Source organism: Hippichthys cyanospilos, chromosome 2 (genome assembly GCF_059441005.1).
Source record: "Hippichthys cyanospilos isolate Australia breed blue-spotted pipefish chromosome 2, RoL_Hcya_1.0, whole genome shotgun sequence".
Lineage (NCBI taxonomy): Eukaryota > Metazoa > Chordata > Actinopteri > Syngnathiformes > Syngnathidae > Hippichthys > Hippichthys cyanospilos.
In genome coordinates this window covers 27058351-27171296 of record NC_142370.1, presented here as the reverse complement: position 1 = coordinate 27171296, position 112946 = coordinate 27058351, and the positions used below count along the sequence as shown (strand labels likewise).

Below are 112946 nucleotides of genomic sequence, written 5' to 3'. Positions count from 1 at the left end.
AATGCTCTTTCACTAGATAGCAGGACCACTAAAACTTGCATATCCGTTTTGTGCTATCCATAAAACATAACAATTGCCTTATGCTTGCTTAAACAGGCCACGTTTTACACTGAGTATTTGAGATGTCATATTGATGTTGCATTAATAATTAATTTATGATCTCCTGAGTTTGAATCCGAGAGCCCGGAGCTTTTATTTGCTTAATACAGCGGAAGTGCTTGTGTTTGAGCAAGTGCGTATTTGCTGTATGTTTTAACTCTGCTGGGGGAGTAGCGAGACTGGAGAAGACTCAACCACTTATTTCACGCGCAACACACACTTTAAGCAACGTCGAAGAACGTCGGAAGTCTTTTTACCGATCTTCTGCGCTTTTTTGACAACAGTAAAAAGTTTGCTTTGGTTGCTCCAATTCACGAGAGTCTCTCCGCTTGAGCCAACAAATAAATCATCCTTCGTTATTTTTTTTATTTTTATTTTTTTCGTCCATCAGTAAATTATCAGCAATTTCTTTCCATTGGCGTCCGTGGCTTCTCCGACGCTGTGGGATCGTTTGTTTGCGAGCTTTCTCCTTGCAGTCTGGCACCCGTCCTCGGTATTAAGGGAGAGGAACCGCCACACGAGAGCATCAGAGCGGCCCGGAACAGCCAGTAAGCGAAACTCCGGTGCACGAGATCGCGTGCTCCACTATTGTATTGTGCACTTCACGATGTGCTATACGTATTGTCATTAACACATATGCAGTCGCGTATGCGTACGATGTCAAATATATGAATATCAGACTTTGAATGAATTCAAAGTTTATATATTTAAAAAACAAAAATCTTCATTGTACTCTCATATTCTTAAATACGGTAGGAATGTTTAGTTTAATACAAAGCTATTGTTGTGTAATATTAACAGTTACACTGGTTATTTTGACAGGATCGCCAAACAGGATTTCATTGCCTGTCATTACACGTCGCTGACATAGATGCATTGTTTGCTGTGAACAAACGGCACTATTTAGAGTTATTAACTCTAATTAAGTATTTTCCCTTAGCATAACTGATGAGCTCATGGCACACTACCACCAAAGAGTGGCTGGGAATCATTAAATAAATGTAGTGTCTTATATATTGTTTCATCTAATAATGTTTGACCACAAATTAGGAAAACTATTTATTGATGCTGGGCAGCACGGTGAAGAATAGCATGTCCACTTCTCAGTACAAAGGTACCAAGTTCAAGTCCAGCTCACTCTGGCCTTCCTGTGTGGCGCTTCCTTGTTCTTCCCGTGCCTGCACGGGCTGTCTTCGGGCACTTGGGCTTCCCCCCACACTCCAAAAACATGCATGGTAGTTATATTGGACACTCTCAATTACCTTTAGGTGTGACTTGCAGGCAACCAGTTCAGGGTGTCCCCCGCCTACTGCCCAAAAGCAGCTGGGGTGCGCACCAGCAAGCCTTTGACCCTACTCAGGATATGCAGCGTTAGAAAATGGATGGATGGATTTGTAGACGCTCATGTCAGTGTGCTCACCTGGAATCTTGCCTCTATGGCAAAGTGTTAGTTGTCACCATGGTGATGTGGTTCCTTGTGCGTGATGGGAATTTCTCGTGAATCAGTGGATCCCATGTGTGTCTGTGTGCGTGAATAGCGGCTGGAAATGTGTTGATAAAGAGTATACAAATACTCAGACACACACAGACAGGAGTTCTGACATGGAGAGTGATGAGCAAATAACAGCTTCTGGTAGACACAGTGTTCATGATATTTTCTTCTCTGTCTGCATATTTATGTATAGTTTATGGACTGAAAAGTAAAAATCAAGAACAATACAATGAACATTTTGTGTCTTGCAGAACTCAAGATTTATCACAGTAGTGGTTACCACTTTGCAGTCGGGCCTGGCCTTTTCAAACCCCTTGACCAGATTGTGCCGCTGTCTTGTTTCAGACAGCTTTTGTGCGTTTCCCACCCTGGGCCCCTGCTCTGGCCTATTCTAGGCGAGGCGAGCCCGCCACCTACACATCCTGCAGGGGTGGAGAGAGGCATGTGGTCCTCCCAGTAACTGTGCCGATTGGTGATCTCTCCACTTCTGGGCTGACAGCAATCCTCTCCTAGGATTTGACAAAACTGATTCTTGCACACATAGGGTCAATTCTTTGCATACCCGTGGCATAGTCTAAAATTAACAGATGACACGCCTCATGCAGGTTCGCCTGCATTATTCACCACTTTATTTCAGGGGTCGTCAACTTTTTTTCTTCTGTGACCTACTTAAACACAAATGCCTGAGAGCTTCATGTTTAGTAAAATTTAATACCGATGCTCATTTCCCTAGCAGAAGTGAATGAAAGCTTGTTTTGCGCGCACACATTAAAATGGAATTAAAGGACTGTAAGTAAAATTTTTAAAAAAATCATTCACACATATTAAATATAAACAAAAATACAAAAACAAAACAACAAACCTATATGTATGCATTCCAAAAATATATATTTATTTTAAATAAAAGAACATTTCCTATGTGTTAATATTCATCAACAGGAATAAATATATACAGTAAATGTTAAATAGCTTTATGGGGATTGGAATGCTTGAAAAACAGACACAGTCCTAAAACGCCAATATTCACCAATAAAACAAGTTGCATTTTGAGCTCTTTTAAACATGAAGGACCAGTTACTACTGTTTGGTTCTGAATGTGGTGATGGGATTCTGCTGCTGCTGCTGCTCAGTACATCAGTGGAATAATTCTAGTTGAATAATATACAGCTGTGCAGCATGGAAGTCCTCGATACATACAGTACAGTATATATAAACAATGGCCATAATGCAGTCCTTGAGTGCTGTTCGATACCAATATTGATCCGACTCGATACCATGCAGAATTGTACGTACTGTACTTTTTTTTTTTTTGTATAAAATGTTACAAGAGACTTGATCGAGTAATACGATTCAAACAAAGAACTACAGACTCTATCAGTAGGTCTGAGAAAATATAACCATATTTTGGATCGATGGGCCGGAGCTGGAATGAACCGTTTACGTATGAGCGGTAATATCAGGGATTTTGGGTGGAGACCACTTTAATCAGATTGTGCTGTTTTGGCTGTCGGACCGATATCCAATATCATTCATTATCGGGTCGATATAGCCATGCAATATATGCCAATACATTGGGTGTGTTTTTTTAAGTAAAGATGTCATCTCTCCTCTCTTCAGTCATGGCGGCGGTGTTGCCCAGAACGCTGGGTGAGCTGCAGCTCTACCGAATCCTCCAGCGAGCCAACCTGCTGTATTACTACGAAGCCTTCATCCAGCAGGGCGGAGACGATGTGCAACAGCTGTGCGAAGCCGGTGAGGAGGAGTTCCTGGAAATCATGGCGCTGGTCGGCATGGCCAGCAAGCCACTTCACGTACGCCGCCTGCAGAAGGCGCTGCGCGACTGGGTCACCAACCCGGCCATCTTCAACCAGCCTCTCACCTCGCTGCCGGTCTGCAGCATTCCTGTCTACAAACTGCCCGAAGGCTCACCCACACTGTTGGGCTCCCAGGACCGGGCTAACACATCCAGCATCAAGATGCCTAAAGCGGTCGCGACCTGCTCCGACATGGGAAAGCCGGACGTGACTCGGGACAAAGCATCTGCGGGCTCGCCCCTACAGGGCAACGCCGAAGCCCGCTTCTGGTCGGGACACAGCAACGATAGCGAGCACAGCCTGTCGCCGTCCGACCTGGGCTCCCCGTCCTCTCCCAGGGATGTTATGGAGGCTCTGGATGCGGCTGCCGTGCAGTCGGTCCTGGAGTGTGTGGACAGGATGGCGCCGGGGCTCACCAAGGCCGATCTCGCCGAGGTCAAAGAGCAGCTCAAGAGCAACAAGAAACTGGCGAAGATGATCGGACACATCTTTGAGCTTAGCGACGATGACCCGCGAAGGGAGGAGGAGATTCGCAAGTACAGCGCCATATATGGACGCTTTGACTCCAAAAGGAGGGATGGCAAACATTTGACGCTCCACGAGGTGGGACCACGTTGCCCGAGCCCAGAAACAATACGGCGAATTATGGGACAATTGTGGCCTCATACCTTGTCCTCGTTTTTCTGCAGCTGACGGTGAACGAGGCGGCAGCGCAGCTCTGCATGAGGGACACGGCCCTGCTTACCCGTAGAGACGAGCTGTTCGGACTCGCCCGGCAGATATCCAGAGAGGTCACGTATAAATACACCTACCGCACCAGCAAGTAAGACTCTCTGCTCTGCGCGGTCAATTTGGCTTCACGACGAAGCTTGCTAATTTCGACGTTTGTCTTCAGGTCTCGCTGCGGGGAACGGGATGAGCCCTCCCCCAAAAGGATTAAAACCGAGGTGAGTTTTCTGCTTGACTTTTGGGCGAGCGCGGCCAGGACAAAATTAGGTTTGAAGTGATGGTAATGGATGTGTTTGAAGTGGCAAACAAACCAGCGACCTCAATATTGCACATTTTATTGTATCTGTGCATCCTGCGTCACGTTGAAATCAAAGTGGCACCGCAACGTAGTAAAATGCAGTTTTTAAAGTGGCAAGCCTAGTAATTTGGAAAAATAAATAAATAAAACATTAACATGCAGTACATATGTATATCTGTATTCTATATACTTTGATAAGTGAACATTTAAAAAACTGAAAGTTTGTAGTAGGTTACCAACTCAAGTTGAAATTGGTAACTCTTTCACATTGAAAACAATGCTAAATTGGAAAAGAACTTTGAAAAATTAATTGCACATGTAATCGTCATTAACATTTTGAGTCAAAAAGCATTACGATTTGATCATTCTTCTAAATTGTTTAGCTCTATGTAATAGTTGAGCTATTTTGATGAGAAATGACACTGTCTTGTTCCTGGCCAAGAGGTCGGACCTGAGGTCATTCAGAAGCTCCATAATTGCCTCCATCACAGGTGTGCCTGGTCAGTAGATGAGGCTTCACATCTTTTTGCCTTAGCACACTTTTGCCAATTGTTGCATGTGCAAACCTTTAGTCAAGCGGGCCCAAAGTCTTGAGAGATGAACTGTCTCATTGAATCAATCTCTTTTGTGCCTCTTCAGGAGAACTTCTTTGACATCCAGGAGGCGCTGCAGGCCATCCACATGAGGCAGGAAATGCTAAGGGAGCAGCTGGCCTGCGCCAAGTCCAAAGGAGATGAAAGCATCGGACGGAATCTGCAGGTACAAAGGTCATCACCCGGCAAAATCTGATTTGGCTTCAGTTAGTCACGCTCCGTCTTTGGCCTCGGTGACGCCGATCAAAGTGGATGTTAAGTGGCAGCGCCGATGTTGGTTATTGATGAACTTGTTCCTCATCAAAGCGCCAATGTAAGAGGTCCACTCATTGCAATATGGAAACACGCCTCTTTATGCGCGCGACTTCCTGTGTCAGCGTGTAGCGTGCACGTCTAAGCTAATGTGATTTTCCAAAATGTTATTCAGAGAAGGAAGAGATTTCATGGCTCATTCATAGCGCCATCCCTGCGGAGGACGTGAGATTTTAACGTTCTAATTTAAAGTGACAGTGACATGAGCGCTGATGATCGTTTCACTTCTAGCGAGACGTTTGTTGGCACTTAACGGATGGGCAGCTGTGACAAGTAAAAAAGATACTTGAGTATTGTTTTTCCGACATTTTACTTTTACGCCCTACATTTGAAAACAGATTTCTACCCTTTCTACTCCTTACTTTGGCAAAATACACGTTACTTTTTTCAGCTATTACGCATGAAAACACAGATGTAGCGTTTGTCAAACTCAACCACGATTGAAGTATTGATTGATATTTTAAGTTGAGAAAAAGGAGACCGCAGGCAACATGGAGCAAAATGAGCAAGGGAGCAGCAAAAACAATGGAAAAAAAATTGGAGATGCAAGAAATTACCCAAGCATGGGCCTATTTAAAAGGCTCCTAGAATAATTAATGTGCTGAAAAAAAAACATTAAAACAAACAAAATCCTCTGTCTAATCTTAAAGATCCCATAAGCTGAATTCAGTGATTTGCTAGGTTTAAAAAAAAAAGGAACTTGACAATCAGCATGTGGTCTGGCTTGGTGCTCTGCATCTGCTTGGCTGCATTAGAGTGCCTCATTGTAAGCTTTAAGTGCATGTAAGGATAGGAGGCAGAATAGCTGTTGAGAAAATAAAAGTCTGATGTGACAACAAACAAGTGTGGCTCGGGGGTTTCTCGCTGGCTTTCTCGTTGGCTTTTCTTCTTTGGAGTGCCTCGTTGTCGCGGCATGGATAATTGCGGCGCTAACCTAGTGGGATATACTCCAGCCATTGAAGCTTCTAACAGGGTATATTGTCATGGCTAAAACATATGTAGACATTCATGCTGCATAAAGTTAATATCCGGTTTTATCCGTAAATATCCGTTTTATTGGCAGTTGAGTGGGACACATATTCAGTGGACACACCTTTAGTGTCTATGAATGGGGACAATGTTTTTTTTGAAACCTCAGTTAGTACACTTGGGAAGGTTACTACAAGTTCTCTGCTCTGCTTTAAAAAGTACATACTATATTTGAAGTGGGGTTTTTTTGTGTTGTTTTTTTTGTCAGATGCCAAAATTAGCGGATTACAGTCAGTAGAAAAATACAATCACAAAAATCCGGTGTTTGACCAGGGGTGTGCGGAATTTTTAATCCACTCTTCGTACAGAGAGGGGGTACGCTAGCCACTAGTGCTGTTGGGTCAACTTTCCACTGAGGGACCGTGATTCCAGAGCCACACGTTCTTTTTTGTGGCATCAGTTGCAGCTCGAGCGTCTGCTGGCGAGACAGATGGAAATCCTGCAGGACGCCGCAGTCCAGGAGCGACTGCAGGCTCTGGACTGGAGGATCCCCCCTGCTGCCTTGAAGTACCTCACCAACGCTCAGAACGCAAACGGGGCTACCAGTGACTCCAGCAAGGAGAATCAAGGTGAATGAAATCAATATGCATTTCCTCTCCGGGGTTCATATTAAACTCTGTGAGCATGAAAACCGCTTGGCCTGATTTTGTTTGTTTCGTCTTCTGGAAAATAAAATCAGGGGTGTTCAAGTTTTGTCTTCTGGGCTCATCTCTTTTTCCGACATCACCCGCTCTGACAGCTTCTTCTATCACTCTTCCCACGAATCCCACAATGCACCTGTAATTAAGCCGCCCACACCTTTACCCCGAGCCAGTTGCCCAGAGGGTGTGTCTCGCTCTCGCTCTCGATCTCGCTCTCGCTCTCGCTCTCTCTCTGTCTCCCTCTCACTGTCTGTCCCACTCAGCCTCCTCTCTCCCATTTCCTTTTTTGATTGAACTTTGTCATTGATTTCCAACGGCATTCTGTGCAGCAGCCGGTGCATTGTTACTGCTAAAACGACCCGGGCCTCATCACTTCTCACCCGTCTGTTCTCCAGATGAGCGACCCATAAACCTGCGGGTCGTGAGCCAAAGCATGCAAGAAGGTGACCTCCCGTTAGGCAAACAGCTGGCCAACGAGTTGAAGCGTCACCACAACCACAACAGCAGCAGCACAGATGAGACCAAAACACCAGCGTCAGGTCAGTGCGGAATGATTTAATTGGCTGCTCTTCTTTTTTATTTTTGCTCTAGCTAGCCTATATGATCTGATATGCTGTTTACGTTCTTAGAAAACGGGGTGTCACAGCGAGCAGCCGGCAACAAGGAAAAAAAGACCATCAAGTCAGAACCCGAGGACTCCGCATAGTGCCTCCCGCTCGGTCTTGTGGTAGTATGCAGTTTATCAGCCCTCACTAGAAACTAAGCAAGCACAGCCACAGTAGAGCCTTAACAACCAATGTTGCCTCATAAAGAGCATTTATTTTCCTTGATTTCATCTTTGTGTCAGTGCCAAAGCATCAAGAGAGCATGAAGACATGCCCCACCGTGCTTGGCGGGTCCTATCTCTACTAGTAATACATTTGCTTTCTTACCTCTGAACAGTTCTTTTGTTGTTGTTTTTTTGCCAATGTTCACGCTGGGCCCGAATCTGAACTCTGCCTCCATCATTCTCCCAATTCAACCTTAGCGAGCGTAAGCAAATGGGTCGGTACCGTCAGGAGCCTGAGTTTGGAGCCGGTCCCAGTATCAGGTTCCATTTCTTTAGTTATGGGGATGACACTGCCTCTCCTCCCGCTTGTCCTACGTATGAGAGATCATTTGAGAAGAAGCGTTTCTGAGCAACAGCAGGGGACCTGTTTTACGGTCAGGCTTGCCAAGTACATTTATTGCATCATGTCACACTGCTGGTGAAATCCAGAACCGCAAATCTGCTGACAGAAAACTCCAGGACTGAAGCTGTGGCGTTGCACTAGGGCTCCCCTTCAGGTGTGTGTCCTTGCAGAGTGTAAATAGTTCTGTGATAACAAATTGTTTTAGCCTAATCTCAACCAGGGTTCTGCTATGTCAAGTGTAACTTTGCTGTAAATGTTTGTGTCAATAGTGTTCACGTGCATAACAAAAAAATTCACAGAGAAAAAAAAAAGTGGGAAAGTGGGCCTTATGACACCTGCTTTTCACGAGGACTATGATGATGTTGACTAGCTACTATCTCTTAATGCATATTTCATGCGTGTTGCTGTTTATCTGTAGAAACATTCCAAGAGTTCTGTGTGTCTTGACAAATTGGTTCGACTCCTCCCCCCTGCAGGTAGTTCACCCAGTGGCAGACCAATGCAATATCTATGTGACTAACATCTATGGACTGTTGTGATTGTATGTTTGTCCTCCATCGATGCTAATGTTGTCTTTAAGTGCGGCACACTGTATTTGTATTTAAATATTTTTCATTGAATTCATTGTTTCGTCTCATGAAACTAGTGAGGACTTACAATGACGTTGTGCTGTGGAGCTCCCGGCCTGAAGCCTTGTCGGCATCTCCTCACAGTGGTAGATTAGGATCCACCTAGTTATGCACCTGTTTTTTGTTTTTTTTTTAAACACTAATATATTTTATTTGTTATACAGCACATAACATTAAACTTTATTTTTTTGAACCCATTTGTGGTGAATGCTCTCTAGTCAGTGGCTGCTTTCTCTATAGCCCATTTTATGGGTTTCATCGGATTCCTTTCTTTGCTGTTGCTGGAACTAGAGGTTGATATGCTAATACAGGTGTGCCAAACAGAGATGCACCAGTCTTAAATCCGGCCTGCAGAATGAACTTGGAAATGCAAAAAAAATTGTTGGGGACCCTGCAGTTTTGTTTTGTCAAGAGTTCTGTAATTTGGGCAAAGGTTGCACAATAATCGTAAAAATTGTCACTGTGAAAATAGCAAACGCAATATTGGTATATCGCAAAGACATGCATTAAGTTTCACATTGAACCTTATCAAAGTTTTATCTCACCTTGGCCCCTCAAATGCAACCTTGAATACACATCACCACCCACTAGATAAAAAGTATAGAGAGGAATTACTCATGTAAAAAAACACAAAGACCAGCAAGTTATTAGCTCCAAATATACTTAGCCTTCTTATTTTTTTCATTAGATAATAAAAATGTCATTCATAGGTAAATGTCAAATGTTAGATTGTTGTTAGATATTGCAATAAAATCTCCATCACAACATTTAACACTTATAGTGCATACTGCAGGTTTTTCCAATATCGCAAAGCCCTCATTTTAGGGTTTGAGATGAGTATTCATGGAATGAAAATAGTTTCAAGCATCAAATTAATTTGATCATTTGCTCTAAGAGCAAGGTTTTTGTTGCCAATAAGAATAATAGTAATAACAACAATAATAATAATAACAGTGTGCCTGTAAAGTGAGTTGTAAACCTGAAGGATGAAAGGATGAAAACTGAAGGAAATTGCGTATATACACACACTCGTCCCATTTGGAATAAAAGTAGGTAGTATGTGATCACGTGCACGCTTCACAGCAAGGACATGGAAAGGCTTCATCAGTCCAACCAGGTCACAGAACCGACTCCGGTGTAAGTGACAATTCTCAGTTGGTTGTGGTTGAATCCCCGCGTCGGCTATTTTGCATTCACGTCACATCAAGACATTGTGAAACTAGCAGATGACTCACTCTGACGCAGGTTCTGTTCACATAGTTCCCATCTTTTTCTTGCGCGCACACACATACACAGACACACGCACACGCACGCAGACTTTCTCTGGAGAATCGCTCAGCTCATGCACGCCCACGCCCGCTGCTGTTCAGAGGCAGCCCTGTTCTGCACGGCCACCCCTCCCTTCCATGTCCTCCTCCCTGTCCTCCTCCAGCTCAAGTCAGTGATGATGATGATGGTGGTGACGATGATGATGATGGGTTGCCGTGGCAATGGTTGGAAGTGGGCGGCTCCACGGTCCTGTTGGTGGGCGGCAGCCAGCCACTAAGCAACGTGGGCGTGATCTGCAGAGCGCACCCATCACCCTCGCTTTGAAAGCTGTAGAAATTGTGTGGGTGTAGAAAAGATGTGATCCCATGTGGAGGGAATTTTTACACAATTATGAACTTTGGGAGGTGAGAAAAGTGGCACTTTTCTTGACAATTTTCACATCACTCATTCGAGTGCTAAAATTAGCAAAACCACGTGCCCGTTTTATTGTCTACGTTGTTTCTCATTTACCATAAACGCATTTTTTGCAGAGATTGGTTACCTGCCGAAAAAAGCATTTCCATTTACAATACAAACCAGGAGACCATGACTGTTTAGCAAAGAGTACCACATTTTGTTATAAAGCAATATTTGATGAGTCATATATATTTAGAAATGACGTTGCTGTGGGAATTGCACGTTTGGCAGAAGCTCCCGCTTTAAAAATAGCCCAAAATGTCTCAACAGTGTCTGACCAGAAGATGGTGCTGTGCATACCGTGCTGAATATGGATGTAGCGTTTATATTCGTCTGTATGTTGTGCAGTACCAAAAATAGTTTACATCATAACACTGCAGTGCAGTACTGTACATCTTATTTATTCATCATGATGGGGAAGCTATTAAGTTGTTGTTGTTGTTTTGTTTGTTTTTTTACCACTGCTTCCAATGTTGCATCAGCGTCTCGAATTTGACGCATATGCAACAGATGCATTGAAAGCAATCGTTATATTTTATTAGGATCATATTCACTTTTTATTGGTCATCACTCATCCGATCATTTTTATCTTTGTTTAAATACCTGAAATACGCCCTGATTACTGTTGCCCCTTATTCCGTAGCCAATTGTATTGGGAGATGCTCAGATGATCGACGGCGAATCTGACCAATCGCATTGAGAAAGTAACATTTTTAACCAATCAAAATCAGTTTATTTCTATTGGGTTGAATAAAGAACTCGATGTCAAAATCGCCGGCTTCTCCATTACTCCATTAGTCTACTTAGCGTTTTTTCCCGCGAACCTCTTCCACGGGACGGTTTATTTGTTCGCTGTATTCGCCCGGGTTTACGTTTTGTCGACGAGATAGAAATGTTCCATTTACGGCCGACGGCAATGCTCAAGGAGGTATTTCAGAGGCAGCTAAAAAGACATTTGGCCGGCGGAGTCCACGCTCCACCAGCAGCCGGCTACTGGAACCGCTCGCCGGCCACGGCGACTGAGAAGCACGCCGCCAGACTCTTTTGTTCCAAAGCAGATGGACACAATGAGGCCACCAAAGATTCTTCAACAGACAAGTGAGTAAAGCGATGCGCGTCGAGTGCTGAACCAGCCATACCTAACACAGGGGGGGAAAAGCGCGATTAAATTTAATTAGTGATTACATGTGTGACTAAATTCATTGTGGTAACGTCTATGGAAAAGTGGTTTGGTCTGCACACAGTTCGTACTCTACGTTTTATTAGCGAGGCCTCTGGAAATGTTTGGAGAGCCAGTGGTGAGCTAATGTAGCTTGAGAATGTTGTGATGAAGAGTATCCAAGTACAAATACTTAGTTACTCTACTGAATACAATTAGAATTATCGCCTGTTCTTGACTTGAGTACGCTCGTGCAATGAGACCGTTTTAATTCGTCTTGTGAACATAATTTCAAAATTTATCAATCCATGTTTTCCTGGGAAAATGAATGAAAAATTCTTCAGTTCCGTCCGGCCTCTCCCAAATCCCAACAAAAACCTTTGGAATGCTTCTTCAACACGTTAAAAGGCACTTTATTATCGTTTACTGTACAAATATAATAAATAGTGTGCAAAGTGAACATCAAAACACTTTTTTTTAGAACAGTAAAGTTAACTGGACATTGTGCTGCTCCTTCTTTGCATGGAAAATCCAATCATTTAATACCAAATCGCTATATTGACCAAATAGTTCAATGGCAGCATTCTCTGTTAAAAGATGTTGCAATATCAGAGTTCACTTTTCCGCTATAGAATCCACAAAAGAGCCCATTGAGACAATGACGTTGTGTGCAGTCATTTTCTGCGTTAATCTTCACATTCCTGCTTCTCTTATCCTTTTCGAAACCTCACTACAAGTGCCTCAATCAATGTGTGAGTTTTTGTAATTACAGAACCATCGCCTGGTCCTTTTTTTCTTTTTCTTTTTCTTAAACTGGGCAAATGGTCCAACACAATTACGAAAGGCATGTACAATTCTCACTAAAAGCATGAACCTAACAATGAAATAACCATGAAGAAAACTAGGGATGATCGATACCACTCTTTTTTTCAGACCGATTCTATTGCGAGTACTCAACTCTTAAGTAGTCATCTGTACTGATACCACAAATACCTTTTATGCAAAATATTTCTCCTAAATGTGGGTTAAAAACAATTGTTGAATTTATATACAGCCATCATTTTTCAACACTTGCACTGGCAAAATCTGCTTGTAGGCACACTGCCCGGTGCGCAGCACTCCGGATTTTAGGCCGTGACATTAGCAGCAGATGAGTCATTCCCAGATTGATTTCGCGTATGCTGCCATGTGGATGTCTTCTTTTACTAAAGGCCCATCTATCGTGATCGCAGCACCAACACCAGTCCAGTAACCATCACTCGGATTGAGAGTAACTGAGCTGTAAAAGTGCTAATGAGTCTGCTAATGAGACTGCTCCAGATGTTACAAATGTTCCACCTCTAATCTTAGCACAAGCGTCCTTAAGGATACAAAGTTGTTTGATTTGGGACAGAAACAAATTGATGTTCCGTGGTATGTTTGTGCGCCGTTTCACAGAACGGTAACTAATGACTACATGTATTTACATTAAGTGCATCTTGTACTGTAAGTTTGGAATGAAATGATATGAGATTGGTGAATGATGGTCTGTCCATTTACAGGACCGTGCAAAATTCTTAGCCAAACACCATTAGATTTGTTGTTGCAATCATTTTGCTGTGGATAGACCTCATGCCAATATGATGGGCTTGATTGTGATCAAACTATATTTGGCATTTTACGCAAAACCGGTGATCGACTGTAATATCATTATTTGTCATTGATTGGTTCTGCAAAATATATGTTGTATAAATGCAACATTATGCGTTTATTTGCATCTCTGTGACTGTTCATTTTCTTGAGTTACAGAAATGATTGCTGTAGAAGACTGCAGTAAAGGAACTGCCTTTATTGCAGTCTTTACGTGATACTGTAAACTAATTTAATAACAATGTATTCAGTTATTGACTGTCAGCTGTTACTTCCATTATTTCGGTCTGATTGTTTTTGTTTTACCTGACTAAACTTTTGCTTCATGTCTAGCTAGTTTTTGAATGTCTTCTAGATGTCATTGATGTTTTTAGCTGTGGATTTTGGCAAAGGCTGTTAAACCATAGCAAAAAAAAAGCCTTATTTTTCAAATATTATTTAAATTTTTGTGTTGATACTCTATAAACAGTATGCAAGTTCATGCTGTACATAAACAAGTTGTTCAAATAGAATAAAAAAAAAAGAATAGAAAAAAAATTGTGCAGATGACGTTTGTTTGCCCATCTCTCTGTTAGTCCTTCCTGGTTTGTGGAGTTTCGCTACAGAATTCCATGGAGGTGTCTGATTAATTTTTTTGAGTGATTCTGTTGTTAAGATGATAACTGTGAAAATGATGTTTAAACTACAACAGCAAAGCCAGAGGTGGCCTAAAATATTTGCACACTCCTGTACGCTACGTAGATTTTTGTAAATTGTGCCTGTTGTATTAGTCATTGTCACAAATTCATTAATATTTCCTCTGCACATTCTCTTCCTTATGTTGATCTGCTTGCTTTGCTTTGTAAGTATATTTCTACTTTAATTTGACTTTTAATGTGTTTTCCATCAATAGAAGTAGCACCCCTCCTTTTCCCACCGCACCCATTAAATTATTCTAGAGAATTAAAGAAGCTGCTCGTCTCCTTTACCTTGTCTACCTCCTCCGCCTTATCCACCCGACACATCCATCCTTCCGATCGCTCCTCCTCTATTCTTTCTTCATTATTTTCTTCGCTCCGGAAGTAAACATGTCTCAAAGTGTTCAAATTGTAACCAGCCTGTGAGCGGACAGCGTTGTCCAAATACCAATCGGCCTTGGATTTGAATAATAGCCGAGTGACCCCGCGTCCTCCTCAGCACTGACCAAACTAACTCGCTTTGCTGCTGAGAGTACCAGCCAGATCCAGGCTTTATTGCAATCATTCATCTCTGCGGGAACGTTTCCCATTCACTATTTCATTCACTATTATGTGTTGTTTTGATTTGACCTTCAAACATAAAATCCCAACTGCAACTGCTGCACTGATACAGACTCTGTAATCGATTGGAAAACTGTGATGAGAATCACTGACGCACTCTGGCTGGTAGTCTAACAATAACATTTTGGTGCACATGCAATAAATCAGCTCTACTTGTGACATAATGCACAGTGGGTTGGTGAAGTTCTCTTTAAATGTCTACAGTCTCATCTCACCCGTCCATCCGTCTTTCTGCCTCATGCAGGAGAAGAAAGGCAGGTATTCTACCCAGCCTGGAAGATTTGCTCTTCTACACCATAGCTGAAGGCCAAGACAAGATCCCAGCACACAAATTCACCACAGTGAGTCCATTTTCAACGTTGGGACATTTTTGGTGGGAATTTACGGAAAAAACGGCAACAAACCAGGATTTTACAAAATTAAATGTTGGCTATTAATAGCTGGGAGGGCAGAATTCTAATCTCATGTAATCCTGACTAGAACAAGCAGATTTTGTGCATGTACCGTATAGTTGAACACGAAGAACCCATTGCATGGGAGACCTTTGTAATTTTTATTTAAAAATAAAGAGTCTAGGCCCTGGAAGGTTGAGGGAAGATTCTCTTTTCACCTAATAATTTAAGCGAGATTTTATTGGTATTTTTGGATGTGGCACAAAGATTTTTTGGGGGGTGGTTTTGTTCATTTTAAAATGGGATTTGTCAGCATAGTGATTAATGTTCAACACGACATTCATGTTTTTGTTTAAGAATTGTTAGTGAATTTTCACATCTTGAATTAAATATGTTGAAATAGCATGCTTGTTCTTCGTAATTATACATGGTAAATACACATGCCTTATTATGTAATACTTCCAAACTTTCCCAGGTTAAGTTCCCTTTAAAATTTGCTAGAAATTTTCCTGGCCTTTTCAACCCGTGTTTTGATCAAGGAAATGTTTGTGCATTGCTTTTTGGAGTTTTTACCTACTCACATGAATTATTTACTCTGCCATTCTGTCTTCCCTTCACAGGCTCTCAAAGCCACGGGACTTCGCACAGGAGACCCCAGGCTAAAAGAATGTATGGAGATGCTGAAGGTGACCATGAAAACAACGTCAGATGGAGCCCTTGATCGACACCTTTTCAAGAAGTATGTTCTTTAACGACTACAGTACAACTGACTTTTCTATCGTAGAAGCAAATATCAAGCTGCTGAGGCTTCATTCAGCTAGCAGGCACATCTGATTCTTTTTGGATCCCTCTTCAAATTTGATTTTTAGGGATATTTTTATTTATTTTTATTATTTTAGGGATATTTTTATCCACATTGTTTTTAGCAAGTGTTCAAATCCGATCCAGTCCTGTTCAGACCGGGCCACGTTATTGACCCATCCAAATGGTTGCTGTAGAAACGAGATCGACAACGGGCTCTCGTCCAGCACGTGTGGTGCTTGACGTCACGTAATGGTGACAGCGACGGTTCTTTTTTTTTTTTTTTTTTTCCCCCATCTTTCGCTTTGTTTAGCGGGCGGCTCGGTGGCGCAGTGAATAGCCCGTCTGCCTCACGGACGCGTTCGAATCCACCTCGCTCTATACATGTTCTCCTCGAGTGGCTCTTTCTCCCACACACCAAAACTCGTCTTTAGGTGTGATTGGGTGCGCGAATGGTTGTGTGTCTCCGTGTGCCCTGCCATTGGCCGGCAACCAGTTCAGGGTGTCCGCCACCTACTGTCCAAAACCAGCTGGGATAGGCACCAGAAACCCTGCGACCCTAGTGCAGATAAGCGCCTCTGGAAAATGGATGGATGGCTTTGTTGAGCCACACTCGAGCTGGCTAAAAAGATTGTGTTCTACCTCGAGCGATGTCACATGAAACGCTCTGTGAAAGTAGCATATCCGTTCCCGTTCCGTCCCAAAGACAGGGGACACGAGGGTAGTCCTCCTTTCATGACCGGAGTTGCCCTTGGGATGTACAGCCCTGCAACCTGTAGTACCAGGATGAAACCCAAGCAGGCACAGAGAGAGCACGCAAACTCCACTCAGTAAGTTCGTACTTGGAAACAAACTTTGAAAGAACTTTTCATATGCATGCATTAGATTTTTTTTTTACCATAAAAATGGTCATTAAAAGGCAACTCAAGTGTCAAGTGTCTGCCAAATGCGAGTGAGAACTTTTTTTTTTTTTTTGCTTCTCCACAATAAGCACAAAACACACAACAGTGTGTTCCTCATATCTTTAATGAAAACAAGCGCAGTACAGTTGAACAGCTTTCACTCTTCAAATGAATGCGTGCGGCTGTGTGTGCTGTGTTGTGTAGAGTGATACAACAGACTGTCAAATCCAATCTGTGTGTTTGGAGCAGTTTAGACTGAGACACATTCTGTCAAGTTTGCATATGAAACCATAAAACGCGCCCTCAATGAACTACCTTCTAATTTTCAATTCATAATTTCTCCCAGGCCCAAATTCCAGTTGAAGAAAAGCCACCCCAAAGTAATATGCTGCTGCCACTATACTTCTGTTGGGATGCTGTTCTTTATATAATATGTAGTGTTATTTTTGCTACAAATATTTGCTCTTTTTGGAAAAAAGTTCAACCTTGGTCTCACGTGACGTAAGAACATTTCACAAACTTGGAGAAATGTAGATTTTGTGACACTCCGGATTGGAAAGACAAATGCAATTCAAGAAAGAAAAGAATTCATTGTCCTCCTAATGTAAAAGCTATTGGATGAGGTGATCCGGGGGTTGCTGTCTTGTGGTTGAACAGTTCACCATGCTCAGGCGCAAATCAGGTTTGGTATGAAGTATGCCCATGATGCCAACCCGACAGACGATGTTGGCTTGCCGCGCTAGGACGGCTCATGGCCGTGATCCACTGCGTTGTCTTCCGGGGCTTATTTATAGAGCTTAGCCTCATGCAGGAAGCACGTGAGCAGCCGGTAGAGTGCTGCATGTTTTCACCACGGGGATTCCATGCTACTGGGATTACAGCGAGTGATTCCAGAGAGATAGCTAAGAGACAAATCCCAGCTTGGTGAAGCGCTTCCACACCCCGGTCTTGTTTTGTTTTTAATGGCAGAAACAACAACAAGCTGAGGGAAAAAATATTAAGTGGGTCTTCTCCGGTCTCCTCCCACATTCCAAAAACATGAAATGTCGGCACGTGAGATACTCCAAACTGCCCTTAGGTGTGATTGGGAGTATGAATGGTTGTTTGTTTCTGTGTGCCCTGCGACTGGCTGGCTGGCAACCGGTCCAGGATGTCCCCTGACTACTGCCCAAAGACTGTTGGGATAGGAACCAGCAGGCCAGCGACCCTCGTGATAAAGAAAATGGATGGATGGTTATGAGGTTGGAAATGAATAAGATGCAATGATTTGCTTTTTTGAAGAAAAAATGTTGTTAAACGTATCGTAACATATATTAAACGATCGCCGAAGATCATCTTAATTCATCGCGGCAGCCAATATCGTGATCGTGTTTAACATTTGATTAATTGTGCAGCCCTGCTTCACCCCTATATCATATATGAAAAATCAATTGCCTTGACTTTGTAATAGACAAAGTGGGGTTAGCAATTGCAAATACAGTATACATTGTACAGGACCATACCCCCAATACAAGAACATCTCAAAACATGTCAAATGAGCTTTTTAATTCTTGATGCTAGTGGGTCGCATTTGACAAAAGCTAATTTCAGTCATAAAAAAGCCTACTTGAATCGAGTGTGTTTTACTTTATGTGCAGATGTGTGCAGAGCAACATTGTGCTGCTCACTCAAGCCTTTCGAAAGAAATTTGTCATCCCGGACTTCCAACCGTTTTGCCGCCACATGGACGAGCTTTACGAAAATGCAAAGAACATGTCTGGAGGCCAGGTGAGTGACAATACAGACACAGGACTGAATGCGTTATCGAGACATTTTTCTGCAGGTGGCGGACTACATTCCCCAGCTTGCTCGCTTCAGCCCAGACTTGTGGGCCGTCTCCCTGTGCACCGTCGATGGTCAGAGGTACAATGTCACTCTGGAACGGACATGGCAGTACAGTGAACCCTGGGGGAAATATACATTACAAGCACTCGTGCATTAGGTGAAAATAAGAGCATCTGAATGACTTTTCGCTGTTTGTTTGACACCTCCCGCACACTTGAACACATTTATGAAATAGCACTTTTAAAGTATTCTTTTGTGACTAATCTCACTCCCACTGTACAGAAAAGGAATAGGTGACTATCATATAACAGTACTTTATTTAAAAGTCACAATCCCTCAAATTCCAGGCTGTTGAAGCCTATTGTAAAACTGACACATAAAAAGAGATTCAACATTGAATATGCAGACCACAACAGTTGCAACCAAACCATACAATTGTATCAAAACGACCTTCATTCGAACAGAATCTGAAAACAAAGCTATATTTGTTATTAAGTGTCAAAGAACCGTGACTGTAACACGCAGAGAAGCAATATACAGAAAGAGAACGCTGTTATCTGAATTTAGTTGTGGATCTTTACGGCTGTTCCTACTTCTCTTAGTTTAGCTGCATGTCTTTGAGTATGGCTCAGTGGTGCCTGGCAGCACAATGACAGTAGGTCTTTTGGAGGTGGACATCTCCAAAACACAACTCGTCCTGAAGAGCGGGGGTTCACTGTACAGTACAATAAAGTACCTGGAATGACTAACTGCTCATGACTGCGGGCCGCCATTCATTTGAGTCTTTGTTCCAGGCACACGGTCGGTGACACCAAAGTGCCCTTTTGTCTGCAGTCTTGCGTGAAGCCGCTGAAATACGCCATCGCTGTTCACGACCACGGCACCGAATATGTGCACCGATTCATTGGCAAAGAGCCCAGCGGCCTGCGCTTCAACAAGCTTTTCTTGAATGAGGATGGTACGAAAACACACTCGCTCGCCTCGGACTTTTGGAGCTGAGCGAAAGAGGAGCTGGTTCTCCAAGCGGGATGAATTATTGATTAGGGTTGCACTGCCGGGAGCTCTGTGAAGGAGTGGTTAGCACATCCCACCTCACGGTCCCTTCGTGGCGTTTGCATCTTCTCCCCGCGCATATAAGGATTCTCCACCTTTAGCCCTCGTTACAAAAACAAGCACGTTAGTTTCGGTGAAGACTCCAAATTGTTCATAGGTGTGAGAGTGAATGCGCATTGCTGTTTGTCTGCCTCTGGCCAAAAGCCGGAATTCAACTGCAATATCAGAATGGGCTTGGTGAGACAAGGGTAAGATTCAAGTTTCTGCTAAAGTTTCATGGGCAATTTTGGAAATAAAAAGCGCAAATGTATATATTTGCCATAAACGTGCAGTCATACAAAATAGTACAGTTAACCAATGTAGAATTACAACGTTTGTAAGTGTAACTTCAACCTACACTGAAGTAGAACTGGAGGGAACAATGTATAGGGTTTGTAGCATTTTTTTTCTCTTTAAAGATGAAAATGTTGTTAAATGTGAATCACTTCCAACACAAGATCTTAAGAACACAACAACAGAAATTCCCCCCACCTTATCCACAGATACCCCCAAAAAGTAAACATGCAAATAAGGCATCTTCTCTCAAGCTTTTCAAGTCTAGCCTCTACATTTTCTCTTTAAAGACGAAAATGTTGTTAAATATGAATCACCTCCAACACGAGATCTTAAGAACACAACAGAAATTCCCCCCACCTTAACCAAAAATACCCCCAAAAAGTAAACATGCAAATAATAACGCGTCTTCTTTCCAAGTCTTTTCAAGTCTAGCCTCTACATTTTTGCTGAAGCCTTTTAGTCCCTGTCCCATGTGCGCTGTACTTGCATGAAATCTTTGCATGAAACTGTGTGAACATTCCCAGAATTTTGTGAGGAGATCTCTTGAGTACTCAGTACTCTGTTTTTCTGAAAAATCAGTGGTCAACTTCTGTTTTGTTTTTTTTTCCCCCCTTTTACTTCTGTATTGCGCTCAAGCTGTTTTGCTCTTTAAATGTGCAAATCTATGGTCACTTATTCAAGAGATGCAATCTCTCTAACGTAGTCTTTAACTGTGTGTCACAGACAAACCTCACAACCCCATGGTGAATGCCGGGGCCATCGTCTGCACTTCTCTCATCAAGGTAACATGACAGACAAGTGCAAAGTCAAGTAGGCTATCTTTATTAACCCAATGTTCATTCAAATTGGGTTAGCTTGGTAAATCTTCCGAAATGTCAGATTTGTGCACTAGGGCAGATTAAGGTTATAATCATGCTGAAAGGGGATTTGCCGGAGAGCAACCGAACCGGATGTGTGCACGCACAAACTATCAGGTCACACCTTCGGTTACACACTCGAGAGTGCCCCCTGCAGTACAATATATGAGTGACTTGTAGCTTGTATAGATGAAGAAATAGCTTCGCATATATTCTCGTATGCGATTGAGGAAAATTGTGAATGGGGTTTATTGTGTTTCACAGCAAGGAGCCAGCAATGCTGAAAAGTTTGATTATGTGAGTATCACCGACCTCAGCTCTCATACAAGCGGCACTTAACAAGAAATAACTTCAACTTTTGCAAACAACAAATACAATAGTTGGTGGTACCTTGACTCCCCCTCACTTCTCTGAAGTGGAAGCAGATCTGAAAGTCACTCGTTCCTCAAATGTTTGCTTGTAGCACAAAGAAAAACTGAGAAAAAAACAGTAAATCGAGCCATGACTCTTACCCCAAAAAAGAAAAAAAAAAAAAACTCGTAAATTGGGTATGTCCAGGTACCACCGTACACGACTTCCGCATCCTGATGACTTTTGAGGGCTAACTCTGCAGGTCATGAACTTCATGAACAAACTGGCGGGAAACGAGTACGTTGGCTTCAGCAACGCCACGTAAGTTGAACAGCGCTTCAAAAATCTTGAGCTGAGAATCCCATGAAGGTAATCCAGCGTCCATGTTTCAGGTTCCAGTCGGAGCGTGAATCCGGAGACAGAAACTTTGCCATCGGCTATTACTTGAAGGAAAAGAAGGTCAGATAGAACTTCTCCATAGGAGGCCAGTCACGCATAAAACCCATCTGCCCGCTTTCCCCTCCTCTTGCCCTTCTCCCCGAGCAAACGTGCCTCAGCTCTTCAGATACTAGTCACAAACTGCCTTGCTCATTGGCTTATTAGGTTCCAGTTGTCCACAACTCTTGCGTTCTCATGACATATTTGACTATCATGTCACTGACCACTTTTACAAGATTTTGCTCCTCACTTTCAAAGCCACCACTAATAATGACTGTACTACAGAAGTATTGACCACACTTTATTTGCATCAGTGGGTCCTATAAAATCTTGCGGCAGGCCAAATGTGCCCCACAGGCCCTGCGTTTGACTCTTGTGACCACGAATGACATGAAATGCACCCAAAATAGTGTGTGCGATATGTCCGCCGGTGGGCCATCGTTTCTTCTCCCACCATCTCCAGAAATAAGCTGAGTCACTTTATCTGTTTTGAACTTTCCAGTGTTTTCCAGAAGGAACAGACATGACATCCATCCTGGACTTCTATTTCCAGGTACAATGTAATCAGCTAACTAAGCTGTGGCATAACGACCTCTGGATATACGGACGATATGATTTTTTTTTCTTGCCAGCTGTGCTCCATTGAGGTGACCTGTGAGAGTGCCAGCGTAATGGCAGCAACCCTCGCCAACGGTGGCTTCTGTCCCATCACAGGAGAGCGTGTACTGAGCCCGGAGGCAGTGCGCAACACTCTCAGCCTGATGCACTCGTGTGGAATGTATGATTTCTCTGGACAGTTTGCTTTCCACGTAAGTATGGGCGTCCCGCTGGGGCAGGGGCGTCAAACTCCCTTTCGTCTCTGGCTGCCGTTATGTACGTACCTCAAGTCCCAACGGGCACGGAGAAATAGAATGGCTTTAGTGTCGTGGCAAAAAATAAGACTCCCATCTTTGAGAAAAAAAAAACACTTCAAACCACTTGTTGGTAGCGCCTTTAATCGCGCATCATTTGCGCCATCTTAACAGCCTATTCACCAACAGTATCGCGACATGTGAGCTTCCACTAAGTGTACTTTTACATCAGCTTTGACCTCCAATATGCCCTTTGCTCTTTCCGTCAGTGCCATTGAACTCATTGAGCCTCATTTGCATCCTGGCACTTTTTCCACCGGATTTATACATGGGAGTTTTTTTCAATATCGGTGCACCGAGAAGCAATGGACTTGGCCGCGCGGTTAGAGACGCATTTCACCATTTGCGCTTGCTTTGCGAATTTGACGCCGATTGATCGCTCCAATTTTACCAGTTTGCACCGTGCCAAAACCTCGCAATCCTTTGTGAATTTGGCCCTATGGTTTATACAGCTCAAAATCACCCTGTCTCCAAATGATTTCAGGTGGGCCTCCCGGCTAAATCTGGGGTAGCAGGTGGGATTCTGCTCGTGGTTCCGAATGTCATGGGCGTCATGTGTTGGTCCCCTCCTCTCGACAAGCTGGGCAACAGCGTGCGAGGCATCCAGTTCTGCACGGTAAACCAGCAGCGGGCAGAGATATTTTTGCTACATCTCGAAAACCGTCAATTTTGAGGAGAGAAAGAAATAGAGAAGAATAGTCAACACTGGACTTGTCATTAAGTTGTAAAGATAAAAACGCCACACGCGGACTAAAAGTGTCTAAAAAAAAAGAAAAAAAAAAAGACCTGAACTCAATTTGGAGAGATGAAGAGGTTTCAGGCCCATGCCAGTGATATATATTGGCAAGCTGCGACCAACTTTATGTTCAAACCGGCAGGAAAAGGCAGACTACTTCTTTTTGAAGCAGCACCTAGCTTGCGCCATGCGGCCGGTGACCCCGCTCCGTTGTCATGCCTCAATGTCCATCTGTCATCTTGTCACAGGACTTGGTTTCCCTCTTTAACTTTCACAACTATGATAATCTGAGACACTTTGCAAAGAAGCTGGATCCTCGCAGGGAGGGCGGCGACCAAAGGGTGAGTGTTGACACCAGCTCGCGTGCCGCCCGGTGGAAAACCTTCCAATTCTCTTGACTCTGGGCTGCTTGCTCAATCTGCCTCTCGGGGTGCTTTCAGGTTAAGTCTGTCATCAATCTGTTGTTTGCTGCCTATACTGGAGACGTGTCAGCCCTGAGGAGGTACAGGATCGTATCAGAAACGTTCAACACAAGGTTGGCCGGGTTCTTCATGTTGCATCCCTCTCGGGCTGTGTTTTTCCTGCGCAGGTTTGCCTTGTCATCCATGGACATGGAGCAGAGGGACTATGATTCCAGGACAGCTCTGCACGTGGCTGCAGCTGAAGGTGAGGCTCTGAAAACATTTGGTCTGAAAGTAAGCTTGCTTCGTTTATTCATTTGATAGCTTACGCGTTTCTTATCTGTTCGGCTTTCAGGTCACGCTGAGGTGGTTCGCTTTTTGCTAGAAGCCTGCAAGGTCAACCCGGTCCCCAGGGACAGGTAACTTGACATTCAGCCAGTTGTTGCGTTGTCACTTTCACCGTATGGACGAGTACTGAGCAGTACGCTTGCGTTGCAGGTGGGGCAACACACCCATGGATGAGGCGGTTCACTTCGGCCACCATGATGTGGTGACCATCCTGCGCGATTACCACAATCTGTACAGTCCTCCGGAGAGCCCGGCGACAAAGGAGAACGCAGAGAAGAACCTGGACAGCATGCTGTGATTTATACGGGGGAAACCACATGGCCCTTGCACAGAACTTACATACTGTACGCTATACTTAATTCACTGTTCTGATGGCCGCAAACGTCGGCGTCTACGAAGAAGCACTTAATCATCTTGTTAGCCGGTGTAGTACTTTCTGTGTACAGTATGTTGGAGTAGTTTTGCTGGGATTTCTATTCCATTCCGTCATCCTTTTATTTGTAGTCTCTTACGGGATGTTACCAGCCAAAAGCTGAATGCTGGCTTCATTTGGTGGCGGCTGGCGCACTATTTTAGAACAGGTGTCGTACACCGGGCCTCTGTATTTTCGACGTTGCCGTGTGGTGGAATGTATTGTCTCCTCACACTTGGTGTGCTTGTGTGTGTCAGTAGGTATTTAATATTTATTTGTGTATTTAAGATGAAACATTGTCTGTGTAGAAGTAGGTTCACCATGTGGTACTGTGGTGGACTAAGACTTGACCAAAATGTCATTCCCAATATGACTGTAAAATGTTTTTGTTCTGTACGGTCACCAAAATGTGTTTTTTCTTCCGCTTTGCTGATTATGGAGAAAAAAAAGTCAACATTCAGCCTAAGTTCATGAATTACTCGTGACAGAACAAACAAGTATAACTTTTGTCCCATTCACGGAACACGAAGCTTTTTGCTAAAGTTCTATGTCTTTATTTTTTGTTGTGACAGTTTTACATATTTGTAGTTAGGTAATAACCTTGCTCCTCCGAGACTCAGGAATGTGTTGGCGATATTAGAAAACGTCAAACCACGGTGATGTGTTTTGGATGTTTGAAAACATCACAGAAAAAAAAAGAATTAAAATATAAACAATATATCTGACACATTAAGCTGGGCATGCGGACTTGAGCTGATACCTGCCTGTGTTAGTCGTTCCTGCTGTGACTGGATGTATTGATTTTAGAAAACGTTCTGGCTGAATAAATATGTATCGAACACCATGGCTGTCCTCAACGTTGACTGTTCCTTTCATTTGTTAAGAAGAAGGAAAAAAAAACCCACAGATATGGGTTTAGTAGGTTAGGGCAATTAGTCACAAGTGATCTAATCAAAGCACTAAGGTGGAGGCAAAAAGTTAAAATCTATATTTAACACTGGCTAAAGGTATGTGGCGGATGAGAGTTGGCCTGACCAACATCTGTGACAAACCAATAAACTTCTATTTTTGGACAATCTTTGGCATCAACAGCACTATCTTTAGGCAGTGGAACCGTCCCACCGACAGGCTGAGGAAACTCAATGTTCAGCAATGAACCATGTAAGAAGTATGACCTAATAGAATCAATACGACCATGAGGTGCCTTTGAGCATGAATCAGAGAACTTCAAAGCTCTTCGTATTAAGCAAAGGTGATAAATGCAAACTGATCAAGCCGTTTGGAGAAAGACAAAATATTTGTCGTCACGCGACGGAAAACAACAGGGTTTCTCAAAGTGACGTTACGTCATGAAGACAGGGTGGACGGACTATTTGCAAATGTTTAATATGAATGATCAATAAGACAACATACACGTAACGAATGTTTTGGACGTAGTGACATTTACCTAATTATCACACTCCACAGCATACACGGGATATGCAGACATGACGTAACAAATGGCAAAATTAAGTAAACGCATTTTTGGTACCTACAAATATTTTGCCTCTTAAAACACGGTATCATGATTCTGCTACATTTCAGAGTTAACCGAGTGATTCCCACGAGGGCGCCGGTCACTTCGGAATGACGTCCAAAAAAACAACAAGTTATCGCCACATTTAAGAAGCGCGTTTAAAAAACAAAAAACAATAAATGAGTCCGGTAGCCTTAAGTTGATACTGTGCTGTGAAGATCAAAACATTGGATAGCCAATGTAGCGCCCGAGGCCAGAGTTTATTTGTGGACTCTTACCAGATGACTTGCTAACAAGAAAAGTAGAATTTTTAATTTTTAATAACTGCACGGTTGACTATATAAAATGCAACATGTTCATCATTTTTGTCCCGTTTTGCTCCAACTGTTAAACAAGATTTGAGCTGGACTTTAGTCACTGATCAAGCAATGTTTTTTGCGCCTCTTTTCATTTGAAGAATTTCGTATATTGACAGTTCAATTCCTTGTAAAAGTCACTGGCGATGATTTGCGTTAGCTACACCGGCACTTGGTTTGAAAGCTTTGATCTACAAACATAACGTGAGGAAATGTTACTGTAGTAACAGAAACATGCACACATTTTTAACTTCTGACATACCTTGGTTCTACTCATGTTTCACTTTTTTTCACAACAAATAAACGTTAAACATTTTGGGACCAAAAACGTTATCCTTTCGAATCGTGGCGCTCGATTACACAATCGTTTTCATCACATGCCATTCGTACTAAAAGAATAATAAACGTAGAAAGATATAGCAACTTAGACTGGACGTACGTCGCCGCTCACCCTGACTAGAAATGCTGATTTCATATGAACGAATTTTCCTCCTGTGCACTTATTTGTTTACGATATGTTACAGTATTTAAAATCTTAACTCCTCTTTCCTTTGGACTTGAAATTCACAGTTTACCCAGCAAAAATGATTCGTTTGGAAATAATTACATTGAAGGTGAATTTTCACCAAGAGTCTGCGACGCCCTTAGCGTCTGCCTACATCATGAGGCAGCCGGCCCTGATTGTGGGCTGTCCAGTCTGTCCATGTGAATGTCAATCAGTCAATTAATCACGCCGAAGACAGTGAGACAGACAACCTCGTGCGGTGGGAAATGAAACCATGCGGCCTGCATCAAAGCCAAGTGCGTCAGGCCACACCATTCACTCATTATTACGATTAATGAGAATGAAACTTGTGTTCAACGTGTTAACAGTTGTTGCCACTCTCCGCTGATCTTTTCTGGATCCTGACAGCGTCTCAGCCGCATGAGTACATTCGCTCCTTTTCAATCACATGTTCTCACATCTTTGCACATATTCCCGATGACTTTGAGAAATGAATCAGGACAAGGCAGCTCAGTTTTGATCCTCAAAGTCTGCCGTCATCTGGGAAGACGTGGACAAGGAATACGTTTTTATCTTTTTGTTTTTTTATAGGTAAAGCGTAACGTCTTCATTCTGAGGTTACTTTCGGCTCACCGCATCAAGGTCTGTGGGACTGACCGACTGCTCCAAATACCTGTAGACCTCCGGCGACATGGGCATCATTTTCTCCTGCAGCCTGGCCGGATGTCTGCAACGCGAGGACGCAAGTCATCATCGTCGGTCAGGCGCTCGGCGATGGAAGAAACCCGTCATTTGAAAACGCGGCTTACACTTCTGAGACGGATATGAGCTCGGTCTTCATGTAGCCGCTCTTCCCTGTGCTCTCCACGTCCATGGGTTCCGGAGCTGGATGCCAATTTGACACGGGTTACGCGCAAGAACAACGACGACGAAAATAGACCAGGGGTCGGCAACGTTCGCATTCAAAGAGCCATTTTGATCCAGTTTCAACAGCGGCTTTCCCGAAGGTTTAGTATGAAGGAAAAAAAAAGTCACATCTTACAGTCTGAGTTTTTGGCATAGTACTTCTTAAAGGCCTCGTCTTTCGGGACGTCAGGATAGAGGAAACGGAGGGGGTTATCCGGGATGTCATCGGTCGCCATCACCTTGTAAGTGCGAATGATGTCGGGCAGCGAGACGGCGGTCAGATCTTTCTTTGTGTACGGCTCCACTGAGTGGTAGATGGGCTGGTCTGCGGGGGGGAGTCATGTCAGAATCAAAATAAGTCATCAGTTAGGTGACAAAGTACTCTAGCAATAAATGACTTTAGTTAATTAATAATGACTTTGAGTAATAAGTACGTAGATACGTAGGTTGACTACTGTGGGTACTTAAGTAATCCATGATTATGAGCACTAAAGCACTAAAAACAGTAATAGGTTTCTTTAGTACTTTAGAAATCATAACTAAAAAAACAAATGAATACTTTAGTACTTTTGTATCTAAAGTAATCAATTACTTTCATACTCATTCAGCACCAAACATTTTAGTCTCTCCTTTTAGCCAAACACTCGAAAAAAAACCCAAAAAAAACTCCAAAAAAAAAAAACCAAAAAAACAATAAGTACATACAATTGAACGTCCGGATTCATCAAAATGAGTTAAAGACGCAAAAATACGTCTTTGGCATCGGACGAGTTAACACACGTGAGCAGGCCTTGCTTAAAATGAATCAATACACACACAGTCAAACCCTCAGTCACTGGATTTGTTTTGCCGCTGCTGTTTTGCATGAAAACACAAAAGTATGCGTGTCTACGCCGTGAACAAAATGAAGAGGAGATGCTGTGCCCACTGTGCATGTCATGCTCGATCCATGTGAAGGTGATAGCCCCGTCTTTGTTGCTCTCGCTGAACCTGAGCAAGAAGGTCCCTGGGCATTTGTCACTCAGCAGGGTCTTTTCACGCTCCTTACTGATGAAGCCCATGATGAAGCTGCACGCACACAGGAGGGACCGAGTCAAGTCAGGTGCATTTTATTCATGAACACAAAACAAGTCAAAGGTTTGGAAACACCCTCGCGTCATAAAGCTGACCGAGATGTGCAAAGCTCTCCTCTTGGAAAAAGGCTTTGAGACTTGGAGGACTGGAAAATCTCAAGCATACTTTTGGTTTGACCAACATTTTGAACTTTAGTAAATGATTCCTCACAAGTCTTGCTGTACAGATTGAACGAATGACTTACTGTACGATGTAGAAAAAAAAAAAAAAAGAAAACATTGACTTTTAAGTAGCACCCAATTGTGACATTTCATAACATGGGTTGTACGAGGGCACTTTATTTTCATTTGTATAGCAAATACTATGCATATTAAAATATGTACTGTGAACATACGGTCCATATTTCCACCTCCAAACAAACACTTCGATTATGAGCCAGGGTTTGTTGGAAGCCGATTCAGATTGCGCGCAAGAAGCATTCCAAAGTGGAAGAACTCACCCATCGTTCCAGAGGAAAAGCAAGTGTCTCTTGATCAGATCTAGGATGCCTTCAATCCACAACCAGAAGGGAAAGCCTTTGTCGTTGTTATTTTGTTGCTACACAAAAGCAACGGTTGCCTTAGCGGAGACACAATCAGATCGTGGAATTTCTATGTGATCGATTCTGTTAGTCACCTTGCAGAACTTGTTCCAGGAAATTTGCCCTTCCGGGTCCCTCTGCGCTTTGGGACCTGCAGAGAGTCACAGCCTTCTTATCAACCCAAGAGGCCATTGAAGGATTGTGTCCTATACTTGACATGTTCACGCCATGGCGCTCGATGCGGCGGTTCTGACCCAGCAGCTTGTCAGCCAGCATGTTGAGCTGCTCCTGGCTCAGGCCTCGTTTGGTGACCGAGGAGAACTGCCAGCTGAGAACCTCCGAGAGCTGAGACCACTTAGCTGGCGGGGGAGAGAGGAAGAACTGCAGGTTCTGGGAGGGAGACCAAAGAGCACGTGCTTAAAGGCCTCGCAAAAAGGCAAGGGGAGAAAAATCCTTTGGAGGGAAATTCCAACAAGACCCTAAAGTCCACCGCAACTTTTATTCAAGTTTTATTTAAGATTCGACTGTGATCAATCACCTTGGGTTCACTGGTCAGCATGTTGTACCACAGAATAGAAGCCCATCCGCTGGGCAGCTGGCACACATTGGAGATCACCACCACGGGCAGAGACAACGCCTGAGCCAGAAGACAATTATCAGTCATTTATTGTGGCATTTATCCTCCGCGACTTGCGCGCTCTCACCTCCAGCTTAACTTTGTTCCCAGACTGGCTGAGCTGCAGCTCCGACTCAAAGCTCAGAGAGTGTAGCTCCTTTGTGACGATCAACGGACCCTAGAGAACGCCAACACACCTGTGTCTGTATATTATGCGGCATGACCCAAGAGGTAGAAACCAGAAAAAAAGGAAGCAACAATCTTACTTCGCTGGTTCGGTTTCCTGCGAGTTTCTGCTCTTTTAATTGCTGTGCGCGAGGGAAAAAAAAGAAACTCTTAATGAACTCTCAAAGAAGTACCGGCTCCATACAAAGTCTCAGAAAGACTTAAGAGTGAAATCTAAAACCAAACTACAACTTTCCCAGGTGAACTTATTTTGACTTTCTGAATTTTCGATTGCACGCCCAACTGGTCAAACTGAGTTTTTTTTTCCTACAAAATTTGCCGTTTGCTGTCAAGAGCTGAATGAAAAGCCGGTCCACTCCTTTACCTTACTTTCTATGACACTTCTAGTCTCTCGTCGTAGCTTGACTTGCAGGCTGCTGATGACATTCGGGAAGCCTCAAAGCGCAAAGCTAAGTTTAGTAAAGTTAGTCAATAGAGCTTGGACTCATCACGTCAAAATTACAGCCAGGGTGATAGGCCATTTTTTTCCCCACAAACTATAACTTTCCAACAGAGGGAACCACCTCCCTGCTCCTTGTGAACGTTTTCATATCGCGAACATTTGATCAAAATGATGAAAAGACGATTGCAATTGCAGCAGGGAATGTTTGCCGATTCATGGATTTAACACCTGTTGTCAATTTCACAAGTTGAGCAGGCTGTGGAACAAGCGCTGCAGACCCGAAATCAGCTGTGATCTTTGATTGGAATCGAACATAGATTGAACTGGCCATGAAGACGCGAAGAAATGACTTGCCAGATGTCGGAACTCTGCCGCCAGGCTGCCATTGGACTCCTCCATGTTCATGACTTTGGTGTTCGTTCCCAAGATGTTGAACCTACGGAACCTAAAACGCACATGCGGATCTCTCGCTGCCATCCGGCATGAAGAATGTACTCGACTTGCTCATTGTGTAAAGTGTTGGAAGACATACCCCTTCTTGTCCGTCACATCCCTAAAACGGTCAAAATGGCGCATTAAAGATGCGTTCACATGATATATTGGCGTACGTGTGGCAGCGCGAGATCGTACTTGTCGAACAGCGCCTTGACTTTGAGCTGGTAGTTGAACTCGGGGAGCTTCACCAGGAACCTGAGCGCAGATGGCCAGAACTTTTGAGCACGGCATCCATACGGTACGTCTTATTTGCCGACTGTGTTGGACAGAGCTTCTACGCACCGCAGTTTTACGGTGAACTGAATGCCGGTTTTCAGCACCAGTGGCCTCTGGGGGTGGGTGGGCATGCAGGGCTGCCTCTCCACGACCAAAGCGCTACACGCAGAAGACATCGTGATCACCAAAGCGAAGGGATGATTCATTAGCCCGGAGAGGATCGCGACGTTACTTGGAGAGGAGGTTCTTGAGCAGATCTAGGGCTCGGGCGTCCAGAAAATCTTTCTTCAGTTTGATGGGGTCGCTTTCGTACGTGAGGTTCTGCTCCAGCTCGTGCAGCTTCTTTAGATGCTGGCGAAACTGTTGAAGAGTCTCTGCTACTGTGGTGAACCTGCAAGGGGATGAGGTGGTGGGAGTAAAAAAAAAAAAAAAATCTTTCAAGACACAACCTCTTTCCCTCTATGTGGAAAATGCATGTTACAGCAGTAAACAGCAGATGGCTTTAATAAGCACAAATAACACATTAATCTTGTAACTTTCCATTTGGCCCAACATACTAAATAAAAACGTGTTCATTGCATTACTGTATTTTCTCTTTAATTATGGTTTAGATACCATAGAGTGCTAAATTTGAAAACTAGAGCCAAGGATTTTTAATCTCCAACCAAATATTGTTAAACAATCAAATGTTTTACCCATACTTCGTGTCATTGCTGTTGTCAGTGTAAAATTATGATGAATTTGTCATTCTATACATCTTTTTAATTGATTGGCCGTTTTCTCAGTTATCAGAATTGTATCCTGCCAACTACCGGAATCGGCATTGTTAGAATAATTATTGTTAGAATAATTATAGATATAGTGATTATACATTTGCTACAAAATATTAATGCTCGCAATGAAGAAATGCTTTGCTGCGTGAATGAATAAACACATACTGAATGATAATAATGAATGAATAAACTGGTGATGTACTGCTAGGTATGTTGATGGTACGCTGGGAGAATGAGTGCACTGTTTGTGGGAAAAGAACTGTCTCGTCATTGTTTTCTTTCAAGCAGAAGGAAGGCCGCTCAAGCCTGCCAGTCGGAGCGTTCCCACACCTGCGACTCTTATCGATGTTATTGCTATGCATTATCAGAATGTTTCGCTACGTATTTTTTCATACATGCATTAGTTTCTCACCCACATGCTCACACATAGAAGGACAAGTACACAAGGTCCCGGCCATAGACTTGCGTTTTTCCCTGCCCCTTGAGGGCCGGGACCTTCATGTAGTTAGGGATCTCTGTAACAAATAAAAGTAAGGGGAGTCGGAGAGATTGGCAGAGCGCAGTAGAATTGTCCTTGGCCGGTTCCTCTTCGCTCCCCTCATGCATGAGTTGGGAAGATTGCCTTGTCTCCTTTTTTGTGTACAATTTCTTACAAATGTCTGACAAATGAACCTGACAGGCATCAACCCCAAAAGAAATTCATATTGTTGAGCTTTATTCAAAAACGTAAGAAGTGAGGCGTATTTTTGTGGTTGGAACGGATTCATGGTATTTTAGTTCATTCCAGGGGAGAATATCTATTTGATATACAGCTATGAGTACAATGAATTAAGTGCATAGCCACAGGACAAAACGGTAGTGAGGTTATCAGGATTTCGTCAAGAGCATTTGTACTGGTGCTCACCAGTTCTGCAGCTGATCCAGGCAGGCATTGGGCGGGCCGCCGATGCAGGCAATCTGCTGCCGCCGCTTCCATTCGGGTAGCTCCTCGGAGATCAGGTCCGCCAGTAAGGCTTGAGTCACGTTCAGGAGGTCGGTCAGCTGGACCATCACATCCTGATTACGCAAAGAGCTGCATCACGTATAGTTGGCCTTTTTGCCACGAGTAGCAATTACTCAACTTGGATCTTCTGGAGGCAGGAGGAACTAACCTGCCGTTTTGTTTTAAGATCCAGGCACATCTTGTTGATGGCCATCTTCTCCCTCTCCAGTTCCTTGGGCATCATATCAATGTGGTCATTCTCTACACAAACACACATGACCTCGTGTCACCTCCAATGATGCCGCGTTTACAGTTAATAGCTTAGCCCCGCAGACGGATTCCACCTCTGTTCCTCAGCGTGTTGAGCTTGAAGTCGTATTCTTCCTGCTGATCTTCCAGATTTTTGATGGTTTGATCCGCCATCTGAGACACAAATAAATGACTGAAATGAGAAAAAGTCAAACTTGACGGAGAGCACATCAAATATTGTAAATGTATCACCTGAGCTCTGTCCCTCATCTCCTTCACTTTGCCCCCCAGTTTCTGTTTCTCCACCACCATGGCTGAAGCCATTCCTTCGCCCTCCTGCAGTTTTACATGACAGTTTTTTTTTTACATTTATTCAAAGCCATCCTTTCAATAGTTGTTGCTGAAAGTTCAGGACAGTTTTACCATGGCGGTCTTTGCGCATGCGAGGATCATGCGCTCATCCTTTAGGTTTTTGGAAATGATCATAGCCATGTGCACCGGGTCATCCTGGAATTTATCCTGAATAATAAACATATCAATTAATAGAACAGACCACAACAGAATAGATTAGTTTCATTGTTAGTGTAACATGCACATGCACAGCGCAACAAAATTGTGAATAATAAAGCATGAAAATTATGAAATGAACAAAAAGTTCACCGTGTAAAGAACCCAAGCTAAAATACAGATCTACATTCATGAGCAGCTGGGGATAGAAGTCTGGGCTTTCCTGCTAAGGGTGCTGCTGCCCCAGCGACCCAATCCCGGATAATTGATCTTCAATCCAAAAACGTTGAAAAATGGATGGATCGATGGATTGATGGATGGATGGATGGATGGATGGATGATGGATGAGCAATCATCAGTTGCAGAATCTGCACTGTCAGAGAACTTATTTAGGAGTTAAGTTAGTTCTAGTGTACCTCTGGTGCTCAGAAAGAAAATTTTATTCGGTTTAAAAAAAAAATCTGCATCCAAAAATGTTTTTGTTTCACTGGTTATAGTAATGCAAACATTCATCCATCCATTTTCAACAGCCGCTTATCTTCACCAGGGTCGCTGGCTTGCTGGTGCCTATCCCAGCGATGGACAGTAGGCGGGGGAAACCGAACTGAACTGGATGCCAGCCAATCACAGGGCACACAGCCATTCACGCAAAACAGCCCCACATAAGTTTTTGCCGAGACAATTCCTCGTGCGATATAATAATACTATACATAAGATAATCAAAAACTCTTGAATCTTGTGTGAACGAGTGCATGAAATCATTGGATTTATTGTGAAGATAGCCTTCTATCCAGTCTATCTTCTCCAACTCGCCCCAACTCAGCAGTAAAGTGCGCAATCGAATATTTGCGGAGGTATTGATTAGTAGAGAAGAATGTTGAATGAAAAAAAAGTGTGGTGGAGCGCGCAGTCCGACCTGCAGGTTCCTCTTGATCTTGCGGCAGTTGTGTTGCTGGAGGAAGTTGTTCTCCAATGCAAAGCGGCTGTGCTGGTCATCCAACTGGGCCAGGAGGTCATGGAAGCGAACGATCGCTAACGATTCCTGACCGGCAACCGTGTCCCTGAGGATGCAAAGACATACAGCGGATGTTTTGATGATGATACAAAATATGTATAGTGGAATATTATACAGTAAAAAAAAAAATGTTAGGTATCTTTTCCCATTTGTTTCACTTAGCTCCACTTAGATAGTGATGCTGTAATTATAATTTTTGGTTATGCATGTTGCTCCACCCACCACGTGGATCCAAACATCAATTCAAATAGATTACTGAAGCTTACTGTGGCTTACTGTATCTCAGTGAATGTCGCTTGTGAGCATTTCCACACAAACACCCTCATCAAACTGAGGTGAGAACATTCTGAGTAGTCTCGGGTGGCAAACGTGCGCTCAAAATACTGTAAATGTTTGCTAAATGAATATTTTATGATCAGGATTCTTGTAAAGGTTGCAAAGATGTTCCCGATCAGTTTTTATTTGTGGCAAACAAACTGCCACACATTTCATGTTTTGCCCAGACTCTCAAATTAGCTGCTCAGTTTTTTACATAGTGTTTGGGTACAACAATTTCCTGTAAAATGACAATGTATCTTGTTCAACCGTTTTCATTTTTGTTTCATCTTATTTTATACTATAAAAGCAATATAATTTATAGCTCGCTTTAAACAGTAGCAGTTGTCTGTATGATATTTTGGGGGGAAAAGTTATGCTCCTTACAAATGAGTAAATGTAAAAAAAAAAAAAAATCACTTTCTGCTTTTGTCATTCTTGCATAGCACATGGTTGTATGATGATTCTTTGCACATCTATAGATTGAAGCAGACCCTGTACTGTTCTTGTCGCAATGTTCAACATTTCCTTAAAAAACTGTCTGGAGCCACAAAAACAAACAAACAAAAAAAAAGTCTTATATATGAAGGGAACACATGCTGTAAGTCTCCATATTAGCAGGCAATCTTTCCGCACTAGCATTGAACGCAAATGGTTCGGTCCAAGAACTCCAGAATCCTCTGTTCTCATCAGCTACGTTTCTCTTTTCCACAAATCAAACACCCATCTGTTTTTTGTTTTCGCAACAGCCACCTGCCGGTCAACACGCTGAGCTGAAAGAAATGTGCGTCGAGGACCATGATGTAAATCTCAGAGTCAAATCTTGTGTCATGTTTGTAAACCATATTACAACAAAAAATGTATTCCCCCCATCACTGCGGGTTCCTGACCCATGTTCCTATCCATCTGCACCGTGGCACATACAGTATTACCAAGATTAACCAGGTTAAATTCGCATGGGTTAGGCGGAGTCACCTACCCGAGGCAGAATAAGAGTAGGAACAAGTTTGTTAGAGATCAGACCTTCTTCTGCATCGAGCAGAATAAGCTTCCGCAGCTGTGTGCTCAATCTTTGGAGATCATACAGTCTTCTGGTCCTTATTATTTGCATTAAAGGGACACTGCGTAGGTTTTTCATTACAGACAGCGGGAGGTACTGCGTTTACCATTCTCCGTAGCTATAACAAACATGGCAGCGTCCGGAGAAGTGCCACCCCCATGTAATATCATTTAATGATAACTAGACCTATGGTTATATTCAAAACATACTGTTGGCCCTTAAGAACGAATTTATTTGCAAGTTTTTGAAATCTATAATCATTTAATTTATTCCTTTTTAATGAAAAACGGTCTAAATCATACACAGAGTCCCTTTAAAGATAAAAGCATGGGGCAACGATCACCAACGTCAGCATTACAGGTGCGATTTTTGTGGTAAAATGGTATAGCTACAGTATGTACACTGTTTGAGTGACCTCACCAGTCGATGCTCTCAATCCATTTGCTCAGGTAGTCTCTGATGTCCATGGGGAATGAGTCATCATACAGAAGATCCACCTGCTCAAGGTACTTGGAGTCCAGCATCTGAAGCTGGCACCACTGAGCCATTTCCTACGCAATTGGTAAATTCAACATTGAGCATTAATTCAACGACCAGCGCATCCTAGTCTGACATAAGACAACAAATTTGCCACTACAGCTACTTATGTTTTTAAAAAAAAAATCATTGAATTATTTTTCTTTCCTTATCTCAATACTGATTCATAAAACCATAAATGGATCTTTAACCTATATGAACAATGTGAAAGTCATACAAAATAAAGATGAACTCGCCCATATTGTTGTGTATTGAGTTGTTTGCTTGTTATGGCAATAGCATACTGTATATTGAAAGTAAGGAACTGTTTTCCACAGAATCAGCCCATGTTAAGCACCAGCAAGCAAGGCCTCTGTTTACAAGGAGCCTTAATAGTAAAGGGGCTATATCAAGGAAGTTCAACTTTTTGGAGATTTTAACCCTGTTACAATACTGATTTCTCACCGTAAACACACCCAAAGCGTTATTTCACTTCATTGATGCATTTCTAAGCATTCCTTGCTTATTCTGTGACCTTGGCAGTAAACCCAAGCAGATAAACATGACATGCGTGAGGCCAGATGACGATAGCAAGTCCTCGTATCACACGTGCAAGAGTAGATACACATCAACCTTATTGGTGTCTTTTAATTTTGTTTTGGTGTTGCAGTTGACGAGGAGAGATTTTGTAGGTAAACAGCAATGTTTCATTAATTAGTTATAACATTCAAACTGGTGTAAATGTGTGTTTGGGAGCACACAGTTGGACAATCAATGTCATTAGTAGATAGTTCACCTGTGAGTGTCACTATTGTTATGAATACTCGTTTCCCATGGGACTGATTTGATAGAAAGAACGGCTCTTAGTGATTTCAGACTCTTGGCACTGTTTTGCATTTAAATGTCCTTAAAACCCCTATTTTGGTTCCTTCGTTCACGCCGCGGGGGTAGTCTCTTGCGGTATGCAAACCCTCATAAGGATACGCGGGCAAGATGGTGGATGGATGGATGAATGGATGGATGATGGATGGATGGATGGATGGATGGATGGATGGATGGATGGATGGATGGATGGAGGACGGACGGATGGATGGACAGACGGATGGATGTTTTGTGGCCAGCTGGCATTGAACGACATCATAAGAGGCGCAGCTTCAGTAAAGAAGATGTTTCACTTCCTGGTTAGAAATATCGGTACCATAAAACTCACATTTATGAAGAAATTAAATCACCAATGTGCCAGATGAAATTTATATGCATATATACGGCTAAAAAAAAAGGTTAATACTTGGAGCTATATTGAGCTGTTTAAGTGTTCCTTCATTCATTTTTTAAGCAGTAGAATTCACTGTGGGGCGGCAAGGTGGAAGAGTGATTTGCCTCACAGTTCTGTGGTTCTGTGGCCTTTCGGTGTGAAGTATGCATGTTCCTCTCATGCTTTCGTGGGATTTCTCCGGGTACTCCGGTTTCCTCCCACAATCCCAAAAACAAGCATTGCAGGGTAGGTATATAGGACAGTTGTAATTGCCCTTAAGTGTGTTTGTGAGTGTGTATTGTTCATCTCTGTGTGCCCTGCAATTGGTGAGCAATCAGTTCAGGGTGTATCCTGCCTACTGCCAAACGGTATCTGGGATAGACATCAGCAAGCCCGCAAGCATTGTGAGAACAAGCTGTTGCATGGATTTCATTGTGGAAAGTTCAAAATATCATGATATGGACCCTTTAAAACCAATCTGAGTTTTACACTTGTTTAACTTCATTTTGATATTTTGTATCATATTTTGTTGTGATATATAACTAGAAAAAGATACTAATCGCTGATTAGCATTAGGCTAACGCTAATCATGAGTAGCTAACCACTATGCTAGCACATATATTGCATGAAGTACTTTATGAACATACGTCATTTATTTTATTTAAATAACATCTAAAAATGAGTTATTTGAAAGTGTTTAATTGGGTTAGTAAAACACAGAATGTGAAATGAGAACGTACGTGTGTGATTTCATCGCAAAAAGAGGTGGTCTCGTCGACAGACGCTGCAGATGTTTTTTTTGTTTGTTTTGTTTTTTGTAAACATAATACATCAATGCAACGTGACGACATTCTCCAGAATTAGTCAAACGAAGACTCGAAGAATGCATTGGACAATCAAAATCGATTCCGCACACTCCAAACTGTTTGTGAGTGTGAAGTTTGGTTGTCTCTTTGTGCCCTTCAATTGGCTGACAACTAGTTGAGAGTGTACAGTACCCTGCCGACTGCACGAAAACAGGGTCACCCCCGACCTCCCCAGCTCGGTGGCATGCGCCATTCAGACATTTCACGTAACATAGGTTACTACTATTAAAAAAAAAAAACGATTTCATCACTATTTAACAGACAATACAATTATTACATTACTTGATACCTTTACAGCAAAACGCGTTTTATAACGCTGCTTATGTGTTCGATTTAGTAACCTCCACAATTAAGCGAGTTTGCACAACATTCCAAGGGCTGAGGTAAAAATATATATGAACAAATATTGAAATTTACCTTATATAAACAGGGGATTGACCTCTTGTTTCCTACTGTGGCGTACTTGTTCCTTGTTTTCTGACAACGATTTTGACACACAACTTGGTATGCGACACACTAGTGGTAACCAATCACCGCCAAGATTGTCTGGCAGTGGTCCGCCCATTTTCCTAACAGCCAATCAAATGGTTGAAAAGCAGCTGTTCCGTCGTGTAGGAGGTGCCCCTGTAATACTAGTGGTTCTAAGTCAACTTTTCAAGTCAAGATTTCTTGTTACGGCACAAGACTTGGCTTTTACATGTGAGAATTACTTTACAGTTTTTCTCTTGTAGATATACTCGCATCATATATATTTTTTGCTTTAGATAAATTAAACAACTAAAGATACGTTGGGGGGGTAGGCTCAATTACGAGAACAGCCACAATCAAAACCACGTGTTTTCGGAGAAAGCGAAAGGAACTGTGAAATCTAGGGAAATCGAAACCCACTTTTATAGTTCCTGTCACTTAGGCTGTTAAAATGTTTACTGTCCGCTTTGGAAAACACAACTTAATGGGACTTAACTCCATCTCACATAAGACAGTTAAGATGTTTTGTACTGAAACTTTGCAAATTGAACGTTTCACGTGATACTTGATTAATGAACGCGGTGACGTTGTTATAACTACAGGCTCCTACTCAGATATTAGGAAAATATGTTGTTCAGTGTGTGGAACAGACAATCGTCACGCATTTCATAAAGGGAAAGTTCCTTTGAATGTGGGCAATTAGTGGCTCAAAAGACTCAATTTTATTTATCTTAAGTGAAGCTAAAGTACTGTATAATGTATAGGCTATTATGAAAACATTTGACCATAAATTGGTCGTCTTCAAAAACAAAAAATCCCTTTTGTGCCCTCAAGGTGCAGTTTTAGACATTACTTTTTGAAGAGACAAGTGAAAAAGAGCAAAGTGAAGAGAGTGTATATCTTCTCGCAGCCGTTTTCTCTTTTTTTCCATTCAAGACCCTAACTTGTATAAAATTCAACATATGTCCTATTCTTAAATCCAACATTAGTACGATTATTAAAAAAAAATACTGGGTCGCAGAGTAATGGCAAATTTGAAGTAAAAAAAATCCACTCTGGCAGAATTTAAAATTGAATTACAGATTTTTTTGAAGGCTGGATCTAAACCAACACAAGTTCTTGAGTCTTAAACATTTTATTTTCCAAATATAATGTTAACCCCCCTCAAAAATGAAGCCCTATTCATTGTAAAAAAAAAAGAAAAAAGTCAAGAATGATCTATATTTGTTATGAATGGGTTAATGAAGTAACAATCATTTTCTACAGCTGCTTATCCTCGCTAGGGTCGCTGGCTTGCTGGTGCCTATCCCAGCTGTCTTCGGTCAGAAGGTGGGGGACCCCCTGGGCTGGTTGCCAGCCAATCGCAGAGGTGTAGTTCCAACTTTAGTAAAAGTATAAGACATAATTGCTGTGAATAGCCATTTCGAGACATGAACCTACTAAGTTCATTTGTGGACACTGTGTTCCAGCAGAGTGTTTAGGTCACAAATCCCCATGAAGTACAATAACAGCCAGGACATCTGCACACAGCATCAAATCAAGATGACGCCTCCCATGGAGATAATTTTTTTAATGTCTTCTTGGTTTAATTCTTGCAGCCACAGGCCCAAAGTGCTACATACATTTCCCACATTTTCACCAATTGCATAAAAACCTCAACTCGTTTCACTTTTTCGTTGGAAAATCCAACACCAAGTTAAGGTAAAATAGCATGAGATCGGTGCAATTCCAATATGTGTTTTCAAGTTCTTCTGTGTCTTGAAAGTGCTGTTTCAAATATTTTTGGTAGATCTATAAAGTAGTTCAAAATTGTGCACAGCCTCACTAAATGTCCTGATTAATTAATGGCGTATGAATCTCAGCATGTGGTTTTCAAGCATGCAAGGGGAAGAAAATGTACTCAGTTCATTGTTTATCAAATAAAGGCACATGCTTGACATCCTGCAGGCTTTTTTTTTGGCTAAAGCTCAAGTCAGAGTTAAAGGCACAAAGCAGCTGGGAGCCAAACATATCTTTGTATCAGTGTAAGTCCAGTGGTACCTTACCTTACAAGTGTATTGTGACAAAGTTTGTAACTCAGGTTACTTATTGTATCAATTTTCTCCATGAAATGTAAGTAAAGAAGCAATTCATAATAACCAATACAAAGAAATAAACTGGTGTTATTAAAGGTAAAGTTAATATAGAGTTTGCCGAACTAAAATGAACAACAAAATGACCTGACAGTAGAATGTAGAAATAATCTTTTGGAAAATCTCCCTGCTCTGCTCCCATATTATGCCTCAGACATCTCAGAAAGGAGAATGATAGTTTCTCGGCTGGTTATTTAATTCTTGTCATCAACAAAATTTAAAAAGGACTCACTACTTCATATCGAGGTGTATAAGGCAAGTATTTTAGCAGTGACTCAAATGATCGTTCCCTCTGAGTTCTCACCTCTTGCTTATGTTTTAGTTGTAGAGTCCAAGAAATACAACACCAAACATGTCATTTTTCAATTTTGACAATTAAGTCATGCGAGCAAAGGACTGTTGTAGGTTTGCCTGTTTGTTAGTGGGCTGGGAGCGCTACTTTGGGCAGATTCAAGTGTATTTACCGGTCGCTGGGACAAGCCACCGGTGTGCGTGAACACAACGTGTACTTATTCAAGCTGCCGATCAATTACTCTCAACAGTAAACGGTTAACCAACAAATTCACGGATAGCTCTGAGCTGGAGGCCAGCAGCTAGCAGCTCGGAACACCGGTCGCCTCAGGCTAGCAGCACAACATTTCAGGGTCAACAGACACCCAACTCAGAATGACCCATATCATACTTAGATACTAGAACTGCAGCGACATTTACAGCAAAATATGTGTTTGTCTTTTTTTTTTTAACTTCCCTCAAGCGGCGGCGCTGTTTACATCACTTGTTAAGTCGATATTTTTCTTGCAATGCAAGGCACAATCATCCATCAATCCCTCGTACAGTAAGTTAAGGTACCACTGTGGAATAAAACAGTACGGTACTGCTGATGTTCTAGATCTTTTTTTTTTTTTTTTAACTCTAAAAGTGCTACAATTTCACAGATGTAACTAATGGTGGCATGTAATGCTTCTTCCATACTGTCCTTCTGTGTGTATCAGGAGCAACCGCAGTGGTCCACCACCATGGACGGGATCTTTCCGTAGATGATCTGTTCCTTGCGGTTGAAGTAGAGCATGTTAATGGGCGACATCTTTGTGGGTGTGCAGCAGGGTCCCGCCGTGCCGCGCGGATTGGCCTTGTTTACCAGGTGTGCGTGTGGGTACTGCTGCAGGTGCAAGAACTCGCACTCTCCTGAGCAGTAGTTGGCCCGATAGCGCTTGGGTGCGATGATCCAGTCCCAACCGAACTCCTCAAAGTCCACGGTGAGCGGGTAACGGCAGCACCGCGTCTCAGCTGACTCTTCATCGCAGTTTAGACCAGAGTCCCGACGAGATCTCTTTGGACTGTCCAGGATTTTGACTTCAATGAATGGTTGCTAGAAATTAATCAGTTGTAGCGTTAACATTTATTCGATGGAATTTCCTTTCAGGGCACACGGTTCTTATATTGGGGGTCGGTTTCTGTATATTTCTTATTATAAATTTGTCGAATTTCTTATTATAAATTTGTCGATTGCAGCAGTTCACCGCAGGCGGTTCCACTATATATCGCCTAAAATCATCAGAAAGTGAGTTGTGCTTTTAATGAGACCGTATCTTTCTCACAACATCAACAAGGCGACGTTTATGCGCGGTCCGAAACTGCAGTTGGACACCGTCCAAGATTTTCCAGCAGCAATATTGTCCGATAATGGTACACGCCAACGCGGGATAAATATGCACATTTTAAACATGTTCTAACATAGATTTGAACCCGAGCCTCCTGACTGTGGCAGACATGCTAATCAAGCTGCGTCATTGGGCCTATATGGATTTTCAACAAAGTTTCCAATCCCTGACACAGGGGCCTGAGAGCTGGTCTAAGAAAAGCATGCAAGGTGCTCTCACCAGGCCCTCCTCTCCAGGCTCTGCAGATGTGACTGCCAGGTCTTCCCCATGAGGATCGAAGGCATTGATGTCAATAGCATAGGTGCTATCTGGCTGACGCAGCCATGCCTGCAGCAGAGACTTGATGTCTATGCTCTGCCAAGAACCGGCACCAGCATCAGCGTCCACCTTTAAAGAGCGCACTCTGACCCGCGTGTTATTTCCCTCCCTGTCGGGTCTGAGTCGTGAGATCTGCAGGAAGACAGTTGTGACCTTGTGGACTGGCCGCAGATGAACCCACAGCTGAGCACTCAGGATGTTCTCCGTGTGGATCTTTGGACTGAGGCTGAACAAACAGTAGGACAGCCTTCCATTTGCAATGGAGTCTGCTGGAAGACATAATTCACAGCAAATGTTTAACTGGATATCAAACAACATCCAAGTTCATTATCGTGGGCATTTAGGGCCCTCAAAGGAAACCTCTATCAGACAATACAGAAAGATTTACCAGTTGATCTTAGACAAACAATACTTTGCTCTTCAGGTAGTAATCCAAAGGGTCCGTCAAAAACAATCAGCGCTCCCAAAATGTTTATTATTGTCACCCACTTGAACCTTATGCCCATCTTGCACTTGAAGGGGCCATATCTTGGGAGTTCAATTTTTTGAAGATTATAAACCTGTCGATTTCTCACCCTAAACACTCCCAAAGTGGTACAGTATTTCACTTTTTTGATGGATTTCTAATAATTCCTTGCTTATTCTGCGCTCTCAACGTTGACCCCGCCAGAGCAGATAAAAATGACTTGCGAGAGGCTCGATGACGACAGTAAGCCCTCCTACTGCTCGTGCAAGAAAGAATAGTGTATGGACACTGTTTTCCTTTTGAATATAAGTAAATTTCCTGTTGTGGTCCTTTTATTCCCTCTGCTGGGAAAGGCTCCAGCACCCATGATCCTGATGAGGACGAATGATCAAAACCTTGGATGGATACATCTTTTGTGGCCACCGGCATTGAACCACGTCATGAAGGAGACAAGGCAGAAACATGGTGAGAGGTGTGCCTTCCATTCACAAGGCATTTCACTTCCTGGTTAGAAATATCGGTACAAAAAACCTCATATTTCATAAAAAAATCAAAATACCAATGTGCTGTATGTAATTCATATGCATTTATTTCACAGCGGAAAGTTTAAAATATGATGATAGGGGCCCTTGAAATCCAAACTAAGAATTTCCCTAAACCTTGAGACGTTGCCACTATTTTTTATCTACTATATTCATCCATGTGAGACCAATATAATTATCAATAAACATTTTAACCTCTGCTCTAAACCTCCATCCATTTATCATCAATATAATGAAAATAAGTTGAAATGTGTATGTTTACATTGCAATTTAAATTTGTGATTACATGTGCCTCTAAAGTTTTTTTAACGGAGACATCAAAATTTCAGGTCCACTGTGGCCCTAAAAAAAGCCTGAAACTCTGTAAATATTGGAAAACTAACGAAAAATGTAATTGGTTCAATTAAAACACGTATAACAGTTTGATTAATGCCTTAAAAAAAAAAATATATATATATATATATATATATATATATATATATATATATGTCCCCTGCCTATTGCCCGAAGACAGCGGGGATGGACACCAGTAAGCCTGCGAGCCTAGTGAGGATAAGCGCCGATAGAAAATGGATGGATGGATAAAAATATTGCAAAGATTATATGTAACTGAAATGCACTTGCACTGTAGTGTACGAAAAGTTAGAAAAAAAAACAACAGATTAAAAAAACTGTATCCACCGAATCCACTGTAACAATACAGTGTGTGAACAATATATGTAAATAATCATTCAATTGAAAAGTATGGCATATAAATTAAATGAAAATGACCTAAATAAACATCTTAGTGGATTTGATTAGATTTGTAAAATATTTTATATATTTTTTTCTTTTGGTGTTAATGCAAATCTTTTGCCAATCACGAGGAGGAGCAGTGGTACGTGTACCTCACTTTGAGCACATAATGATCATCTTGCTATGTTAAGCTTAAGGTGCTACTTTCTGTTTCATGTTCAAGTGCATCCGTTCATTTTGAACAATTAAAAGAAATTAAAAGAAATGAAAGCGTTTGATTAGTTACACTTGGTTGCCATGGTGATGATGGTTTCAGTGGTGGCGTGGTCCTCATCTTCCACCCGTGGGTCGTACTGGTCCAGGAGCTGGGTAAGAGGCGGTGCTTTGGGGAGCAGTTGCTGGATCATGTCCCTGCTAATGTTGGGTGCCTGTTCCAGCCGGAGGATGCTGAGTATCTGGGACTTGATGCTGTAGAGCCTCATCTGCTTGCTGTGCTCCCGGAACTCGCAGGCCGAGCACGCTTCCATGCCTTCTGTCATCAACCCGGAGGTCTGGTTCAGCTCCTTGGAGAAGCCCGCGGACAGAAAGGCAGCCACACCAAACAAGAGGAGCATCTTGGACACAAGTGCGTGGCGGGGAGACGCCTCTCATCTCATCTCATGAACTGTTGTCTCTGCCCTCACTCCTCAATGATTGGCTGTTTAAGATTTAAAGAGGTAGCACTGTTTTTTCTGTTTGTTTGTTTAAATGCTGCCTGAGGATAGCCGTGACCTCTTTTTTTTTTAAATACAGGAGTGTCATAACTAACACATTGATGGAAATTGTTCATCAAAGACACACTCAAAAACACACAAATTCTGAAATTTCCAAGTAGTTCAGCGGGTCGATTAAACAAATTTACCTAATCTAAAAATGCAACATTGTAAATCTATTCATTCAAATAATTTCTATTACCAAAGAAATTGACATGGTTAAAAAAAAAAAAAAAAAGAACTGCAATTGTTAGCCCACGGCTCCAGCATTGTCATTTTTTTAAGAAAGTGATGACGGGCTTATTTGCAGATAAAAATCAGAGATTGAACTTCATTTGTGGTGATGTCAATTTAGAGGTTTTGAATACCAGCAAGCATAAACAGACTAAAGAGTTCTATCAAACATTTAGTATGAGTCTCTTTCCCAATGGTGGGTCGTCGGAGCCAGCAAGGCTCTGCCAGCAAGACGATATTGAAATGAACACAAGTTCAATGTTTTTGAGAGCAGTTAATGATATAGAAGTCATAGATTTGATCAAATCATGATGTCGACCTTCGAACAGCTATGACACTAATGGAGTTGACAGAAGAATTACCTAACTCTATTGACAATAAGGAATACAGTAGCTATGTTGTAGCAGTATTGATAGACTTGAAAAATGTTTTGATCCCATTGATCATAACATACTGTATTATTGGGAAAAATGGAACGATATCTGATGAGGGTTGTCGCATTGAGTGGATTAAAAAGTTACATCAGAAGTAAAAAACAGTATGTTAAGATGGGTCATCAATACAGTATATCATCATACCTAGACATTTCCTGTGGAGTCCCACAGAGGTCAGTGTTGAGCCACAATTTATTTATTTTGTACATACATTATACAGGTCCTGTATTTGTAAAATGTGAACTATTTTTCAAATAATGCATTGTTTTTGCGGGAGACACCAACATCTTCTTTTCTGGAACAAACCTAAAAAAAAAAACTCCCTGAGATGATTACAAATGAACTGTCCAAGTTAAAAATACGGTTTGACAATATATTATCATTGAATGTGGAAAAAAAAATGGTATTTGGAAATCGTAAAATAGACACACCGGTGCAAGTAACAATAAAGAATGTCTATATTGAACAAATTCAAGATTTATTTTTTATTGTCATATGTATAGTATTATTATCCCACACAATTAAATTCTTATTCTGTTCACTTCCCTGAGCAGCTGACTACATTCCATAATCGAGCAAATAAATAGCAATAAAAATAGCACGAAATAGCAATAAAACAACAAACGAAAACAATGGTGCTAATAACATAGTGCAAAAAATCATGCAGTGCAAAATATTAGTGCAAAATATTATTGAACAATGCAGTAAGAGGCAGATTAGTGCGTGAGGGATTTGTTGAAAATATGAATATATGAGATCTTTTTTACGATTAATTTTAGTCAATAAATTCTGCTGGAAACCTCATATAAAATACGTTAGAACTAAAGTAGCACGAAGTATTGCATTACTGTGCAGTGCAAAACATGTCCTGAAGGAGAGAATGTTTTGCACTCTATATCGTTGTCTTGAATTACCATATTTGACATACTGTGTGGAAATATTGAGGTGTACAGGCACTGGCACTCTAAAACCATGACTTATACTGCAGAAAGAAAGCTATGAGATTTGTACACAACGTCAGATTTCGAGACCAATCAAATCACCATTTTTGAAAATCAAACGTCTTAAAGCTAATGGACTTCAAATTTAAACAGGCACAGTTATGGAGCAAAGACTCACTTTTGTTTGCTCATTACGCTGTCACTATTATATGAATATGTTCAAGAAGTTTAAATCTAAAGCTTTAAAAAAAAAAAAAAAACGCTGGAGATACTGCTGTAAAAACATTGCACATCAGGCCTTCACCCTTGGTGTGTGATGATCACCACGGTGAAGAATCAGACCGTCACACGCGGTTTCCGACTGAGCGCGTCAGAAGTTGCAGATGCCCTTGGGTTGCAGAACTCAATTTTTGTTCAAATCTCTCTGTTTGTTCATTAATGATGGGATGGAACGTCCTTGTATATGTCAAACAGGCTAAAGACCAGAACATTTTAGTGTTATTTTCTGTCCTCTAGGTCCCGGTAATCTTGAAGGGTTAATGATGGCAACTGGACTCGACTTGCATGTTCAAGATGTTTCACCTTTAATCCAAAAGGCTTCTTCAATTTTAAATTTCAAAAGTGGCGTCTTCCTTTATATGAATGATGAGTGACATCTTGTGACACTGCTCATGTGATTGTTGATGCTGTTGATCTGGTTCTTGCCAGGCATGGGTGAAAATGAGCATGTTCTCCTGCGTGCTGGCCAAACAGCTCCTGGTCATCCCTCATGTGAATTCGGAGGATTTCTGTGGGAGAAGATGGCAGGAAATTGCTGTAAACAGACAATAAGTGATGGAACAAGTGGTGTGAAAGATACCATTGTTTGTCAAACAACAAACGCCTTCTCAAAACAGAGGAGGCGGGCCGTACGTTTTGATTAGTTCCACTGTGTTCAGGATTTTAATTGACTCAAAGTAGGCCCCAGTTCACATGTGACTTTTATCAGGTATGGTAATCGAAAAAGGAAGGAAGGATGCTTTAACCGAGTCAATGAAACTACTTAACAGCATGATTCATGTTTGCAAAAGTTTTAAGTTTATGTCCATTTCATTGTCCATAATCCAATAAGGATTAATAATGATTTTGGAAGACTTTCTCATCTTACAATATTACGATTTTTTACTAATTTTACTTCATTTTTTCTTAGTTTTAAATGAGTTTAGTTTTAGTTTGAACTTTCTCTTGTAATTTGGGGGCATCTTACTTGGAAAAAAAGAGAGCATGCTAAGTTTTATGTGATAAAAACCCAATAAATCATTGGCCGTCCTTTATACGAAATGATTCAATACAGCGGTTTCGGCACAGCTCAAATAGATTTCAAATCTACCCAAACGCTTACCATTTCCATTAAATACATTTACAAACACTTAACAAACTATATTTTCTCTGTAATAGTAGTTTGTCAATAAAGCGAGTCATTTGTCATTTATTAAACCTTATCCTTTCAGTTAATGAGAAAGTTTTTTTTCTTTTCCTTGTTCCTTGGTAAATTTTCAACAATATTGGCTTTTTTTTTTTTAGATTGAAAATATTTTTTAAAAATTCAAAATTATAATGAACAAAATAATGTGTGCTGTTGCATCAGTATAAAACACTCTTTTCTGATAAAGCAGGCAACCATTTTTTCCTGTGTTTGACTCTCTTGCACTCGGACATCTTTCAGAGTAAGGCTGATTAGTGTGGTGACGATTGAATCCAATTATGAGTTGCAAAGCCACTACTAGTTGGCCTACAACTTTTGAGGGGTGGGTTAGGAGGTTGGAGAGGGTTGAGGGGATGCCGTTTGCAGGATCTACTCACCAGGAGAGACAAATGGACTTGCTGTCCTGACCACATTGATGACAAGTCAGGTAATGGAAAGATTTAGAGCCAGCCAAATTTGTGTTTGGTGTTGCCTTCATGTGTTTGTGTGTCTCTAAGCATCCTCCCCTGTTGCATTAGGATGGTACGTCCCACGTTACCAAGGTGAGCGGACTGCTTAGTGGTAGAGGCCATATCAGCACAGCTCATTATTTTCACACAGAGTGGCCACTTTGAACATTCCAGTGACAGGTACTTCCTCTTTCCCTCCATATGCTGCCCTTCTTTCTTCTGATCTAATAAAATCATGTACTTTGAAGAGAAGAGGGATTAGATCAGATAGTAGAGTGTGAGTTCGAGATAATAACCGCTAGATAACGCATGAAAGTTCAGAATGGCTGATTGGTGTTTTGTTCTACGCTTTGTGTTTGTAAGTGTATAGACGCACGTTTGTCAAGTTTGACAGATGTGTTTAGGACTTGTGTTTGTCGCTCTCATGCTTAATTTCCTGGTACAAGCAATGGCACCCAGTTAAGCCCAGCCATGATGACTGTGACAGTTTGCTTTGTGTTGTTCTGTTTGTCAATGAGTGGGGCCCCTCAGCCTCATAGGCTGCTTGTTTGGGTCCTGTTATCGGCAGGCTGTTGAATCAAATGTCCTTTCCCAGGTAATGTTGTGTGACAGGAAGGTGCAGTGCCTCGTGTCAAGGGTGTAGATGATGAATGACATTCCCGATGATGGAGCTCAAGCGGAAATTGTTTGCTGTCTCCATGGGGCAAACATTCCTGTTTGGCTGCACCTATCAGCCCACAAGGCCTTAGAATGAGATGAAAAACATAACTCTGGACTGTGAAATGCATATGTTCTGGACTACATCTCAGTAAATCTCCATAGGATCCAGCCTTCAAGTACACACATGTTTATATACATTTATTTCATGACAGTCTTATTGCCTTTGATTGAGTGTGAACTCCATTCCAAAATCCTAGATTACAGCGAGGACACTGAGCTGGACAATAACTCCTCCCCTTCCCACAAATCCCCCTTTATAATCCCTGCAGAGATCTGCCAGCAGCATAAGGTGTGTTGCACTTGTCTGTACCATGTCATAGACTCGTATCACATTGGTGTGAAAGTAAAACTTCTTTCCGGACGTCGCTGAAAGGAAAGTGACATGATTGCGTGTCTGACCCAAGTCTACAGCACACGAAAACTATCCGTGCATTAGGTGAGTTTTATTTTTTCTTTTATCACCATTTGATATGCCAGGCCTTCTAATGCGATTCCAAGTTTTTATCACGCTGAGCTCTTTTACACTCTAGCTCTGTGTTTGAGTTAGTTCTGTGAGAAACGAAAGGATGTGCTTTTTTTTTTGGAGTTGTGTCTCAAATGAGCAATTCATGTCCAGCATCTCATCCATGACATTAGACAGAACCACTTATTTGCATTTGTGGACCAGCTTGTTGAGAAGGCAACACAACTCTTACTTTGTGTGCCACACTGATGTTCGATTGTCAAAGTACCCTTTTATGATGCAATCCTCTGCCACAATTCGTCAATACCAACTCTTTGCCTCCTGGAAGCTGCAGAAGAAACTTATCTGTTCACATCATACACATTCATATTATCACCGGTTTTCCCCAACACTTAATTCATGTTACCTTCTGGATGGTGCTCATTAACATGTTAGCCGGATCACTTTAACACTGGCACAGCTAAGCGCTTTTTCACACGAAGCCAGTGCATGACAGGAAAGGAAAATACCTCCCTGCATTCCACAGTGGAAAGAATGTGCTTCCATCACAGCCTGGCAGTGTCAAACGTTAGGGCAGGATTGTATAATTATTACACCAAATTTCGGACCGCAATAACCAAAACAATTATAATCGCAATGTAAAATTGGTGAAAAAGAGAAATGTAATTAGTTTTTTACTCGTTCAGCGTAAACTGATGACTTCAAGGTTGACTAAAAGCTTCACGGAGTTCGTGACTAACTTGCTCTTGCGTTTCCGCTTCAAAGGTTGATCGGGACATAACCAGAGGCACAACCAGGGGAATTTGTTACTGTGGGCTCATGTCTATTGTGAGCGCTCTCAAATCAACTTGGTTCCAAATAAGAAGGGTAGGCCTTTGATAATTCTCTTCTTTTCCCCTTTCTCTTCCCTTTGCTCGCCATTATCAAGGCTGAAATGGTTGATTATGTATCACCAAACACCATGCCATCAGAAAGTGAAGTTCTTGCTTTCTAACCAAGATTCTGCAAAACTCTATGAGGTACAATTACGTAGCGAGCTCCATCTGATCAATAGTGCTCAGGGCTGGAGAATGGAGGATGTATTCTCCATTGTTCTGCCTCACTAGAATTGATACTTACCTGATTGTGACCTGTGTGTCATGATTTCTTGGCAAGTGATATAGATTTAGTTCTTTTACACGCAAAAATGAATAAGCGTTGTTTCTTGCCAACTGACATGCCAATCAGGAAGAATCGCTTCAAGGGGTATGTCTGTTCAAATTAGTGTGAGTGGTATCCATGACTAAATCACTCCGAGCCCAGTTAAAATGAACCTCTGACATCCATAACCATTAACGTCAAGAGTTAAGTGTTAGGTGAAATACTTTACATTTGTCAATTTAATCCATATTTTTCTGATTCTGCTCTGCAAGCCTATCTAGAGACAAAAGTTCACGTTCCATAGTTCCACCTTGAAGTAGTACACTCTTCTATTTACAGCAGTGAAAGCATTTATAAAAAGTTGATTCTTTGTTTTTATTTTTGTTTTTGTTTATTTTCTCTGCTGAACAGGAAAAATGAACTAAGCTAGTCTTCATTTCTGGCACTCCTCCAAGCTGAGAGTGGAAAAGCCTGAACCCCTTGGGGAAGAAACCACTTCAGTGTCAGTGTGGCAACAAAAGGAAACAAGGTGGGCCTGGCAAGTTTCATTGCTTAGTTTCTTTCAAAATGACAACAACTCAAAGTAATTGTTATAAACTGTAATGGCGGATGAATGAATGGTGCTCTAACCTTAAATATTCATCTGACCTTCCAAACTAGGCTGGGGGAGTCATTCTACCAAACAGGCCAGAATAACTGGGATCTACTAACAATGAGCAACATGGAGAAGTTGGTGCACCCTGTTCATGCTTTCTCACCAGATCGTGCTTCTCAGATTAAATGCATGACCCTCAGTGAGCCTCCCGGTGACTCAGAAGGCAGAGAAGACACATTCAGCTGTTTTTCCACTGGATCCAATCCTCTGCTTCTGGACTCAAGTTCACTTGGCGAGAAGGGAACCAGTGCGGAAAACATTTTTTTCAAGGGTCTTCAGGATGAAGGTCCCTTGAGAATGGAGCGGACTCCTCGCCAGCAAGGGCCATTGTTGGATGAGCAGCACTCCTCTTGGATATCAAGTAGATTTTGGCCCAGCGTTGGTTCAGTATGGCAGGTACCTGAAAAAAAGAAGTCCAAGTCTCCCCCTCCAACGTCCCTAATGCGCAAAGATGGACGTATTGCTTCTTGCATTTACCCTGAGGGATCTACAAAAAATCCAACCCAAAAAATCCAAAAATCCAACATTCAGAAAACTCACCGCAGGTCAGTTGAAAGGCTGGCTCAAGGTAACAATTTTCAGGCAGAAAAAAACACCAAGTCTAGAAATAGTGTCACATCACTGTCAGACAAGGACTTGTTCCATCCCTGCAGAGCAAGTGAACACATCCAACTACTTCCAAACAAACATTTCTCCTTGTCTAGCACTGATGTCAGACACCCTCATTATGCCAGCATACCCGCCCAGCACAAACAAAACAGTGACGAGAACCAATTGTATCCCCAGGCATGCTTAACCCATCCTACAAAAATTCAGAGTGTTGGGAGTTACTATCGCAGTTTACAGGACCTGCCCATGAAGGTCTCAAGCCATAAATTTGTCTGGTGCTCCTCAGAAGCTATGGCTGCCACAAACCAAGAACATGAAAGATACACGAATTTGGTAAACAAAAAGCAGAACCATCAGATGACTCACACAGAAAACAAGTGGCACAATGGTCTTCTGAAAAGTGTTCCTCCTCTTGATTCCCAAATTTCCGAAGGCTCTCACTGGCGTCAGCCACGGGATGTCACAAAGAGAAGTGAAGGACACATTAACAATATGAAAAGAATTTTCCCAGCTCATCAAAGTAGCAATCACAAGGTTAGGCTTTCAAGGCCCAATGATCCCTGGGTGCCACAAGAAGACCACAGAATATCTCATTTGGAAACACCGTTGCTTCATTCACTAGCGCAGGAAAGTAGAATGGAGGTTACACCAACAAGTATGGTGTCATCCCAGAATCCGTATGATGCCACGGTTTCCAAAGGCGCGAATGCCCATTGGCGCCGTGACCGTTATGCCAGTACACTATGGAATGAAGTGCAACAGAAGCGAGCCCAACTGCAAAAAAGCTGTAGTGCTGCAACATTGACGTGCGACGTCCAGGATGAGGGCCCTGAAGAGTGGAAATATGCAGAGCCTTCTTTCCTATGTAGCGTATCCTCCTCAAACACCTACAAAGACAATCTGAAAGAGGCGCAAGCCAGGGTGCTTCAGGCTACCTCTTTTCAGAGACGTGATCTTGAACCTCTTGGAGCAGAGGCACCAGGCCCTAAAGCTTCTAATGGACGCATTAGAGGAAGTAAACGTTCCCCTTCAGCCAAACGTATGCATTCCTTTTCAGAACCTGACAAGATAGATCAAGTGGGAGTGGATAGAGCGCAGCGAGATGGAGCTTTTGACCAAATGAGATTCTCTGAGGCTAAGCAAGCATTTTCCAAAACGGTTAAACTAGTATCTACATCCAATATAGAGTTGAACCCAAGTCAAGATACTTCACTTGAAACCAAAGGGAGAAGGATGTCAGGGGAGGCTCAGGAGACTCATTCATCTGTAAAAAATAGCTGCCTCAGCTCCCCAGGAGGAATTGTCCTACAAGAGCAACAGAAACTCGAATCCTTTGCTGAGTACCAGGCCACGTGGAATGAACAGAAGAGAACAGCTCAGGCCAAGATGCAAGGCAGGTATTACTCAGCAGAGAACATTTTGGATACCAGAGTTGACGAGAAGGCAGCAGGCTTCCATGAAAGGTCCAGATCTTCTCCTTCCTCGGACTTTTGCACTAAGGTGAGAAAGGATGTAGTTTTGTGTGGTTGATTCTTTTTTGAATGCACACTTCCATTTAAAATTTTGAATATGTTTTATTTATTTTTAGAATATTTCATCCCTGTGGAGAGATCATCAAGAAAATATGACCTACAATGACGCTTCAAGGTGAAATTAGCGAGTACCTTAATTGCAGACTAGATGAGATGCACCAGTTTATAAACCGCAGCAGCAAAATTTGAACAAATAACTAACTAACTAACTAACTAACTAACTAACTAACTAAATAAAATGTCACAATAAGCCGCACCAGACTATAAGATCCAGGTCATAACATCAGATCTATATTGATTATTATTTATTTACAGCCTAAGCCTAAGCACATTATATAATTATGACAATACTATTATTGTTGCTAATAATAATAATACTAATATATATATTAGTATTATATGTTAATATATATATATATATATATTAATATATATATATATATATATATATATATATATATATATATATATATATATATATATATATATATATATATATATATATATATATATATATAAATTGTAGTTTATACTTTTAATACTTTATTTTTAAACTCTTTTTGAGCACAGCCATTGATACACATCTTTTCAGTTCATAAACTAGAACTGAAAAGATATGCATCAATGGCTGTTGTTGTTTCATTAATTGACACTTTGAACAGGTACACACATTTGCTTGACTTGCCCCCTGGTGGCGAGTAAAATAAAAAACTATCGGACTATCAGCCGAAGGGCTCAAATCATGAGAAAAAAGTTGCAGTTTATAGTCCAAAATTTACGGTATTTATTTTGTGAGTATAAAGGAAGAACCGAAAAGTATATTTGGACTTGTGGGAGAAAGCTGTAAAACCAAGAGAAAAAATAAGCGAGGCATAAAAGGCATATAATTTTAACAATAGATTAATATGGTTATTAGTCCATGAAGTATGCATTTCAATAATTCTTGGAACAAATACATTTGGAAAAACTATATTTGCAATCATTTTGCATGGTGGGACAAAAAGGACAGAGAAGAGAGTGTCCAGAGCAATATGCCAAATGTCTGTTTTACACGGTATTTCACCAATAGAAATGAGGCCCCAGTCCTAGGCATCACTGTCCACCAGGCCAGCCGAGATACGGTCAAGCAAGATGCTGTTGAGGTCTCCTCCGGTCCTTGTAGCCTGAGTCCTGTCCTTGACTCCCAGAAACCAGCCCAGACTCCACAAGGCAATACAGTCTCAGCCCGCAGTTGCCATTTAGGTCCGGAAGCAACTTGCTCGTCTCATGATTTACTCTCAGCGGTCCTTGCAGATCCAGGGGTGCGTCAGCCATTTTCCCATTTGGACATCACTGCAAAGAGTCCCACTCCACCTGGCTCACCTCGGCTTTGCAGGAAACCTCAATCTTCAGGCGATGCAGAGAGCAAGAAGGAGCAGTCAGCATTTTCTTGCTGCTTGTCTGCTCTCGCAAAGAGCAACCCTCACTTTTCCTCGCCACATATTCCACTTTTGAGGCTGATGGACAAACAGTCAGATATGTCTGTACAGCAGGCTTCATCTCCTTGGTAAGCGGTTTGTTTAATTGCTTCCATTGTGCATCATCTCCTGGCTTTCTTATTATGTAATGTTTGCTGTTCTTGTCATACCAACTTAAGTATTTAAATTCAAATGAAATATTGTTCAGCACCAATTTACTTTTGCTTTTTGAAAATCTTGGGGTTGTGTTTGTTTTCAGGCCTGAAAATGACTTCATGCTCTCTGAAGATGTGATGAACGTGAAAAGTTCAGGGACAAAAGTTCTTGGTGCAGTCTCAACCTACTCACCTCATAGCAGAAACACCTCTGGCATCTCGAATCCATGCTCAAAAATCAACTCAGTGAATGCCAACAAGACCCCGTGGCCCTCCTCGGCATTCAATGTTTGCATACTGCGGTCTACAAATGTTCTGGGATGTGAATTGGAGCAGCTCAGAGTAAAAGACAGTATTCTTGACTCTAACCGAAAGGGGGAAAAAGATGGCAAGACGGAGTATCCGGTAAGAGAGATCATGTGCGAAGACAATTCCTTGGTGGAGGTCTTAGATAAGACTGGAAGGAGGACCTCGATGGATGTGAAGGAAAAGGAGATCCTGGACGATTCCCAGCAACGCAGAAGAACCTCAAGTGGCTCCAGGCTGCTCTCCGCAAGCAGGTTTGTCATAAATCCACCACAAATAGAGACATTTGACAAGCTCTGACAGAATTATTTGACTACATTTATAACTTCCGATGTACCTGAAGCTAAAAACCAAAGTATATGGCATCTCTGTCACTGAAATGCATGTTGAATGGAGTTAAATCTGTGATAACAAACAACCTCACAAATACCCACAATCTCTCTGTCAAATTTAATCGTCTACCGGATGATTTGCAATCTGAAGATGAGCAATGTGATTTTTCCTTGGTAATAGCACCAACACCAATATCACTAACCTCTCCGGCTCACAGTTTGGAGGGTATAGGTTCATATCCAGTCTGGTCTTCCTTTGTGGAGTTTGTAGGATTTCCCTGTGCTTGTGTGGGTGTTCTGTATATACGTACTCTTGTTTCCAAGCATATTTCAAGAAACATGCATGGTAGATTGGCTCTTGACAATCTGTAGGTGTGAATAGTTCTTGTATTCCCTGAGATTGGCTGGCAACCCGCTCAGGGTTTACTATGTCTCATGCTTGGCAGTCAGCTAGGATTGGCTCCAGCACACCTGCCACGCCAGGAAGGAGAAACAATTACAAACAATGAATGCATGAATGGCTTAATGTTGTTTATCCATCCATCCATCCATTATTTACCGCCTCATCCAAGGTCCAAGAGCAGCAGCTTGAGCAGGGAATCCCAGACTTCCCTCTCCCCAGCCAAGTCTGTGTCACGTTCTGCCTGATTTTCGTTCTGCTATGGGTTTAGTTGTAGAATTTTTGGGTTGTTTGTTTAGCCATTTAGTTTCAATAGTTTCTTCCCCGCGTCTGCCTCGCCTCCCTGTCTACTAGTTTGATTTTGTCCACCTGTCGCCTGTGTGTTCCTGCCCTTGCGTGTCACCCAATCAGCTTCTCCCAGCTGTTTCGCATTGTTTTGTAATTAGCCTTGTGGATTTAAGTTGCAGCCTTGTCACTGTTAGTCGTCGGATTATTGTTATGGGCACCCTCACGTCCTCGCTCCCTCGTCCACAGTGCTCTCCGATCCATCGATTGCCCTCCCCCGTAAGTTTAGTTTTGCGTCTTCTCGTTCCTTTTGTACTTTGCCAAATGCTGATATGACTTCAGGTTTCTAGCTAACTTATCAAACTTGCAAGTTGTCATCAACTTTAAATTTTAGGGAAAAAAAAGTTGTTTTTTTTTCATTCCCAATCTCCCTTTTGAGAGTGAGTCGCCGACTGTACTTTTCTCAGAATCTTCCAATTCTGTCTATTTCACTTTGTATGGGGTGGGATTTTAACAGAATACAGTAATCGCATCAGATTTTATTGGTTCATTAATGTACTTTTGCGGATATGAAAAACTCACTTTTTCTGACTTTTACGATAACAGAAATGCAGAGTGATTACCTTTGTCTCAGAAGTGTGTGTTTGTGTGTGTATGTGTGTGTGCGTGTGTGTGTGTGTGTTTGCACATATGCCTTTGCGTCCACGCTATTAGGAGCGTTGTGGATGATGTTCCTGCAGTGGGTTTGCTGGTTTCCAACTCCTCGTACTACAACACATCAGCACCCAAAGCCGAGCTCCTCATCAAGATGAAGGACATGCAGGAACAACCTCTGGAACAAGACTCTGAAAATGAGCTGGATGTAGACTTAGCCAGTAAAAAGGTATGACATCCCTAAAATTCATGTCATTGAAGCAATTTTTTCACCCTTTATTGATCCATGGCATTTAACATTAGAAAATGATCTCAGCACACCACAGAGCACAAATGTCACAAAAAACTAACAGATATGTCAATTATGTATTTGTCATCTGGTGAAAGAGAACAAATAGTTGACCAAATAGACAATGTTTCCAGTAAATATTTTTTTTTCCAATTAGGCCTAATTGTTTGGCAATCACTCCTTTGAAGAAGTTCGCTTCGAGTGAATTCTCTCTGGAATCTCTCCAGCAGGAGCTGATCTCAAGCCTGGCCAAGAAGCTGGAAGTGCTACGAGAGGCACGGCAAAGCCTGCAAGAGGACATAGAAGACAACGAGGCTTTGGGCAGTGAGGTGGAGACCATCGTGCAGCGCTTTTGCCTGCCCAACCAGCTGGACAGGTTCCGGATGTTTGTGGGCGACCTGGACAAAGTCGTGAGCTTGCTGCTGTCACTTTCTGGTCGGCTGGCACGAGTAGAAAACGCTCTTGACAGTCTGGAAGATGGAGCGCCCCCGGAAGAGAAGGTACTTCCTCGTACACAGTACCTGAAGGGGATAATGTAGTTATCATGAGAGAATTCAACTGTATTTAATTTGGGTATCAAATTCGTCTTCTGATTTCAAAAGTACTTTCGAATATTTGTAAAAAGTACGAATTTAGAAGTGTTTTATTTGTTTTTCTTGAGTATATTTTAATGAAACACTGCGGTTAAAGCACAGCGTGCTGGCTAACGAGTCAAGAACTAGCACACTTTTGCCTGGCCATCATATCAACCATATGCCGGATTAAAATCATCATAACTTAAAGAACATAAACGTTTTGACTTCACCACACCAGTGTACTGCAGGTCCATCAATATAAATCTCTCATGCCATTATTTTTTTTCTAGTTTTACGCAAAGGTCAGGTTGAAATTAGTCTGTTTAAGTTTGACATCCTTGAAACGTTAAGGCAAACAAAATAAATGGATCTTAATTTGGTGTCACTGCAGTTCCGTCATTACTGAAGTACCCGCCCGAATTTCTATGGCTCTCACAACAACCTATATGTGTTGAGAAGAGGGCCATGTAGTTTTGCTAATGATATAGGCCTCTGTCGGCGTGGCTCTGGTCCACTTAAAGCTCTTGGATTCAGGCTACTGTGGTTACTATTATGATTTTGTCTAATTTACCATATTGAGATGATTGAGATGCGCTTCTCTCTAGCGCACCTTGACTGAAAAACGCAAACTGCTCATGCGGCAAAATGAGGATGCCAAGGAGCTGAAGGAGAACTTGGACCGGCGGGAGCGTCTGGTGTCCTCTATCATGGAGGCCCACTTGGACCCTGAGCGCCTGGATGACTATCGACATTTTGTCAAGATGAAATCTGCTCTCATCATCGAACAGCGCAACCTGGAGGACAAAATTAAGCTGGGCGAGGAGCAGCTCAAGTGCCTATTGGACAGTATGCCACTGGAGCAGAGGTCGTAGGTTAAACCCCGGAGGCAGCTCTCCACCAGTTTATGGACTTTTTTCACTCCTCAAACTGGCTACAGTGTCGCTTGCCCTGTATTTTATGTAGGTTTTCTTTTTTGCATGATCTCCTGTTATGTGACAGAGCTCACCATTACAGAATCCATGCACTTAGAATCCTGTCATTTTAATGAGATTAATGACGTAAATAACTTTTGACCATCACTCAAGATGAATTTGTGGATGGAAAACTCTCAGAAAACTGGAAATGTTCCCCAAAATCAGATTTCAGTCGGATGATGACTGAGGTCTCACAGATGCACTCTTGTTTTTCATCCCCCAGGTATTTGATTTCATCTTTATATGGCATCGAGCTGGGAAAGCTCAGCAGAAATTGAATGTGTGTACCTTGAGAGAAAACCACCATAAAACAAACAGAAACAAACAAACAAAAAAGTTGATTTTTAACGACTGCAATTCAATTATGATATCCTTCCATCCATCATCCAAGCTGCTTATCCTCATGAGGATTGTGGGCATGTCGGAGTTCAGCTGTCTTCAGGCGACAGGTTGTATACACCTTCAGCTGGTTGCCAGCCAGTTGCAGGGCACATCAAGATGAACACCATTTGCATGCGCAAACACACCAAAAGACAAATTAGCATGTCCAAGACACTTACCCTGCATTGTTTTGGAACATGGAAAGGAACTACAGTAGAGAGCCCGGAGAAAACCCACGTGGGCATGGGGAGAGCATGCAAACTCTAGAACAGAAAGGTCGGAGAAAGAAGTGAACCCAAGACCTCTGGACTTTGAGGCAGACGAGCTAAGCGGTCTGCCACCCTGCTGCCTCAATCATGATTTAATTACCTCAATTTTAGAATCACTGGCTCTATGCATGTTTTGTACCTTGATGTCATTGTTTACATATTGTTTGAAGTTTCAATGGGAACACTCACAAAAATAGTCATTTTGAAATCTTTGTTGCTTATGCAAAAAGTGACATGTGATGTCGGTTGTTGAAGACATCAGACATCCGGGTGCAGGTTTTGGAAACAAACAGGTGTTGTGTGACGCTGATTAAAAAGTCCCTTGTCTGGTCACACCTCATGTGCATCCTTTTCTCCAGGGCAAATGCAATAAAACGATCTGGTGATCATTTCATTTTGTTTCCTTTTCTCAAGTTCACTCCACAGAAATATGTCTGTCAAATAATGTAGCACTGTGCAATACCGATAACAAGCTGATCAAAAGGACAACAACAGGAGGCAATGTAAACCATTTACAGTATAGCCAGCAGCATTATGGTGGGGGGAAAAAAAATCAGATATCCTGGAATGAGGATGAGCAAGTGAGATGATTTGATTTTCTGGAGATGTTCTACAGGGACCAAGAAAGCAAGCGTGTGACTCCAAAATAACCGACTGGTTGAATGTCCGTTTGGCCGTATATCCCACTCGTGCTATCCCCGCACTCGGCAGATTTCCATATTTTGAACCATTTGTACATCACTGTGTTAAAATGTTATCAAGCACAAGTCCTCATGCTCCTGTCTCTGCTGGTGGGCCTGGCAGAGAACAGAGGTGGTATTTACACCCTGATTAGGATTTACTTTGGCCTGGACAGGAATTTAGCCATCTTATTCTTGATCACCAGAACACTGTTCTTGTCAGCTTCTGGGATGTCACTCTTACACCTCGTATGGAGTCTGAGTTCAGTGCTGGCCAGTCAAAGCATTGTGTTTTCTTTTAGATTTAAGATGCCCCATGCCTTTGAGTCTCCGCATATAGGGTGCGGCTCTGCAGTGGGTATGGTGGGCATGGTCCTAATGGTATTATCTGGGCTTATTTTTGTAAACATGGGTTATGCCACTCAGTGAAACCATGATGCTCCCTCTAACACTGAAGCTCCAAAAATGCTTGGAACTCGATAGGCGGGTTCTTCTGAAGCAGCGCGCAGGAACTTTCTTCAGGTGACGTCACAGATGATGTTTGAACTACAGCACTGTTTTATTCCGGCCGGTTTGACAGGCGGAGCCTTGAGCCCTTGGCGTTTAACTCAGTTGTGTTTAAGACAGCTAAAACACTGCATCATCTTCTGCATGTATTTGGCGTTTTTAGAGTGATGGAGCCATCAAGAAAACGTTCGACTTTGGGAGCATTTTGATATGTTGGAGACGAAAACGACAGAGAAGTATCTGGATGAGGTCACTCCTGTCAGCGTGATCTCACACTAATACAGTGAGTAATACAGTTTCAGCTGCAAAAATGACGTACATTTACAAGTGATCATAACAGCGCTAGCATGTAGCACTTAACAGCTCCATATGATTTGTCCGACAGATTTTCACGAAGTTGGCAGCACCCATTTATAGTACAAACAGGAACCATGATAATTTATTAAGTGACACTGACTGGGCACTTCTACTGTGAAAAATGACTGTTGCTCAATGAAAATACCTGAGTTACACTGTACAAGCATTAGGTACACAATGTCACGTATGAAACACTGACTGCACTAGGACAAACATGAGACAAACAAATCTTTATCCCTTGATTTTCATTCTTTTTTATTGTTGCGTCATCAGTGGAATTTGTACAAGTAGCCATTTCATAAAGCACAGTTGCATTACAGCCATCCATCTATTCATTAGCTACCAGGGTCCAAATTCCGGGGTCGGGTCGTGGAAGCAGCAGTTTGAGCAAGGAAGCCCGGACTTTCTTCTCTCCAGCTGCTTTGCCCAGTTCCGCCCAAAGGATCCCCAGGTGTTCCCAGGCCAGCTGAGAGACATAGTCCCTCCAGCGTGTCCTACGTCAACCCCGGGGACTCCTCCTGGTGACACATGCTCAGAACACCTCCTCAGGGAAAAATCCGGGATGCATTCTAATCAGATCCTCAAGCCACCTCCACTGGATCCTTTCAACCTGGAGAAGCAGTGGCTTAACACTGAGTTCATTGGATTTGCGGATGACCAATCTTCTCGCCCTATCTCTGAGGGACAGGCTAGAAACCCTGCGGAGGAAACTCATTTCGGACGCTTGTATCCAGGATCTCGTTCTTTTGGGCAGGACCCCCAGGTCGTGGGTGAGGGGAGGAACGTGGATCGACCTGTAAACAGAGAGCTTTGCCTTTCTGCTCCGCTCTTTCTTCACCACGACAGACTGGTACAGCGGTTGCCGCACCGACCCACCTATCGATTTTCCATTCCATCCTACTCTCACTAATCAAACAAGGGCCCAAGATACTTGAACTCCCCCTCTTGGGGCAGGACTTCATCCCCGACCCGGAGAGGGCACTCCAACTTTTTCTGACTGAGTAACATGGTCTCGGATTGGGTGGCGCTGATCTTCATCCCAGCCGCTTCACACTCGGCTGCGAAGCGCTCCAGTGAGAGCTGGCGGTCACGGCATGAAAAACACAACAGAACCACATCATCTGCAAGGAGCAGAGATGCAGTGCTGAGACTCCCCAACCAGACCCCCTCAAACGCTTCGGCTGCGCTTAGAAATCCTGTGTATAAAAGTAATAAACAGAATTGGCCACAAAGGGCATCCTTGGTGGAGTCCAACTCTTACTGGAAACTGATTCGACTTACTGCCGGCAATGTGGACAAAACTTTTATATCAGTTGTACAGGGACCGAACAGCCATTATCAAGGGGCTGGAAAGCCCGTACTCCCAAAGCACCCTCTCAAAGGTGCTGAGACCATGGGAAGGGGGACCCATGTTACCGCTTTGGGCTGACCCCGGGCCGAACTCCTTGGATTCAGACCCGGCCATTCGGTGCTCTCTAGCAAGCCCCACGCGCAGGGCTCCAGAGGGGGTCCCAGTGACCCTCGTCCGGTAAAGGGAAACCTGACTCTATTTATGTTATTCATCATAAGAGGTCTATGAGCTGTGCTTAGTCCAGTCCCTCACCAAGGACCTGTTTTTCATGCATGACTTTACCGGGGGCATAAAGCCCCAGACAATTTATCTCCTCGGATTACCCAGACACGCAAAACCCACTACCAACATAAACTGGCGGCCGTCAGAAAGGTGCATTACAGCCATTTATCTAATAAGACAAAATGCATTAGAGCCATTTTTTTAGTTGCCACATTATAAATTGCTATGTTAATAAGTGTTATTATACACAAGAAGTGTGTCATATTTGCAGGGATTTCATTTAAAAGACGAATCCAAATGCACAATGATATCTATTGACACTAGATGTCACCCAAGGGTTCTGAATGAATCCTTGGGTAGTGAATCACATAATGACAGCGGTTCCGAATGGTTCAGATACTCAGAAAGCCTCATTTTGCCAACACTAGTGACAGATCCGTTAAAAAAAGATAACCCAGCATTTGAATTTGTTAAGGATATTTGACTAAAATTCAGACGATGACCGTGTTTCAAAAACTGTAGTTGTTTTCCAGTTTTTAAAGTCTCGGTACAATGTTGCAGCGGTAGAGGTAGCATAGACCCCCGAATGATCCACATTCCTAATCATTACTACCCAAATGAGTTGGCTTCATGTTTTTTTTCCTCCCTTCCTCAAACCCAAGGTGATCACCAAGTAGTCTTGAAAGCTTTAAAGACGACATCAAGATGACCATGGCAACAACGCTGTGTAGGAGTCTGGAAGAATCCATCGAGGAGTGCATTGACACATTTTTAAAGAATGCTGGTAAGGAGAAAGACTTGACGTGGCTAAATTGCAAGGTAATTGCGCAGCTCCCACAGAACTACATCAAACAGAAAAGAAAACATTGCCCTTTCATAAATATTTTATTTTGAAAATAATCAGAATGTCAAACCATCTGTATCAAGGATCCTCTGAAGAATTATTGGCATTTGGACTCCAAACCTTGCAAGCATTGTTGCACATAGCTCTGAGACGGGATCATCATCGCAAGACATTGCAGTTGGAGAAGCAGTTCAATATGATGGTTCACCTGGTCATCCCTGAGTGTGCAAACGTGATTCCCCCCCCAAGAAACGTCATATAACTGAATGTGGAAATCCAACAGTTACAAGTGGAGCACCCACCACAGCATTGCATGCCAACCAAGTGTGTCCAAACAGGTGCAGCAAGCAATTTATTTACAAGAAGAAATCTTGCAGTAGGAGCAGTAGACGACACAGAAAATAAACAGTTTGAACAAACACAAACTGAAAATGTACAAGCACAAGTATTTAAAAAAGATATTATTGCAATTATTTTAAAACCAATACCAAATAATCATTTGATGGTAAGGAGTTGCAAATATAAACAGCGGTCATTTCAACATCACTCTTCCAATAACAAACAGTAGGACTGTAAAATTCTGTACAAGGGAAATACGATGTTAAAAAAAATGTATGTTACTAAGGCTAGGTTCACACTGCAGGAATTCATGCTCGAGGCAGATTGTTTTTTTTTTCATTCACATTTCCAAACAAATACGACCTCTGTATGCAGGTTTAACAGCCCGGAACTGTCCCGCATTAGCATAGAGGACACCGTGACGTCACAGACAGCAGGTGTGCTTGGCGTGTTTACCGAAGTACAGTACCTGGCAAAGTTGAAATACCTCAATTATAGAATAGTTTCAATCTGTACAATTTAAGGATTAAATTAAGGAAGGGCTGAGTTTTTTTTTTTTTTTTTGTCATGGCATTTTGTGCAGTGCCAGCAATGTCTCTTGCTTACTCCGAGCGGGCGGATCATTCGCTCCGAGAGACAAAAATACAGCTTGCTCTCCCTTCATTAAGTTGCCTCTGCCTCATCTGCTATCGCTGTTTTGGTTTGTCCAATCTAGCCCTGCCTTTTTGAGTGCAGGATTGACATTTTTGCAAGTTGGATGAATGCGACCTGGCCGTTCAGACTGAAGTCGAATATCAAAAGATCAGATATGTATCCGATTTAGTACCACATACCCAAGTCACCCGGGTCACATTAAAAAAATAAAACTCTTATCTATGTCGTTCACACTGCCATCAAAAGATCATATGCAGGTCAGATAGTGACAAAAAAAAAAAATAAATCGCTTCAGGCAGTAGTATGAACTTAGCCTTAGTTACATGCTGCAATGATTAAAAACACCTTTGAGTATGAGACATTACAGGACATGGCTCCCTTGAGAGGGATGAAACCACAAAGACTCCCATACTGCACATCCCAAATACATTATAGTTGTGTCATGGCACGCTATACATGGTAAGCTTTAGCACCCTCCTGCTTCCCTCCCGAGGCCTCATCCTAAGGACGTATATAGTAACCTGGACTGCTAATGATGCTGTGTTACACGCTACAGCAAGAAGTGAAGTCAGTGGTGGTCATCTGACAATGTCAATTATTCAGGTGATCAATCTCTGCAGCGTTTCCGCGTTTATTACCATATCATCTTTACAGCATGGTCAGAACCATCGGGGTTGGGGGGGGGGGGGGGGGGGGTCGCTGCGAAATGTACTTTTCTTGAGTAAATCACCTTTTGCTATACCAAGATAATATATTCAGAATGGTCGATGCAGCCAGTGAAGTTCACGCACTACCAGTCTCTCTCTCTGATTTAATACAGGGATCCTGATGTGCTGATAAAAGTGAGGGAAAAAGGGACTAAGAGAAGTCATCTGCAACTGAGGCAATGCAAGATCGTATAAGACCTCGAGTCGTGAAAACTGAATGGCAGAACAGGTTATTATATACAACCATTGGTCATCTACACCTTTCTGTCTCAATGCATGGAAGCCCAGTTAGTTTTGATCCAGATGGTTTGAAAGTGAACAAAATGCATTCAATTAAAAAAACAAACAAACAAACAGAAAACTAAATATATAACAAAAAGTATGAATGAACGATGTTTAATCATTCAAAAGTCCACCTGTCTGTTCTTGATATACCTCAATGACGTCCTCATCTTCCATTCCTAACTGTAAGAGAAAGTCATACATTTCAGCAAGCCATCTTGAAAGAAAACTTAATATAAAAGTGTTTATCAACTTTAATGAATGTACTTCTTTTGGAGTTTGATTATCTGCAATTCTCTGTCCTTCAAAGAGAAACCTGAGTGTATTTGCTGGGACGCCCTGCAACACACAGACCAAACTTTGAGGTCCGGTTACAATCAATAGTTATTAAAAAAAACAAATAAGATAAATAACAGTAAAAACAATAAATAACAGTGCAAATGTCTTTTTTTTCTTTACACAGTACGTTGATGTGATTTGATATGTGATTTGTTTTGCTCTGTATTACTCCTTCAGGTCCAGACATACTGTGCGAGTCCTAACCTGTCTCTGACTGTAAGAGTCCTTCAGCTTTTTCAGATGCGTTGTCATTTTCACTTTAAAATGAATTTCACTGCTGTCCTGTAAAACCAAAGGTGGACACGTTAAACAATAAAGCTACCAGATGTTATTTGGTGAGCACATTACTGTTCCAATTACCTTGGAAGACAACTGAAACAACCACATTTGGACAAGACTTAAAAGAGATCCTACCTGACCGATCACCTTCAATTTGATGTACTCCCCATCCTTCTTATCACCACAGTCTTGGCTCGATGGTTTTGTCTCCTAAGAAAAATAAACGTATTACGTCAGTTGAGCGTAGTTATGGTAAAATGTAACACAATAGATCGCCTCGGAATAAGCGAGAGAGTATAAATAAGACGACTGATGGTTGCATTTCAAAAGCTCGACAAAAACACGTTACAAAAACAGCTATAGGAAAGCGCAAGCTCGAAGCTAAATCGGACAGTTGTTAAAAGAGTTCCTGGGGCCTCTGGCTAGTTACGTGAGCTAACAGTTAGCAATTCGGATCATCAGGCACAAAGTAAGCCACCAAACTCTTTAGCGTCCGCTTTTGAGTTGCGCGCACGTGAAGAGCAATACGTGCTCGGTAATTTTTTCATCTCACCGTATCTGACATTTTTCCCTCGGTGAGCGATGGGGGGGAAAACGCAATAATAAAATTCGCACTGGCTAGCAAACACTGCTTTGCGCTCACATAAGCACACTTAGCTTATCTAAAACAAGACGTTGTTGTCACCGGAAACGGAAACACGTAGCCCGCTGTACTTTCAAAATAAAATGTTTTTGAAAGCAAACCACAGTACGTACACGCGCTAACGATACACGTTCAAAATAAAATACTGTACTCTACCGTATCACGCTTATCACGTATTTTTAGTCATGGCACCCTACGCGTGTGAAACTGCGTATTTTAAAACGCGGAATTTGAATGAATTAAGAAATGACATAACCGCAGTGCCAATTTAATTTTTTAAATTTGAAACGATTTTCATTCCGCACTTTGGGAACCGACACAACAGTTTCATATTTCAAGCGTGCAAATTGCACGTACTGTCTTATTTGGATTATTTCTAAAATTTTGTGTGTTGATACCTTCTCGCGAAAGGGTCGGAGGACTTGATATGCCAAGAGCACTGTAGTACTTCTACAAACGGATTTATTTTTTCCGGCTATACAAGAAATACCACGACACTGAAATCGACGTTTATTTTGTCAGTAAAATACAGCGACTTCCGACACCCACTGAAGCAATTGATGCTGTTAAGGCCACGGAAAGCAATAGCTATCGTCGTCAGCCAACATAGCGGAAAGTAGCGTCAAATCTCTGTTCCCTTATTTCGTGCTTTTTTTGTGAAATAATTCTACAGACTCAGGGGCTTCGTCGTTGGCTCAATGCTACTTACGACATTCGTTTTCCGGGGCAGACAGGGCTAAAGTGACAGCCCGAGGGCCTCGTCGTTGTGTCCCAACTCCAAGCAGCTCTCGAGCGAACTTGTCCGCTCGGTGCCAAACTTCGGCTCGCGGCGGTTCTCCGCGGGGCTCGGGGCGCCAGGCTCGAGCCCTGTGGATGAGGGGTGAATTCCATTCCTCCAGGTGAGAGATCTAAATATGTCCGCAGTATTGTAGTGTGGCAACCGCGTTTCCTGAAACGCTCGTGCAATGGGAGAGAGCGTTGAATTACTTCAGCGTTCGTCCACTTTAGCGCTAGCGTAGCTTGACAACTTGACTGGCCTAACTAGGCTAACTACACGCCGAGTGTCCCCTACGTTTCACCGCTAAGCTTTCTGGCCAGTCTCCAAGAACGTCGTCGTATGTCGTGAAATGACACCCCCGTTGAGCTGGAGACACTTTGTTTTGCAATTAGTTATTGATGAAAGTTGACGTGAAGCCTTGGTCAGTGCGGCTCATCAAGCCGTGCTAGTCGATAGCATAGAGGCTAATTTCCCGAAAGCAGGCCGTTTAATCACGGCAACAGTGGTTGTTTTGAGGACTAACAAGTAACGCGCTTCTTGTGTCTCGGGACCTTTAGTGTGCAAACGTGCGTAGTTTACATTTCAAATCCCGCAATCCAAATGTCACCAACAGCGCAGGTCAATTTAAATCTTCTGCCATCTAATGGATGAGCGCTTCATTGCCAATCGCTGGTGTAAATTGCGGATCAATGACGCTTTACTTGCAAATAATTTACCGACCAATTAAGTGAAATTGGGTACATTTCAATCGCACACTTGATGACAGTTCTTGCTGGTTGTTTACCATCACTGTTATGTCTATCGCCTCGCATAAAGTTGCATGGTCGCATTGATGGTCTTCTCTAATGTTGCATAACCTTTTATTGAGGCAAAACGAATAACACGTCATAGCACAACCCTAAACAAAACAAAAAACTATCCTGTAAAGTGGATACATAGGTTAATTGTGTTTACCTTGTGTCATCTAAGAACATTTAAGTGTATTACCTGCAAATTCCGATTGCTGGCATAAAAAATATTAACACATTTATTTAATCGCGATCACTTTGTACAAATACGTAAATCTTTACAGTAAAGTACATTAAAAGGCTCACAAACAAGAAAATTAAACATCTTGACAAAGGAGAATTACGAAGGTGGGGCAGTCACAGATGTGATTAGGGAGAGAGTTATTGAGTGACTTAGGGAGGGTGTTTTATTTGCAAATAAATAACAGGATCAATTAAGTAGAATCAGATACATTATTATTGGTGCTGGATATTGCAGCTTAAATGTGTATTGCGATACATTCTGTTGCAGCAAAGGCGTATTGTGATATGTATCACATTATATTGCACAATGTTTATTTAAAAAACAAAAACAAAAAAAACAAGACTTATGGCATATGTCAAAATCAAAATCAAAATCAATACACAATATACTGGAAACTGAACGTCACATTGCAATACACATATTGTGTCACTTCAAATTGCAAAATATCGACATACGTACTGAATTTGATATTATTTGAGATATTATATCTCAAAATATAAAATACGATGTGAACTTCTAATTCTTGTCATCCAATATGTACCTAGGTATGGACTGATAACCGGGTTCACAGTTTATTGTGGTGTTAAAAAGTCGAGGTTTCAATAACCGATATTACTGTCTATAACAGGTAGTGAGAGCTTTTTTTTCTTGCTTAACCCCCTTACAAAGGGGCCATTTAAACAGAGCAGAATATTATTGGCTGCTTGAAGAGTTGATCAACAAGCCGCCTCTTTGAAAATAATAGTAATCAGAGTTTTTTTTTTTTAAGCTTCTTGGTACGCACTGAGGATAAGGGGGAGGTCTTGTTTTTTAACACTTACAAGCTTATGAAGCTGCATGCTGAAGGTCCTGACAGTTCATGTATCTAAACCATTCATTATTTAGAAAAAAGTATTGATACAAATATTCATGACCGCCCACTTCTGTGAGGCGCTTTACCAATCTAAATTAAGTTGCGACGCTTGGCATGCCCTCTGTGCCTTTTTAGAGTTTACAAGACTCTCTAAGTGCGACTTCAAACAGGCAACTGGAAGTGCTCTTTTTTTTTTTTTAATTCATTCATTTATTTATTTAATCAGAAACAAATATTTATGCTCATTCTAGTCAAAAAAACATGCTTTCCGTCTGATTTTAAGGGTTATCAGTGATAACATTCAAAGTTATTGTAAAACTATATTACATTATTGTTTTATAAGACATGTTCAAAGTCTAGTGCGCCTCACGGTGGACATCCATGGAAATGGTACATTTCGGTGATGCGGTGTCACTCGTGCAACTCTGCAAGAGTTGACTCATGAATTAGATGGCAATCGCTGTGTTTGAAAAAAAAAATATCCCTTGGCCTGCATAGAGGATAAGGAGAGAAGGTCTGTCTGTCTTAAAAATAGCTTACCGGTGATGGGGCACTGTGACTTGCTAGGAACAATTGAAATACAAAAAGAATGTTAATATATGTATTAATTAATACAAAACACTGCACACATTTCTTAATATATCATAGATTCAGTATTTTGTTTAAAAACAAACTAGATAGGGTTCAATGAAACAAAAACAGAGCTGTCCTTTTTACATGTTGATATTTTTGCTCAAGCCCCTGGCTGGATGTACCTTATCAGCATTTTAATCCATGAAACGATGGCTCGTCAGTCAAAGAACACAGCGGTTGTTATAGAAAGATGGCTTGGTTGAGAGCAAGGAAGGAAAACGTTTGGGGATAATTTTGGTCTTTCCCAACATTATCATGTAGTCATTGCAGTACAGTATGTTAGTCAATCGTGTGTGTATAGCTTCCAAAAATACAAATGCAATGCAATATGTTAACACGATGCAGCATGTAGAAAAAATGCCCGAGTGTCAGTTGTGCTCATTTCTTGCTCTAACCTGTTTTACAGGAGGAAGGAATCCCTTTGTTGGGAAAATCCTCTATCCTGGGCTCTTGGGTCAAAAATTGTGCCATTATAATGGGTATGTATAAGAGTAGTTTACGTGACAACTTCTCATGCAGCTCTTACCCTAGTTCAAAGTTGGCATTCACAAGTCATCTCACAAGTCAGTAAATACATTTTTTGTGAACTGTCATTTTTTGCAGCATTTTAGCATAATCTCCTGCTGTATCACAGTTCAGGCTTTGTGGACCCGGCTTCTAATGGGAACACGTTCATTTGTATTTGCAAATTCCAAGGCTATACAGCAGCCTGCTACAACGCTTACCACATTGTATTTATTTCATTTATTTTTTGTTTGATTTTATTCTTTACATTTTTTTCTTTTTTGCTGTGCAGTACAGGGGAACTTAATTCCAATTCTTAAGGCTTCCGAACAGTTACAACCAACATTTGAACAGAATGCCACAGATCTTACCACCTTTATTTGCATTGTTGTCATAATTATTATTTTAACATTAGCTGAGGTCCTGAGTCATGACAGTAAGCGACGTATTGTATGGTTCTACTAAATAACATAAAGAACACTTATTTTGGACTTGATGCTGAGAAGAATTTGAATCAGGGCTGTAATTGATTCATCAGATCTTTGGTTCTACAGTCTAGACCCTTTTTTTTCTAATGTTATGTTTAGTTTTGTTATTGCATATTTACTATCAAAGAATATATATTATGATAATTTAACAAAATGTCATTCAAATAATGAGGATTTTGTGTAAAGTACAGGGAAGTGGCCACTTGAGAAAATGGAATGGTCTGTTCTACAGGGAGCGCTCTATATTTTCACATTATCGATAAGGAGAAGAGTATTTACTAATTCTCTTTTTGTGAAAGTTGATGTTAGTCCAAGAAGAAAGATGGCATGATTCTGGAAATCAAAAAATATGTAACTTGGTTTGACCATTAGCTTTATCGTATTTATTAAAGGGGAAAAACACAGTTAAATTTAACATTTAACATTTGATTTATTGGCCATAAAAACAAATCCAAATTTGTAGGTGCATTCTAAAGTGGGCAAAGTCTACAACCTAAGGGGCCCCCTTTTAACTGCGGCTAACTTTCTCTTACACTTGTATGCCAATTGAATGAGCAGATGAGCAGGAGGCGCTGCAGTCAATCATGCACGACCTGGCAGAACTCCACCGCTCCAGCCGTCCTGCCGGGTTCCCATCGGATCTGGGTAAACCTAAAGCCTCCTCACCCAAGAACCTGGTAAGCCCTGCTTATTTACCGGCCACTTCTTTGACCAGTGATTCCCCAACAGTGGAACCTTGAGAGATCAATAATTGAGTCTCGGGTAATTGTTTAAAAACAAACAAGATAGCTTTTCAAATTCATTTTATTAAGCAATTTATTACGACAAACAAAAATCATCTGTGTTTTATTTATATTAAATGTTCATCCACTTGATGGCTGAGGGTACAATGAACTTGTTACCAATAATGACTTTGTGTTCAACTGAACAGCACACTGAGCAAGTACTTGAGTTGATTGAAACACGCTCAGTTGTCAACGTGCTATACCATTAAGGTATATACCGTTCGTGGTAATGTGGTTTTGTGGTTTACACTGAGAACTTCCCCATGTAAATGGCGCAAAAAAGGCTGGGAAACACTGTCTTAGAACTCCGCTTGAAGTGCATCGAAGAAAGTATTTGATTTTGCTGATTTTTCTTTTTTTCCTTCCACTCAATGTTTTTGTTTGGGACAGAATGACGTCAGAGTGAAGTTTGAGTTTAAAGGAGAGAAAAGGTGACGCTCACGCTGGCTTTGTAATCCATGCTCTTCCTTTACTGCGCTTTCCTTGACCTCTACTGTTCATATGTGTAGGATTTTGCAATTCTCTCGCCCCATCAAGTTGGACGACCTGAGGGAAAAAGCGAAGGTGGCTTTTGGTCAAACCATGGACCTTCACTACAGCAACAATGAGGTAGAGCCAGGACTATTGTTCCCTGTGATATTTTGCACACCGAGTGATGTGGCCAATTCTATGGTGGCTCACCCTTGCACACCTGCTGACTTGTTGAAAAAAAGTAGCACCCCCCTGTATTCTTATCGGAAAACAACCCTTTGAGGCACGTATTATTTCGAATGACAAAAAACTTGATCTCGTTGTGAAGGCAAAAACAGATTGCTCTGGCCACTGTTGCTACATAATAATTGACAGAAATCCAAAAGGGGTGTGGATACTATTTAGTTAACGCTTGACAAGGACAGCCCCATTCAGAGCACACTTGAGCATTTCCGTGGTAAAAGGTCTCCACACATCTTTTTTGGCCACATGTGCATATGACATTATAAATATAGTTAGGAGTTACTGTAGTTTCTTTATACAACTTTGGAAAAAAATTGAGACTGCTGGAAATTTGAAGCCTTTCTCTGACATTTTTTTTCTAGGTACACGTTAACAATCATTTCTTTAACCTATAAACACTGACGACTCACAACACAAGTTCCAAAAAGGAATGTACATGTATAGCATTCATTCGCAGATGAAAAGTACCCGTAATCGAAATACTAAAAAAAAAGGCCAGCATTTTAGTTGTTTTTTTTATGTCTTTTATGTATTTCCCCAGACCTTTTCGAAAAGGTCCTTTCACACCGCATTTAACACAGCCATCGACCAACCCATTCATTGTTTCTGTGCTGTGTCGTGGAGGCTGGCAGCGCAAGAACTGGAAAATGTCCAAATCAGCCGGTGACTGCTGGCTGGATTTTGTTTCGAACCCAGGAGAGGCATTTTTGTTGCGAAAGATAAAGTGACACACCATGACTGGCCGTTACTTTCTTAATGTGGTGATGCTGTCCACCTGTGATTGAAATTTCGAAATCACTGCAAAAATTGCTTCCGACACACAGCTTGCAGAAACGTGAATACTATGCATCAGTTGAGTCGCGTTGCCCGGTATGCAGCGAGGCCAAGATTGAGAACGGAGTTTTGCCAGTCTGTCTTTTGCTGCGCTGCGTTTGGCTTATTTTGCTCATTTTTCTCTTTGCCGCCTGCAGCTGGTGATTCCGCTCAGTGTTCAGGATGACCTAGACAAAGCCGTGGAGCTGCTGGATCGAAGCGTTCACATGAAGAGTCTGAAGATCCTTTTGGTGCTGCACAGCCCCTTGCAGGTCACTCGAGTCTTTTGCTGACCCTAGCCCCCGGGCGCTTTTATTATTCACTGCATTTGTTTGTGCTTTCAACAGAACTCTTCCTCTAATATGGCCCTTTTGCCTTCCTGCGAGGAGTTGGACAACACAGGATTCAGAGTCACGGAGCAGAAGAGCATGCTGGCCTCAATAGGTAAAAAAGAAAGATAATGGCTGTGTTTGGAATCATTTGATTACTCCTTAGTCAATATGTATTGAGATTTTTTTTTATTTTTTATCTGTTATCAAATCAAACTGTTGGGTGGTAACAGATACCTACCCATAGACTATAGACTTATAAAGTTTCACCTTTGATGAATCCATTGTTTGTACATGACAATATGATTTTGAGTAACCGCCGCACCCTTTGGCTCAGGGTCTCATTCGACGGACCGGAGCTCTCCTCCGCCCGGATACATTCCTGACGCACTCCAGCAAGTGGCGAGGAATGGCTCCTTCACGAGCATTAACAGCGAAGGAGAGTTCATTCCAGAAAGCATGGACCAGGTGCCCCTCCTATCTGATAAACTTGCACCTCTCAGCGAACAGAAAGTATGAGTGTGACTCCTTTTTTTTTTTTTACCCTCAGATGCTGGATCCACTGAGTATGAGCAGTCCGGAGAACTCTGCGTCTGGAAGCTGTCCTTCTTTGGACAGCCCGTTAGACAGGTAGCGGAGCTCTGGTTTCATTCAGGCCACAATACGTGGCATTGGTATCGGAGTTGATCGAGGCCCTTGTCTGTTCAATAGTGAATACCCAAAGTCAAGAATGCCAAGAGCACAGAGTTACCCTGACAACCATCAGGACTTTACAGGTGTGTGTAAGTGCGCCCATGTACGCCAGCCACGACTTTTCCTCTGTCAGAAATAGAATCATGCTTAAGCCATGGAAGGCAGCATTAAACATTTTGGGCGAATCGCGCCCACGTTTTCGGACTTTGTTGCTAACGCGACTTGGCCACGATACCGTTTTACCCACAGTGCTTCTATTTACATCACAGATGGCCAGGATGCACATTTGTGTCGCAGACAAATGTGATAGTGAATCCCGTGACCGAACGGCCACAGATGATGCAAACCCGTTCAAAGCACAATTTTGTGACGCGCTCGACTTCATGAACAGTGCTCCTGATCACGGCCCTTCCTTTCCAGAGTACGACATCCCGGTCTTTGACAAGTCAGGAAAAGGCGGCACGTATCCCCGGCGATACGGCGTTCCTTTCGGCTTGCAAGATTACAGCGATGGTTGGCATTGGCTTTTGGTTTCCTTTGGAACACAAAATGACCGAAGCGTGACACGCGTTCCCCTTTTCGTTGCTGCGTTAGGGAGGAAGACCTTTCCTCGCGCTCGGCGAACGCAGGCGCACGGTCTCCGTTCGCCGGTCAGCTTTAGTCCTACCGAGCAGTCTCCCAGCACCAGTAGCGGCAGCAGCGTGTTCACCCCCGACCTTGAAGATGGCGCCGTACCTGCCAGGCGGCCGCGAAGGGGAAGTGACATTGAGGCCAACCAGTCGAGCACCCCGAGCCTGTCAGTCATGGACATCAGCCCGCCCAGCCGCTGTGAGTTCTCTCATTCTCGCATCACTCGTCGTTCAGCTGTCCTTTTGCCACCTTGATGACTTGAAGAGGTGTCCAGATTATACTTGAAAATAGTGTTGTCGCTTTGGCATTTAGAGCAACTGCTCGGTGCAAGGGATGACCCAGTCAACGCTTTGACCTCCCATCACAGTAGTTCTTAACACAGCCCTGTACAATAAGATTAACCAAGTGTATTGTTTTCGCAAATACAAAAATAGACACAACTTGGGAAACGTGGATATTCATCTCACTTTACAATGTTGTTGCATTCACCCAGCAATGCTTCAAAAAAGGCTGCTGGAGTTAAACTCTAAATGACTGTATTGCTATTCTCGTAATACAGGCACAGTAAATTATTGTGACTCATTGACATCCTTTGTAGCAAAGGTAGACATGCATTTTTTTTAAACTAAGAAATCACTTTAACATAAGTATTAACTTTATGAAAATGTATTTAGTAAAATGCTCCCTACCTAAACTTCCCATACCCAGGGATCTCCTACCTGTACTATAGAGGTTGATCAGTCTCTTTTTGGACACAAACTTTAGTTTTCTTTTTCAACGCATAGCATAGTGCCCTTGTGCGCAGAGGGCACTTCTCGGTAACTCAGCTGTCGCCGCAGCGCGGCGCGCTACCGCTACTCCTCTCCCTCCCCTCGCCCATTCCCACATTGCATTGCAAGTGCACTTAAACGGCCAACCTCAGTCTGCGTTGTCACTGTTCAATCTGCCCACACCCCAACCCTCTCCCACATATAGTTTCCGCACGTTGGTCAGACACAAGTTTAAGAGTCGTGTAAAGTTCTTGCCAAAATGCCCTTGTATCCTGGCAGATGTAGAAGAGTGGTTTAGTTTTAAGCAAAAGTAACTTCATTTGAACAAGCTTGTGTATTAGGGCCGTTAGACCGCTTCAGACTCCACGTTAGGACTGAGTATGGGAACGTTGCAGTGCGCCATGCGCTGCTGTGAAGTGGCGGTCCTTTGATGGGGGGAAAAAAAGAAAAGTGAAGCGCTGAGCTCGTCGTACAAAGTGAAGCGCGAAGTGGCAAGGAAACGCTGTGTACAAATTGCAACTACGCAGATTATTTAGTTTTTGATTCCCTTTTAAAAAGCGCACCGTAAAACCACATCATCACCCTCTATTCAATTCATATTTCAAATATGTAAGGAATGCCAGCATAGGCTACAAAGTTTAATAAAAGCTTAATGTTAATATTAACGGTCTTGTTTTTTCAGATGCACAAACACCTTCAAGAATTCATGCTGTAAACTATGGGTTGGCGGTGTGATTTACGTATGAACTGATTAGTCGACAAATCCAGACTTGTCAGTAACTAGTTGATAAGCAAAACAATTGTTGTTCAAGAGCGCGTCCTGATCTAAAAGTACTCTGAGAAGTATAGTGGGTTTGAAAATATGACTGAGTATTGATTGTAGTGCATTACTACCCACCTTGTGCTCAGCACCGCGCGCGCCCACAAACTGGCGACTGGGGAAGCTCCTCGGGCAAGGCGCCTTCGGACGGGTTTTTCTTTGCTACGACGCGGATACCGGACGGGAGCTGGCCGTCAAACAGGTCCAGTTTGATCCGGAGAGCCCAGAGACGAGCAAGGTGCGAATCGATGTCCTACCGTTTTTCTTCATTTATCCTCCGAAGGAATTCTTCTATTGTTCTCTTGTCTGAGCAGGAGGTGAGTGCGTTGGAGTGTGAAATCCAGTTATTGAAAAACCTCTGCCATGAGCGCATTGTCCAGTATTACGGTTGCCTGCGAGACTCCACGGAGCGAACTCTCTCGATCTTTATGGAGTACATGCCTGGAGTGAGTGTTTCGTTTCGGACAAATATTTGCTTGTCAGCGCGTCGCTGACGATGTCCCTTGTCTGCAGGGTTCCATAAAAGATCAAGTAAAGTCCTACGGCGCACTGACGGAAAACGTGACGCGTCGCTATACCAGGCAGATCCTGGAGGGGGTTTCCTATCTGCACGGCAACATGATCGTTCACAGGGATATCAAAGGTAAAGCTAGAAAGAGGATCTAAAATGTGGTTTTGCTTGGAGTATTTCCGTTGGAGAAGAAACACGAAAGCGAGTTTAAAAGTTGTTATCTCCAGGAGCCAACATCCTCCGAGATTCGGTCGGAAACGTGAAGCTGGGCGACTTTGGGGCCAGCCGGAGGCTGCAGACCATTTGTCTATCGGGAACAGGAATCAAGTCGGTGACCGGCACGCCGTACTGGATGAGCCCGGAAGTAATCAGCGGTGAGGGCTACGGCAGGAAGGCCGACATCTGGTAGGACCGCGTTGACGCGCGTCTGCGTTATGACTTGATACCTGACTTGAAAATTGATGTCATACTCCCTCCCATCTCTGGTTCAGATAGACTGTCTAAAATATTAACTGTACATCTTCTTTGGGATTGACGCGCGCTTATGAGCGACTCTGTATCTGTGTCCTTCTTCTCGCAGGAGTGTTGGCTGCACCGTGGTTGAGATGTTGACCCAGCGACCCCCCTGGGCAGAGTTTGAAGCCATGGCGGCCATTTTTAAGATTGCCACTCAACCCACCAATCCGGTGTTACCTGTCCACGTGTCAGACCACTGCAGAGAGTTCCTCAAGCGGATCTTTGTGGAGACCAAGCAACGTCCATGCGCAGATGAGTTGCTGAGGCACATCTTCGTACATTAACTTTGCGCCCTCCTGCTAAATTGACTGAGCTGGGCTTTCCTTGCTGTAACCATATTGGACCTGGAAGAAGGTTGGGAGCTTCCGGCTCTCTGTATAAAACCGCAGAAGACGCGCGTCTTCTGTTTTTGCACCTTAATTTCAAGTGGGGACAAAGTCACCGCTTGTGATGATATGAACTGTTGGTAAACATCTCCGTTTCACTTTTTATTCAAACATATCCTGTTGTGCTGCGGGATGGTGTTTAAGTTGCCAACCCGACCCCAGAATGTATTCTCCCGCCTTCGATGACCAGGGCTTGCTGCTGCTGCCGCTGCTGCTACAAACAAACACACACACACACACATGCGGACAACAGTTTCCACTGCCTTCGTCTCGCCCTCTTGTCAGTCGCCATTTGGCTTTGTGCCTTTTTGTTTGTCATTATTGCCCGAACGGGTTTCTGTGTGAACAGTCATTTCTAATTGCTCCAGGATTAAACCTGATCCTGCTCAGCTGACCTTGAATGAAACACTCGTTTAATCTGCAATTTTGAAACATTCCCTCATTCGGCGAGGCAGCGGTGAGTCACGCCAAACGGTAACAACTGCTTCTTGCCCTGGCTTAAGATGCCTTTCGTGTTCCCGCTGGCACACAGAAGCCACTGAGGAACTGCGTATGCTTTGAGTGTGCTTCCAATTGACCTCAGATGCACACTGATCTTATCAAACGGCCTGCTCCGAATTCCGTTCCGATTTGAAGCTTGATGCTGCCGGTATTGTCACCGTGGCAACCACAGCCTGCGCCATGCAGGCCTGGCTTTCGCGCCTGCGTCTACCAGAACCTGCCTTGCGGGTAAAGATTGCAGTTAAGCATGCAGATTTGAGTTTTTTCCCCAAGCGGCCCCTAGATATGACTAAAAGCTCCAAGACATTTCTCTCCATTCCGTTGAAAGCACTTACAAAGCATGCAATGCTACATGCTCTGCTTCATGGCACTATTATGGGCACATCTCCACATTCAGTTGTACAAATCCAGAATTGTACCCTGGATGTATCTTTAACTCCATGTTTAATTCGTGTATGTGTATATCTGTATAAATGCAAATGTATGTATATATACAACTATATGTATATATTTGTGTAGATATATGTATACATAGATCCAATTCCTTATCGTTGTTTTGCATGTTGTTTTGTTTATTACACGACGTGTGTTTGTTTGCAATGGTTAAGTGTCAGATAGCCTGTTCAGCCACAGCTGATGAACGTTTCATTTGCAGTATTTGGTCGAGGAGGTGGCAAGTCTGTGTGTTTGAACTACTGTCTCGATTCAATCGGTCGGCCAGGCCCCCGAATCGCCTGGAGCCAAGTGCTCCCAGCATGGGAGGAGGACACTGGCGATACGCTTTTTGTACAAATGTGAAATGTTTCTTTTTGTTTTTTAAAGTCTGTGTATGTCTTGTAAAAGAAGCCATGTTTTTAATTCGAATTGGTTTGTGACCAATACGCCTGTTTATATCAGATCTGTATATCAGTGGTATGTATAATTTTTTAATATATATATTTTTTATTTCACCTGGGAGACTTTATGCATGGTTGGTCCAGATCGATGCTGCAGTGCCGTAAAATGTTTTTGGCCAAAATCTGCAGTAATGCGACAGCTCAATGTTCGTTAATATGACGGTGAAGAATAAAAATTATTTATTTCACCTGCTGATGCACTTTGTGGCGGTTGTTGTCCGTAAGCTTGTGCAGAACAGGTTGCTCTGATATCCAGTGGTTGAACCAATAAACACAGCTCCAGCAATGGCAGCAATCCAATGTTTACACAGCCTCTTACTATATAGAACTGCAGCCATAAGTTGTACAGTAATTGCAGTGAATCTTTTGGTTTGCAGGGGGTGCGAAGTTACATGCAGTAGTATCACCCCAGTAAAGTGGCGATAGTGATACTCATGTCCCTTTAGTCTTTAAAGTTAAACTGGCAATTCATCCATGGCACTGTATATCTACTTAGGCGTAGATATAAAGAGCATAAAAAGGTCTCGATGATCAAGATACAGGCAACGGCAACTTACAAAGTTCTTAGTTTGGTAGAATGCCCAGTTTGATTAAATATTAAATAAATGAGCCTGACGTACAGCCACGCCAGTCCTTCTCAAATTGTGTGTGTGGGGGTGGGAGGGCTCATTGTCAACATTTCTTAATTATGTTAATCATTAAAGTGATTCAGAAATGAAATCAGCACAGTCAGTGCGTGATGCAATTTTTTGAGTTACCACCTGTTTTATATATCATTTAAAAGAGAATTACGATATATCAATACGTATTCATTCTGTCAATATTCATTTTTGCCGACATACGCCTGGTTTTGTGAAAATTGAATGGATTGGTAGGTAGGTACAGTAGGTAGGCAGGCATATATCTATAGATTCAAGCAGAAATAATTTTTGAAGTTCCGAAGTTCCGACCCCCTTTTATTTATATATATATATATATATATATATATATATATATATATATATATATATATATATACATATTTGTGTACCCTGCGATTGGCTGGCAACGAGTCCAAGGTGACCCCCGTCTACTGCCTGGAAATGGCTGGGATAGGCATCAGCAAGCCAACGACCTAGTAAGCCTATGTGGCTATAGAAAATGGATGAATGGATTGATAAGTATATACAGTGTGTGTGTGTGTGTGCGTGTATTGCTACTTTTAATTTATTGCTTTCATTCATGTGTTAAATAAAGTCAGTTTTGTTTACACAAGAGCATGTCTCTCCTACCGGCAAAGAAAACAGCAAGTAGTAAGTAAGTAAATAGTAAGTAAGTAAGTAAGTAAAAAAACAAAAAACAAAAGGTATATAGTAAATGTGTTTACATAAGCCTTCTAAGTAATCATGTACTTTAATATTTTAATGTAGTTTTGATGTGCCATGCTTCACTGTTTTGGAGCAATCCCAAAATGGACATCCCTGTCGAAAAATATCAATAACTCAAAACTAAGCTCTGCAACACATGACATATATCATCAGTCTCCAACGTGGTAGAGCTAAAACCACAAATGTTTACCCCCGTTTAAGAGGGATGCGATGTAAATCGAACATGAGCCACGAATTATGAAACTTGATGAAAAGATAATGCAAGCAGCGCTAATCTAAATTGCCTTGGGATCCACAAATCAAAACCGATTGCAATCACAAAATTGTTTTATTTTTACGGTGATGATGATGATGATGATGATTTATCTCATCAATTTCGAGTGGTGCAAACTGGTATTAATTTGTCTTCTAGTTTTTCTTGTCTACTAAATAATTTGTTTTGAATCGCCAGAACCACACCAAGATCGTTTGCAACATCGTCAGGTGCCAATCATACGGCGCCATGAAAACATGTTTAACTTGAAGCGCCATCCAGCCTGGGTCATCTGAGAACACAAAACTTGGTATTAGTACCGAAAATCCATTTTTGTTTCCCTCAAATAGGGTTGCAACATAGCGCATATTACTCATTTGGGCAGAAGTGACCAAGGAGAGCATTTCTTGGACGCGTACCTAGAGCCACATCATTGAAATGAAGCCTTCGCCAAAGTCTTCACGGGTTCCATCTAAGGCTCTGCGTTTTCTGTTTGGGGGCGCACCGCATGTCTGGTTGGACGGGACAAAAGAAAACGCTACGTGTTATTTCTCTCAGACCAAGGGGCAGAATGCACATCTTGTGCTGGCAACTCACCGGGGCGCAGTCTGTCTTTGCGCACAGGTTGACCTTACAGTGCAGGTACAAGCTTGCGCTGTTTATAAACTGGAACATACGGAAGGAGAAGTAATTGTCCGTCCCCAGTCCATTGCCCACTATATTTACGGTCCCGTCCTCGAGGTTCGGACAGCTGTTTAGGAACGAGAAAAGACGTCTGAAAAGGTGACGGCGAGCCCGTCCTAATGAAGAGCTGGCGGGTCGTCACCCGTCAACGATGAGGTCATATCTGGTAGTGTCGTTGGGCGTAGGTTGTTGCGTCATCCAGCAAGAGTCTGTCACTATTTTGATGGCGTTTTCGTCCAGCCCCTCCGTGCTCAGCTGGATCCAGATCTCCTGATCAAGCGCCACCGATGTATCTGCAGCAAGCTGCTGCGTGCGTCCGCTGTCTGCGTACGCTTGCAAGACCAGAGTGTAGTTGAAAGTCTGCGATATGACTTGCCGCACCATGGAGCTGTGAAAAAAGCGAGCCGTCAGGTGTTTGAACGAACGTCACCCGGATAGAGCTGCTGCACAATGCTCCACTTACGTGCTTTTGATATGGAAGGTCAGGGTTTTGATTTCGGACTCCTGGTACGTGCACGTGATGTTTAAGTCCAGCATGTTTTGGCGTGTGATAATGGAACCGTTTGGAGGTGGTGAACCCAGTGTGATTCTGTTCTTTAAAACTACAAGGCCTCCATCACTCTGTCAGCGGAAGAAAAAAATGTGCCGTCTGTGTACGGTAAATGCTGTGTAATCCCATTTGCTTTCTCATCTGTTAACTTTTTAAAAGTACCTCCACTCTCAGGAGTCTCGACAGAGAATCCCCCCATTCTGACGGAGGTTTCTGACCAATTAAAAAATTTGGTTGCCTCTGTTGCCAAGTGCCTGCTCAGGGGAATTTCAGCTGGTTGTTTTTAATGGACGCGGAGAGTGTTTCTTGAACCTGCTCAGTGTATGACTTCTGTGGCGAATTGAGCGAACCTCTTTCAGGGTGATGTCATAATAGGGCTCCAGACAAAATTTCTTTCTGACACTTTGTAAAAATAGATGCCTTACAGCTTTACATATTTTTCGACCTCTGTGAAATTATCCAAGTTCCTTTTTTTTTTCTTTTCTTTTAAACATAATGCTCCATTGTCGGCTGTGAGAGCAATGTGTTGCAGTGTAATTATGTATTTGGAATAAACACTTTTCACCGACATGGAGCGGCACAGTGACAGTATTTTCATCCCGATCCCGGAACTAATATTGTTACTTCTAAAACCACTGGTTAAAAATTCTCGAAATTAGTTATCAACAAGTACATCAACTACCCAAAGAAACCCTAAGAAACCATACACCTTTTTTGATGGCGTAATGGTGTCACATTCACGTCATCTCCAACATGACCCACCTCAGTTTCTGTCCCACATGTGTCACTTGAGTCAAAGTTGAAGGTGACCAAGTGGGTCTCATTGTCCCTTTGACCTTTACAAGTGTCATTTTTGAGATGCAAACTCATGTAGTTGTAGCCGTTCTCCTCCAGCAGGCAGCCAATCAGGGAGATGGATGCTTTGCCCTCTGAGCAGGTGGAAACCTCACCTGAACAAACAAGAAGGTGAGAAAATGCAGGTAACAGCGAGAAGCAGTGTTCGGTGTTACCCCAAGCGTTGTTCAACTTGTATTTAGAGGCGAATATGGCTCGGCAGTGGCAGGTGGGTTGACCGGACGGGGACTCCACGCAGAATTCGTTGTCGTTGCAGGTGTGGTCCTTACAGTACATGTGATTGGCAGAAGCTGTGGACAGACACCCACATTTCCATTCAAATCTATGTAACTACTATTAAAACTTTCTGAAGGGCTTAATATTGTTATCATTTCTTTCACAACATTGTTTGTTAGATCTTGATCAGAAATTTTAGCAACCTAGCCGAAACGAATTGTTCAGATTTTCTTTCTTTCCTAGTGACCTTGTGCATACTGTCGCCCGTTAATAGGCAGCGCTTGTGGAGAACAAGTAATAATGTCCAAGAGGCCACTGAAAAAAGCAACCATGGCCATGAGCACAGGGCACAGATACAATCACCACACAGAAAGGTCTGAGCCCAAATTTGAAACCACAAACCCGATTTGGTGCGGTGGATGTGATAATCACTCGTCTAACTTTCAGCCTTATTTTGCAGATGATTTGTGGTCATTTGAGCAGTGCTTTCGGAAGATCCACTTGAATAATTACATCAGACGAAAATAGCTTTGATATAGATTCATGTCTGAATAGTTCTTTGCCTATGTGCCTTGCAATGGAGTGACGTTAAGGCTGCGACCCCAAATAAGCTTCTTGGAAGGAGTGTGCGACCATTTAGGTGCATGTGTCACCCTTACAGCAACCGACGGAATTTCCCCAGTCTCCCAGGTCAATGTCATACTGCTGCTTGCAGACTTGGGCATACGCCTTGAAGAAATGGCACTTGAGACTGTCGTCTGTGTGGTCGCTATTCACAGTGGAGTTGCACGACTGAATGTGAGGTTCGACTGGAACTTTCTCGTGGCAAGCCGAGAAAGGCTCCGACCTGAGCTGGGAGCATCTGTACGTGCGGACAGGGACAATGAATGCCACGGTAATGAAAGCAAAACGCGATGCTCTCTGAGTGCGTCCTTACTGTTCTATTCCGTTTTCACTGTCATCTGGTAAACCCCTACCACTCGGCATGTCGTTACATCTGGGGGCCAAAAGGAGGAAGTATATTAGCACCAGGGAAAACGTATTAGAAACTGGAGTTACGAAATCTGATTCAGAATCCTCAGTGGTAAACAATATGTTGAACACACAAGGAATTTGTCTGTGGTAGGTGGTGTCACATTAGACTACAACATAAAGACACTATAAAAAAACAGCGCGCGCACACACACACACACACACACACACACACGCACAGCCCAATGAGGAGTATTTAAACTTTGTCCAGTGGAATATAATAAATAAATCGCGGCCTTTAGTGTAAACTAAAAGTACATTTGACAGAGGCCATACCATTTTCTGAAAAAACGGCTCAAAATAGCAATAATACTGAACGTGCAAGGGGAAAAGTGTCATTGGAAGGCCTGCGTGTTTCGGTGAGTAACACCCCGGGAAAGGAGCCTACCCCGAAGCACTTTGTTCAGCCGAAGAGAGGGTCGGAATGTATGCGGAACTACTTGGGTTTCCGCATAAGCCCTGCAGTTGCGCTCCGTTAGGTACTGAGGGGAAGAAGTACAACGCAATCAGCCAATTGCGTGGCGGACGCCATCCTTTCACAGGTTGAACTCAACCCACCTTTGATGTACGCCGTAGAGCCGTCAAAAAAAATGGAAATATTAACTTCGGAGATGCTTCTATCCATAATCTCCAAAGTGACACCGACGTCGTTCCTGGAGAGAAGCACTCCGTTGACTTCGGCGGCCTCACTGCTAAGCGTTTGGACTTCACCATTTGCCTGCATCGCAGAAAAAGCAATGTGCAAATGTGCTCCCTTGCTTCCGGCGACACAGCCCCTTCATGACAAACTACATTTTTAGTCTATATTTTCATTTTTGTATTTGCCTCAGGACCAGACGAGCAATCGGTCATAGGATAGCGGCTGCGGTCTTACCCGAACTGTTCCGCTCGTTTCAAGAGAGATAGTAATGTTGGATGGTTGCAGCTCCAGATCCAGACGGTTCAAGAAAGTCTCTGACTGACTGTGGCGATCGGCAAAAGCCGCCAGAAGTTTAAAAGCGCTGCCGCTGACTGGCTCGAGCAGACTGTACATACAACGGTCCGGAATGGAAGACACGTGGTTCCAGAACTGGATTACCCGACCGCCGATTACCGTGCACACAAGGTCCTTTGGCTGGCACCTAAAGGAGATTGAAGTGAATAGGTCAAGCGAGCTCGAATCCTTTACTGTCTACACCAAGTCATCGAGTGAATCATTATGCGTATAGAACATAGAGAGAAAACAGGAAAGGAGCCTTGAGAGACAAGACAATAATGGGCACAACAAAGGCTGTTTGGACTAGCCAGACAAATGTTTTACTTGTTGTTGCCGCCGCATGTCTCCTTGGATCCACAAATTTGCTCAGTTAGGACATCGCCCTGACTGTTGCATGACTGATTGGTGCAATTTTCTGAAGGAATTCCAGCCGAACCTGGGAAGATGACCCCTCCTGCAGATTCAAAATGAAGGCTCAGCGTTATACATCATTTGTGTAAGTGTGACTGCGCCCACATTTTAAATGGCACCGTAACGTTTCGTACGTACCCCCGATCCGGCAGCCGCTGAGGTCCAAGTATTTTGTGTTCTCCCCATCCGCCTTGGTGATGTTCTCAATAAAGCCAGCTATGAGATCAAGTGACTGTACCAGCTACGTCAGGGGCGGATGCACATTGTTACTCTCGAAACACGTCATGCATGGGGCATCCAAAAAAATGTCTACCGTACTTACAACATATGGTTTCTGATAAGATGCCAGATGCACACTCAAGACCGTTTGGGAACCAAATTTCAGAAAAGCAACGGTCATCTGAGTACAGAAAAGGAGGAGAAACATAAAGTACTTAGTCGTAGTAATGTTGCACATCTGAGCCAAAAAGACTCACATTCAGTTCGCCGTCAGTGGAAAAGTTGATTTTCAAATAGCAGGTCAGGCTGTTATTGAGCTGAGGCAATTGGCTCTTTACTAATCCTTCAAGTTCACTGTCGGCGGTGCCAAACTCCGACACCGCAGTGAACTCATTTGCTCCGGTGATGTCAATACATTCAGAATTATTTGAATTAGCTGCTGTAAAGCAGAATCGGGTGTCATCGTTGTTTTGGTTTATCTGTAAAGATAGAAAAAATATCATCAGTCTTTTGAAGGATTTTAAGAAAAAAAAACGTGTTTTCTGCATGTAGTGTGGATAACAAGATCTGAATTCACTTTTACTCACTTGTAAATTTGTGTGCATTTCCCCAAAAATGCTAATAGGACAGCTTGTCAGACTGATAGACTGTGCGTGTGTCTGGGCTAACTGGCTGCAGACAACTGTTGCATGAAGAGAACATTTTGATTTACCAAGTTTGACTTTTTGGTCAATGGAAATGTGCGGAAAGACGATGACATTCTATCATGTAAAATAACGTTAGCTCACCTGCCAGCAGCAAAAGCAGCGTGTTGGCCTTCATCACTGAAACATTAAAATTGATGTCAAAATGTAATCAAACTTGGAGCTCAGTTTTTCTGACTTCACAATGAAAAAAATAAGAATTTATTCATTTATCCCGTGTGTAATGCGCAAGTCCACTCATGCATTACAAAACATTAAATGTGGAAAAAACACATTTTTAACACTGCCGTGACTCTAATTTATGATCTTTTTATCACACTAAAACAAAATTTGAACTTCTTCAGTTGAGGTTTCCATAATTTATCAAAATATGCTTTCCTTTCCAACTCCAACATGATCGTATTTTTGATTTTAGAGCAATTTTGACCTTTTCCCCTCCTGCGTTACACATTTGATTGCTTTAGCTGACATTGCATGCACGACTTACCACGTAGAAGAAGATGGAGAGCAGTGAGGAGAGGATGCGCTTGGGGAGCACAAGTGTCTGCAGATGCCTGCTCAGTTTCTCTAGCCACCTGCTTATATGCTCCCATTCTATACGGACGCACCCCCTAAACTGCAGAAAACTGGACACATTCTTAGAATATTTTGACTTCCCAAACTGGCTTTGCAAAAAAATGTGGCATGAGAGTAAAAGTCTCTTCCAAGGTGAAAAATATGTATTCTGTGTCAGAGAACTTCAAATGATTAAAACTGTAAACAAAGTACAATACTCTTTTTTTTTTTTTTTTTTTACAACGTACTGAGATAAATAGGAAGAACAGATTTATCGTTCTTCATTTCTGATTTTCGCATCAGGATATTATGCATAACCTTACAATAAAGTGTATTTGGTTTGAATCCACCCATTTTTCACGTAAGAAAAAAATCTTTGAAACACTGATTTACAATAGACCAAAGGGATTAAGTGCTAATATTGTTTGTCACATCTAGATGTAAACATCTGGAAATCTTGCATCTCTTAAACGTCATTTGTTCAGTCTACAAAGTAACTCAAGGTAATGGCCTCAGGGTACAAGCAATTTGGAAAGCGAATATTGAACGGAAAGTTATCAAATAATTGGAATAAAAAGTAAAACACCCAGACGTGGTGGGGCACTTTTAAACAGTCAAGACCAGGAAACAGAAACAAAAGCCTTTAATTATGCAGTCGCGGCTATACGGTACTGCATTTTTAACACTTATTGTAAAACTGCAAAAATGGTTACAATGTAACCCAAGGCAAAATTTGTGAAAAGTGCTCATCGCCCCCAAAAAGTTGACCATCCAGTTTGAAGTACAGAGCCAACTCACGTAACTGCAAATTTGCTCTAAAGGTGCTTCCTCTTGGGCGTAAGCTCCTTAAACTACTTCTTTTACTTTTTGCTTGTCCTGTTGAACACCATTGCGCAGCATTCTTTTTTTTTAATCAAAGTCTGCTGTATCAACGGTTTCCCGTTCTCGAACACACTAAAATCCTATTTATCCTGGTAAAGAAAACCTCAACAAATTCACTGCCTCCACCACCAGCTTTGCTTGCATTCATTTCTTCAGCCATACGTCGTGGCAATTTCCTCCGGCCGTTCCAACATGCTTGGATCTGTTTCTTCACCCCTTTGCCTCAAGTCATCATCGCTCTGGACTGCTGACCCAAAGCATATGTACTGTATGTACTAGGGATGGGACAATATCCCGCGAGACGAGATCTCACGAGATCGAATGCCACGAGATTTCTCGCTCCGGCATGCCACGAGATTCATTTTCTTTTCACTTTTTGGGAGGGTACGGCTTGTTGAGTCAGAAGTGCAATGGAGGGCAACTTGGCTGATGGATCGGCGTGAGTGACTATTTGAATGTCTTTGGCTCGGTGAGAGAAATCCTCCCTCCCAGTGACAAATAACGCCATGGTTGTGTGCTACACTTTGTCAGCTCCATTTCCTGTAATTGCACAAAAGTGAAATGAGTATTTGAAAAGTGAGAAGAAAACACAACTGACCTCTAAACTAAGAGGGAAAAATAAGCACCAACTGTCTCTTTATACTTCTGGATACATGTCAGACACAACTGTCAGCTCAGACTAATGCTGGTGGTGGTTGAAAAAATAATAAAAACATTCATACATGCACATACAGTGTATCCGGAAATCATTCACAGTGCTTCACTATTTCCTCATATTGTCTGTCATCTTAGTGCCTCATTCCAAATTATCTGGTCTCGATGAGACAAAGATTAATTTAAACTGTAGTGTGAATTCCAGGCGTTATGTTTGTAGGTAACCAGGTACCTCTCATCACCCTGCCAATTCCGTCCCTATAGTGAAGCATGGTGGCGGCGGCATCATATTATGAGGATGTTTTTCAGCAGCAGGGACTGCCAGATTTGCCAGATCTAATCCATCAGTCGTTCTTGTGTTCTCATAGATAGACAAGGATTTCTAACGTGCATACAGTACTTATATAATGGCCAAAGTTCTGCAGTCTTTTAAGGTTTTTGTTGTTTTTTTAATCTCTTTAAATCCACCTGAGTCCCGCTTCTCGTAGAATTTCTTTGTGGCCTGGCTGTCGTACCATGTGATGAAAGGCATTTCGAGCTCCTCCCACTTAATGTGTGTATTTTTGTCATTTTTACTTTTGAGAAAGCAGGTAGGGTTAGTGGTGCATTCATCTGACGTCTGTGCAGGTTGTTAATTGCCACTCAGTGACGTTAATGGTTGTCTGCAAAAACACACCCACACACACGCACCCACCTACACACACATACACACGTTTGTATTTATTGAACTACTAAAGCTTAATTTTAATGATAGCTTTAAAACAAAACAAATGACAACCATTAGTAACGAGAAAATGAAAAAGAGCTAGAAAATGTGCAATTCCTGAAGAAATTGCGTATGAAGGCGAAACCAGCGAAGGGAGAGGCGTTGTATGACATGAAATGATATGGAATGTTTGAATGGCTTGAATCTGTGATGTAATTTGAATTACAACGAATAATGTCGTAGATACAAGGGAAAAACTGAAAAATTGTGGAATTGTGGGAAGAGGAATTCAATGGAATTCATGGAATGGCGGCAATCGGGGGAAGTTGGAATGGTGTAAATCGGATGAGTAATGACAAAGAAGGAGGTTTACAAAGTGTGGGTGAGAGCGGTGAGAACAGTGGGAATGAATGAGGAATTATGGGTAATAATATTAAAATAGTTATGAATGATTGGAATTTGTGAATATTAGTAATGATGAAAATGTGACAGGAATAAATTGAATAATGTATATGTGAAATGGGGAAGCATCAAATGTGAAATATTACATCTCCCATTGGGAATGAATGGGGGATCCTCCCATTGAAAATGAATGGTGAAATATTAAACGGTGAAAAAATGGAATTATGGAAAAATATTGGAATGTATGAATTACTGGAATGATGAGAACTAGATGAAGAGATTTTGAAGGACATGCAGAGGGGTGCAGCCAACAGCCAACCTGCACTGAAAACTGTCAGAGGTGGGTTGAGTGGCTCGAATGCATTACAATTTTGGTCTGGAATCCACTAGCTCCACTAGTTGTCCCAAGCACCCCATTTGCCATCATGTCCCTGATTACATATCCTTTTTTCACTTTTGTTCCTATAGAATGAGGTTTTTGACAAGTAAGAGTCCATGTTAGTCTGTAAAGTTGCCAGCTTCGAGGTATTTTCTGTATTTGTGTACATTCATTCTGTAGTTCTAGAGTGATACGGCTCCATAGTGTGGCTTGGCCATAGACCGCATTGTCGTTAAGCCTATATAAGGGCTCATAAAAGCTTCTCGGAACACCTAGCGTTTGCATATCTCGGCGATTTGTCAAAGAAAACGTTTGGTGTATTAGCACAACATTCTCCCATTCGTGGGCCAAGAAGTGGCTAATCGTAGTGATATTTGGAATGTATTGGGTTGAAGGGAGCAGTAGTAGAGATGTGCTCATACAATTTTGGAGGAATTAATCACTATGTTTGGCAAATTAAAACAATGTACGTGTAATGATTATGGAAGGGCAAATTCCGTTGGGAGTGTCCATAGCAATTGCTGTCATTCATGTCTATATCTATATATTATTTGGTATTGCAAGGTTTATTTTGAAAATAGCTGGCCTTCTCACCTCATTGGGCGGCAGGTTTTAATGTCATGCAGAGCAGCACCAAGTAGGGCCTGCTCCAGAGAGCTCCACTGCAATATGAGAAATCTCACAGTGTTATAATTTCGCGACAACTCGTCGTACGAGATCTCGTTCCTGCCGCACTCGCGAGTCACGTCGCAAATTTGGTTAACTTCACATTTTTTCACAAATTTGGCTGGTTTGTCCAAAACCGTGGTGCTTATTTTTATTTTATTTTATTTTTACGATTGAACAATTTATAGTGTTGAAAATGGCATGATGTCTTTCACAATGCAATGCTAATGGTTGAGCAAACATTACAGTTTTGAGTCTCCTGAAAAGCGTTGATCTTGGAGATTTCCCCTGATACTATCGATTTGATGTATCTGAACCGGATATAAATGCCTTGAAATAAAATCGTATATTTCCAATATACTGTACTCTCAGTTTACAGCAAGATTATAAAAATGCATTTGCTTCACGGCATACTTTCAAAGGTGAGAGTAACTGAACTAAATGAAATATTTCAAATATGAAACCCAAAAGGTGGAGGCCACCATTTTTGTGAGAAAAAAAAAGAACAGGTTTTAACTGTAGTGACCGTGCTGCATTTTTACCAATTATTGCAAAATTCCAAAAATGGTTCCAATGTCACCAGAAGCTGTATATTGTGACAAATGAACAGTAAGTTGTAATTTCCCTAAAAATGTAGTTCATCCAGTTTGAAGTCCTAAACCGACCATATTCAACAACAAATATGTTCTAAAGGTGTTTTTTCTTAGGTGTGTCTTTCTGAAGTTTAAGGTGTGTTGGTGGGAAATCCAAATGCAATATAATTGCACTGTTTATTTTTAAAAGTGAGTGTAGCTGAATGAATTGAATAAGAAATCCATAAGACAACAGGAAACAGAAAACAACGGGTGTTAACTGTAGTGGTCTTACTGATTTTTTTTTTTTCTCACTTCTTGTTAATCTTCAAATACTGTAGGCCTATATTTTATGAGGTCCGGGCACTAGGACCATGTGTCTCACCCAATAGGCATGCAATAAACCTTTGATGCTTTGCACCTGTTGGCTTTGTCTTTACTGATTTGGACAGTGTTGTATTAGTTTTTTGATGGCATGTGAAGAGTAAAGATGTACACTAGCACAGCAACGTGTGGTTTCTTCGTCCTGCCACAATATTTCAATTATCTCAACTGGGAGTCTCAAGTAATATGTAAGACGTGTAAGTAATAAGTAAAACGTGACAAGGTTGTTATGGCCCTAGTGAAGGTAGCCTAGCCGAGGCTAGGCAAGCTTAGCCTTCTTCGTTAATCTTGATTATCTCCAACTTTGTTTCCATATAAATCATCTTCTTACTTCTCTCTTTAACATCACTAGCAATCTTGGGACCCATGGCAGACCAATTAAAGTTTGAATTAAGCAGTAAAATGCACAATAAATATGAATTTTTTTCCATGTATTTTTGCCCAACCTTCAGCCAGCACTAGAGGGAGGAATTGGAATTTTTTTTTCTGGTCTGTCCTTTGTCAGACACTGCTCAACTTCATCAACTTCTGTCTGCGCTAATTCTTTATTCTGTTTTTGTGTTTATGGCTAACACCATGTCTGTGGTTCTACATTTACAGTGCAATTGAAACAGAACACAGTGATAAAAGCCCTCGACGATTCCTTTACCATCATGTTTATGCTGTTTGATCGTAATCTATTTGCAAGGGAAAATCCTAGATGAATGGCTTGTTTAGCGTGATGGCGCCCACTTCGGCTGCCGTCTTCTGTTTGCTGAGGTGAACAGAGTAAGAACTTCACCGTGCTATGCATGTAACAATAATTCTCGACAATCATTTTTACATCTGAGGGAATGCAGGGCACCAGAGTGCAAGTACCAATCATGTCCACTGGATGGCGTTATAATACATTACATGATACTCAAACGATGGATGTTTGCCACTTAGAAGACGACGTAATAACGTTTGTCTTTGGAATGAACATTAACATTAAAATGATTTGCAAATCATTTGGTTTTCATAAGGCTTTACACAACATCACAATGTCATTGGATTTGAGGTTTGTAACAAAAGGTCTGTGCGTATCATCTGAGGGCAACCCAAGGACACTCACACAGTGGGAATGAATAGTCTGCAAACCCTTTGTGAACCCTCTTCTGCATCAAATGCTCATACACTGAATCAAAATAAATCAGTCAGCCAAACTAATACATCAACAATAAGTTGCATGTTTGTTTACATCAACATTCAAATGGACAAAGGATATTTGAGTGAAACATTGGGTTTAATAACTGATGGAGCCTCTTTTGGACGCACATATCTCAGCCAATCATTTCCTGCAGTTGCAGATCACCATCAGTATCAATTTTGAACGACAGTATTCCTTGGGACAAAATAGTTCCAGGTCATTGTCTGGTGTGACTCGGGTTTGGGTTAGGCCCTCAACCCTATCCTTAAGAATTGTAATCTTTCAATATAAGGTTTCAAAGCAATATTTACTCTTGAGTTATGCTTTCCAATTTGATTTATGGTTCCCAAGTAGTGTTTCAATTTAGATTTCGCTTTCTCAAAGTAAGGTCTCAAATACATTTGGTCCTCTCGTAGACTCTCTGTGACACCCAGAGGCAACTTGTAGACGCTCATTGACGCAGTAGAGCAACTTGTCAACTCTTCTAGACACCCATCGATGTCTAGAAGAGTTGACAGGTCGGGAAACACACACACACAGGAGGGAGCCTTGTCGGGCGCCTCGCCTACGGTTTTATAGACACCCTGGGGCAACTCGTGAAAAGTCTTAAACACCTGCAGTTCCCTGCGGAATTAGCTCCCAAAACGCGTTCTGTTGTGCTTCAGGGCCATTGCGTTAGCGTCAATGTCAATTACGTACCGTCTGACCAACGTCATCATAATCATACATAGTGATTGCAACAGTTTTCAATTGTTTGTGTGTACATATTCGAATTACAACGCCGCACCATGATGGCAAATGGGCTGGAATATCTGCCTCACGTGCAGAGTTCATGGGTTTGCTTCTGGTTCTGGCTTTCCTGTGTGGAGTTTGCATGTTCTTCCCGTGCTTGTGTGGGTTTTCTTCGGGCACTCAGGTTTCCTCCCACACTTCACAAAGGTGTGCTGGCCACTCTAAATTGTCTTTAGGTGTAAATGTGACTGTAAATGGTTGTCTTTTAATATACTTTTATTTATTTAGAGGTTGGGCCAAGGTTGCCCTCTGGCAGAGTAGCTGAAGAATCAAAGAAAAGAGAGGCAAATGAGTGATCCAAGAAGGCAGGCGGAGGTTGAAGAAAGTATCTATAAAGTCGAGGGACTACAAGAACGAGGATTTGAGCAGCAGGGTGATGTTCTTTTTTTTGCCACTAGATGTCAACATTTAACAAATATTTCTGTCTTCTCTGACAAATTTGACAAGTTTTGACCATGTACAGGACGAATTGTCCCTACCAATTTGGAATAGTTTCCGCCAACATCGGTCCCATATTTTGAATGTGACTGAACACGTTACAGGGGTCGGATGCGCTACACCAATAAAGTACAATTGTCACTGGGTTGCACGCGATTTTCACAAAACCTAAGTGCTCATGCGCGCCAAAAGATGATGGGAGACAAATGCGCACGGACTTGCTCTGATCACAACTGAAACGTTTTTTTTTTAACTTAATTTATCTACTTGGCCGTACTCGTCTTCCATCACTTTCAATAAATAATAATAATACGTGCAGACAGCAGCGGTAGGAAAAGTACAAAAAGTACTCACAAGCAAGCTAATATTGATTAAAAAAAAAAGCAAACGTAGTAGGAGGATGACCTGTTTTAATTTAAATACACATTTAGAAAAAGTAGATTCTGAAACAGATAAACTGCCATCAAACAAAATATTTGGCTCTTTTGAAAGACTCGTCGTGAGAAAAAAAAATCACGTTCGTTTTTTTTTTTAAGATCTAGAGAACGTCTTTTCACTTATGCTATGGAAACAGCATGTTCCTAAAAACTTCTAAAATTCTCTTCACCAAGGCCTTGAATGGGGAATGTCATTTTGCTTCTCCAAGTTGTTGAAAGTAATAATGGAATAGCGCTGCTGTCCGTTTTTCAAACCTCAAAATTCCAGCCGATCAATCATAGTTTTAGTCGCGACTGTCTTAAACTTTCTCTATTCACTTCTTTTTCTACGTCTTGTTGGCATCCGCCTAAGTTGGAAAAAAAAACGAACCAGCATATTTAAGCAAAATTGCGAATAGAAATGACAGATTTCTGTTGAGTCCTCGGGAAAATATACACTAACTGAAATATTTGTAGTTAATTATTTTCCACCACAGGCATAGAGTAATCACATTTAACACCACTATGCCAATGGGTCCCCTCCCACCTCATTTCCAAGCCTTCTTTCTCTCTTCCCAGCAACTGATGCTGCAGCATTTGCGTGGTTGTCACAGCTCACGTTCACATCTCATGAGCGCAAGCAAAAGTTTGCTTCCAGACTGGAGTTACACAACGTCCCCAATGGATGGACTTTATTCACTTGTGAGCAAGGTGGCATCATGAAAAGTAAGTGATTGTTAATACTGTATATCAAAATTAGAATTACTGTAAGAATTGATAATCATGGTGTCAAGAATGTCAATTTAAAATGGATGCACTATTGTTGGTAAAGTCAAAAAAAAAGAAAAAGTAAAGGAACTCATCAATTAAGTTCTAAATGTTTTGTTTTTGTAATACATGTGTCTAATTGTAGAGACTTTATGCACATGGTGTACAAGCTTACCACTTGGCAAGATCAATTGTTCTTTTAAGACAAACATTTGTAATCCTATTTTTTAAATTCATTTACTTTAATTTATTTATTTATTGCTTGGGTAAGTGCAGCTTGTAAAAGTATCAGTGCTGTTATTTTTGTCGATTACACACTGAGCTATCAAAATACGTCTGTGTGTTAAGTTGGATTTTGCAATATAGAGCAGTCTTTTTGGCTTATCATATTACTGTTATCCTTTTACCATGAACATTTTTCAGTTAAGTCCAGTTCACCACGTGCAAACACCAGTCTGTCTAAAGTGTAACCTTAGTCTCCTGAAAAATGGTTGTGGGTCTGCATGTCTTTTGTCTTCAGTTATGCCTAATTTGTGAATAAATAACAAGCTGTTATAGAATGGGGGCTTTCAAACATGAATGGTGGGTAAGCCATAGCTTGATGTCAATTTTACTATGATACTGTACATACACACTGTACAAATGAGGACCGGTATTCCAATAAAATGAAAATAACAAATGAAATTCTCTGCCCTAGCTCAGATTTAGGCTAATGAAAAGCGTGTTGCCATATCATAGCATGAATCTCAAGTTCTGGCATGCGTGAATTTGATTTCATTCTTAGTAAGCAGTCATGATTTTTTTCTATTAAAACACTCAAACTAAATGATTCCTGTGGCATTTAGAGTCAAACACTTGTGATTAACTGGTACTAGGATTATCATGTTGTCCTTGTTATAGAAAAAATAATCATGCCTGGCCCCACCCCATTCTTCAAAATTACACGTGAAAGTGCAGTATCACTGTATTTATCTTTCAGAAAATAAGTCATGGATAAAAAAACTGTTTTGACACGTTTGGCGTCATCCTAAATAATGAGCTCTTCATTCTTCTCCAGCTTCTTTGCCAGGTGACCCAGGCGGAGCAGAGGGAACCGACAGCCTTCGGGACAGCCCAGAGGAGGGCGGCGCCAAAGGTGGAAGCAACATTCCGAGTGGACCCCTGCTGTGCAAAATGAACCTTCTGGAGGTCAACGGCTGCCCAGGCAGTCCCCCAGCTCGACATTATAGCGACACGCCACACAGGCCAGCAGGTCAGACTGTGGCAAAACCTTCCGAGATTTCCACTGATAACCCAGGCAAAACTTAAGATACTCCCTGACTTCTGTAACCCGTTGAATGATGTTGCATATATGAGGGTCACAGAATTGTGACTTTTAGCTTGTCCAATGTTAAGTCATAACACTTGACAATACCACTTGTCGAGTTTTGGGGTTTGAATTTTGGCTCCAGCAACCATCCACATTACAGTAATATCATTACAGTGAGGTCGAACAGGAACTTGCAAATGTTAATCGGTGTGAATTGTTATGGATGGAGGCATATTTGTATGTCTCTTTTCTGTGTTCCCTTGGAACTAAGTGACATTAGGTGATTTTTTTTTTCTGCTATTCCTTCAATAGAGCGTCAAAGAAAAAGTTCTTGCACTCTCTGCAATATATATTTTGGTTTGTGGTGTATTGTGCCTTTCTGTACCAGGTGTGACAATCCCCGTCTACTGCGTTGTGGAATATGCTGACATGGCCAGTAACAGTGAGCTGGACGCTCATCGTCACGCCGAGTTTGTGCTGATCCGGAAAGACATCTTGTTCACACAGCTAGTGGAGACGGCGCTGATGTCCTTGGGGTACTCACAGGGCTTGGCTGTGCAGGCCCGAGGTATGTGTACTTTGCATGTTGATTTCAGTGGTAACTACCAAGCCTCGGACATGATTAAAAAAAAGATGCATTCTGGCTCAAAATGTATAATGTGCAAATAAAAAATTGGGGGCTCCTTAATAGAAATAGCGTCAGACGCTGGTGCTAGTAAATACAATAGACTGTGTACAGTGTAATAAGAATCACATTTTCTCAATCAGGATTTTGCAGCCAATCACTAACCAGCGGGTTTAAAACAAATGATAATGGATCCCAAATCCAGTTAGAAGATAAACCAATGTACAGTGTTGGGAGTAATGCATTGCAAAAGTAATGTATTTGCTGTAATGCATTACTTTGTACTTCAAGGCAGTAATGTAATATATTACACACAAACAAACTGAATATAGTAAGGTTGAATATGGACAATATGTACACAAGATGGACATACGACTATCACTTTCAGTTCGTCAGAATTAAAGACAAGTCAAATATAATTGTAAGGTGCAATTTGTGCGTGATGCCTAAAAAGCTGTCCACTTCGTGAAATAGGACCAGGAATTTGAGGAACCATTTAGAGCGGGGCCAAAGAATGTAATTCTAATAAAGTAATAATTTTCATCATTTTCTTTTAGTTTCAGGCACTTTGGTGCACTTGCTTCTTTTTTTCCGTTTTAGACTAAGCTGTAACCCGTATAAACGAGATAAAAATAATAAACAGTTGTTGAAAGTTGATTTGTATTGCGTTTTTCTGTTAATGTTAAAAAGGATGTGTAGGTATACTTAAACAATTTTCATCAATAATAATCTTACTTATAGTCAGTGCATTGACTGGGGGGGGGGGGCAAAAAGTTTTCTCTTTTCTGGGGGAGGGGCTGGCAAAATATAGTTGAGAAACACTGTACTAAGCCAACTGGTCTCGAATTTGAATATTAACATTGAAAATGTGAAATGCACAAGCAGTTTTTTCCTTGCACAAACGATGCATCATTATGCTATAAAGCTAAGGTATAAAGGGATTAAAACACAAAAAAATGATTTTGTATCTTGTCTTTAAAGGGTTACAGTACAATTCAGATGAAATGATTTGGAATGGTTTCAGGCTTAAGCCGATTTATCACTGGATGTAATGAGCTGCATTTAGAATGGCAAATCCATATTTCTAGTTAAGGTGGTGAGAGTAATATAAAGCTAAAGCAATAGTAGTGTAATGCATTACATTCCAAATACAGTAATATTGTAATAGAACTAACTACTTTGCATTATGCTTTTGAAGTAACACATACATATATACATACATATATACATATACTGTATACATATTATATATATACATATATATACATATATACATATATACATATATATATACATATATACATATACATATATATATATATATATATATATATACATATACATATATACATATATACATATACATATATATATATATATATATACATATACACATATATATATATATATATATATATATATATATATATATATATATATATATATATATAGAACCAGAGGGTGTGTTCCAATTTTAGAGGACTCGCACTCCTCAGCCTGCCTTGAGTGGAGGGCTTCAAATATCTTGGGGTGTGGTTCACGATTGAGGGTAAGATGGAACAGGCGAGGCTCTTGGTTTACTGATTGATCTCATCTATGGTGGAACTGTGGGTGCCTGGGAGTGGCCCCCAAGGATGACTCACGAGAGGGACAATGTCTCTCGGCTGGGCTGGGAACACCTATGGATTTTCCCGGGGGGAACTGGTTGATGTTGCTGCCCCATGACCCGGGTCTAGATAAAGCGCTCGATAATGGATAGATTTATTTGTGGATGGAATGATATTTAAATGAACAATGTTCTTTCTTTTGTGCACATTATACCTCGATTGTGTCCACAATTTAGGATTGACTTCTTTTTCATGGGGTTCCTTATTTGGCACCCTATCCAAGTAAAATCAGTCTTATACCTCTGTAATATTTAGTGGCATTCAAACCTTGTTTACCCTTGTTTCAAGTGAGAAATGGCTTCATTTTTGTTCATTTACAGTAAAAACATCTCCAGTACTTCATTTCTGAGAAATGCTTACATACACACTCCATAGTTCAACCACTAGTTTGTTTGGTAATTCATGAGTAATGAATTATTAAGAGCAGTGTAGCTGTTTTCCAGATGAGTAGATTGACCACATGAGTGAACTGCATGCCAGGAAGTTTAAACAATAAAGAAAAATAGCTGTTTTGTTGTTTTTTTTTCAATGCCAAAAAATGTGTGTGTGTGTGTGTGTGTTATTTTTTAGTATAAATATAAATGCATTGTATGGTTTGACAATCCTGGTTATGCCCTAAACACAGGGCGCGCAAACCAAGAGGTTAACGCCCTGTATACGACCCTCCTCCACCCAAACTAAGACTTTTCTTTTCAAATAAATATATATATACACATTTTTTTGTCTGGCATCTTCCCAACACCACTCCACAAGTGTGGTTACAACCAAAATTATACAGTCTATTTTTTCCTTTTGATTCCATTTTATTTGGCATAATGTTGGCTCATTGAAGTATTTTTAAAGCGGGACAGGGGTTCTTTGATTAGGCTGTATGTTGTGGCTCCATCACAGAATTTGTTTATTTTAAGCATGCCCGCTTCTAGTTTGCAGGGTGAAATCTAGGATGTCCAAAAAAACTATCAAGTTTAGATAATAATTTGAAGCATTTTATTCTAAGGCGTGAGACATCAACTCCAGGCAACACACTTGACCTTTTCTTGTCTGGACAACATTTTGCCAAACACAAAACCTGCACGTAAAGTAAAGAAGCCCATTTGCGACAGATATGAGAACTTCACATGTTTGTTCAACATCTTCACATGAAAATATTGCTCTGCGTTTGCACATCCCAGATCTATCAGGCTTAGATTTTTAGGGAAACAATGCCTTTGTTCTTTTGCCCCATCTGCACCAACCACATGCAGCAATGTCGCACACAATCTGTGTTTGAATTAGGCTTTCCCAACACAATTGAAGTCCTTAAGTACAATTTCTGGTCATGGTTGAATAAGACCCTTTTTGGGAGTGTCACACTTTACAGACTACTTTAAACACAGCAACTCTCAAAGTCAAGGATTGGTTTTGGTTTAGTTTTGCACCCATTACAAAGAAGTGTTTGTGTTGTCCAGGCATCATCAAAGTTGGCCAGTGGAAGCCGATGCCCATCCACAACCTGACAGATGCTCCAGAGGCCACTGTGGCTGACATGCTGCTCGACGTTTACCACATGGTCACGCTACGGATAATGCTGGACAGGTCTACAAGTCTCGAGTGTGTGATCTGTGCATACAATTTCTTTTTGTGTATGTGAGTGTGGTTGTGCATGTATTAAAAAACATTTTCTCTGCGCGTAGCTTTTCCCGGCTGGAAGAGATGCCCTCCGAACATTGGACACATGCCACAGTGAGAAAGGCCCTCAAAGAGTTGCTGAGAGAGACCAATCAAAACCTCTTACCAAAGGAGTGCCCACTCTCCCAGGTCTGTAGAACCAGCACACACACATCAGTGTGTTATTAATACTCATTGGGTGAATGGATGAAATGATACAATGAGTGTGTGCGTTAACTTTTTTATATCTTCCAACTCAGCACAGAAAACACATTTCAGTGTGCACATAATCTGTATTGTTTTTTTTAGGGGGTAAATGAAAAGCCGTGACTAAAATTTGAATATTTAAAGTGTGGCTCTTGCATTCACTTTCATCCAAAAGTAATGAAAACATTAAATGAAAAACTATGGCGTTATATTTGTGCCACAATTACGAGCGCGCGAAAAAAAAATTTGAGCGGAGAAAATCAAACTGAGCGAGCGAAAACAGATTTTGAGCGCAAGAAAAAACTATTGAGCGCGTAATGTTAAGAGTTTGAGCGTGCGCCAACGGAGTTTGAACACAGAAAAAGAAATTGCTCGCTCAAAATTCCTTTTTGCTCGCTCGGGATAGCCCTCTCTCGCTCGGGAAAAGGCTTGTATACATGCTGTAATAAATAACGGTTGTCGCTTTTTTCTTTTGTTAATGTTGAAAAGGATACAGGTTTATGTATACCTTTCCAATTTGTATAGATAATAATCGTATTTCTAGTCAGTGTGTCGAGCGTGTGTGTGTGTGTGTCTGTGTGTGGGGGGGGGTGCGCAAAAGGTTTTTTATTATGGAGGGGGGCTTGGCAAAATATAATTGAGAAGCACTGGTATAAGCAAACAAATAAATTCAATGAATCCAATTACAAGTAAGGAGTTCTCAAAAAGTGTCTTTTTTTCAATATATATTTTGAATCCCATTCCTTTATGAACATCATCAATTGGTTGAGGACCTCATAGGAGCTCGCTTTGGATGTCTGTTCATTGCAACATACACTTACTTGTCACCAGCAAAGCAAGCAAAAAAATCAGAGATGCATATATGAAGTAAATTCGGGATTGTGATTTGCATTTTTGGAACTTCTCCACAGGCAAATTGTATTTATGTACTTTCACCAAAATCATATTTTTCTCCTCCCCAGAGTGTGATTTCTGCTATCGTCAATAGTTCCCATTATGGCAACGTTTCCATGTCCAAATGCCAGGAGTTTGGGCGCTGGTACAAACGTTACAAATGTGTACAAGGTGACGGCTCACATCCACACACCCACGCACACACACTTGTTTCTGCTCTTGCGTTACTCCCTTCAAGGCACATTTTTCTGTGTGCTTGAGCAAAAGTGTCAAACGCATGTGCCATACGTCAGTGACAGCTCATGGTTGGAAGGAACGTCACACGCGGTTCTCATTAATGTGACCTTTATTACAAACGGCAGAAATAAGCCATCTTAAATCCTAATAGGAAACAGGAGCAGCAGTGGGTACAAATTTGATACCCTGCCAAACCTCACTCACATTTTACTCCCCTAATAGCTCATGTGACCCTCAACCCAGTACAATTGTAACAAGAAACAGATTCAGTACAGTGAGGACGAGCCATTAAAAGCCACAAGAACTGAGGACTTTCCAAAATGCTGTCACATCATTGATCAAACAATACCAAAAGAATCAAAGAACTCTTATCTAAAACTTAATAATGCACTCACCAACCACTACTGTAGGTACACCATCACAGTCTAATAACATCCCGTGCAAAAGCAATATAAGAAATAACAGTCAACGTTTCAAATATTTATTTTAAGCTGTACAGTAGTTTAGAGTGCTGCAGTGTTTCTTATCATTTTCCCCAGTGCCCCTGCTTAGATGAAGGGTAACGTTTGTAGGCTAGCCATGATACTTGACTTTGAGACAGTGGTTTTGAAGAGACAAAGGGAATCAAAGCTGGAGGTAGCGGAAATGAAGATGTGAAGGTTTCTCTCAGGGGACCGGGTTATGAGGAGCTTTTGTTAATGTGCATGTTTCTCTGCATCTCATATTGACTATGTTGTCTGTCTGAATTGAAAATATACAGTGTACAGAAAAAAATGTGCGCTTGATAAATACATTATAACAAACATTTTCATAGAACTCTAATTTTTTTTCATTTGAGGCCTCTGTCACATGTGCCATTAGCAGTGGCCAGTCTTAGGTGTACCGCACCACTCGCTCACAGTCAACTGAGCCATGTTCCAGCTCACCTATGAAAACATGAAAAGAGTGCACGTGTAATTTTTCCAGTTCTTTGGATGAAAAACCTGTGGGACGAGCAAATTAACAGATTGAGAATGAGATCAATTTTGTATTAGGAAGATCAAAAATTCATACAATACACTGTGACCCTAATGGGGACAAGCATGAAAGAAAAACGACAGGTGAAAAAACATTGTGAAAATAATCCTAATGCTTGACTTGTTGATATCTTATTCAGGTGAATATGCAGAGACAATGTGGCAACCCCAGGACAAATATGATGCAAACGGTACATTTGATAGTTTTTTTTCGTGACTTAGAAGCCAAAAGCTAAAACGAATGTTCACACTTCTCTGCATATCTACACAGTGGAGAGAGACTGGAAGCCAAGTATTCTCAACAAACGTCTCCCTTCTCTTCTACCCCACCTGTGTGGCCCTGGAACCATCAAAAGTCACTTAAGGGACCAGCAGAACTCCAGTCTGCCACTCTCCAGCAATCCTTCTCCGAGCCCACCGTTACACCCTCAGGCTCCGCCTCATCTGGGACACAGTGGCTTCCTGCCTCCGCAGCTGATGCGCCATCAACTTGCTGTGGCGCACCTCATCAACCAGCAATTGGTTGTCAATCGCCTGCTCTCCCAACAGCCCGCACAGAGGCTCCCCCAACCATACGTCAGCCACTCACCCATTTCACGGACATGCAAGGGCTCTGCAGAGCCCCTGTATTCAGGAGCAGAAGTGTCTTCTGACATATACCATCGAGTTCGGAGTGAGCTAAAGAGAGCCAGTGTCTCCCAAGCTGTCTTTGCCCGTGTGGCTTTCAACCGCACACAGGTAAACGGACAAAGTGTTCTGAGCTCATAAGACCAAAAAAGGAATTCCAAAAAACACGGCGACTGACAACTCTTCTTACACGAGCAGGGCTTGCTGTCAGAGATACTGCGGAAAGAGGAAGATCCGCGCTCTGCCTCACAGTCATTGCTAGTCAACCTGAAGGCCATGCAGGCTTTCCTGGGACTACCAGAAGGAGAGCGAGACCGCATCTACCAGGAAGAGCGTGAGAGGACTACTCAACCAAGTCACAACAATGTCTCCAATGGCAACACTCACAGGCACTTACAAGTGTGTGCATTCTTATAAAAATAGACCAGAGAATTGGATTACAGTGTTCTTTCGCCACTTCAAGCATCACTTTTTGCAGATTCAATGCTCTGCCTTTTTTTTAAAACACTGTCATTTTACTGCGGCACTTACAAAATGTACTGCAAAACACTCCCATCCTCAGTCCTAACGTGGAGTCCGAAGCAGTCTAACGGCCTCTTAATACTCGTTCTTGTTCCCTCTTAAATGAAGAAAGTTTTGCTTGAAATGGAATCCCTAGAATTGTAGAAGGGCAACGCGATCGCGGCTGTGAGTGAGAGAGCTGTGCGGAGACGTACTTTTGTGTGCGGGGGGGTGTGGGCTGAGTGGATGCATGAGGTAATAAGATAGAATGAGAAATAATGAGCACAGGCTGAGCCGAGCCCTTGAAGAAAAATTGCATTGTGGGTAATGGGCATGGTAGTGGCTGGTAGTGCTCGGAACTGTGAGCAGAATTAGTTCAACACTTATTGTGTATTGTAAAAGAAAACTAAGTTTTTGCACAAAACCAAATACGTGCTTCTCTGGCCTCCGTACTTTGGTCAGGAGATCACTGGACATGGTTAAGAAAGGTAGGCAAGTTTTTATTCAACGCATTTCATACACTTTATATTTGTATGTAAAGTGGTGTGTAAGTATTCAACTATCACTGGAGTTTTCCAGTTTCCCTTTAACTGCGCAAGACGAGGGAACATTGTATTCCAAGAATCGCTCTCTGTCAATTCTTAGGACAAATTTTATTAGATGAACAATATCTATTTATGTATACAGTGCTCATATATTAATATATATATATATATATATATATATATATATATATATATATATATATATATATATATATATATATATATATATATATATATATATATATGTAGGCCACAGGAAAACTTTCATTTGATCTTATTGAGCCATTCTGAGGTGGACTTGCTGATGTGTTTCAAGAGCGCATACGTTTGAAGGCACAAGCCAGTGGCTAGACATTCTTCGGGGTCTTCTAGAAAACAAAAGAATTTGTTTGCCCGTCAATTCCAGCACTTTGTCCTGGTCCTGTGGAAGAAAAGCATTAACAGACAATCACTCTGCCACCACCGTGCATAATGTCTGCATCGTGTCCTTTTTACTAAATACAGTGCAAAAAGTTCCATTTTTGACTCATGAGTCCACAGACTGTTTCTTCAAAAGTCTTAAAGATCATCAAGTTGCTTTATGGCAAATGTGAGATGAGTCTGTGTGTTCTTTTGTGACACAAGTGGTTTTCACCTGGGAACCCTCCCATGCATAACATTTTTGGCCTGTAATTTTCTAACAGATGAGTCGCGAAGACTGACCTTAACTGGGGCTAGCGAGGCCTGCAGTTCTTTGGTATTTCTTTGGATCTTGGCATGATGCTTTGTCCTTGTAATTTTTTTTTTTTTTAGCCTACTTCACTTTGTCTAAAAGATTTTTAGGTGAATTCTTGATTCAACAAAGGTGGTGGCAGTCAGGTTCGGGTCTGGAGTGATGAAATTGAGCTCAGTTTTCCCAAGATACAAAAGTTGCAGAGGCATTTGTGGATTTTGTCAGTTGGAGAAATTTTATTATTTTTCTACTAGTTTCCATTTAGGTAATGGGTCTATACCACCGCTCGCTTGCTGGTTCTTACGCTAGGTTCGCCAAAACCCCGCAGGGCTGGAAACAAGTCTCTAAGACATCGATATAATTGCAGAAAGTGTCTTGGTTACCATCAAGCAGTGAATGCCGTTACACTTTATTTTTTAAGACAAAAATACTCTCAATACTATAGCAATAACCTCAACAGAAAATGTATATGATCAAATTGTATAGAAGTAAAAATTGATATGTGGATGAAAAACTTACATTTTCTGTTTCTGTCAGCAGACTAAGTCCAGCGCGGAGACTCCGCAAAAGTTGGACTCATCGGTGAGCATCACATCGAGGATCTACGAGGAGATCCAACAGGAGATGAAGAGGGCTAAGGTCTCCCAATGTCTGTTCGCTAAGGTCTCTGCCAACAAAAGCCAAGTGAGTTCTGGTAACACAGAGTGAGAAGAAAAAGAATTTGACGTTAGATTGATGACCACATTTAAAATCTTCATTTCCAACTAAACAGCTGGTGCAAAATTCAGGCAACCCCCTCACCGCTTTCTATGCTGTTTTCTTGAATGTATATGTACTTATTGTTGTCACTGAAACTGTCATTTGCCAGGGTTGGCTGTGTGAACTTCTCAGATGGAAAGAAAGCCCAAACCAAGAGAACCGGACACTGTGGGAGAACCTGTGCAGCATCAGAAGGTTTCTTTCCATCCCGCAAGTCGAACGTGATCGAGTTTATGAGGAGGAGGCAAGGCAGCAGCATGCCGATAAGCTCCCCGCTGTCCTGCATATCCCAGAGCATCAGGTACAAGAGTACACAATTGTACAGTTGTGTCCCCAAAATCCATACTTTGACAGAATTTCTTGTGGGCCATGTTCAGTCATTGAAAATAGACATGGTCAATGAGCTGCCTACACAGTGCCTGCTCAACAGTCCCCTACCTCTCCCGACAAAACCCCAAATTCTTGCCAGTGAGGCTCAACCTCAGTATTATTCCAAATGTAGCCTGTAATTTTGGACGGAGAGAAAAAGGAATTGCCATTATCTCTATTTAGGTCCTTTCTATTCCATGGGAGCTTTTTAATGCCCGGTTCATATGTTGGGGTGTACGGGCCGCCCCGCCCCGGTAATACTCTCCGCAGGTGGTTTAGGAATGAGAGTATTGAACTGGCCAATCACATTTCTGCTTTGATACATTTATCTTAGAGAGTCACAGGGGCATCAGGGACACTATGTTTAAGTTTGATGACATCTTTTTTTTTTTTTTTTGGACAGGCAACACACCTGCCGCCTCTGAAAGTGCTGCCCCCACAGCTTACAGTCTTACCCCTCCTTAGTGGGTCAGAAAGTGCAGGGCCTCAGCGTGGAATGAGCCCTGGCCTTGCAGAAGCAAAAAAGGCTCGTTCACGAACCCGAATTTCCTTGGAGGCATTGGGGATCTTGCAGAGCTTCATTGGTGACGTGGGGCTCTACCCTGACCAGGAGGCCATCCACACACTATCGGCCCAGCTGGATCTGCCTAAGCACACAATTGTCAAGTTCTTCCAGAACCAACGATACAATTTCAAACACCACAATTCAAGGGAGCCGGACCCTGATGAGCACAACCGGGAGTGTGTCTCAGACCTGGTACAAGAAGAGGAGCAGCTCTCTGTGTCCATGGACTCAAGTGAAGATGGAAGAATCTCAGCAGATACATTTGTCACTGAAACAGAGCCGGAAATTGATCGAAAGGAGAGATATGATGGAAAAACCTTTGTACCAGCAACATCCTCCATGTCTCCATTAAGCAGGCCTGACAGCCCAAATTTTGCAGGGCAGCAGAGATAACAACTGTGATGCACCCATGAAATTTTATGTCCTAGATTGCTGTCATTATTGCTTCATTTGGCCCCCACGTTTAAAGCAATTGTTTTGGGCCACACGGTCACAGCAATACCAAAACCTTCACATAAAACTGGAGCCATGGTTGCATATCGTCCTCAATTTCGTGTAATTTATTGCTTCATTGTTGTTGCACCAACTCAACTTTGTATGAATTTCAAGGGCGCGACTATAAATGTCTGTATTTATTACAAACTTTATATTTACTAGAGTAAATAAAGATTTACTACTCTCCCTCTAATCACTTCTTGTAGATGTGAACAAAGAACCTTTACTTCTTCCACATCTATTGGGCATTTTGGAGCCCTAGTCACACACAGAGTATCAAACGTGTGGATACAGTATGAGTGAGTTGTATCCGGGTTTGAAGTGTCTGTGAAGGTTCATGTAAAATGTGCTCTCATGTAATATTACAACTGCATCAGTGACTGTTCCCACGCTCCGTTGGCTCTGCACACAGCTGGCTATTAGAGCCGTATTGCAGACCGATGAAGGGCCATTAGGCGTGCTCGTATGTTTGTGTGTATGTGTGTTTGTGTGTGTGTGTGTGTGTGTGCGTGTAGTGGGATAAGGACGCAGGTGCGCTGCAGCCTGATATTACTCAGGATGCTCAGAGCCCAGGGCAGAGGGGTTTTGGAGGAAGGAGGCTCTCTGTGGAGCTTGCAAACACACCTGTGATCCTCTACTCGCATGGTTTGTCGTTTTCATTCTCTCGCTCACACACAAGCCCATGCCTGTGCATACACACACACCTTCCCCTGAGCTACATGTTAATACACACTTTGATAAACAAGCTAATACTCAGAGTAGCAGAATTTTACAAACCGCTGAGTACAACGCAACGTACAACATAGAGTGTGTGTGTGTGTGTGTGTGTATATATGTTTTCTTGCTCATTTGCTAAGATTGCGTGTTGAACTGATGTGCATTCATTTAGAAGCGAAAACAGAAAATGTTTTTTTGGCACAATATAGCCAATTGGCATGCAATTATTACAATCAAGATACAGGTTGGAGGGCTTGAACAACCATCTCAACAAGAAGGCAACATTTTTTCTCCCTCGCTGGCTTTATAACAACAAGCTTATATAAAATATAGCTCTTGAGCTACTGTCCAACACCCAAAGATGCAACTGTCTGTTATCTCCTTTGACTTTGAACATTTTAGTTGGCACCTCTGTCCGCCATGTTTTGCCTTAAATGCCATTTTGTGTTGATCTTTGAAAGGTTGTGGAGGCATAGAAGAAAATTCAAGCAAATGCAAAAAATAGTTTGTAAAATTTCATTTCATAATACAGAAAGACAGCACAAACTTCTATGATCCATGTAAAATACATATCACTTGTGTCGGGCTGAGTCCTCGTATCTCCAAAATGATCACTTTTGTGAAGACCCCATTTCATTGAGAAGCACAGTAGTACACAAATTAAATGTAGTTGTTCCCATGATGTTTTTCACAGGGATTTCGAAATTCAACACTCACAATTTAAATGAACGCCTCCCTGAGCTTTGACCTCTGCTGATGCTCAATGTGCTGTTGAGGCACTCAGTGATTATGTAATCCAACTTCACGCTTGCTGAGTAATCATGAGTGCACGTAACATATTGCATCAAACGTTTGCTAACATTTTAGTTTCCAATTGAATGGACATACAGAAGATGTGAGGAGATATGATCAGTCCATCCTCTGCCCAAGTCTTGGCCACGATCATGGAGCCACAGCTGTCCAGGCCGTCATGTGCATTCTGCACCAGCTGCACACTCAGCTGGAGAAAGTGCCACCAGGTGTCTAAGATTTTTCGCCACCTTCACTCCTTCGCTGGTTCCCATGTGCAGCCTGCTGAACCATTTATATAGGGACAATTAACATTGTCTGTTCCATGGCTGCTTCAAAGACGGCTCTCCGCCACTGCATCCCAGTCATCTACTAGCTGAATGAGTTAGCATTGGATCCTTAAGGCCTGGACAATCGTTCCCTTTGGATCTTTAAATGATAATCACACATTTGCCGTTAAACATTTAGGTTTTATCTGGTATAAAATTTGAGAGAAAATTCCAGCACTAAGTGGCATGTTTTGTTGTGGTTTGTTTCTGTGTGCCCTGCAATTGGCTGGCAACAAGTCCAGGGTGTCCCCCGCCTACTGCATGAAGGCGGCTGGGGTGGGCGCCAGCAAGCCAGCAACCCTAATGAGGATAAGCGGCTGTAAAAAATGCTTGAGTGGATGGTTGACATTAGCACGCTACTGACATGCAGACACTTTAATCAGGTGAGAAACCATCGATCTGTCTTTTGCCCAATATGACAAAAACGTTTGAAATTATTGCACATGTAAGCATACAACCGTACTCAAAAAAAAAAAAAAAGAGAGATTGACTAGATACCTTTTTCTATGCAATTTCTTAACTTGTAGATCACACACTGCTTTGCATTTCCTGGCTAAGAGCCAATCAGAGTGACTTTCACAGACGCCACTTTGCGTGCAGAGGTTAGGATCATTTCTTTCTTAATTGAAACATCGCTCCTTTGTCAAGCTCCTCACTTCTTGATAGAATCTCTAGTGGAAGGTGCAAGCATGTACGACAAACGGCAAAGAGAGGAGCAAGCATTTAATAATGTGACGCTCAAGGCGTGAGATGATTTGGTTGGTTGTAGGTCGCATGCACGTCGTCACAGAATGCTTTGCTCAGCGATGTGAATTTGAGCATTCATTCAAGTCAAATCTGTTAATACTAGGGTCTATATATTGATTTTTACTGTAGGCTTGTTTCTTTCTGATCAATGAATGTGTTGAGCAAGTCTGTGTCTACAGATGCAATTCACTTCATGAAAGCATGACGCTGGACCGCACAACAAACAACAAGGTCCCGTCCATATTCATGTATACATTTAATTCACCACTTAGTTTGACAGCGTCTTATGCACCCATATTCACAAGCACAAGACAGTTTCATCACTAGCTCGATCCGGCATTCTTAGTCTGTCTTTTTAAAATGGTTTTTCGTCATTTGGAATGTCTCGTCAATCCCAAGTCTGTTGGCAAAGTGAAAAGTAAATGACAGACCAGCAAAAAAAAAAAAAAAGTTAAATGCCCACCTCTGCAAATAGGGCATGTTTGAGCATTTACTGAAAATCCTTGATGTCCATCATAAGCGTCTTTTGCCGGTGTGCTCCTTATCCTCACGAGCAAGACAAGTGGGTGCACTATGAAAGAGCACTCATGGAAAAACCATCAGTCAAAATATTACTGTGCTTTTAAAGGTGTTGATGTGAATTGTTGTGTTTCTTTGTGTTGGACTGATCAGATCAAGGATGACTATTACATTCATTTTGGACTTTTAATGTTTTTGTTGGAATGATGGCGTCTATAATTATCCATTGCATGGTTCGTGATAGAGTTCATTAAAGCAGCGTGTGATCCAGCTGCACAGCCTTCTTGAAGGGAAGAAGTACCGTACATCATGACTAAAGCCTCCTCGGCTGACATGGGCCCCAATTTCATTAATTATAAACCAATGTGCTGCTGGTGGTCCCTTCAGAGAGGGCTTTACCCAGCGCTGGCATCTGTTCAGTACAAACAGCGAGGGAAAGGAAGAAGGAGAGAACAAGGACAATCTGCCCATCGCCAAGGCTGAAGCACGGCGCTGTGATAGGGCGGAGCTTTAAAAGTGCATATCCCCAACATGGATCTGTCTGAAGACCGTTCCATGTCAGAACAAGATCAGAGACTGTGGTTCAAGGAGCAAAAATTCAGACAAGAAAGGCCTTTAATGAAAAAGACATCTCAGATACGAGCAGGCAAAAATATACATTTCCAACAGTGGAAACCAAAGCATATAATAAACCAAAGTCAGAGGCTTTGGGAGTATGATCTTCTATGCATTTTCATTGTTGTCACATATTGTATGCATTTAGTCCCTTACCCAAAGGCACTGAACCAAATTACAGCTTTGTGGTTTATTTTGCTGCTCAGAATTGTGTGGAACATTATTTCTCCCTTTTCAACGTCCCAAGTTCTCACATGTGTGATGCAAAATTCTATTGTACACTACATGTTTTTCACTTTCCACTTCCCCTGTGTAAATGAACATTATAGAAATTCCAGTACAGAGGCCAATATGGATGTTCAAAGTCAAAAACAAAGCCGTCGCTTCATGTGCGCCGGAGAACAACACTCACACGCACATACACGCAATCAGAGTGAAGACGCATGTAACCAAAGCTGTTTAAAGCCTTCAACGTCCAGAACTTATAGCACAAACGCGTGCATCATTTTTTTTGCTTCAGTGTGTGAATTAACAGAGAAAGGTGAT

At 42.0% G+C, this 112946-nt stretch overlaps 9 protein-coding genes and 1 long non-coding RNA gene across 20 annotated transcripts; 6 read left to right on the top strand and 4 right to left on the bottom strand.

Moving 5' to 3' along the window:
• The first annotated feature begins 278 nt into the window (after positions 1–278).
• On the top strand, positions 279–9001 carry LOC148428079 (NGFI-A-binding protein 1-like). The gene is made up of 8 exons (XM_088435841.1): positions 279–647; positions 3209–4008; positions 4095–4228; positions 4301–4352; positions 5072–5191; positions 6767–6935; positions 7403–7546; positions 7637–9001. The coding sequence occupies exons 2-8, from the start codon at positions 3211–3213 to the stop codon at positions 7711–7713; spliced, it is 1494 nt and encodes a 497-aa protein (XP_088291967.1). The 5' UTR covers positions 279–647; positions 3209–3210; the 3' UTR covers positions 7714–9001.
• Positions 9002–11296: 2295 nt separating this feature from the next.
• On the top strand, positions 11297–25225 carry glsa (glutaminase a). Of its 2 annotated transcripts, none has more exons than XM_088408385.1 (18): positions 11297–11631; positions 14870–14960; positions 15632–15750; positions 18352–18481; positions 18537–18616; positions 19333–19496; positions 20651–20709; positions 21049–21081; positions 21398–21456; positions 21528–21594; positions 22076–22126; positions 22206–22382; positions 22969–23100; positions 23469–23561; positions 23661–23722; positions 23810–23886; positions 23977–24040; positions 24120–25225. In XM_088408385.1, the coding sequence occupies exons 1-18, from the start codon at positions 11426–11428 to the stop codon at positions 24265–24267; spliced, it is 1812 nt and encodes a 603-aa protein (XP_088264511.1). In that variant the 5' UTR covers positions 11297–11425; the 3' UTR covers positions 24268–25225. The 2 variants fall into 2 exon arrangements, with proteins under 2 accessions (XP_088264511.1, XP_088264510.1); XM_088408384.1 differs by having other exon boundaries at positions 14864–14960.
• Positions 25226–25751: 526 nt separating this feature from the next.
• On the bottom strand, positions 25752–39347 carry stat1a (signal transducer and activator of transcription 1a). The gene is made up of 24 exons (XM_088408383.1): positions 39229–39347; positions 36595–36725; positions 34701–34845; positions 33701–33796; positions 33530–33613; positions 33373–33451; positions 33198–33289; positions 32951–33102; positions 31506–31664; positions 31340–31432; positions 31193–31252; positions 31095–31115; positions 30917–31007; positions 30201–30242; positions 30023–30112; positions 29857–29955; positions 29573–29708; positions 29414–29469; positions 29238–29335; positions 28593–28732; positions 27801–27989; positions 27568–27643; positions 27392–27485; positions 25752–27298 (listed from the first exon to the last, which is right to left on the bottom strand). Exons 2-24 carry the CDS (start codon positions 36720–36722, stop codon positions 27269–27271), a joined length of 2250 nt encoding a protein of 749 aa, XP_088264509.1. The 5' UTR covers positions 36723–36725; positions 39229–39347; the 3' UTR covers positions 25752–27268.
• A 365-nt stretch (positions 39348–39712) lies between these two features.
• Positions 39713–41091, top strand: LOC148428076 (uncharacterized). Of its 2 annotated transcripts, none has more exons than XR_015864377.1 (3): positions 39713–39793; positions 40546–40648; positions 40752–41091. It is a non-coding gene; the product is annotated as an uncharacterized LOC148428076 (long non-coding RNA). The 2 variants fall into 2 exon arrangements; XR_015864384.1 differs by having other exon boundaries at positions 40749–41091.
• On the bottom strand, positions 40835–45775 carry LOC148428075 (growth/differentiation factor 8-like). 3 transcript variants are annotated; one of them, XM_088407167.1, is made up of 4 exons: positions 45420–45775; positions 43481–43659; positions 43292–43399; positions 40835–42780 (listed from the first exon to the last, which is right to left on the bottom strand). In XM_088407167.1, exons 1-4 carry the CDS (start codon positions 45745–45747, stop codon positions 42400–42402), a joined length of 996 nt encoding a protein of 331 aa, XP_088263293.1. In that variant the 5' UTR covers positions 45748–45775; the 3' UTR covers positions 40835–42399. The 3 variants fall into 3 exon arrangements, with proteins under 3 accessions (XP_088263293.1, XP_088263273.1, XP_088263282.1); XM_088407147.1 differs by having other exon boundaries at positions 43292–43659; XM_088407156.1 differs by having other exon boundaries at positions 43292–43656.
• Positions 45776–50392: 4617 nt separating this feature from the next.
• On the top strand, positions 50393–60998 carry LOC148428074 (protein Shroom2-like). 6 transcript variants are annotated; one of them, XM_088408944.1, is made up of 11 exons: positions 50403–50564; positions 51357–51458; positions 52143–52260; positions 52392–54495; positions 54584–54642; positions 55597–55736; positions 55821–56073; positions 56244–56699; positions 58177–58345; positions 58633–58905; positions 59586–60998. In XM_088408944.1, the coding sequence occupies exons 4-11, from the start codon at positions 52444–52446 to the stop codon at positions 59850–59852; spliced, it is 3669 nt and encodes a 1222-aa protein (XP_088265070.1). In that variant the 5' UTR covers positions 50403–50564; positions 51357–51458; positions 52143–52260; positions 52392–52443; the 3' UTR covers positions 59853–60998. The 6 variants fall into 6 exon arrangements, with proteins under 6 accessions (XP_088265071.1, XP_088265069.1, XP_088265068.1 ...); XM_088408943.1 differs by having other exon boundaries at positions 50400–50564; positions 55597–56073; positions 58636–58905; XM_088408942.1 differs by having other exon boundaries at positions 50402–50564; positions 55597–56073.
• A 3589-nt stretch (positions 60999–64587) lies between these two features.
• sumo1 (small ubiquitin like modifier 1) lies at positions 64588–67862 on the bottom strand. Its single transcript, XM_088408999.1, has 5 exons — positions 67719–67862; positions 67301–67375; positions 67091–67168; positions 66815–66886; positions 64588–66730 (listed from the first exon to the last, which is right to left on the bottom strand). The coding sequence occupies exons 1-5, from the start codon at positions 67728–67730 to the stop codon at positions 66662–66664; spliced, it is 306 nt and encodes a 101-aa protein (XP_088265125.1). The 5' UTR covers positions 67731–67862; the 3' UTR covers positions 64588–66661.
• A 492-nt stretch (positions 67863–68354) lies between these two features.
• On the top strand, positions 68355–80648 carry map3k2 (mitogen-activated protein kinase kinase kinase 2). The gene is made up of 17 exons (XM_088408305.1): positions 68355–68707; positions 71511–71583; positions 72655–72773; positions 73272–73312; positions 73391–73490; positions 74567–74680; positions 74756–74852; positions 75075–75205; positions 75288–75367; positions 75449–75513; positions 75851–75943; positions 76025–76258; positions 77740–77888; positions 77965–78096; positions 78164–78293; positions 78389–78566; positions 78742–80648. Exons 2-17 carry the CDS (start codon positions 71580–71582, stop codon positions 78959–78961), a joined length of 1887 nt encoding a protein of 628 aa, XP_088264431.1. The 5' UTR covers positions 68355–68707; positions 71511–71579; the 3' UTR covers positions 78962–80648.
• Positions 80649–81976: 1328 nt separating this feature from the next.
• LOC148428071 (uncharacterized) lies at positions 81977–90350 on the bottom strand. The gene is made up of 19 exons (XM_088436060.1): positions 90287–90350; positions 88215–88321; positions 87812–87872; positions 87611–87705; positions 87281–87502; positions 87127–87204; positions 86943–87045; positions 86718–86847; positions 86292–86538; positions 85976–86135; positions 85806–85899; positions 85323–85382; positions 85045–85247; positions 84325–84459; positions 84077–84264; positions 83228–83385; positions 82907–83152; positions 82678–82831; positions 81977–81997 (listed from the first exon to the last, which is right to left on the bottom strand). Exons 1-19 carry the CDS (start codon positions 90348–90350, stop codon positions 81977–81979), a joined length of 2526 nt encoding a protein of 841 aa, XP_088292186.1.
• A 5998-nt stretch (positions 90351–96348) lies between these two features.
• On the top strand, positions 96349–108908 carry LOC148428070 (DNA-binding protein SATB2-like). Of its 2 annotated transcripts, none has more exons than XM_088407604.1 (12): positions 96349–96467; positions 97567–97761; positions 98207–98386; positions 101559–101700; positions 101784–101907; positions 102927–103029; positions 104252–104302; positions 104383–104849; positions 104937–105137; positions 107037–107180; positions 107365–107556; positions 108028–108908. In XM_088407604.1, exons 1-12 carry the CDS (start codon positions 96461–96463, stop codon positions 108580–108582), a joined length of 2361 nt encoding a protein of 786 aa, XP_088263730.1. In that variant the 5' UTR covers positions 96349–96460; the 3' UTR covers positions 108583–108908. The 2 variants fall into 2 exon arrangements, with proteins under 2 accessions (XP_088263730.1, XP_088263729.1); XM_088407603.1 differs by having other exon boundaries at positions 107034–107180.
• Positions 108909–112946: the final 4038 nt, after the last annotated feature.

What these genes read in the sequence shown, in the direction of transcription:
- stat1a (XM_088408383.1), bottom strand. Translation starts at nt 36,722, where the DNA reads ATGGCTCAGTGGTGCCAGCTTCAGATGCTGGACTCCAAGTACCTTGAG. An exon ending in CATGCGCAAAGACCGCCATG is followed by an intron (nt 33,614 to 33,700) that starts GTAAAACTGTCC and finishes GTAAAACTGCAG; the next exon opens with GAGGGCGAAGGAATGGCTTC. An exon ending in GATCGAGCATGACATGCACA is followed by an intron (nt 27,990 to 28,592) that starts GTGGGCACAGCA and finishes TCCCCCCCGCAG; the next exon opens with ACCAGCCCATCTACCACTCA.
- sumo1 (XM_088408999.1), bottom strand. An exon ending in AATTGAAGGTGATCGGTCAG is followed by an intron (nt 67,169 to 67,300) that starts GTAGGATCTCTT and finishes TTGGTTTTACAG; the next exon opens with GACAGCAGTGAAATTCATTT. An exon ending in ACTCTTACAGTCAGAGACAG is followed by an intron (nt 66,887 to 67,090) that starts GTTAGGACTCGC and finishes TGTGTGTTGCAG; the next exon opens with GGCGTCCCAGCAAATACACT.
- LOC148428079 (XM_088435841.1), top strand. Translation starts at nt 3,211, where the DNA reads ATGGCGGCGGTGTTGCCCAGAACGCTGGGTGAGCTGCAGCTCTACCGA. An exon ending in CCAAAAGGATTAAAACCGAG is followed by an intron (nt 4,353 to 5,071) that starts GTGAGTTTTCTG and finishes GTGCCTCTTCAG; the next exon opens with GAGAACTTCTTTGACATCCA. An exon ending in CTCCAGCAAGGAGAATCAAG is followed by an intron (nt 6,936 to 7,402) that starts GTGAATGAAATC and finishes TCTGTTCTCCAG; the next exon opens with ATGAGCGACCCATAAACCTG.
- LOC148428071 (XM_088436060.1), bottom strand. Translation starts at nt 90,350, where the DNA reads ATGCCTTTCATCACATGGTACGACAGCCAGGCCACAAAGAAATTCTAC. An exon ending in CTACGAGAAGCGGGACTCAG is followed by an intron (nt 88,322 to 90,286) that starts GTGGATTTAAAG and finishes GCGTCCGTATAG; the next exon opens with AATGGGAGCATATAAGCAGG. An exon ending in CAGCGGCTGCCGGATCGGGG is followed by an intron (nt 86,848 to 86,942) that starts GTACGTACGAAA and finishes TTGAATCTGCAG; the next exon opens with GAGGGGTCATCTTCCCAGGT.
- LOC148428070 (XM_088407603.1), top strand. An exon ending in ACGTTACAAATGTGTACAAG is followed by an intron (nt 103,030 to 104,251) that starts GTGACGGCTCAC and finishes TATCTTATTCAG; the next exon opens with GTGAATATGCAGAGACAATG. An exon ending in ACACTCACAGGCACTTACAA is followed by an intron (nt 105,138 to 107,033) that starts GTGTGTGCATTC and finishes TGTTTCTGTCAG; the next exon opens with CAGACTAAGTCCAGCGCGGA.
- LOC148428074 (XM_088408942.1), top strand. Translation starts at nt 52,444, where the DNA reads ATGAGCAACATGGAGAAGTTGGTGCACCCTGTTCATGCTTTCTCACCA. An exon ending in CAGCAGGCTTCATCTCCTTG is followed by an intron (nt 56,074 to 56,243) that starts GTAAGCGGTTTG and finishes GTTTGTTTTCAG; the next exon opens with GCCTGAAAATGACTTCATGC. An exon ending in GAGCGCCCCCGGAAGAGAAG is followed by an intron (nt 58,906 to 59,585) that starts GTACTTCCTCGT and finishes GCTTCTCTCTAG; the next exon opens with CGCACCTTGACTGAAAAACG.
- map3k2 (XM_088408305.1), top strand. An exon ending in CGTTCACAGGGATATCAAAG is followed by an intron (nt 78,294 to 78,388) that starts GTAAAGCTAGAA and finishes TGTTATCTCCAG; the next exon opens with GAGCCAACATCCTCCGAGAT. An exon ending in GGCAGGAAGGCCGACATCTG is followed by an intron (nt 78,567 to 78,741) that starts GTAGGACCGCGT and finishes TTCTTCTCGCAG; the next exon opens with GAGTGTTGGCTGCACCGTGG.
- glsa (XM_088408384.1), top strand. Translation starts at nt 11,426, where the DNA reads ATGTTCCATTTACGGCCGACGGCAATGCTCAAGGAGGTATTTCAGAGG. An exon ending in AAAGATTCTTCAACAGACAA is followed by an intron (nt 11,632 to 14,863) that starts GTGAGTAAAGCG and finishes TGCCTCATGCAG; the next exon opens with GAGAAGAAAGGCAGGTATTC. An exon ending in ATGCTGAAAAGTTTGATTAT is followed by an intron (nt 21,082 to 21,397) that starts GTGAGTATCACC and finishes CTAACTCTGCAG; the next exon opens with GTCATGAACTTCATGAACAA.
- LOC148428075 (XM_088407147.1), bottom strand. Translation starts at nt 45,747, where the DNA reads ATGCTCCTCTTGTTTGGTGTGGCTGCCTTTCTGTCCGCGGGCTTCTCC. An exon ending in CATCACCATGGCAACCAAGT is followed by an intron (nt 43,660 to 45,419) that starts GTAACTAATCAA and finishes TATGTCTTCCAG; the next exon opens with CAGACTCCATTGCAAATGGA. An exon ending in AGCCTGGAGAGGAGGGCCTG is followed by an intron (nt 42,781 to 43,291) that starts GTGAGAGCACCT and finishes ATTAATTTCTAG; the next exon opens with CAACCATTCATTGAAGTCAA.